The sequence below is a fragment of the Salvelinus fontinalis genome, chromosome 4, assembly GCF_029448725.1.
Source record: "Salvelinus fontinalis isolate EN_2023a chromosome 4, ASM2944872v1, whole genome shotgun sequence".
NCBI lineage: Eukaryota > Metazoa > Chordata > Actinopteri > Salmoniformes > Salmonidae > Salvelinus > Salvelinus fontinalis.
Window position 1 is genome coordinate 83,831,053 of NC_074668.1, and position 144,179 is coordinate 83,975,231.

Consider the following 144,179-nt stretch of genomic DNA (forward strand, 5'->3'; position numbering starts at 1 on the left):
TAAACCGAGTTATATCAGTTTATGTCAGTATATTGCGATTTTCGGATATTTATTTGTGCTGCGTTCTAGTGAGTTGGGCACGTCTGGGCCACATGGCTAATGTTTACTGCTAATTCCAAAGTTGAAGGCGACAATCTACAACCGAGCAACGATTCTTTTGGACAAAGGACAACTTGCCCAAGATTCTGATGGGAGCTCATCAAAAAGTAAGAACTATTTATGATGTTAATTCGTTGTTCTATTGAAAAATGTAAAACTCATATTCCGCCATTAATTTCGGTGCGGTCTCGCTTTAACGCACGCTGTATGTCGTAGTAACGTTAATTTTACAAATCTAACACAGCGGTTGCATTAAGAACTAAGGTATCTTTCATTTGCTGTCCAACCTGCATTTTTTAGTCAAGTTTATGATTAGTTACTGATTAGATTAGGTGCCTCCCCCAAGATTTCTCCCGACATATTGTTGGCAGCTTGGCTACTATTCTCATTGCATAACCACGATTTGTGCCGCTAAATATGCACATTTTCGAACAAACTCTATATGTATTGTGTAATATGATGTTATAGGACTGTCATCTGAAGAAGTTTGAGAAGGTTAGTGAAAAAATTAATATCTTTTGCTGGTTTATTCGTTATCGCTATTGTTGGCTTGAATCAATGCTGTTGTGTGGTTGGCTTTGTAGTAAGCTAATATAATGCTATATTGTGTTTTCGCTGTAAAACACTTAAAAAATCTGAAATATTGGCTGGATTCACAAGATCTTTGTCTTTCATTTGTTGTATGCTGTGTATTTTTCATAAATGTTTTATGATGAGTATTTAGGTAATTCACGTTGGTCTCTGTAGTTATTCTAGTTGCTTTGGTGAGAGTTGTGATGGTGGCTGCAATGGTAAACTATGATTTATACCTGAAATATGCACATTTTTCTAACAAAACATATGCTATACAATAAATATGTTATCAGACTGTCATCTGATGAAGTCGTTTCTTGGTTAGTGACTATTTATATCTTTATTTGGTCGAAATTGTGATAGCTACCTATGCAGGAAAAAAATGGTGGGAAAAAAAAGTTGTGTCTTTTGCTATCGTGGTTACCTAATAGATTTACATATTGTGTCTTCCCTGTAAAACATTTTAAAAATCAGAAATGATGGCTGGATTCTCAAGATGTGTATCGTTCATCTGGTGTCTTGGACTTGTGATTTAATGATATTTAGATGCTAGTATTTACTTGTGACGCTATGCTAGGCTATGCTAGTCAGCTTTTTTACTGATGATGGCTCCCGGATCCGGGATTGTGATGAAGTAGAAGTCTTAACTCTTTTTGAACTGCACTGTTGGTTAAGGGCTTGTAAGTAAGCACTTCACGGTGAGGTTTACACTAGTTGTATTCGGTGCATAAAGTGTCATCTGATTTGATCATCTTGAGAATCCTATAGTCAAGAGGTTTTTAGTTCTGTTGACACAGTGAGAATGGATAACCTGGATTGATCCATACAGTGAACTAAATCCATGGCAGTCAAGCCCTTTACAGTGAGAACATATGATTTACAAGCTTGTACATGATTCAATAATAAACTATATTGCCCTCACTTCCAACCCAGCCACATGGTTCTTGGACATGTTGTCTGAACACAGCCGTGCTTACACAAATATACTGAGCTCATTTGTAAAAGCTGTCTCATTATGAAAACATATGCCTCCCCACACCAGTGTTGGTCATTGAAAGCATAATTGTCCAACACCAACTCTCTCTGGGGCGGGGCTGGTGTTTTCACCTCCCTATAGCTGTGTGTGTGTGTGTGTGTGTGTGTGTGTGTGTGTGTGTGTGTGTGTGTGTGTGTGTGTGTGTGTGTGTGTGTGTGTGTGTGTGTGTGTGTGTGTGTGTGTGTGTGTGTGTGTGTGTGTGTGTGTGTCACAACCATGAGGGAAGCTAGGTCTTTGTTGCTGGGGCCTGAATAGGACGGTGACTGACTGGGTGAGATAAGGCTCTCAACACCACAGTTCATTTGATCTTCCGCCATTTATATTCAGCTGCAGTTTCTCATTTTCACTTTTGGGAAAAGGGGATGAGACGCGCCACTTTCATACGCTGCTCTCCCTCTCTCTGATATTAACCTTGGTGTTAAAAACTGACAGCACTGCAAAAGGGGAGCGAGGGAAGGCCATCACTTTGAATGGAGACATGTAGGCTTGTATAAACTGGGTGGTTCGAGCCCTGAATGCTGATTGGCTGACAGCCATGGTATATCAGACCGTATACCACGGGTATGACAAAACATTTATTTTTACTGCTATAATTAAGTTGGTAACCTGTTATAATAGCAATAAGGCACCTCTGGGGTTTGTGGTATGTGGCCAATATACCACGGCTAAGAGCTGTATACAGGCAGCGCGTTGCGTCTTGCCTAAGAACAGCCCTTCACCATGGTATATTGGCCATATACCACACCCCTCGTGCCTTACTGCTTAAATATAAACTTTTATGTGGCTTCTAATTCAACCTGACAACTTCCGCGCCATCTTTTTTTCAACTGTGGAACTTTATTTAAACCGAGCAGGGGCTTTCCTTTTCTGTGCATGGATGGGCTTCCTGCTAACACTATATTTCAGTTACTTAAACTCAGCTAGGGCTTTCCTTTTACTTGTAATTGAGGGACTGGTAAATGAACCAGCCAACAAGTGCTTAAGAGCTCTCGTGTTGTTAAGAGGAGAGAAAAATGGAGTGGAGTAACTGATGCATGTTCATTTAATGAGACACGTACCTGTGCTTTGGGATGTGGTTGACTCACACCTTTGTATTCACTTTCTGATAGTACTTACCAGCTGAGGGGAAAAAAATGTTGCTTGACTGTTAAGAAGCGCACACTGAGTTCCTCAAAATAGTTACATACAGGATATGTCTTGTACAATATATATAATATTACAATAATATAATATATGCCATGTCTTTATCCAAAGACATGTCTTCATGTCGGACCAGCTCTCTATTCTCAGGAGTTTTCCAGTTCCCATAACAATATCAAGGTCACCTTTCAGATCACACACTAATTTAAATGAGCATTTACCACTACTAGTAAAATAATGTGGCAGTAATCCCTCAGTAACAACAGCATAATCCCTCAGTAACAACAGTATAATCTCTCAGTAACAACAGTATAATCTCTCAGTAACAATAGTATAATCCCTAACTAACAACAGTATAATCCCTCAGTAAGAACAGTATAATCCCTGAGTAACAGTATAATCCCTCATTAACAACAGTATAATCCCTCAGTAACAGTATAATCACTCAGTAACAACAGTAGAATCACTAAGTAACAACAGTAGAATCACTCAGCAACAACAGTATAATCCCTGAGTAACAGTATAACCCCTCAGTAACAACACTATAATCTCTCAGTAACAACAGTATAATCCCTCAGTAAGAACAGTATAATCCCTTAGTAACAACAATATAATTCCTGAGTAACAGTATAATCACTGAGTAACAACAGTATAATCCCTCAGTAACAACAGTATAATCTCTCAGTAAGAACAGTATACTATCTAAGTAACAACAGTATAATCCCTCAGTAACAACAGTATCATCCCTGAGTAACAACAGTATCATCCCTGAGTAACAGTAGACTCACTCAGTAACAACAGTAGAATCCCTCAGTAACAACAGTTTAATCCCTCAGTAACAACAGTATAATCCCTCAGTACTAGTATAATCACTCAGTAACAACAGTAGAATATCTCAGTAACAACAGTATAATCCCTGAGAAACAGTATAATCCCTCAGTAACAACAGTATAAAACCTCAGTAAGAACAGTATAATCCCTCAGGAACAACAGCATAATACCTGAGTAACAATACAATCACTCAGTAATGACAATATAATCCCTCAGTAAGAACAGTATAATCATTCAGTAACAACAGTATAATCCCTCAGTAATAACAGTATAATCCCTCAGTAACAACAGTATAATCCCTCAGTAACAACAGTATAATCACACAGTAACAACAGTAGAATCCCCCAGTAAAAACGATATAAGCACTCAGTAACAACAGTATAATCCCTGAGTTACAACAGTATAATCCCTCAATAACAACAGTCAAATCCTTGAGTAACAGTATAATCACTCAGTAACAACAGTATAATCCCTCAGTAACAACAGCATAATCACTCAGAAACAACAGTAGAATCACTCAGAAACAACAGTAGAATCCCTCAGTAACAACAGTATAATCCCTCAGTAACAACAGTATAATCCCAGAGTAACAACAGTATAATCCCTCAGTAACAACATTATAATCAATTAGTAACAACAGTATAATCCCTCAGTAACAACATTATAATCAATTAGTAACAACAGTATAATCCCGAAGTAACAACAGTATAACCACTCAGTAACAACAGTAGAATCCCTCAGTAACAACAGTAGAATCCCTCAGTAACAACAGTAGAATCCCTCAGTAACAACAGTAGAATCCCTCAGTAACAACAGTAGAATCCCTCAGTAACAACAGTAGAATCCTAGAGTAACAACAGTAGAATCCCTCAGTAACAACAGTAGAATCCCTCAGTAACAACAGTAGAATCCCTCAGTAACAACAGTAGAATCCCTCAGTAACAACAGTAGAATCCTAGAGTAACAACAGTAGAATCCCTCAGTAACAACAGCATAATCACACAGTAACAACAGTATAATCCGCCAGTAAAAACGATATAATCACTCAGTAACAACAGTATAATCCCTGAGTAACAACAGTATAATCCCTCAATAACAACAGTCAAATCCTTGAGTAACAGTATAATCACTCAGTAACAACAGTATAATCCCTCAGTAACAACAGCATAATCACTCAGTAACAACAGTATAATCCCTGAGTTACAACAGTATAATCCATCAATAACAACAGTCAAATCCTTGAGTAACAGTATAATCCCTCAGTAACAACACTATAATCCCTCAGTGAGAACAGTCAAATCCTTGAGTAACAGTATAATCCCTCAGTAACAACAGTATAATCCCTCAGTAACAACAGCATAATCACTTAGAAACAACAGTAGAATCACTCAGAAACAACAGTATAATCCGTCAGTAAAAACAGTATAATCCTAGAGTAACAGCAGTAGAATCCCTCAGTAACCACAGTATAATCCCCCAGTAAGAACAGTATAATCCCTGAGTAACAGTAGAATCACTCAGTAACCACAGTATAATCCCTCAGTAAGAACAGTATAATCCCTGAGCAACAGTAGAATCACTCAGTAACAACAGTATAATCCCTCAGTAACAACAGTATAATCCCTCAGTGAGAACAGTATAATCCCTCAGTAACAACAGTATAATCCCTCAGTGAGAACAATATAATCACTCAGTAACAACAGTATAATCCCTAAATGACAACAGTATAATCCCTCATTAACAACAGTATAATCCCTCATTAACAACAGTATATTCACTCAGTAAGAACAGTATAATCACTCAGTAGTAACAGTATAATCCCTGAGTAATAACAGTATAATCGCTCAGTAACAACAGTATAATGCCTCAGTAACAACAGTATAATCACTTAGTAACGACAGTATAATCTCTTCTTGGTGATGTCATTTGGAAACACAATGTCAATTTCAAAACCAACGGCATAAAGAAATAACCAACATGGGTACAAAACCCGACGCGCACCAGTAAACATGTGCACAAGCATTTACAACAAACAATTCCACACAAAGACATGGGGGGAACAGAGGGTTAAAAACACAACACTTAATGAGGGAAATGAGAACCAGGTGTGTAGGAAAACAAGACAAGACAAATGGAAAATGAAAAGTGGATCGACAATGGCTAGAAGACCGGTGACGGCGACCGCCGCGCGAACAAGGAGAGGAACCGACTTCAGTGGAAGTCGTGACAGCCAGAGACAATTACTCGATGCCGACATCTTTCTAGATAATTTACACGCAGAAGCTATGTTGCGCTTGCTTGGTGACTGTTTCATCCTGACATCGTTGATGCCGACATACAGTAGATAACAATATCCCTATACTCTCTATGCTCACCAGTTTAAGCCTTAGCCAGCACTCTCTTCAGATTAGCCTTTACGTCGGTAGACCTGCCCTCTGGTAAACAGTGTATGATCGCTAGATTATTATTTTTAACTCTAATATTGTGGGTAATGGATTCGCCAATGACTAGGGTTTTCAATTTGTCAGAGCTAATGGTGGGAGGCTTCAGAGGCTCAGACCCCGTAACGGGTGGATGAGGGACCTGAGAAGGCTCGGCCTCTGACTCGTTGGTTATTGGGGAGAACCGTTTGGAAGTTTCTGTCCAACAGCATTTCTTTCCAGAAGGCTGCGAGGACTGTGCAGTAGGATTTATACTACTATCTGTACTTACTTTTGGCACAGACGCTGTTTCATCCTTTCCTACACTTAAATTGCCCTTGCCTAATGATTGCATCTGAAGCTGTGCTTGCAACAAGGCTATCCCCAACATAAGGCAACAGTTCTCCTGTATATTAAGAGTACAGCGACTGCAATTAGATGGCATAGTGTTAATGTTACTACTTAGCTTCTTCGGCTGGTGGACGTCTGCAGAACCATGTCCAGATAAAGCGTCCGGGGAGAAAAAGTCGAACGAGGAAAAAACTAAGACGTTGGTAAATGTATTAAATTTGGATTTTGATTAAACGGTTATTAAATGTAAAAAACAAAAGGTTTAGCAGGTAGCCAAGTAGCAACAAGCAGCACGGAGACAATCAAAAACTCAAACATTATGTCACGGCTGTCTTCGTCCTCCTCATCTGACGAGGAGAAGTGAGGAGGATCGGAGGACCAATTCGCAGCGTGGTAAGTGTTCGTCATTTTAATGGAAAAACTAAACACTACAAAATAACAAAGTGACAAGCGTGAAGCTAATGAACAATCGTGCTGACACAAACACTACACATAGACAACCCACAACCCACAATGACAAAACAGGCTACCTAAATATGGTTCCCAATCAGAGACAACGACTAACACCTGCCTCTGATTGAGAACCATATCAGGCCAAACACAGAAACAGACAAACTAGACATACAACATAGAATGCCCACTCAGATCACACCCTGACCAAACAAAACATAGAAACATACAAAGCAAACTATGGTCAGGGCGTGACACATTAAGTATTAGTGACGAGCAGTTACCTAAATGACAATGATTTGTCCCAAATACAATGCTTTTAGTTTTTAAAATATTTAGTACTAACTTATTCCTTGCCACCCCTTCTGAAACTAACTGCAGCTCTTTGTTAAGTGTTGCAGTAATTTCAGTCGCTGTAATAGCTGACGTGTATAGTGTTGAGTCATCCGCATACATAGACACACTGGCTTTACTCAAAGCTATTAGGTTGTTACTTAAGTTATTTGGCCACTTTAGTTGTGATACAAACCTGATCAAAACATATAGGCCTATCTATGGGCTAGGATACATGAGGTGACTATGATTTGAAAAAGTTACACAAAAAAAAGGCATGGCTGTTTCTTGCCTTAAGCTGAGCATCATTCACAAGTGGTAATATATAATTCACAAGTGATAGCCTAATATTGTCACCCATCACACTATTCTTGATTTAATATTGTCTGTACATATACTAAATAATATAAGTGTGAAATTTGCTTTGATTTAGGATGGAGCATTATAATGCACCTGTCTCGATGTCATCTATGCACTTAAATAGCGAATGGAAGATGCTTTTCCAGCGGTTAATTTTCATGCCAGCCAGGTAGGCTATAGTCCTGTTGTAAAGAGAAGCAATGTGCTTATTAATATGAGGAAAGTTGAGAAATATATATAGTAGGCCTCAGCTGCTTCAGAGCTTGGAGAAGCCTAATTACCATGACTAAACGGTCATGTGGAATTCTACTGCCTTAAGAAGGTCACGGTAACAGTCCTACTCGTGACCACCGGTGTGGCGGTAATACGGTCACGGTAACAGTCCTACTCGTGACCACCGGTGTGGCGGTAATACGGTCACGGTAACAGTCCTACTCGTGACCACCGGTGTGGCGGTAATACGGTTACGGTAACAGCCCTACTCGTGACCACCGGTGTGGCGGTAATACGGTTACGGTAACAGCCCTACTCGTGACCACCGGTGTGGAGGTAATACGGTTACGGTAACAGCCCTACTCGTGACCACCGGTGTGGAGGTAATACGGTCACGGTAACAGTCCTACTCGTGACCACCGGTGTGGCGGTAATACGGTCACGGTAACAGTCCTACTCGTGACCACCGGTGTGGCGGTAATACGGTCACGGTAACAGTCCTACTCGTGACCACCGGTGTGGCGGTAATACGGTCACGGTAACAGCCCTACTCGTGACCACCGGTGTGGAGGTAATACGGTCACGGTAACAGCCCTACTCGTGACCACCGGTGTGGCGGTAATACGGTCACGGTAACAGCCCTACTCGTGACCACCGGTGTGGCGGTAATACGGTCACGGTAACAGTCCTACTCGTGACCACCGGTGTGGCGGTAATACGGTCACGGTAACAGCCCTACTCGTGACCACCGGTGTGGCGGTAACAGCCCTAGCCATAGCTAGGCGTTCTGCCAGTCACATTCTGTTGAAGGTCCCCAAAGCACAGACATCCCTGTGTCCCTCCTCTTTTCAGTTCGCTGCAGCTAGTGGAAAGGGCTGCAACAAACACACAAACTGGACAGTTTTATCTCAATCTCTTCATTCAAAGACTCAATCATGGACACTCTTACTGACAGTTGTGGCTGCTTTGCATGATGTATTGTTGTCTCTAACTTCTTGCCCTTTGTGCAGTTGTCTGTGCCCAATAATGTTTGTACCATGTTATGTGCTGCTACCATTTTGTTGTCAAGTTATGTTGCTACCATGATGTGTTGTTGCCTTGCTATGTTGTTGTCTTAGGTCTCAATTTATGTAGTGTTGTCTCTCTTGTCGTGATGTGTGTTTTGTCCTATATTTATATATTGTATTTTATTTTTAATCCCAGCCCCCGTCCCCGCAGGAGGCCTTTTGCCTTTTGGTAGGCTGTCATTGTAAATAACAATTTGTTCTTTAACTGACTCGCCTAGTTAAATAAAAAAATAGCCATTGACAAAAAATGCCTCATAAAACTGACCTTATCACTCCATAAATCCGCAGTTTCACAGTTATCTCCTACAAGCCCTCTCTGACATTCCTTAAATGCAGTCAGATTCAGATTGTGCCTGCCCCCTAAGCAAGCAACTCATGGCTTTCCAGCAAGCACTCCAGTTTGCCTTGACACCAGAGGGTCTTCCTTCCCGTTAGCACCCAAACACACTAACACAGCACCCAGGGGGAGATATAGCGCTAGGAGAGACAAAGTTCAGCTCAGCCCAGCTTGGCTTTCAACACGCTGGGGCTGACAGCTGATTGATTCCAGTTTTGCCGTGTTTTCACTGCTGCAACCCTCTGTTGTCTTTCATTTTATCTAGCCTCCGACGGTCATAAAAGATTCATGCGCAGTGCTTACAGTGTTTGTTAATGTACTTTAGGCAGAGCATTGCAGGGACAGAGAACAACGGTGTGGAGGCTTTCTAAATATTTACAATGCCTCCCTTGTTCCCCTCAGATAGACCTGTTTACCAGGACAGCCCTTATAAACACTGTTGTGGAGACAAGATGGCAGCCAGGTGAGACAACTACAAGTAATAAAGAGGGAGGATGCTAAACCAGGGAGAAATATATGCAGTGGTGGGAAAAGTACCCAAATGGCATACTGTAGTAAGAGTAAAGATACCTTAATAGAAAATGACTCAAGTAAAAGTAAAAGTCCCCCAGTAAAATAGTACTTGAGGTAAAGTCTACAAGTATTTGGTTTTAACCCTCCTGTTGTGTTGGTTTCCTGTTAATTCATTCTGTGATCTCGGTCCAAAATGACCGCCCCATTATAGCTGATTATAAATCCATAATAATACATATATTATCACTTAATGTTGTGTTAGATCTTTTTATCAACTTAAGTTCTTGTGAACATTACAAGTTTTGTACTTCTATTTGCTATTTATGGCCTGTAGGCCTCATTGACCTGAGCTCATACAACTGGGTTTTGAGTAAAAAAAAGCATAATGTATGGATTATTTTGACTATAACAAATACTCAGAATAAACATATTGTGCTATTTATCACAGACTACTTTGTGTCAAAGTTTAACAAGGACTCCCTCCCCCTCACTAGTGTCATGATCAAAGATATGATCAAGAGCCTCACATACAGCATATCGTTTGGCCATTGTGCTGCCACAGAATGAATTGTGAGCAAGGCCTCAAAAAAGCTTTTACATACCAGATCTGCGAGAAAAGGTCTATATATTATTGAAACAATGTTGCGATTGTTTGTGAGAATGCCAACAGGTGTGGTTCCGGTCGGGGAAAGATTCTATTGAGGAAAGATTCCCGTGGGGGTTGCTATGGAAGCCAAGAAGGGGAGTGAGGTGTGTGTGTGTGTGTGTGTGTGTGTGCTCAAACACACATGCCTGTGAGGATCTGGGAGAGTAAGTGTGTACATCTGATGAATGGGCCTGTTCCTGAACTCAATTTTATACACTAATTGTAGTCTCACCAATTCATTTCTAATGACCAGTCATTTTTGACCGGGAACACCACAGGTGTACAAAAGTTAAATAAAACACCCAAAATGTTATGAAAACCATCAAAATGTGTCATGATCGTGTGGAGGATTGACGGACCAAAACGCAGCATTTGGAAAATAAGCCATCTCTTTTATTTTAGAAGAAGGCAAAACGAAACAAAAACACTTACGAACTAACCAAAACAATAAACGACCGTGAAGCTAATAAACGTAGTGCACATACAGGCTACAAACGTATAACATAGACAATTACCCACATCGACCGAAAGCCTATGGCTACCCTAAATATGGCTCCCAATCAGAGACAACAGAAATCAGCTGTCTCTAATTGGGAACTCATTCAGGCAACCATAGACTCTCCTAGACAACTACACCAACATAGACACAGTTAGACACATACACTCAACACAAACCCATACACTACACCCAACACCCCCTTTACCATATAACCACCCAAAACCGATAAAACACAAACATTCCCCATGTCACACCCTGACCTAACTAAAATAATAAAGAGAACAAAGAATACTAAGGCCAGGGCGTGACATAACCCCCCCCCCCCCTTAAGGTGCGAACTCCGGGCGCACCAGCACACAGTCTTGGGGAGGGTCTGGGTGGGCTTCCTTCCACGGTGGCGGCTCCAGCACTGGTTGTGGTCCCCACCCCACCACAGTCACTAACCGCCTCCTTAGCTTCCTCCAAATGACCCCCCTCCACATTAACCCCACTGCATTAAGGGGCAGTTCCGGACTAAGGGGCAGCTCCGGACTAAGGGGCGGCTCCGGACTAAGGGGCGGCTCCGGACTAAGGGGCGGCTCCGGACTAAGGGGCAGCTCCGGACTAAGGGGCAGCACCAGGATAAGGGGCAGCACCAGGATAAGGGGCAGCTCCGGACTGAGGGACTGCAGCTCCGGACTGAGGGACTGCAGCTCCGGACTGAGGGACGGCAGCTCCGGACTGAGGGACGGCAGCTCCGGACTGAGGGACGGCCCATGGCTGGCTGACGGATCTGGCTGCTCATGGCTGGCTGACGGATCTGGCTGCTCATGGCTGGCTGACGGATCTGGATGCTCATGGCTGGCTGACGGATCTGGCTGCTCATGGCTGGCTGACGGATCTGGCTGCTCATGGCTGGCTGACGGATCTGGCTGCTCATGGCTGGCTGACGGATCTGGCAGATCCTGTCTGGTTGGCGGCTCTGGCAGATCCTGTCTGGTTGGCGGCTCTGGCAGATCCTGTCTGGTTGGCGGCTCTGGCAGATCCTGTCTGGTTGGCGGCTCTGGCAGATCCTGTCTGGTTGGCGGCTCTGGCAGATCCTGTCTGACGAATGGCTCTAGCGGCTCCTGACTGACGAATGGCTCTGACGGCTCGGGACAGACGGGCGGCTCTAATGGCTCTGGACAGACGGATGGCTCAGACGGCACTGGGCAGACGGATGGCTCAGGTGGCGCTGGGGAGACGGATGGCTCAGACGGCGCTGGGGAGACGAATGGCTCAGACGGCGCTGGGGAGACGGATGGCTCAGACGGCGCTGGGGAGACGGATGGCTCTGGCCGGATGAGGCGCACTGTAGGCCTGGTGCGTGGTGCCGGAACTGGAGGCACCGGGCTAAAGGCACGCACTTTCAGGCTAGTGCGGGGAGAAGGAACAGGGCATACTGGACCCTGGGTACGCACATTAGGCCTAGTGCGTGGGGCCGGAACTGGTGGTACCGGACTGGGGACACGCATCTCAGGGCTAGTGCGGGGAGCAGCAACAGGACGCACAGGACTCTGGGGACACACAGGAGGCTTGGTGCGTGGTTTAGGCACTGGTGGTAAAGGGCTGGAGACACGCACCATAGGGCTAGTGCGTGGAGGAGGCACTGGTTGTACTGGGCTGGGGACTGTCACAGGAGAGTTAGTACGTGGGGCTAATATAGGAGGTGCAGGACTAGGGAGGCGTACAGGAGGCCTGGTTCGTGGAACTGTCATTCCCAGACGGTTAGCACGCACATCAGGACGAGCATGGAGAGCTGACTCAGGTAACCTCACATCCCGCACACGCTCTGTCGGGTGGATCTTGTGCCTCACGCACCAACACAGCAGCTCCCTCATTTCACTCTCTTCCAACCTCCCCAATAAATCCTTAACAGTCTCTGTATCATTCCCATTGCTCACCTCCAATATCAGCCCGACTGGCTCAGGTTCCCTCTTAGAGTCCTCACGGGTAGCACGGGAAGTTGACGCAGATCTCCCATCTGGACTCGCCACACTCCCCATGAGCCCCTCCCCAAGAAATTTTTGGGTATTACTCACGGGTCTCCAGCCTTGCTTCCGTGCTGCCTCCTCATATCGCCTCCTCTCGGCTTTCGCTGCCTCCAGCTCTTCACGAGGGAGGCGATATTCTCCCGGTTGAGCCCAAGGTCCCTTACCATCCAGTATCTCCTCCCATGTCCAAGAATCCTGTGTAGGTGGGTCCTGTTGCCGCTTTACATGCCGCTTGGTCCTGTATTGGTGGGTAATTCTGTCACGATCGTGTGGAGGATTGACGGACCAAAACGCAGCATTTGGAAAATAAGCCATCTCTTTTATTTTAGAAGAAGGCAAAACGAAACAAAAACACTTACGAACTAACCAAAACAATAAACGACCGTGAAGCTAATAAACGTAGTGCACATACAGGCTACAAACGTATAACATAGACAATTACCCACATCGACCGAAAGCCTATGGCTACCCTAAATATGGCTCCCAAGCAGAGACAACAGAAATCAGCTGTCTCTAATTGGGAACCCATTCAGGCAACCATAGACTCTCCTAGACAACTACACCAACATAGACACAGCTAGACACATACACTCAACACAAACCTATACACTACACCCAACACCCCCTTTACCATATAACCACCCAAAACCGATAAAACACAAACATTCCCCATGTCACACCCTGAAAAATGTAATGAGTACTTTTGGGTAAAAGTAGATGTTGTCAAAAATATAAATAGTAAAGTACAGATACCCCAAAAAACTACTTAAATAGTACTTTAAAGTATTTTTACTTAAGTACTTTACACTACTGAATATATGGGTGAATACGTGGGCTACACCTGACTAAGTGAGGGTGTTTGGTATCGCTGAATTCATACAAAAAAGTCAGTTAACTGTTCTCTTGACTCAGAGCAACATAACCTTATTTGTTTCCCAAATGGTGGGCTCCCGGGTGGCGCAGCGGTCTAAGGCACTTCTGGAGGCGTCACTACAGACACCCTGGTTTGAATCCAAGCTGTATCACAACCGGCCGTGATTGGGAGTCCCATAGGGCGGCTCACAAATGGTCCAGCATTTGGCCGGTGTAGGCCGTCATTGTAAATAAGAATTTGTCCTTAACTGACTTGCCTAGTTAAATAAAGGTTAAATTTAAAAAAATGACTGGTGTTGCAGTGGGTCGTGGCTTAAGCCAGTATTGTAGCAAATTCAGTGGGAAGACTTTTTCATTATTCTGATCACCTAGGGCCTAGTCCTCCTACTCATCTCAGTTTCTTCATTTCAGAATTGCTGGAGCAGCGCTTTGTGAGATCTGAACTAAGACCCTTCTTTATGGGACACAATCTCATCCCTAATCCACAGCATCAACCTGACACTCAAAAAGTCTGTGCCTGGGTCTCCTGCTTCTGTTCTGTCCTGTACCAGCTCAGTCCCTGTTGGGCTGTTATGGAGTTGAAGTGAGTGGGTGTTTACAATCAGTTCACATCCACTGCATGTTAAACCAGAGAGCTGCCTGCTACACTAGCGTACTCCATTAGTCTCTCCGGGTGACGCCTCTGAGATCCAGGCGTCAGAGGCGGCAGCATCAGGGGGATTGGCTCTGCAGCCTCACATAGCTCCTCAAAAGCCGTCTGTCCTCCTCCTACTCCTCAGATCAGTCATCCTTTACCCTGCTGGGCCCACCCGCCTAACCCGCCCAGCCTGCCTGCCAGCGGTGGGAGGGTTGGGTCTCTGAGGACCACTGGTGTGTCTGCCTGAGGCTGTCTCCCTGATTCATGTTAATGCAGATAATAAAAATAATAAAAAGAAGTGTTCTTCTATCACATCTACCATGCTAATGCTGCTGTTTGTCTCCTCCGAGGCAGGTGGTAACCAGGGTGATGAAGTTAGTTTCCTCCGAGGCAGGCGGTAACCGGGGTGATGAAGTTAGTTTCCTCCGAGGCAGGCGGTAACCGGGGTGATGAAGTTAGTTTCCTCCGAGGCAGGCGGTAACCAGGGTGATGAAGTTAGTTTCCTCCGAGGCAGGCGGTAACCGGGGTGATGAAGTTAGTTTCCTCCGAGGCAGGCGGTAACCGGGGTGATGAAGTTAGTTTCCTCCGAGGCAGGCGGTAACCAGGGTGATGAAGTTAGTTTCCTCCGAGGCAGGCGGTAACCCGGGTGATGAAGTTAGTTTCCTCCGAGGCAGGCGGTAACCGGGGTGATGAAGTGGAAGGTGTGTCAAAGAGGATTATCACTGCTTGTGTACAGATGAGAGAGTTATCCATACTGTATGATCCAGTGGAGGCTGCTGAGGGGAGGACGGCTCATAATATGGACTCATGCAATGGATTCAATGGAATTGCATCAAACACATCAAAGACGGGGTTTCCATGTGTTTGATACCATTCCATTGACTCCATTCCAGCCATTAATATGTGTCGTCCTCCCCTCAGCAGCCTCCACTGGTGTGATCTCACTACTGACGTTCACAGTTCCCAGTAGCTATGCAGACAGGCAGCGGGAGGAGAATTAAAGAATTTAAATAAAACATGGCCTCCAGATAGAAGAAGCTTTTCTGTCAGCTGACAATGAAAATATGAAATTCCCCTCACGTCTTTCAGATGAGTCCATCTGTGTCTCAGTGCTTCAAGCCTCAAACACAATCCATTCTTCAGCCCATTTTGTTGAATTACAGCAACATGAGTTTTAAAATAGATTCCGAGCCCAGTAGGGAATTAGCCTGGAGGACCATAAAATAGCTCTCTGATGAATTAGATCTATCTTCTATGGCAACGTTCCAAGTATTGTCGCCAAGATTCCTAACTGCACGTGAACTCAGAAACATCACGAAAGAAAAATAATAGCATGGTAAGCTTTTCAAAGACTATTGAATACTACTTAAAAATGTAACTGTATTTTTTAAATAATTAATTCTATAATTTATTTTTTTAAAGGCTTGGTTAGTACTACTGTTAACTGAATCAACCTTACTCCACTGTGATATACAGTGCATTCGGAAAGTATTCAGACCACTTCACTTTTTCCACATTTTGTTACGTTACAACCTTATTCTAAAATGTATTAAATAAAAAAAATCCTCATCTTCACACAATACCCCATAAAGACAAAGCAAAAAGTTGCAAATTAATTTTTAGAAATTAAACAGGAATAGCTTATTTACATAAGTATTCAGACCCTTTGCTATGAGACTCGAAATTTAGCTCAGATGCATCTTGTTTCCATTGATCATCCTTGAGATGTTTCTACAACTTGATTAGAGTCCATCTGTGGTAAATTCAATTTATTGGACATGATTTGGAAAGACACACACAGGTGTATATAAGGTCCCACAGTTGACAGTGCATGTCAAAACAAAAACCAAAGCCATGATGTCGAAGGAATTGACCATAGAACTCTGAGACAGGATTGTGTCGAGGAACAGATCTGGGGAAGGGTACCAAAAAATGTCTGCAGCATTGAAGGTCCCAAGAACACAGTTGGCTCCATCATTCATAAAATGGAAGAAATTTGTAACAACCAAGACTCTTCCTAGAGTTGGGCGCCCGACCAAAATGAGCAATCGGGGAGAAGGGGCTTGGTCAGGGAGGTGACCGAGAAGTCTTACATTTTTATTTTATTTAACTAGGCAAGTCAGTTAAGAACAAATTCTTATTTACAATGACAGCCTACCCCCAGGGTCTGGAGTGACGCCTCTAGCACTGCAATGCAGTGCCTTAGATTGCTGCGCCACTCGGGAGGCCTTGATGGTCACTCTGACAGACCTCCAGAATTCCTCTGTGAAGATGGGAGAACCTTCCAGTAGGACAACCATCTCTGCAGCACTCCACCAATCAGGCCTTTATGGTAGAGTGGCCAGGCGGAAGCCACTCCTCAGTAAAAGGCACATGACAGCCCGCTTGGAGTTAGCCAAAAAGCACTTAAAGGTGGTGGCAGCATCATGCTGTGGGGATGTTTTTCAGCGGCAGGGACTGGGAGAATAGTCAGGATTGAGGGAAGGACGAACGGAGCAAAGTACAAAGAGATCCTTGATGAAAACCTGCTCCAGAACGCTCAGGACCTCAGACTGGGGGTGAAGGTTCACCTTCCAAAAGGACAACGACCCTAAGCACACAGCCAAGACAACGCAGGAGTGGCTTTGGGACAAGTCTCTAAATGTTCTTGAGTGGCCCAGCCAGAGCCTGGACTTGCACCCAATCTAACATCTGGAGACCTGAAAATAGCTGTGCAGCGATGCACCCCATCCAACCTGACAGAGCTTGAGAGGAGAAGCTCCCCCAATACAGATGTGCCAAGCTTGTAGCATCATACCCAAGAAGACTCGAGGCTCTAATCACTGCCAAAGGTGCTTCAACAAAGTGCTAAGTAAAGGGTCTGAATACTTATGTAAATGTCATGTTTCAGATTTTTTTTCAAAAATTTGCAAAAAAGTCTTTCAACCAGTTTTTGGTTTGTCATTATGGGGTGTTGTGTGTAGATTGATGAGGGGAGAAAAGGATTTTATCAATTTTAGAATAAGGCTGTGACGTAACAAAATGTGGGAAACAGTGAAGCTGTCTTAATACTTTTCCGAATGCACTTTACATTACACCAACACAGATTGAGTGTGGAACGTCGTTTTTTTTAAAAGTGTGGGGTAATTAATTCATGAATTATAAAGAGAAAGTTATTGTGGTTTGGCAAAGTTCGACTCCTTTTAATAGAGGATAATTGAAATTATGCAAATTAAGTCTGGCAGTGAAAATATAACACAGGGAGAAGCCATGCAAATCAGGAAAGCCCCTTTAATACCAGATAATTTTAATGGCGTTACACCCGTGGCCCTCATTCCTATCAGCATATCGATTAAAATATTAAAGGGAAGGTTTGGGGAAATGGTCACACCAAAAGTGGTGAGAAGAACAGGCCTCTTTCTTTCATGAAGTTGACGATTTGATGCTTCCACGGCTGCAACTTCCGAGGACTCCCCCCCCCTCCACCTCGTGAATCAGGCTGCTTATAAAAGGTATACAACTTCCGAGGACTCCCCCCCCTCCACCTCGTGAATCAGGCTGCTTATAAAAGTGAATCATGCCATGGTGATTGTGCAGAGTAGTGCAGCTACTGTGGGGCTGAGACAGAGCCAAGGTATACAACTTCCGAGGACTCCCCCCCCTCCACCTCGTGAATCAGGCTGCTTATAAAAGTGAATCGTGCCATGGTGATTGTGCAGAGTAGTACAGCTACTGTGGGGCTGAGACAGAGCCAAGGTATACAACTGAAAGAGAACGTGTGCAAATGTTCCATAAGTCATATTTGTATTGGGTATCATTTGACACCCCCATTATGCATCGATAAGTACACATTCAACAATGGAATAGTATCCAAGACTTTAACAGCCGTTAGAGAAAGGGCCTATCATTCTCCACATTATAACTGTAGGATATTCACCCTGTCTTTTGATTCCTTGTGATGATGGTGGACCGAGCCTGGTCCCAGATCTATTTGTGCTGTCCTGTCAACTGCTATGGTCATTATCATGCCATGCCAAACACGTGAAACGACCATAGGAGTTGGCTATACCTAACAAACAGACCTGGGACCAGGCTAGATAGTGGCTGCTTGCTGCAGGGATTTGTTACCGGCCCTGTGCAGATGTCGGTTGTGACTACGCCACTCAACCCTATGGTTAACATGAAGACGGTCCACTTAGTGATCGAAACTACTGCAGATCGGTGAGCAGTAAATATGTAATTATTTATTCCTCCTCCGCTCTAACACAATATGATTAGCTACAGGGCAGGGTGTGTGTGTGTTTGGCAGACAGCTGAACTTGATATAGAGGATCACAGGAAGGTTAATGGATGTTCAACATTAGTCCCAGGGAGTTGGTCCCCTGTTCTGGCTGGAGCTCAGTGTGGATAGGTTGAACCCTTGATGGGCGGGTCTGTGCAGTCATTTGCACAGGGGTGAAGGGATGCTGAGGGCCACATGGTTGGGGATTATCTTGAACAGTGGGAATCACATCATGGGCTGGTTTCCTGGACACAGACTCATCTCAGTCCTAGACTAGAAGGCATGTTCAATGGAGATTCTCCATTTAAAGTGCTTCTTAGTCCAAGACTATGCTTAACCTGCTTCTGGAATTATTTTAAAGAAGAATCAGCTTTGGGGATTCAAAATCCTAAAACAGCTATGTATAACGTAAACAGTTCTTCACCAAAAGCCAGTACTTATATGAGAGTAGGTCAAAAAACATCTTAACCATGAGAAGCCCTTCAATATAAATAGCACAACTAATGTTCCAACAATCCTACTCTGTATTCAGGAGACTGGATGTCAGGGAAGGGTGAGGGAGACAAAAAAGCACAGCTTGACAGAGAGAGCAAGAGTGAGACAGAGAGAGCGACACAGAGCGAAGACAGGGTGAGACAGTGAGAGAGAGACAGGGTACACCCTGATCTGTTTCACCTGTATGTGTGCTTATCTCCACCCCCTCCAGGTGTCACCCATCTTCCCCATTATCCCCAGTGTATTTATACCTGTGTTCTCTGTCTGTCGCCAGTTTGTTTTGTTTCGTCAAGCCTACCAGTGGTTTTTCCGTGTGTCTGTCTTGCACTAGTTCCTGTTTTCCAGCTTTCCCTGGTTTTTGACCATCCTGCCTGCCGTTCTGTACCTTTCGGACTCTGTTCTGGATTACTGACCTCTGCCTGCCCTTGACCTGTCGTTTGCCTGCCCCCGTTTTTTGGAATAAACTTTTATTTCTTTGAAACTGTCTGCATCTGGGTTTTCTCCTGAGCTGTGACAGGGAGATGTATAAACTTAAACAAAGAGAACTGAACAACATTCACTGGGGTAGTGGGTTTATAACCATTGTATTATAAGATGTACATTTCCTTTCACTAGAGTCTTGTGTGCAAGTTTGTCGTGTGACTGTTAAATGGGCTCTTTAGTATGCATGTCAAATGGAATTAGTGTGCATTTCTCATCCCTGTCCTCCATGGGTGTTGCATTACAAGGCACTGTCCTCAAAACTGCCAGAATCAATTAATATGAATAATGAATGTAGAGCAACTTGAGTTACCCTGTGATCCGTAGAATCTTCTCCTGGCTCCTACCATTGTTCTCAGATATGCACATCACTTGAATTTAGCAGAAGAGGATCCTCAGCTAATTATTTAGCAAAATAGGGGTCAGACGATTTGTTGTCCTGGTAGGACATTCAAATAGTTCAAATATAGGCTACCATACATGTGGTGGACGGAGAGAATTTTCTCCTCCACTTATAAGAGAACTTTACTGGTCCATTTTGCAACAGAAATGTCTATTGTATATCCCATTCTCCCAGGTGGACGTACACATACAGTACTGTATATACACATAGAGAAGTAGGGGTCAGAACCAGGGACAGACTGGACCAGTTTTGGGGTTAAAGGGCACAATGGCGGTAGTTAGCTCATGGGATTTTGAAGGACCCTCCAGATTCCCCCATCAGCTTGGGGATTCAAACCGGCAACCTCTGATTATCTTTGTGCCATTTAGTCAAACTCTGGAGCCCACGTTGGTATGAGGACCAGTCCACTGATACTCCATCAAGATGACCCCCCCTCCCCACTCTGGTCCCCACGTTGGTATGAGGACCAGTCCACTGATACTCCATCAAGATGACCCCCCCCTCCCCACTCTGGTCCCCGTGTTGGTATGAGGAACAGTCCACTGATACTCCATCAAGATGACCCCCCCTCCCCACTCTGGTCCCCACGTTGGTATGAGGACCAGTCCATTGATACTCCATCAAGATGACCCCCCCTCCCCACTCTGGTCCCCATGTCGGTATAAGGAACAGTCCACTGATACTCCATCAAGATTACCCCCCCCCCCCCCCCCCCCCCCACTCTGGTCCCCACGTTGGTATGAGGACCAGTCCACTGATACTCCATCAAGATTACCCCCCCCTCTGGTCCCCACGTTGGTATGAGAAACAGTCCACTGATGCTTTAGGTTATAACCATCAAAATATACAAGGAAGTGACATCTAGTGTTATGCCTCAAAATTATCAAGCAACTTTATCTACTGACATAGAACGTAATGTTTACATGTATAGAATTTATCATATTACAATATGTAATTTACTTGGACATTTCTAAATGTACTGAATAATAATTTGCAGAACACTTCACTTTCACTGGTTACCAACATTACATGTTTGATAGTAGACTATACATAGTGTGTGACTTTTCTGTTTCCGTTAGTCAGCACCTCAAAAACTTTTGGGGTATGTGTCCATCATAATCTTGTTTCCTCATCAACACCCCCCTCTTCTGGTCAAATGATTTTACTACAACATTATACTTTGTCAGGTCTCCATATGTTCAGAACTATTCTCAACCCTAAGGTTCCATCTAGTGGATAGAAATACTACCTACATATGGTCTAGTGCAGTGGTCCTCAACCAAGGCTACTAGGACCCCTGGGGGTACCTGGTCTATCCACAGGGGGTACTTGAGAAGACTCATGAGACCATAGGCTTACTAGTAAAATGCACATGAAAGGGTACTTCAGGGGTACTCCCGGCAGAGCAGAATTCAGTTGGTGGTACAGTACAAATGTCAGGAACCACTGGTCTAGTGCATAAAAAAGGACAACATACTTTCAAAGTGAAAGATAGTTTATTTTTTAAACCTTATGTATGAAATGTCTCTGATTTCTGGATTTCAATTTTTCCGCTTTACATTTAAAGTATTTTTTAAGCCAGCAGGTCAACTTCAAAACCTTAGGGTAGAGAATAATTCTGAACATATTGAGGCCTGACAAAGTATACTGTTGTAGTAAAATAATTTTACCAGAAGAGGGGCTCCCGAGTGGCGCAGCAGTCTAAGGCACTGCATCTCAGTGCTAGAGGCGTCACTACAGACCCTGCTTCGATTCCAGGCTGTATCACAACCGGCTGTGGTTGGAAGTCCCATAGGGCAGCCCACAATTGGCCCAGCACCGTCTGGGTTTGGCCGGGGTAGGCTGTCATTGTAAATAAGAATTTGTTCTTAAATTACTTGCCTGGTTAAATAAAGACAAATAATTGCTATGTCACCCCCAACAATTTAAAGTTGTGCTCTTGCAGCCATACTGGGCTGGCACATTTCCTTCTGGTGTTTCCAGCTCTTATTTAAGAAATCTCATACCCTGCTGATCTATAATAATTACATAATGCTGCCTGTCTGCCACATACTTAGAAATAAAGTAGGCAAGGCACTGTATCCACCACTAGATGGCAATGGTGTAGAGCTGTGCAGCTGTGACTGAACAGCCTAAATGAACTCAACAAAATGTGAATACATGAGCTTGATAGGCTTATTGAAGAAAAATGTATCTAGTCAAGCTAGTTGCAACATGACAACTAGGCCTATGTAATCCCAAGCTCTTAGTATGGGCCTATAGGCTACAAAACTGTCTTTGTGTAGGTCCTGAATCAACTTTAATCAAAACGACCACATCCCACTCAGTTATATTACCTGCTAGGTAGGAGGAAGGACTGCAATGTATCTGGGCCTTTGGAATGTAAACATTACATTTGTGAAGTGGCATCTTTCATTCATACACACGTACTACTCGTAAATGTTCATTTGTTAACTCTAGGCCACCATTCAACCTGTATTCATATTGTGCCAGGGGGCTACTCCTGTAACGTTGTTTCAGGTCAAACCAAAATAAAGATAACATACAGGCTACATTATGTATGACTGTGAATGTACTTTACATTTCCTCCAATTGTTGTATACCTGTGTAGTAACAAGGTAATTCTTACAAAGTAGCCTACTGGAGTTATACTATTAAGTAATAGAAGCCTAGAATGTTTGGCTACAGCTTAGCCTTAGCTACATACGTGTTAGCTATATTAAGCAACATATTCCTCTTGTGTAACCAAAGCCGGCCACTCCTCTTCATAGGCAAGTAGGCTTTTTTTTGTAATGCATTTACAAAAGTAGGCTACGATGAAATGGCATGATAATAATAAGTTGCTACAAGTATACACATCATCAGAGCAACCTGACCTGATAGAGTTACCTGATGTTGCTATTTTCCTACAAACTAGCCTGCCTATCCCCTTTGTCTCAAGCGGAAATGTTTGAGTTTGAGCTCGATTCGGAGCAAGGGAGGGAGAGATGGTTGCGGGAAAGGTCGAGCGACGTGGAAAACAGCTCTGCGCACAAGAAACACGCAGTATGCAGTTCTCTTCTCACATTCAAGGCAGAACAAGGGCATATAGTCAGAGGGACACACCCAGCGGAAATATGGTGCTGGCAAATGCGACAAACAGCAATACCCAAAAATGGTTCCAAATGATCCTGCAGGCACGGTGCGGAAACTGGCCAGGAAAGTGGAAGAAGACTGTCGAGAACGAAATTACCTGAAATGTACATGACATGAGCGACAGATTCTCATGAAATGTGTTCTCTCAAGCCAGCAAAGTCGGTGCATTTGAGAAAAACAATTAGTAGCGCGCAAAGCTTTACGTTTTCCATGCTTTTTAAAGCAATGTCGGAGCGCCATACAGAACTGACCTCAATGATAGGTAATGTTAATGATTTTTGTTCGTTTTAATCATCAATAAATTACATTTCACTGTATTGCATTTTGCTGGCAAGATGGCGCCGGCGTAGACAAGTCAGGTGACCTTGTTTTTCTCCATCACCAATGCATGATTGTTGGTTCATAAGGGATGCGGAAGTCAATGTAGCCTATTGTAGCCTACCTACACAATTGCAGTAGCTGGTTGGGATATGTGGTGAGACCATTGTCTCAATCGTGCACATGTAATGGCGGCAATGGGGGTCTCTGATGCGACCACTTTTTAAATGTGTGAGTGGTTTCGGTGTGTCAATAAATCTTGGTGGCAACAATTCTGCATTCCACACATTCTTGGATATATAAAAAAAAGGAGTTTGGCTAGGCATAAACCACTATGGCTTACATGTCACCAGATGTTGCCGCAGTTGCATGCTGCTCGTTCTTCATTAGCCTGTGTAGGGAAACCGCACTTTGAGTTTTCCATGGGTGTAGTGCATAAATGCGTACTTAAATAATTATGAGGCCCAATGCCAAAATGATGTCTGGCAGCAGACTCGCCGACACTCACAATGATAAAATGAGGAAGATGTCAAAAACGTCGATTGAAAGGTTTTAAGCACCGCACCTGTGTGCGTAATTAGCCCATCATTGAAGGTGTCCATAACCTACTTCAAAATTAAGGAAACATTTTGACAATAATATCTAAATTAATTGCTAAGGAGAATCCTCACTGTAAAGCCAATTTTCATTATTTAGTTGTGAGCTAAGTAAATCCTGATAGACAGAGTTCCATGTTGATGTGTATATACTTTGGATGTCAACTTAAATACTGAACATACAACCAAACATGGTGTAGAAAACCCCACCCAATCTTATAATCGCCTTTTATTGGTGGGTGATCTTTTGTAAATCCTGTCCCCCTTTTTGTTGGCGATTGTAATTGGTCAATGGTGACGACAATCCCAACTCACATTCCCGCCTACCGAGGAGATCAAGTTTGAATGAACAACAGCAGTCTGTTCAAGGAGTAGTAGTTGCAATTTCAGTAAAAAATACTTTTACTTCTGTATACTTGGTTTATAAAATCGGTGGACTAGTTTTCTCAAGATGGATATGAAGAAAAGAATTCATCTAGAATTGCGGAATCGCACGCCATCTGATGTAAGCTAACGTTGAGATCGTATTGTTTGCAATTGTTTTAATGATAGTGTGATATGCAAAGGGTTACAAAGTTTTTTTTCGCGAGTTAGCAATGTTGCCATCACGGGAGCAGTTTGTTACATTGTTGCTGATATTTATCACCGTAATTGCCGCTCTAGACTTCGTAGCCAACTTAAAACGATTAGAAGGAAGCATGTCTGAAAGTGCAGTTGGTGAGAATGCACCAATACACCTCATTTTCATATCTGTATTTTTAAAAGGCAAGCGTGAGCCATATTGCCTAATGGTAACTTTGTAGTCCTGAACGCGCCCTTTCCTTCCCATCAACAAGGCGCATTCATAGCCTCTCTTCAGCTAATTCATTGTCAGTTCTCATACATTTTAAACGTTACTATTTTAGCGCATGCATAAGCTACAAAATGTCCTTGATTTTTGTACCCTGGCGATTGCTCGCTCACAACTTATTACGCAGCACAGGCAATACCTATTGGAAATGGTTTGGTAACCGATCAATGGTCTGTGTACGGATTGTTTATCCAAAGATAGGCTAATTCCTAGACTGTCAAATAGACGTGTGTATCGTTCGTTGGGTAGGCTATATTTACCGTGCGTGGTAGGCCAGGCCTACTTTTTGTATTTGTTATAATAGCCTAGGTATTAGTAACATTAAGTGCATAGCCTACACAACTAATTTAAAACCGCAATGAAAAGGTTTTGTCCGTCCTAGGATTTTAGTGCAGGTTATCACGTGTCAAGAAACATCTCGGCTCATTCTAAACAATGTGCACATTCAGAGAATATCATGGATTGACAGACTACTGCCGAATAAGAATCAAAAAAGCATGTTAATGTTTTACATTATGGCTCGTTTGGTTGCATAGGCTATACGTATGCTTGGATTCCCTCTTGAAAAACGATGAGTTTGATCCTGGTTTCAGTATCAAACAATAGAGAATAATTTTCTGTCAAGCTAAGCACATAAAAACCGACAGGCAATTTCGGGCTGCGGTGCTCCAGTTTCAAGATCTAGGACAAGCCGCCATTTTACCGAGAAACAAAGGCAACGGTTTCTATCGAAGATACCGTGTACATTGCTGTGCGTTCATTTAACACGAACGATAACAACTTTTTCCTGCATACCTTTAAACATATTGCAGTAGGCTACAATCCAAATCGTCAACTCTTTATGAGTAAACCATAATGTAACGATTGGTTTTCTTGCGCCCGCTGCCAACCCAGCCAACTTCTAATCGGCAGCCCCTCCTACTCGCTTGATGACCCATTGCACGACTCGTAGCAGGTTGTTTTCGCTTTTAGAGCAATGAAAATCGACAAATACACCCACACGTCGATCATAGTGCGTGGTTTGCCCCTTATTTAGTCGAATTTGTTACGTGCGTAATACGTGCATAATTTTCGGGTTTGGCTCTCACCAGCAGCACAGATGGTCTAATCCAGGGTATAATATAATGGTGTCCACTCAGCATAATGTTCATTTCAACCGTGAACAGAAGTTGTTTTCATGCCTAATTGTAATATACCAGAGGTGTCTGTGTTTTGCCTATGAGCTGGTTGGGTTAATTTGTGGGACTACGACAATGGAATACAAGCAGCAGCACCAATTTTAAAATATTAATATTGATCATTGTCCTCTTAGGACACTAATGAGAATCCGGGTGAGTCCTGTGCAAAACATTAGTCTGCATTGTGTGAATTGCAGAGGAGGATACAAGCTATTATCTAAGCTACTATCATATTTATCAGATATGTCTAATGTGAGTTCAATCTAAATGTGTATGTACTACATGTACATTCCTGTGACAAATCACCTCCATGTATTTACAAAACAGTGATCCGTGGAACAACAAGTTACCTGAAACTACCACCCAGATTCTGACTAATATGTTTCATAAATGATCAATTCATTAAAGCCCAAGCAACACACCATCTGTTATGTGACACTTTCTGCACCAGACCGGTGTCAGAGGAGGCTGGTGGGAGGAGCTATAGCAGGACCGGCTCATTGGAATGGAATAAATGGAACAGAGTCAAACATGTGGATTCCATGTGTTTGATAGCGTTCTGGCCATTCCAATGAGCCCGTCCTCCTATTGCTCCTCCCACCAGCCTCCTCTGGTGTCAGATATGCACTTCATGCAGACTCCATTGCTTTGGGACTGTCCTCAAATGGACTGACAGGCATACTGTAGTTAGAGATTTGGAGTAAAGAATCACTTTACGTTTCCTATTCCTCTTGTTTTCCAGGTGAAAGAACTGGTGCTTGATAATTGCCGCTCAAACGAAGGCAAAATTGAGGGCCTCACAGATGAATTTGAAGAGTTGGAATTTCTAAGCACAATCAACGTTGGGCTGACGTCGGTCTCCAACTTGCCGAAGCTGAACAAGCTGAAAAAAGTTATTTTTTTATTTTTTTAAAGTATTATTGTTGCCATGCTATTACCACTTTGTGCAGTTTGGTGAACATGTGTTTTATGGATGTGCTGTTATGATTACTCTGCTCATACAGTTGTTGCATTATTTTCTCCTCAGCTTGAACTCAGTGACAACAGGATCTCAGGTGGGCTGGAAGTACTGGCGGAGAAATGCCCAAACCTCACACACCTAAACCTCAGTGGCAACAAAATTAAAGACCTCAGCACGATAGAACCTCTGGTATGCAGCGGGTGTCATGACAACATAGTAGCTCTGTGTCTATATACACTATACTGAACTCTTGTCTCAAGGTGCTATTGGGTCTGAAAGGGAACCCTAAATGGACATGACATTGTCCAGAAAATACCTCATTCATCAAATGTACCTCCATAACTTATGTAAAGCTTATGTAAAGCTTTGAGGTAAACAATTCGCAACTAAACCCCCATAGTGTATTTTTTTATCTAGTTGGAGTAGTCAGTATTAAAGAAAACAAACAAAGCCTAAATATTCATATTTCATCAGCAAGACTTCTCTTCTTTCACAGAAAAAATTAGAGACCCTCAAAAGCTTAGACTTGTTCAACTGTGAGGTGACCAACCTCAACGACTACAGAGACAATGTGTTCAAGCTCCTCCCCCAGTTGACGTACCTTGACGGCTATGACAAAGACGACAAGGAGGCGCCAGATTCGGACGCAGAGGCCTATGTGGAGGGACTGGATGATGATGATGACAGTGATGGTACGATTTAAGACAGATCCATACTATTTAAAATGTTGGTAAATAATATTCTGATTGGGCTGTGATTTGAAAAATGGATATGCACCCATAGAGCTCTGACATGATCTCTGTGTTTTTCTAATGGTAACTATGTTCATGATGATGTTCAATGTTTCCTTTTGTAACAACGGTATTCTACCAAGTGGCTGCAGTGAATGAATTGCATTATAACTATTGTAACTTTGTAGTGGCCCTTATGCATTTTTTGATCACCTTAATAGGCTAATTCTATTTTCAACTGCAGAGGTAGACGAGGAGGAGGAGGAGGATGAGGATGAAGACGCCCCACCAAGAAAAGAGGATGATGACGATGAGGAAGAAGAGGAAGAGGAGGACCTAAGTGGAGAGGTGAGACTTTGAGGATGGGGCTGCAATGATACTTTTATCTTGATCGACGCCTGCATGATAAGTTCAATGATACTTTTATCTTGATCGACGCCTGCAAGATAAGTTCAATGATTTACAATAAAAATACATGAAAAAAGGGCCACACAAAATGATCTTATACCTACCTTAAAGTGATGCAGACTGGGCTGATGTTTTCTAAACCAGCAAATACCTGGTCCCCCCCCCCCCCCGACGGTGCATCTCAACCACTGCACTGTGACATCATTATTTGAATATGACCCAGGGCACATGACAAGGGAGATTTTGATCTGCATTTGTCTCCTCTTAGGAGGAAGAGGAGGAGTTGGACGGCAAGGAGAGTGATGAGGACAATGAAGGTGAGTGTGGTGGAATCTCACTGCTGTCACCAAATGCGCATGGTCACAATACCGTGTGTAGCTTTAATGTTGGGACTGATTTTTAAAATAACACGTCTACTTAAACCATACTGAATGCTTTCCTGTTGAACGTGACCATTGCCTTTTGTTTTCCTAGAAGAGGAGCGAGGTCTGAAGAGGAAAAGGGATCTAGACGAGGAAGCAGAGGAGGAGGAAGACGACTGACGATGTGCTCACCACCAAGCTATGTTCTGATCAGACTGTTTTAACCTTGTATTCCCTGTCCCCTCCCACCCCTCTGTATTTGTCCGTTGTCATATATCGCAGTAGGCATGGGTAGTGTCATGGGCCAGCTGGGTAAAGGGTTGGTGTAAGGAAACAAGTTTGATTATTTTTTTCTTATATATTTTGTTGTACTTTTTGATTCCTTGTATTCTACTCATATCTGTCCCCTGCAAACCACTGGAAGGGCAGAAGAGAACATTTCGTAAAAGTCCAATATTATTAGCTCTAACCTTTGTAAAGGTTTTGTCTTCTCAGTGATATTGATACCTTCTGTGTAAACAGATTTCTGATGATGATTTATGTATTTAAAGAGACAAACTACCAAAAAACCTTTTTAGAAATGCATGTCTGAAATAGATTTTAAAGTCGACTACTGGATTTCAAGTATGACAGTTTCCTATACCCTTTTCTTATTCAGTGTCTTTTTCTTTTCAGTGTACATTAAGTGTTTTGTGGTGTCATCCGTATATCATTATATGTGCTGTTTTCATTATGGAAAGGGTGTTTAAACATTCTTGGAGTGGCCTGTATACAGGCCGTCTTTTAAACACAGTAAAGAATGTCTGCCCTTGTCAGAATGTTTCTCCTTGACCCCTAGCTTTGATAGTTCGGAAATTACGTGTTATTTGTAAATACTGACCAAATCTATTTTCTTTCTATTACTCTTTGATAATGGCAGACATTTACACTTAATTAATTGTAACGATGAACTGTAGTAAGATATTGAGTATCTGTGCAGCCGTACCTAAAGTAGACTAATTGAATCTGGTACACGATTTCCATTTTCACCAAATTATATTCACAGAAATACTCACTGAATCCAAATTTGTTATTGCTGTCCAACTCTTCAAATCCATATTCGTTCCCCACCTATATAATACACCGCTGGGCAATGTGCAAAGAAAACACCTTTTGCATTTTCTTTTCTTAAACCATAGGGCAGTTCATGGTCAGATAGGCCTACCTCAGTCATGTTCCCCTTACATGTTCAACCCACTGTCATCAAAGCTAATACCTTACCATGAGACAAACTTTTGATTTTCTCCCTTTCACTTCAATAAATATTTTTTTTTTTATACAAGTTGTGGTTTGTGATCTTTTTGAATTGCTTACATCGTCATCTAATGGTTGACAGCATTTTTGAAAATCCCAGATGTTTGTGCTACGTTGTACCTGCTTCCTAATGTACTGTAGCCTACTACTGACATCATGTGGAGAGCCCAGGTAGTTCATGCTAAAAGGGAATGATCTGGTTTATCCACTCATTGTATTAACTTGACAGATTGATATTAGTTGTTGGGACTTGTAGATCAATGAGGTGAAACAGGATGTATTATAGGCTAACTGACACAGTACAATGTTCTGTCTTTCTGAGAGAATTGTCATTCTGCACAGTTTCATCAGCACATAGTACAATTAGGCATTTAGATGGTTGTCGACCAGTATTTACTACACCTATAGGCCATCATCATCATCTCCACCAAATGGTTAGTTATTCTCCCATTCAAACAATACTGCAGTGCTTTTCACTCACCTTGCATACTGCTGCGTCTTCACAGTGAAACACACTGTGAATCCCCTCCTTTAGGCCACTTGAGACCTCTGTCATTCTCTACGGGCTGACCTGACCTTATCCACCATGTTCACCTTCACTGTTGCCAGACTAGATGCACACAGGGCGCTGTGCCTATAGTCCGGTGCTAGCCACCCACACCTGTAAGAGCTTAAGGCAAATTCTCCAATGTCCATATGGCACGACAATGAATGCCAGAGGAGTTGGCTAAAGCAAAATGTAACACCTGGCAACCACGCTACTGTACCTACATTTGTTTGCTAGGTGTCTTCATTGGATAAGGACACACTATTGCAGTATAACATTTGAGGGGGGGTCTTTACAAGGTATATGTTAGGGGTAAAGATGTAAATAATTACCTTGTGTAAGTAATATTGTTGTTTCATTCATTTAGTCAGTCAACCCCTGCAGAGTATGTTACCGATTATGACAATATTATGACAATGGTACAAATAATGATTAATCTGTAGAGGTATAGTATAGGTAACCTGATCTGCAGGAAGTATCAGAGTCTTAACTTGAGTGGAATGGATCATGTGGAATACCTCAGATTAACAATGGGGGTAACTTTCTTAAATAGAATATTCATAACTGAAAGGTATAAAGACAAATATTGTATTAATATTTCAGTTTGATGTACTGTTACGTACATAACCTAATTTCATGTTGACTAATATTCCAATTGACCAGATTTGAGTATTGTGTCGATTCAATCTAGAAAATACAGGATCTGTTTGAGTATACTTACAAATTGCCACCATTTGGGTGAAAACATAATTCAATCACAAGTGTGTCAGCCATCATTTTCATGACCACGATTTCTCCTAAAGACATGAGATGAATGTTTCTGCATAAAGAGTTAGCTAAAAACATCAAATATAACAAATAAATAGTAACAATAATACATTTTCCAACAAAACTTCTCCTAAAGATAATGACTGAGGCGACAGACAAACTGCCCATTAGGACTACATTTGGGTTGCTGTATGCCAGTCTGAGCCAGAGCTGCAGCTTTTTACAGACAACACATTCTTAGGAGAGATGAAGAAAAAAAACTGTCTTGAAATACACCTCATTCATGTCCCTGTAAAACTCATCATCCTCATTCATGTCCCTGTAAAACTCATCTTCATTCATGTCCCTGTAAAACTCATCATCCACAGTAGTTGGAACTAGTAGAAGACTCTTCCATTGGGAGGTTGAGATGTTGCAGCTTTGCTGTGAGTTGGTTTGCAGTGGATAGGCCATGGGGGAGGATTGGGGTAGAAGGGGGGAGTCAATCTCTTTCCCCAGAGTAGTCTCTGGTGATGGCAGGGTGGAGGTTGGAGGATTTGGGGGTGGCATTTCTGGGTGATGACAAAGGCTTTGCCACGTGGACTCAGAGGGGCATGACATGGCAGGTGGGGTGTGAGGACCCCGGGGATACACTGATGGTGCTCTGCAGTAGGGGGGAGGGGTGTATTGCGACTGATGATGTAATAACTAATCATAATGAAACCAAACCGGATATCAGGATACATCAATCTTATAACAAAAATCTTATAACAATAAATTACATTACCAGTTGGTTATTATGTTATCAATTGAGGGATTTAACAGTGATGTCAATATGATTACATTATCGATAACAAAAATTGTTACACAACCGTTATAATCAGTCTTTACATTATCCGGTGGCTATTACATTATCAATTGCAACAGGAAGTACAAATGATACACAATGAAAGGGAGGGAGGACGCTGGACGTGGCATGGTGGTGATGGTGGTGCCATAAGCTAGAGGTCAGAGGTCAGACATTGTTTCCAACGGGGCTGACGTTCCTCAGGTTGTTGAGTTCCAGCTCCAGCTGGCGTATTTTAACGTCCTTGGTGTTCAGCTCCTCCTTCAGCTTTCTCAGCTCCTCCTGCTGCCTGAAGAACATCCTCAGTAGCTACAGAACAGAACAGAGGGATCAGGGTCACATAGCAACCTGAAGAACATCCCCAGGAACTACAGAATAGAACAGAGGGATCAGGGTCACATAGCGTCCTGAAGAACATCCCCAGGAACTACAGAATAGAGGGATCAGGGTCACATAGCAACCTGAAGAACATCCCCAGGAACTACAGAATAGAGGGATCAGGGTCACATAGCAACCTGAAGAACATCCCCAGGAACTACAGAATAGAGGGATCAGGGTCACATAGCAACCGGAAGAACATCCCCAGGAACTACAGAATAGAGGGATCAGGGTCACATAGCAACCGGAAGAACATCCCCAGGAACTACAGAATAGAGTGGAACAGGTCCACAAAGATAACAGGCTATAGACCATAGTTTGTAATTGTGCTCAGGAAGTTATTTGAGCATTTGCACCCCATTCCAAGTAGTGTTTAATACACTCAGTCACCAACCTTCTTCCTTCTCTCCCTTTTCTTTTCATTTATCCATTCACCCACCCACACCTCCATCCACAGTTATCTGATGAACACACCTCGTTCTCTGTCCTGGGTGGCACGTTTTCCAGCAGGTCAATGCCGTTGACCACCACACCTTTCTTTTCCTTCACCGGTGCCTTGAACACCAGCTGGTTGGGCTTCTGGTAACCCTTCTTTAGGGACATTAACACTGGGTCTACACACACACACACACACACACACACACACACACACACACACACACACACACACACACACACACACACACACACACACACACACACACACACACACACACACACACACACACACACACACACACACGAACTTCATGAAAAGTGCTATGTACACTACACACACACTATATATTGATGTAAACATTTCCTCTCCCACTACTAGGACTATATCATAAGGTGTACTGAACATTCAAACTAAAGACACATGCACGGTACCTCGGTTGATACCACTCAACCAGTCATTGGCTGAGAGGGCAGGCTCGGTCCCTGCCGTCATCGGATAGATGTCCTCCTGGTACGTCTCTGACTGCAACACCAGGAGAGACAGACTGAGAGCATGTTCCAATACTTTAAGATCTCTGTTTCTTCCCAAGGGTGCACATGTTTGTTCCGACCCTGCACTGATTCAACATTCAATCGGATTCAACTGCCCTGGATTAGATGAATGAGGTGTGTTAGTGCAGGGCTGTAACAAATATGTGCACACACCCTAAGGTCTTTCCGGGAATGGATTGAGAAACACTGCTATATGAAGTGAGAGGGAGGAGGGCATCCCCACTGACACTGACCCTCCTTGGTACTATCATGGAGATTGGCTCGATCAGCCCCTTCAGCGTCACCAGCTTGTAGAACCGAAACACCTCGCAGGCCGTGACGTCCAGCCCATGCTTAGGCATCACACCTGAGGAGGGAATGGAGGTACCTTAGACATCACCATAGTCCTGCTACTGTATAACATTACCTTAGTGATGTTACTGTATAACATTACCTTAGATATCACCATAGTCCTGCTACTGTATAACATTACCTTAGTGATGTTACTGTATAACATTACCTTAGATATCACCATAGTCCTGCTACTGTATAACATTACCTTAGTGATGTTACTGTATAACATTACCTTAGATATCACCATAGTCCTGCTACTGTATAACATTACCTTAGTGATGTTACTGTATAACATTACCTTAGATATCACCATAGTCCTGCTACTGTATAACATTAAATTAGACATCACCATAGTGATGTTACTGTATAACATTACCTTAGTGATGTTACTGTATAACATTACCTTAGACATCACTATAGTGATGTTACTGTATAACATTACCTTAGACATCGCCATAGTGATGTTACTGTATAACATTACCTTAGACATCACCATAGTCCTGCTACTGTATAACATTACCTTAGACATCACCATAGTGATGTTACTGTATAACACTACCTTAGACATCACCATCGTCCTGCTACTGTATAACATTACCTTAGACATCACCATAGTTATGTTACTGTATAACATTACCTTAGACATCACCATAGTGATGTTACTGTATAACATTACCTTAGACATCACCATAGTGATGTTACTGTATAACATTACCTTAGACATCACCATAATCCTGCTACTGTATAACATTACCTTAGACATCACCATAGTGATGCTACTGTATAACATTACCTTAGACATCACCATAGTGATGTTACTGTATAACATTACCTTAGACATCACCATAGTGATGTTACTGTATAACATTACCTTAGACATCACCATAGTGATGTTACTGTATAACATTACCTTAGACATCACCATAGTGATGTTACTGTATAACATTACCTTAGACATCTCCATCGTCCTGCTACTGTATAACATTACCTTAGACATCACCATAGTCCTGCTACTGTATAACATTACCTTAGACATCACCATAGTGATGTTACTGTATAACATTACCTTAGACATCACCATAGTTATGCTACTGTATAACATTACCTTAGACATCACCATAGTGATGTTACTGTATAACATTACCTTAGACATCACCATAGTGATGTTACTGTATAACATTACCTTAGACATCACCATAGTCCTGCTACTGTATAACATTACCTTAGACATCACCATAGTGATGTTACTGTATAACATTACCTTAGACATCACCATAGTCCTGCTACTGTATAACATTACCTTAGACATCACCATAGTGATGTTACTGTATAACATTACCTTAGACATCACCATAGTGATGTTACTGTATAACATTACCTTAGACATCACCATAGTGATGTTACTGTATAACATTACCTTAGACATCACCATAGTGATGTTACTGTATAACATTACCTTAGACATCACCATAGTGATGTTACTGTATAACATTACCTTAGACATCACCATAGTGATGTTACTGCATAACATTACCTTAGACATCACAATTGTCCTGCTACTGTATAACATTACCTTAGACATTACCATAGTGATGTTACTGTATAACATTACCTTAGACATCGCCATAGTCCTGCTACTGTATAACATTACCTTAGATATCACCATAGTTATGTTACTGTATAACATGACTTTTTAAAATCATTGATGACATTTCCATAGATTTTTCAAACATTATTTTTCACTCAGAAAAAGAGCAACAACATCACTGAATGAAAGCTAAGATGTGGCTGAGCAAACAAACCCAAACCCGTTTGGATCTCTGTCTGTAAGGGTCGGCCCCCGGTGAGTCTGTCACTTACCAAGACCTTTCTGTGGGGCAGGGGAGCGGAACTCCATGAGATACTGCAGGTAGGGCTTCTCTGTGGTGATCTCATAGTAACGGATGTTGCCATCGCCCTGGGAATGGAATGGATGTATTTGTTTGCTATCTGACCCAGATGTCTTCCAATACATTTACATATATGTTTTACCTTCACTGTTACTGACAGGGGTTGTTGGTGAAACAGAAAGGGAATACCATCATTGAATCAGGGAATGTAAAATACTATTTAAGAATCTTTTTGGTTAACGAGTTAACGTTTTGGATACACTATGGTCTCACATCTACCTAAACCAATCAAATGACGTCTCACATCTACCTAAACCAATCAAATGACTAATTTCTCTTTAAAAAAAGATCCACTACATGAGTCCACACTGATTTTCACACTGAACATTGTGTTGTGTAAGGGGTAGTGCTCACCTTTCCTGCCAGGTACAGCATGTGTGTGTCTGCATCATAGAAAGGAAACAGCAGCCCTGAGAGACCGTCTATCTCCTCTTCTACCATGGGCATAGACAGGTCCTCCTGTGGGACAAAACACACACACACACACACACACACACACACACACACACACACACACACACACACACACACACACACACACACACACACACACACACACACACACACACACACACACACACACACACACACACACGGATCAGACATTGTTCCTGAACACACACACGCTTGAGGACACACAATCCTTAATTGAGGATATACACACAAGTGCAGTTGCACACATACACACACACACACGCACGCATGTACGCACACACACACACACACACACACACACACACACACACACACACACACACACACACACACACACACACACGCACACACGCACACACACACACACACACACATGGACACATACAGCCCCACATCCCAGCAGGGGTCCCCGGCTGCCTCACCTGATCCCACAGTGCAATCTGTCTGGTGTTCCACCGGGACACACCTGTCGTCAGCAGCCTCTTCATGTTGCCTAGAAACACCACTCTGTTCACCCTGTGGTTCTTACAGCTGGCGTGCTGGTGGGGAACAATCACACAGAGACTCTACTGTAATGGGACATTATATTCACTCTAAATGTGGGGAACAATCACACAGAGACTCTACTGTAATGGGGCATTATATTCACTCTAAATATGGGGAACAATCACACAGATACTCTACTGTAATGGGGCATTATATTCACTCTAAATGTGGGGAACAAACACACAGAGACTCTACTGTAATTGGACATTATATTCACTCTAAATGTGGGGAACAAACACACAGAGACTCTACTGTAATGGGGCATTATACTCACTCTAAATGTGGGGAACAATCACACAGAGACTCTACTGTAATTGGACATTATATTCACTCTAAATGTGGGGAACAAACACACAGAGACTCTACTGTAATGGGGCATTATATTCACTCTAAATGTGGGGAACAATCACACAGATACTCTACTGTAATGGGGCATTATATTCACTCTAAATGTGGGGAACAATCACACAGATACTCTACTGTAATTGGACATTATATTCACTCTAAACGTGGGGAACAAACACACAGAGACTCTACTGTAATGGGGCATTATATTCACTCTAAACGTGGGGAACAAACACACAGAGACTCTACTGTAATGGGGTATTATATTCACTCTAAATGTGGGGAACAAACACACAGAGACTCTACTGTAATGGGATATTATATTCACACTAAATGTGGGGAACAAACACACAGATACTCTACCTCAATGGGGCATTATATTCACTTTTTTATATGTACTCTGTGAGGGAGGTAAATAGTGAAACCTTGTCTCTGTGAAGGAGGTAAATAGTGAAACCTTGTCTCTGTGAAGGAGGCAAATAGTGAAACCTTGTCTCTGCGAAGGAGGTAAATAGTGAAACCTTGTCTCTGTGAAGGAGGCAAATAGTGAAACCTTGTCTCTGTGAGGGAGGCAAATAGTGAAACCTTGTCTCTGTGAAGGAGGTAAATAGTGAAACCTTGTCTCTGTGGAGGCAAATAGTGAAACCTTGTCTCTGTGAAGGAGATAAATAGTGAAACCTTGTCTCTGTGAAGGAGGCAAATAGTAAAACCTTGTCTCTGTGAAGGAGGCAAATAGTGAAACCTTGTCTCTGTGAAGGAGGCAAATAGTGAAACTTTCTCTGTAAAGGAAGTAAATAGGGAAACCTTGTCTCTGTGAAGGAGGTAAATAGTGAAACCTTGTCTCTGTGAAGGAGGTAAATAGTGAAACCTTGTCTCTGTGAAGGAGGCAAATAGTGAAAAATTCTCTGCTTGCTGTAAGACTGACCTGTAAGACTCTCCCGGAGCGCGGCTCGATGACACGCAGCTTCCTGTCTTTACAGCTGGTCGCCAGCAGGCTGCCGTCTGTGTTGAAGGACATACACACGATGACGTCAGAGTGACAGTCGATCATCTTCACCGGCTCACCTATCTCCAGGTTCCAGATCAGGATCTGGATGGGACAGACAGGGAATCATATCAACTGTCAGTTCTGATCTTATCTTAGATCATATCTGATCTTTGAAGAAAAGGGAGTGAAATGGGGAAAGACTACCCCTGAACTCCAATAAAAACACATTTTATTTTAGTTTGTACTATTACAATTAGTTTTGTTATGTTGTGCTATGATGTGCACTAATGAATATGACCCTGTTGTGTATACCTTACATTCGTAGCCAGTGATCTGTGATGATACCTTATAGTCATAGCCAGTGATCTGTGGTGATACCTTACAGTCGTAGCCAGTGATCTGTGATGATACCTTACAGTCGTAGCCAGTGATCTGTGGTGATACCTTATAGTCATAGCTAGTGATCTGTGGTGATACCTTACAGTCATAGCCAGTGATCTGTGGTGATACCTTACAGTCATAGCCAGTGATCTGTGATGATACCTTATAGTCATAGCCAGTGATCTGTGATGATACCTTACAGTCGTAGCCAGTGATCTGTGATGATACCTTACAGTCGTAGCCAGTGATCTGTGATGATACCTTACAGTCATAGCCAGTGATCTGTGATGATACCTTATAGTCGTAGCCAGTGATCTGTGATGATACCTTATAGTCGTAGCCAGTGATCTGTGATGATACCTTATAGTCATAGCCAGTGATCTGTGGTGATACCTTATAGTCATAGCCAGTGATCTGTGATGATACCTTATAGTCATAGCCAGTGATCTGTGATGATACCTTATAGTCATAGCCAGTGATCTGTGATGATACCTTATAGTCATAGCTAGTGATCTGTGATGATACCTTATAGTCATAGCCAGTGATCTGTGATGATACCTTATAGTCGTAGCCAGTGATCTGTGATGATACCTTATAGTCATAGCCAGTGATCTGTGATGATACCTTATAGTCATAGCCAGCACTGAAGAGGATTCCACTGCTGGTGGGGTGCCACTCGATGAGGCCCACACGCCTGCTGTGTCCATACAGCTCCATCATGGCCTCTGTCATATTCCGCCTCAGCCCTCCCTCTGGGATCTCCCATACTCGTACCTGGCACACACACACACACACACACACACACACACACACACACACACACACACACACACACACACACACACACACACACACACACACACACACACACACACACACACACACACACACACACACACACACACGAACACACACAAACACAATTAGCATATATCTAATCTTTAGTAAATAAATTCACAAAATTCATTTGAATTACTGTTTCATTCTTTGTTAGAGTACCTTTGGTACTTCAATGTCAACCTAACGTTTAGACCTTTGATACTTTAGCCAGTCATATACTCGTCTCTCCAATGTAATCATGATCCTATTTGTGATCAGATTGACAGTTTTTATGTGTGTATTGAAGATGTCAGCATAGCGAGCTGCTGTATACTTGATGGAAAATAGACCATATAATCTGTGATGGAGCTCTGTGAGGGAACTCTGTGACGGGGCTCTGTGAGGGAGCTCTGTTAAGTAGCTCTGTGATGGAGCTCTGTGAGGGAGCTCTGTTAAGTAGCTCTGTGATGTAGCTCTGTGAGGGAGCTCTGTGAGGGAGCTCAGTGATGGAGCTCGGTGAGGGAGTTCTGTGAGGGAGCTCTGTGAGGGAGCTCTGTGAGGGAGCTCTGTGAGGGAGCTCAGTAATGGAGCTCAGTAATGGAGCTCTGTGTTGTACTGAGGAGATTATCCTATAATAGGTGAAAGTTCTACGGGACGCAGAACTAACATACAGTTGAAGTCGGGAGTTTACATACACTTAGGTTGGAGCCATTAAAACTAGTTTTTCAACCACTCCACATATTTCTTGTTAATAAACTATAGTTTTGGCAAATCGGTTAGGACATCTACTTTGTGCATGAAACAAGTCATTTTCCAATAATTGTTTATAGACAGATTATTTCACTTATAATTCACTGTATCACAATTCAAGTGGTTCAGAAGTTTACATACACTAAGTTGACTGTGCCTTTAAACAGCTTGAAAATTCCAGAAAATTATGTCATGGCTTTAGAAGCTTCTGATAGGCTAATTGACCTCATTTGAGTCAATTGGAGGTGTACCTGTGGATGTATTTCAAGGCCCACCTTCAAACTCAGTGCCTCTTTGCTTGACATCATGGGAAAATCAAAAGAAATCAGCCAAGACTTCAGAAAAAAAATTGTAGACCTCCACAAGTCTGGTTCATCCTTGGGAGCAATTTCCAAACGCCTGAAGGTACCATGTTCATCTGTACAAACAATAGTACGTAAGTATAAACACCATGGGACCACGCAGCTGTCATACCACTCAAGAAGGAGACACATTCTGTCTCCAGGAGATGAACATACTTTGCTGCAAAAAGTGCAAATTAATCCCAGAATAACAGCAAAGGACCTTGTGAAGAGGCTGGAGGAAACAGGTACAAAAGTATCTATTTCCACAGTAAAATGAGTCCTATATCGACATAACCTGAAAGGCCGCTCAGCAAGGAAGAAGCCACTGCTCCGAAACGGCCATAAAAAAGCTAGACTACAGTTTGCAACTGCACATGGGGACAAAGATCGTACTTTTTGGAGAAATGTCTTCTGGTCTGATGAAACAAAAATAGAACTGTTTGGCCATAATGACCATCGTTATGTTTGGAGGAAAAAGGGGGAGGCTTGCAAGTCAAAGAACACCATCCCAACCGTGAAGCACGGGGGTGGCAGCATCATGTTGTGGGAGTGCTTTGCTGCAGGAGGGACTGGTGCACTTCACAAAATAGATGGCATCATGAGGGAGAAAAATAATGTGGATATATTGAAGCAACATCTCAAGACATCAGTCAGGAAGTTAAAGCTTTGTCACAAATGGGTCTTCCAAATGGACAATGGCCCCAAGCATACTAACAAAGTTGTGGCAAAATGGCTTCAGGACAACAAAGTCAAGGTACTGGAGTGTCCATCACAAAGCCCTGATCTCAATCCCATAGAAAATTTGTGGGCAGAACTGAAAAAGCGTGTGAGAGCAAGGAGGCCTACAAATCTGACTCAGTTACACCAGCTCTGTCAGGAGGAATGGGCCAAAATTCACCCAACTTATTGTGGAAGCTTGTGGAAGCCTACCCAAAACGTTTGACCCAAGTTAAACAACTTAAAGGCAGTGCTACCAAATACTGAGTGTATGTAAACTTCTGACCCACTGGGAATGTGATGAAAGAAATAAAAGCTGAAATAAATCATTCTCTCTACTATTATTCTGACATTTCACATTCTTAAAATAAAGTGGTGATCCTAACTGACCTCAGAATTTTTACTAGGATTAAATGTCAGGAATTGTGAAAAACAGAGTGTAAATGTATTTGGCTAAGGTGTATGATAACTTCCAACTTCAACTGTAGCTGCACAGTCAATGAGTCAGCAGAAACAGCAGTTTACTGTGTGTGTATGTGTGCACTTACAGAGGAATCTTCAGAGCAGGAAGCTATGATGTTTTCAAAGAAGGGATTCCATTTGATGTCCAGGACATTACCTTGGTGGCCACACACTTTGGGGTGTTGGGGGTCGATGCGGCCGGCCTGAAACAGAAGAACAAACATACTGATCATATATTGAGGAAAGAACAGATGGCCCTCTATCACCATTATTGATATGTACATGATTATGTATTTTCCAAATGATGACATCACACATATAGGCCATATGTCAAGGTAAATATTTGTTTACCTTTATTTAACTAGGCAAGTCAGTTAAGAACAAATCCTTATTTATAATGACAGCCTACCCTGGCCAAACCAAGATGACACTGGGCCAATTGTGCACCACCCTATGTGACTCCCAATCACAGCCAGTTGTGATACAGCCTGGAATTGAACCAGGGTCTGTAGTGACACCTCTTGCAATGAGATGCAGTGCCTTAGACCGCTGCGCCACTCGGGAGCTCTCAGAGGGAAACATTGAGTAACACTAGCCATTTAACACTAGCCATCTAGCCAGTTAACACAACCCTACATATGTCAAGGTCAGAGAACACCACTGAGTAACACTAGCCATGTAAACAGTTAATACAACCCTACACATGTCAAGGTCAGAGGACACCACTGAGTAACACTAGCCATGTAAACAGTTAATACAACCCTACATATGTCAAGGTTAGAGAACACCACTGAGTAACACTAGTCATGTAAACAGTTAATACAACCCTACATATGTCAAGGTTAGAGAACACCACGAGTAACACTAGCCATGTAAACAGTTAACACAACCCTACATATGTCAAGGTCAGAGGACACCACTGAGTAACACTAGCCATGTAAACAGTTAATACAACCCTACATATGTCAAGGTTAGAGAACACCACTGAGTAACACTAGCCATGTAAACAGTTAATACAACCCTACATATGTCAAGGTCAGAGAACACCACTGAGTAACACTAGCCATTTAAACAGTTCACACAACCCTACATATGTCAAGGTCAGAGAACACCACTGAGTAACACTAGCCATTTAAACAGTTAATACAACCCTACATATGTCAAGGTCAGAGAACACCACTGAGTAACACTAGCCATGTAAACAGTTCACACAACCCTACATATGTCAAGGTCAGAGAACACCACTGAGTAACACTAGCCATGTAAACAGTTAATACAACCCTACATATGTCAAGGTCAGAGAACACCACTGAGTAACACTAGTCATGTAAACAGTTAACACAACCCTACATATGTCAAGGTCAGAGGACACCACTGAGTAACACTAGCCATGTAAACAGTTAATACAACCCTACATATGTCAAGGTCAGAGGACACCACTGAGTAACACTAGCCATTTAAACAGTTAATACAACCCTACATATGTCAAGGTCAGAGAACACCACTGAGTAACACTAGCCATGTAAACAGTTCACACAACCCTACATATGTCAAGGTCAGAGAACACCACTGAGTAACACTAGCCATGTAAACAGTTAATACAACCCTACATATGTCAAGGTCAGAGAACACCACTGAGTAACACTAGTCATGTAAACAGTTAACACAACCCTACATATGTCAAGGTCAGAGGACACCACTGAGTAACACTAGCCATGTAAACAGTTAATACAACCCTACATATGTCAAGGTCAGAGGACACCACTGAGTAACACTAGCCATGTAAACAGTTAACACAACCCTACATATGTCAAGGTCAGAGAACACCACTGAGTAACACTAGCCATGTAAACAGTTACTACAACCCTACATATGTCAAGGTCAGAGGACACCACTGAGTAACACTAGCCATGTAAACAGTTAACACAACCCTACAAAATTGATTGGATAATTTGATGACCCCGGTCAAATAACGTCTCTTTAAAACGTTCACCCTTACAGAGAAATGTTGACTTTGTGTAACTGAACCCTTGGGGTGCTAATAAAACACGATGAAAGTGTACTGACACTGTAACAATGTTATCCCTGCTGATCCATCAATTACCAAACAAACTCAACACTTGGCTGTTAAAGTCCACACTCAACAAAAACACAATGCAGCAGAGAAATACACATTGAAGAAATAACATAATTTCCTTTGTTTAAGAACCAGGGACAACCAAAGGATTTGTTATTGCAATGTGCCTCTATGGCCACAGTGAGGCGCTGGATTAGCAGACTTGGATGGATCATGGCTGAGACCTCTCAATGTTGGCCATGATGCCATGAATGTTTGATGTCAGTTCAATCCACTGACCTCCTTCTTATTTCCTCAGAGACATATGGCTGAAAGCTTTGTGCGTGCATGCGTGCGTGCGTGCGTGCGTGCGTGTGTGCGTGCGTGCGTGCGTACATGCATTTTTATATTTATATATACAGTGCATTCGAAAAGTATTCAGACCACTTGACTTTTTACATATTTTCTTACATTACTGCCTTATTCTAAAATTGATTAAATTAGTATTTTCCCTCATCAATCTACACACAATAACCCATAATGACATAGCAAAAACTGTTTTTTAGACATTTTTGCAAATGTATTAAAAATAAAAATCTCTAATATCACATTTACATAAGTATTCAGACCCTTTACATAGTACTTTGTTGAAGCACCTTTGGCAGTGATTACAGCTTTGAGTCTTCTTGGGTATGATGCTACAAGCTTGGCACACCTGTATTTGGGGAGTTTCTAGCCATTCTTCTCTGCAAATCCTCTCAAGCTCTTGTCAGGTTGGATGGGGAGCGTCGCTGCACAGCTATTTTCAGGTCTCTCCAGAGATGTTCGATCGGGTTCAAGTCCAGGCTCTGGCTGGGCCAATCAAGGACATTCAGAGCCTTGTCTCGAAGCCACTCCTGTGTTGTCTTGGCTGTGTGCTTAGGGTTGTTGTCCTGTTGGAAGGTGAACCTTCACCACAGTCTGAGGTCCTGAGCGCTTTGGAGCAAGTTTTCATCAAGGATCTCTCTGTACGTTGCTCCGTTCATCTTTCCCTCAATGCCGACTAGTCTCCCAGTCCCTGCCACCGAAAAACATCCCCAGAGTATGATGCTGCCACCCCCACGCTTCACCGTAGGGATGGTGCCAGGTTTCCTCCAGACATGATGCTGCCACCCCCATGCTTCACCGTAGGGATAGTGCCAGGTTTCCTCGAGACGTGACACTTGGCATTCAGGTCAAAGTGTTCAATCTTGGTTTTAGCAGACCAGAAAATCTTGTTTCTCATGGTCTGAGAGCCTTTTGGCAAACTCCAAGCGGGCTGTTATGTGCCTTTTACTGAGGAGTAGCTTCCGTCTGGCCACTCTACTATAAAAGCCTGATCGCTGCCAAAGGTGCTTCAACAAAGTACTGAATAAAGGGTCTGAATACTTAAGTAAATGTTATATTTGAGTTTTTTATTGGTAATACATTTGCAAACATTTTTAAAAAGCAGTCTTTTCTTCATCATTATGGGGCAAGTGTGTGTAGATTGATAAGTTATTTTTGTATTTTTTTAATCCATTTTAAAATAAGGCTGTAACGTAACAAAATGTGGAAAAAGTGAATGGGTCTGAATTCTTTCAGAATGCCTTGTATATACTGTGTGTGTGTGTGTGTGTGTGTGTGTGTGTGTGTGTGTGTGTGTGTGTGTGTGTGTGTGTGTGTGTGTGTGTGTGTGTGTGTGTGTGTGTGTGTGTGTGTGTGTGTGTGTGTGTGTGTGTGTGTGTGTGCGTGTGTGTGACAAACCAAGGGCAGCCAGCATTCATAACTTGGAGTATCCTTTTCATGTCAGAACAGATTTACAGCTAAAGTCCCTACCCAGGTTTTTCAGAAAAAGAGTCCAATCTCGACAGCTTCCCACAGTAAAACTTTACCAACTATTCTAAATTAGTGTGTCATTTTCTAATGTAGACTTTCTTCCAGAGATTTCTTCTATAAACTAAACTCATCATCTCCTGTATGATTTCCCATAGGTCCTCAATACTCAACAGACATGACAGATGTCACAGTTTTAATCAGAAATACTCATTCCTCATTAGCTGAGGGAAAGTGGGGAACACATCTGATAAAATATTAAAACAAAGCTTGATATCATCTTTAGAAGCATATTGGGCCTCCGTGTAAGTCTTACAGGATTATGCCATTATTAAATCGGTTATGGAATTCGAAGTCTTTGAATATTAATACATAGAGGACAAAGGGAGGGCATCAGGCAGAAGCCAGGGTGAATCTGGATCACAATTCTGAGATGGTGTGAATGAGACCTTGGGTTGAACCAGGCCCTCTGGGCATTCAGTACACTGGTTGGCTCCCTTTAAGGGTTAAAGACGTGTTCTATGTTGGTGCTTTGTATTCTGGATGGTTTTGAAGTGTTCTATGTTGGTGCTTTGTATTCTGGAAGGTTGTGAAGTGTTCTATGTTGGTGCTTTGTATTCTGGATGGTTTTGAAGTGTTCTATGTTGGTGCTTTGTATTCTGGAAGGTTGTGAAGTGTTCTATGTTGGTGCTTTGTATTCTGGAAGGTTGTGAAGTGTTCTATGTTGGTGCTTTGTATTCTGGATGGTTTTGAAGTGTTCTATGTTGGTGCTTTGTATTCTGGAAGGTTTTCTGGAAGACATCCAATCACAGACATTCTCATGATGTCATCTGGCAACAGCCACACGACACATTATCACCAGAGACTCTCTAACACAGGGCTGCCCTAACACAGGGCTGTTATACCCTGCTGTGTTCACCAGAGACTCTCTAACACAGGGCTGTTATACCCTGCTGTGTTCACCAGAGACTCTCTAACACAGGGCTGGAGTACCCTGCTGCGTTCACACTTAGACACACAGCAGCTCTACACACTGATAGGGAAACAAATGCACGCACACACACACACACACACACTGATTGGTGAGAAACACAAACACACCATTACTTGATAGGTACATTCTCTTTATACATGTTTACATCATGTATGTAGGACCAATGCCTCAGATTCACCTGAAGGTTACATCATATCTGTAGGTTTAATACCTCAGATTCACCTGAAGGTTACATCATATCTGTAGGTTTAATATCTCAGATTCACCTGAAGGTTACATCATATCTGTAGGACCAATACCTCAGATTCACCTGAAGGTTACATCATATCTGTAGGTTTAATATCTCAGATTCACCTGAAGGTTACATAATATCTGTAGGTTTAATATCTCAGTTTCACCTGAAGGTTACATCATATCTGTAGGTTTAATATCTCAGTTTCAACTGAAGGTTACATAATACCTGTAGGTTTAATATCTGTTTCACCTGAAGGTTACATCATATCTGTAGGTTTAATATCTCAGTTTCACCTGAAGGTTACATAATATCTGTAGGTTTAATATCTCAGTTTCACCTGAAGGTTACATCATATCTGTAGGTTTAATATCTCAGTTTCAACTGAAGGTTACATAATACCTGTAGGTTTAATATCTCAGTTTCACCTGAAGGTTACATCATATCTGTAGGATTAATATCTCAGATTCACCTGAAGGGTACATAATATCTGTAGGTTTAATATCTCAGTTTCACCTGAAGGTTACATAATACCTGTAGGTTTAATATCTCAGTTTCACCTGAAGGTTACATCATATCTGTAGGTTTAATATCTCAGATTCACCTGAAGATTACATAAAAGTTGACAACTCAACCAAATGTAAATCAAAAGTAGACGTTGAAATGACATCTGTGCTCAGTGGGATATCTCTCTCCACAACGACTGCGTCTACCCAGCATGGCAGTGGGGGTGGATTTTCCGATGGTTAAACTGTGACTGGTGACATCATTTTGCATACCATACTTCTTCTACTCATGTTTTTTCCCTTCTTCACTGTACGAGAGTCATAGCCTCTGTATGCTATTTCCATTCCACCACTCCAGCCCTACTGTCATATAATGTATAGTATTTCATAGAACAAGGCATAGTTCAGGTGATGCACACAATATTGTTCCTGTGTGTCTGTGTGTAATGCTGTGAACATATTCATGGACTCAAAATCAACACCAGATTTGTAAGCCAATGAATAATTGGCACCAAATGTTATTACAACCATAACACTGAATTGTCAGACAGGTGTTGTGGAGGGATTGTGTATCAGACAGGTGTTGTGGAGGGATTGCGTATCAACAGGTGTTGTGGAGGGATTGTGTATCAACAGGTGTTGTGGAGGGATTGTGTATCAGACAGGTGTTGTGGAGGGATTGTGTATCAACAGGTGTTGTGGAGGGATTGTGTATCAGACAAGTGTTGTGGAGGGATTGTGTATCAACAGGTGTTGTGGAGGGATTGTGTATCAACAGGTGTTGTGGAGGGATTGTGTATCAGACAGGTGTTGTGGAGGGATTGTGTATCAACAGGTGTTGTGGAGGGATTGTGTATCAAACAGGTGTTGTGGAGGGATTGTGTATCAAACAGGTGTTGTGGAGGGATTGTGTATCAACAGGTGTTGTGGAGGCATTGTGTATCAACAGGTGTTGTGGAGGGATTGTGTATCAGACAGGTGTTGTGGAGGGATTGTGTATCAACAGGTGTTGTGGAGGGATTGTGTATCAACAGGTGTTGTGGAGAGATTGTGTATCAGACAGGTGTTGTGGAGGGATTGTGTATCAAACAGGTGTTGTGGAGGGATTGTGTATCAAACAGGTGTTGAGGAGGGATTGTGTATCAACAGGTGTTGTGTATCAACAGGTGTTGTGGAGGGATTGTGTATCAACAGGTGTTGTGGAGGGATTGTGTATCAAACAGGTGTTGTGGAGGGATTGTGTATCAACAGGTGTTGTGGAGGGATTGTGTATCAACAGGTGTTGTGGAGGGATTGTGTATCAACAGGTGGGTGTTAAGTTTTTCTTCATAGTCAGCTTAACCGTTAGATGACATTACCCTCATCAATAACCAGAATGAATGTTGACTGAATTATTTGTTTTCTGCTTGTTTATTTTCTTAATTTATTTTATTTCACCTTTATTTAACCAGGTAGGCAAGTTGAGAACAAGTTCCCATTTACAATTGCGACCTGGCCTAGATAAAGCAAAGCAGTTCGACACATACAACAACACAGAGTTACACATGGAGTAAAACAAACATACAGTCAATTATACAGTAGAAAAATAAGTCTATATACAATGTGAGCAAATGAGGTGAGATAAGGGAGGTAAAGGCTGTCTGTTCCGACAGAAGAAGACTATTTTAACTCTACATTTCTTAACTAACTCATCAACATGCTTCTTTGAAAAGATATAGTTGCTTTTTGTAAATTCAGATAGCCAGATATTTATAAGCGTGGACACGATCAATGAGGGCACCGTCCAAAGTAGGTATGCATTACTCATCAGATACATTTTTACATGATTTGGATAATAACATATACTTGGTTTTACCTGCATTAAGTAACCATTTCAGTTCAACAAAATCTTTCTGCAGGGCAATAAAGACAGATTAAATCTCTGATAGAGTCTGGTCAGCTGTGGGGGTAATAGCATGTGCAGCAGTGTGATGTTGTTCCCCTAGATTATGCACCAAGTTGCACACAAGGACCAATTCAAATAGGCCAGGTCAAGAGGGGATGTTAATAATTTGATAATATAAATAATAATTCAGTGTATTTGTTAATTTAATTGCAGCTGCATAGCTAATGTTTTTCTTTGGTGTACAAACACTTGTTCATATCAATATTGTACATACATGTGATTGTAAAAGTTTTGTATATTTTGGTTTGGCCCATCGCGGGTTATCTGTATTTCCGTACCCCCTTATTGTTCTCTTTTGCCTGACCTTTGGCTAGCAAGGTATGTTGTCCTTGGCTCCACTATTGTTCAATATAAAACCGTCATAATGTTACACAATGTACTGTTATGTTACCATAAGTTTGTTACAATATGGATAATATAAAGATTTATGTTAACAAGTTTCACAAAGCTCGCTCACTAGGGCATCTATTGTAACTTGTGAGTACTTGCGACAGTGTTTGAGTGAGTGTCCATGTGCTCGCGCAGGTGCCTGAGAGCTAGGACTGCGCCAAGGGTAACATAATGTGTGTTGTCTCTTCGTGTGCAGGTATGTCTTTTATTTTGTCAGAAATATGTTCTGTATCATTTTACTTGTATTGTATTGTATGGTGTGCTGTTGTGCATTGAATGTGTGCACGCAGCACATGTTATTTCCTTTTGACGCTCTCTTTTGCCTGACCTTCGGCTAGCGAGGGCAAATAAAAATAATTCAACTAGCAGACCTTCAGTTGTGGCAGCGTCCTAATTAAAAGTACACAACGCAGAATGAACCACGCTACACATGCACCAAGGTGTCATCTGCATACAAGTGACATGTTTTCATCTTCTCCAGATAAACCAATATTGTTCATGTAAATAATGAAAAGAACAGGACCGAGAATCAACCCCTGTGGGACTCTATGTTAAATCCAGAAAACCTGATTTAACACCATCAGTAAACACACACTGTATTCTGTCCTTTAACATGGTTTCAAACCAGCCTGGTCATGATCAATTGATGAAAAAGCCTTTGAATAAGTAATGCGCAATCCACAGTGTTGAAGGCTTTAGACAGGTCAATAAAAAGGTCTGCACAATGTGTTTTCTCATCCAAACAATTAAAGACATCATTTAAAACCAAAGAAGTAGCAGAGATGGTGCTAGGACCTGATCTGGAACCTGACTGGTGTACATTTAGAATACATTTCATAGTTATAAAATATCTAAATTTAGTATTTACCAAGGATTCTAGAATCTTTGCTAGGCAATAGAGTTTGTAAATGCGGCTATAACTATTTAGGTCATACGGGTCAACACTTTTGTGAAGGGGGAGTATATGAGCCTTCCAGACCCTGTGGATGGTACTAGAAATAAATGTAGGGTTAAAAATATGTGTTGAAGATTCTGAAATCAGATGAGCAGAAAGCTGCTTTGAGGAGGGCTGCATAAGTAGCCCAAGTAGCATGGGAAAGTAGCCCAAGTAGCATGGGAAAGTAGCCCAAGCCTTACACCGAAACACATGAGTCAATTATGAGGCAATCGAATGAGCTCAGCCAGATGAATTACAACACAGTAAGCTGAATGACTCTGGATACCCATGACAAAAGACCCATTGATGCCTGATCCAAGTGAAAGCTGTAGAATGCTTTGGGACCATGTCAGGGACAGAGTGGGGCATTCTAGGTAGTGTAGTATAACTTGGCATGAGGTGGCAAGAGAGGGACCATGGCAATAAAGAATGGAAGATCTTGGAGGAGAGAGGTATGGTTCACAGCTTGTTCCCTCAAAGACCATCGTTCATGGAAGTGCCAAGACAACTAACGGCAATGAGAAATCCCTCATAACTGCCAATATGGTATTAATACTGTATATCTGCAACATTTTAATTGAGTGGCTTTCATATTTCATCATATTTCATTTAGTGAAAATGCAGAAACTGATGTATTTATGCCTTCTTCGCTCCTATTCAATAAATAGCTGTAAAATACTAGAGCAGAAAATTCCCCACAGTGGTTTTCCATTATAGTGTGTGTCCCACCCTTTTCATTCCTATAACTGCTTTTCCTAATTAGAATATTGGTTTCGCAGAGATGTATTTTTACACCCTGCACCAGCTGCAGATCTCCTTCTTGTACCCTGGATTGGACTCTATTCCACTCCTTCAAGTGAAACATCAATGGGGGAAATGTAAAATGTAACTGCTTTAGTTGATTGGAGCAAAGTGCCAAACCAAAGCTGGGCTTTAAGTCACTCATGGAACATATACTGTAAGTCACTCATGGAAAATATACTGTAAGTCACTCATAGAACATATACTGTATGTTCACAGAACGTTAGATAACAGCATCTTGCTGAATGACCATATCAAGGCCTGAACTCAGATGTGCACTGTCCTCTGGTAACAGTCTGATTTGGCCTGCCCTCTGGTAACAGTTTGATTTGACCTGCCCTCTGGTAACAGTTTGATTTGGCCTGTCCTCTGGTAACAGTTTGATTTGGCCTGTCCTCTGGTAACAGTCTGATTTGGTCTGCCCTCTGGTAACAGTTTGATTTGGCCTGCCCTCTGGTAACAGTTTGATTTGGCCTGCCCTCTGGTAACAGTTTGATTTGACCTGCCCTCTGGTAACAGTTTGATTTGACCTGTCCTCTGGTAACAGTTTGATTTGACCTGCCCTCTGGTAACAGTTTCATTTGGCCTGTCCTCTGGTATCAGTTTGATTTGGCCTGCCCTCTGGTAACAGTTTGATTTGGCCTGCCCTCTGGTAACAGTTTGATTTGACCTGCCCTCTGGTAACAGTTTGATTTGGCCTGTCCTCTGGTAACAGTTTGATTTGGCCTGCCCTCTGGTAACAGTTTGATTTGGCCTGTCCTCTGGTAACAGTTTGATTTGGCCTGCCCTCTGGTAACAGTTTGATTTGGCCTGCCCTCTGGTAACAGTTTGATTTGGCCTGTCCTCTGGTAACAGTTTGATTTGGCCTGCCCTCTGGTAACAGTTTGATTTGGCCTGCCCTCTGGTAACAGTTTGATTTGGCCTGTCCTCTGGTAACAGTTTGATTTGGCCTGTCCTCTGGTAACAGTCTGATTTGGCCTGTCCTCTGGTAACAGTTTCATTTGACCTGCCCTCTGGTAACAGTTTGATTTGGCCTGCCCTCTGGTAACAGTTTGATTTGACCTGCCCTCTGGTAACAGTTTGATTTGGCCTGTCCTCTGGTAACAGTTTGATTTGGCCTGCCCTCTGGTAACAGTTTGATTTGGCCTGTCCTCTGGTAACAGTTTGATTTGGCCTGCCCTCTGGTAACAGTTTGATTTGGCCTGCCCTCTGGTAACAGTTTGATTTGGCCTGCCCTCTGGTAACAGTTTGATTTGGCCTGCCCTCTGGTAACAGTCTGATTTGGCCTGTCCTCTGGTAACAGTTTGATTTGGCCTGCCCTCTGGTAACAGTTTGATTTGGCCTGTCCTCTGGTAACAGTTTGATTTGACCTGTCCTCTGGTAACAGTCTGATTTGGCCTGCCCTCTGGTAACAGTTTGATTTGGCCTGCCCTCTGGTAACAGTTTGATTTGGCCTGCCCTCTGGTAACAGTTTGATTTGGCCTGTCCTCTGGTAACAGTTTGATTTGGCCTGTCCTCTGGTAACAGTCTGATTTGGCCTGCCCTCTGGTAACAGTTTGATTTGGCCTGTCCTCTGGTAACAGTTTGATTTGGCCTGCCCTCTGGTAACAGTTTGATTTGGCCTGCCCTCTGGTATCAGTTTGATTTGGCCTGTCCTCTGGTAACAGTTTGATTTGGCCTGCCCTCTGGTAACAGTTTGATTTGGCCTGTCCTCTGGTAACAGTTTGATTTGGCCTGTCCTCTGGTAACAGTTTGATTTGGCCTGTCCTCTGGTAACAGTTTGATTTGGTCTGTCCTCTGGTAACAGTTTGATTTGGCCTGTCCTCTGGTAACAGTTTGATTTGGCCTGCCCTCTGGTAACAGTCTGATTTGGCCTGCCCTCTGGATAAAAGGCTTTGCGGCCAGAAACAGTGGAAGTATCAAGGCAAAGTGTGTCTTGAGGAGACAGGACTCAGTAAATAGTAGTTGGTCTTTTATATCCCAGGGTGCAGATGGGTTTCATACTAAACAATGAGTGACATCATCTGTATACCCTGACAACAATTGATGCTGCTCTAGAAAACGTATTTGTCCAATTTGATCAATAAGATTGGCGTTGATGAGTGATTTGAGATTTAGAGCCATTAGGGCTAATAACACTGTTGATTAGTCTCAAAGAGAGGGTGTGATTGAGACCCAACATCTACTTAAACCATGAGGCCAGAGAAGTGTGGAGTATATATTGGCACGGGTGTTGTTAGGCCCGAGATGAAGTCGAGGGCCGGCAAACCGTGTCAATATATCCTCCAAACTCCTGCTTCAAGGGCATTATCACATTTATACAACGGGTTACCAACATATTCAAATAATGATTGACATATTTTCATCAAAATATATTTTTTTATTAATTTATTCATACTATTTCATCCTTCCACGAGATATAGCGCCAACACAAATCTACCCAAACCGGCTGGTCTTTCGTTCTATCGGTTCGGTTGCCAGACCCAGTAGTTCAGTCTTTTTGTTCTAAATATATGGATGCGACCCAGTTGTTTGTTCTAAATGTTCTGTTGCCATGATAGCTGGCAACGTTCTTATCCCTTGCTTGCTAGCTAGCCAACTTTGGCTAACACAGTCACATCAAACAGTGTAGCCAGAATAACAACAAAGTAGCTGCATTTGCATTTGTTTAAGCTGTTTTCTCGTGATTGATTTTGGGATACATCCATAACAATGAGCTAATGATGTGAGATTTCGCCTGCCATAGAACATTTACTCTCTTGCCAGGGCAGTTCACAATCACTTCAAACTGAAGCTGGATTTACAGAAAACTAGCTGCATTTTGTGTTTTTCTATTGACATTTGTTTGTATATATCCCTAAAAATTGGGCTGATTCATGATTTTGACTGGCTGAGGAAAGCTGCCAGCTTGTCTGTCTCGTCCCGACTCCTGACACGTTCAGTACCATGGACAGCTGGAGATCAAATTTATATATTGAAACAATGTTGCAAATGTTGGAGAGACAGACAGCAAGGTTAGTACAGATCTCTGCTGTTGAAAACCAAATGCTAGTCAAAGAAATGGGAAATAACGTCTAGATGCTTTTTATAGTGGAGATCAAGTTTATAACTTCCCTGCCTGGGCTGATGAGACATACTGGTGTGCAAAAGAGCAAAACAAGTCAATAAAAACAATATGGGGATGAGGTAGTTAGTTGGGTGGGCCATTTACAGATGGGCTGCAGCGATCGGTAAGCTGCTCTGACAGCTGATGCTTAAAGTTAGTGAGGGAGATATAAGTCTCCAACTTCAGCGATTTTTGCAATTCGTTCCAGTCATTGGCAGCAGAGAACTGGAAGGAAAGGCGGCCAAAGAGGTGTTGGCTTTGGTGATGACCAGTGAGATATACCTGCTGGAGCGCATGCTACGGGTGGGTGTTGTTATAGTGACCAGTGAGCTGAGATAAGGTGGAGCTTTACCTAGCATAGACTTATAGATGACCTGGAGCCAGTGGGACTGGCGTCGAATATGTAGCGAGGGCCAGCCAACGAGAGCATAAAGGTCACAGTGGTGGGTGGTATATGGGGCTTTGGTGACAAAACGGATGGCACTGTGATAGACTGCATGCAGTTTGCTGAGTAGAGTGTAGGAGGCTATTTTGTAAATGACATCGCCGAAGTCGAGGATCGGTTGGATAGTTAGTTTTACTAGGGTATGTTTGGCAGCATGAGTGAAGGATGCTTTGTTGCGAAATAGGAAGCCGATTCTATATTTAATTTTGGATTGGAGATGCTTAATATATACAATCACACAACACAGTATTACCATAACTCCACGTTAAACCTAAAGGTGAGTGTTTAAAGCTCTCCAGAAAAGGTTTGCTTTGTAGAACAGTAAAACATAAATATCATATGTCATCCAGATGTATTTCCAGTAATCATTGGAATCATTCATGAAAACCAGACTCTTCTTCAGGTAAAATCAACATTTTCCCACCACAGTCCATACTTTTAAGGTCTTCGAAAGCTACACATTTTCCATTACAACAATGTCCTTCAGGATATTTAAGTGCAACTCTTGCGTACCATTGTTAGCTACATTGTTGGATTTGGTATCTGGTTGAGGAGTATGGGGTTGGCACGGGTCTTTACAGGGTAAGGGTTGGCACTGGTTGTTACAGGGTTATATTAGGAGTCAATCACACCGCACCACATGTGTGGTGATCGTTATTATGTAAAATGGGTGCTACACATTGGTGGTGGAAGGTGGTGAAACAATGTCATGTGCTTTGACTTTGAGAAAAGGACAACCTAAAGTGCAAAAATGCAAATCATTCTCAGAGTAGATGTTTCAGAGAGATATGCAGCCCAGAGAACGTAATGCCTCACTGTTGGCCTGCTGCCATGGTTACCTGGGAGACAGGGATGACGATAAAGGACCCTCCACCGGCACTCTCCGTGACGATGGCCAGGAACTTGGCATTGACGGCACAGAAGTGGTTGTCATGGACGTTCTTGGTGATGGGAATGCCGTCAAAGCAGTGCTCCCGGTTGGCCACTTTGCCGTAGACGTTTCGAAACTTGGAGCTTCGGTATGTCGGACGCCATGACATCTGATGGAGAAGAAATAGAGAGATATTAAGGAGGGAGGTTCAGAAAGGAGTTTCTGCAATACCAGCACTGGGCTGTATTGAAGGCACCAGTTAGTTCAATCAATCAATTTTATTTTATATAGCCCTTCGTACATCAGATAATATCTCGAAGTGCTGTACAGAAACCCAGCCTAAAACCCCAAACAGCTAGAATGCAGGTGTAGAAGCACGGTGGCTAGGAAAAACTCCCTAGAAAGGCCAAAACCTAGGAAGAAACCTAGAGAGGAACCAGGCTATGAGGGGTGGCCAGTCCTCTTCTGGCTGAGTTAGTTGCTGTTTTATCATGTTCAATGTGCTGACATGGTGGTTTTCTGGTTACCGTATATGCTGGTCAATGTGAGCAGAAGGTCAGCTGTTTAGTTGACAGGTTAGTGGCCATTCATGGTTAATAGCTTAGATCAACCGGCTGGTTGAACATAATTTGATTATTTTAGATTTAGGGAAAAAACACAAAATGATCAAATCCACATTAGAGTATTAAAAGAAAACGCCACCAAAAAACTATATTTTGGGATTTTGGTCCGTTGTTGAAATAGTCCCAACATGTTTTGATTGTCAGCAATCAACTTTCAAAATATTGAAATGATCTCTGTGTGATGCATTTTGTATCATATGACGCAAAACGCATCATCATATGGTGATGATTTCTGTATTTTGAAAGTTATATATCTTGAAAAATTGATTGCTGACAAGCAAAACATTTTGGGACTATGTCAACAATGGACTAATGAAACAAATACCAAAATATCGTTTTTGGGTGGAGTTCTCCTTTAACTTTGAGATTGCTGTTCTAAAATCCCTAGAGAAACCCCCGTTAGTAAAGATAGTAAAGAGGAGTGTTGCTTTCTTCAAAAACCCTTCTGTCCGCCCCTATAGTTCAGAGGAATTTTGTCAGTACTGTCATGACAATTCAAATCCCATGTTAGTCAGAGCGTGAAATGTTTTCAGTGTGGCAAACGTTCAATGCCACAAGAAAATATTTCACATAAAATAGCGAGTAAGTAAATAATGGTAGAGAAGAGCAGTCCCTCACAAGTGATTTGAGTCTGAAATCATCAACTACTAACAAGGAGGCGGCTCCATGAAATGATTCCTCTCTGACACATATGTCCTGGGCTTGGACCCATGAAATCTTACAAAACAGTTAGCCAGCCACTTCACTTCACAGCGAGGGGAAGTGGTTGACTCCATCATAAAAACACTCAAACCACTACTTTTGTTTGTCGTTACCCACAAGCATGTACTGCCCGAATTCCTGCCTTGCAGCGTGAGATACATCTATCTTCTGGGTCACACTAGACCTGATCACAGGTGTAGAGCTGGATGGCCCTTAGACACTGATCCAAGGCCAGTTTTGAGGTTTGTCCCACTAACGATTGATGATACATCAGGGAGGGTGAATAGATCCTAGGTGTGGTAAAGGGGAACTTCTGCTTGCAGACAGCAGCAGGTAGCCTAGTGGTTAGAGCGTTGGGCCAGTAACTGAAAGATTGCTGGATCGAATCCCGGAGCTGACAAGATAAAAAATATGTTGTTCTGCCCCTGAACAAGGCAGTTAACCCACTGGTAGGATGTCATTGTAAATAACAATTTGTTCTTAACTGACTTGCTTGGTTAAGTACATACATAAAAAAACAGACAGGAAGTCCTTCTGGGAAGGAGATTTACGACACTGTCAGATCAGTGACAAGATGACATCACCACAGCCACAATTCAGCATTGTTCTGGGTTGGGAACAGTGCTGTGTGCAAATAGAGATGTCCCTGTTGCCATGCTGCCGTGGTCTCTTCCTGTCCTACAGACTGCAGTCTACATCTGGTCTTCAGCCGGTGGAGACCAATCGGTGCACACAATCCAGTTAGCACAGGCAGGCCAGTATTCACTCCCACCAACAGGCAGACCAGTAATCACTCCCACCCACAGGCAGAACAGTAATCACTCCCACCCATCCCACCCACAGGCAGACCAGTAATCACTCTCACCCAGCCCACCCACAGGCAGACCAGTAATCACTCCCACCCATCCCACCCACAGGCAGACCAGTAATCACTCTCACCCAGCCCACCCACAGGCAGACCAGTAATCACTCTCACCCACAGGCAGACCAGTAATCACTCTCACCCAGCCCACCCACAGGCAGACCAGTAATCACTCTCACCCACAGGCAGACCAGTAATCACTCCCACCCATCCCACCCAGAGGCAGACCAGTAATCACTCTCACCCACAGGCAGACCAGTAATCACTCCCACCCACAGGCAGACAAGTAATCACTCCCACCCACAGGCAGACCAGTAATCACTCCCACCCACAGGCAGACCAGTAATCACTCCCACCCACAGGCAGACCAGTAATCACTCCCACCCACAGGCAGACCAGTAATCACTCCCACCCACAGGCAGACCAGTAATCACTCCCACCCACAGGCAGACCAGTAATCACTCCCACCCACAGGCAGACCAGTAATCACTCCCACCCACAGGCAGATCAGTATTCACTCCCACCCACAGGCAGACCAGTAATCACTCCCACCCACAGGCAGACCAGTATTCACTCCCACCCACAGGCAGACCAGTAATCATTCTCACCCACAGGCAGACCAGTAATCATTCTCACCCATCCCACCCACAGGCAGACCAGTAATCACCCACCCACCCACCCACCCACAGGCAGACCAGTAATCACTCTCACCCATCCCACCCACGGGCAGACCAGTAATCACTCTCACCCATCCCACCCACGGGCAGACCAGTAATCACTCTCACCCACCCACCCACCCACAGGCAGACCAGTAATCACTCTCACCCATCCCACCCACGGGCAGAGCAGTAATCACTCTCACCCATCCCACCCACAGGCAGAGCAGTAATCACTCTCACCCATCCCACCCACGGGCAGACCAGTAATCACTCTCACCCAGCCACCCACAGGCAGACCGGTAATCATTCTCACCCATCCCACCCACAGGCAGACCAGTAATCACTCTCACCCATCCCACCCACAGGCAGACCAGTAATCACTCTCACCCATCCCACCCACAGGCAGACCAGTAATCACTCTCACCCATCCCACCCACAGGCAGAGCAGTAATCACTCTCACCCATCCCACCCACAGGCAGACCAGTAATCACTCTCACCCATCCCACCCACAGGCAGACCAGTAATCATTCTCACCCATCCCACCCACAGGCAGACCAGTAATCACTCTCACCCATCCCACCCACAGGCAGACCAGTAATCATTCTCACCCATCCCACCCACAGGCAGACCAGTAATCACTCTCACCCATCCCACTCACGGGCAGACCAGTAATCACTCTCACCCACCCACCCACAGGCAGACCAGTAATCATTCTCACCCATCCCACCACAGGCAGACCAGTAATCACTCTCACCCATCCCACCCACGGGCAGACCAGTAATCACTCTCACCCACGGGCAGGCCAGTAATCACTTTGTCGTGGAGGTGAAGGAGTGTGGCGCTGCATTGATATAGCTGGAGCTCGACATGTCCACAGACAGCTGCTGTCACAGCACTTTTTGTACTCTCGAGATTCTCACCTCTGAGTGCTGTGGGAGTAGTCCGGTACTCATTCCACTCACTGCACATCTCAATTCCTTTCCTTCCTTGTTACCCCCCCTCCTTCCTCTCAAAAAGCAGAGTTAAAGAAGCTACTCCCTAGAATGACTCTGAGCATAATGCTTGGCTTGTTAAAGTATTAATGTGAAACAGCAGAACAGCAGGAAGAGGCCTCAGGGCAGCAGAGTAAGAGCACTGGCATTGAGTTCTCACCACAAGGACACTCATTCATTTGTCACCAGTGGATGGCACGCGGGACTGCGTATGTTGCTCTCTGTCTCTCACTGACAGCGCAGTGAGACTAAAGCATGGTGTCTCTCAGCTCAAGTCATGGCAGTGCGTCCCCGTGCTAGCCATAGTCTACACCTAACTCCTCACCATCTGACTGTATATGTGATCCATCCATCTCATAACCCCAGGAGATGGTTATGACAGCCTTGAAAGGACAGGAAATACCCCCCAACTCACTTACACACACACACACACACACACACACACACACACACACACACACACACACACACACACACACACACACACACACACACACACACACACACACACACACACACACACACACACACACACACACACACACACACACACACACACACACACACTCACACTCACACTCACACACACACACACACACAGAGCCATCCATAGTATATCTGAGTTACTCTCCAAAGACAGTCCTCTCAGTGAAAACAATATCTTACCTTAGTGCTGAGTAGAGTAGTGACACTAAAGCCCGATCTGTCAGGCGCTCTCAAATTACACTCCCCCCCCTTTCCTCCCTTTTATAGACCAGCTGCAGTCTGCCAGTTTCTCCTAGCTTCTCGACGATACATCCAGTCAACCGGCCTACTATGCTCCGCTCACTCTCATCTGTTTCTCTCCTCCCCTCTTCTTACCCCGTCTCTCCTCTTTCTCCCTTCAAGTCCTCTCCTCCTCCTATGAGCTACCCCTCCCTCTCTCCTGCTCCCTCTCAGCCCCAGACCAGACAGCTGCATGCAGCCCTGGAGCAGCAGTTAATGCTCACTCTATCCCTCTCACTGCTCTGTACTCCTCTAGATGTGGGCTGCACCACTCACTCTCGCTTTCACTCTCTCTCTCTATTCTCTTGCTCTCTCTCTCTCCCTCCCTCTCTATATACATCCATCTATCTCTCTCTCTCACAGTGTCTCACTGTGCCAGCCCTATCACTAGCAGGAACTGTAGATAGCTTTTGATAACTATTGAAAGACGTTCTTGGTATTGGATACTTCATACTCTCTTACTGGCAAATAGAGAGGTCTACGACTATACAGAGTATAAATGTTTCCCTACTCATGTTTCCTTACTCATGTTTCCCTATGCACGTTTCCCTACGCATGTTTCCTTATGCATGTTTCCCTATGCATGTTTCCCTATGCACATTTCCCTTTGCATGTTTCCCTACGCATGTTTCCCTATGCATGCTTCCCTATGCATGTTTCCCTATGCATGCTTCCCTACGCATGTTTCCCTATGCATGCTTCCCTATGCATGTTTCCCTTTGCATGTTTCTTTATGCATGTTTCTTTATGCATGTTTTTCTGCCTTTGTTTCCTGGCTTTCTTCTCGAAGTTGAATTGTATATATTTTGGGGGTCATGTTAGCAGTTAGCAGTACCAAGGTAAATAAAAACATTTTTTCTCAGTTCCACGCTATGAGCAGTTACTGCCGTTTTGTTTGTTAGGGCAGCGTAGTGCTATTGGACAATGGGGTCAGGAAAGGTGAGGGGTTTTTGTTTGTTAGGGCAGCGTAGTGCTATTGGACAATGGGGTCAGGAAAGGTGAGGGGGGCTATTTCTGCTGTGAAAAGTGAGCAAACTTTTCCGTGCTAAGCTGTTTGGGTGTCATAATCGTAATCCAGTAGTAATACAATCAATATTTTATGTGAAACATCTGTGATAAGTACTGTCGTTCCAAACATTTTAACCATAGCGGCTTTCACAAAAGCCCATGTTTTCCTTCCAGGAGATTGCTCTGATTGGGATTTAGTTAAACTAGTCAGGAGGTAAGTTTGGGTCAGTACGCAGTAAAAGGTCATTGCTGGGCAGAGAGAGAGAGCGAGAGAGCGTGAGAGAGAGAAAGAGAGAGTGAGATAGAGAGTATGTATAGTGTGTTTTTGTTGCATTTTTGTGTCTTTTCTCTTCTGCCCTAACGCCTGAGCGGAGCTCAAAGACAGCTTGGACCCAGCAGCCCCTGCTCTCCCACCCCCCGCCTCCTTGGAATCATAAGACCCTCCTGGCTGTTACCCAGAACCCCCTGTGGCTCCATCCCTCTCTCTGCCCCTCCCCTCAATCCCTTCCTCCCCCTTTCTTCTCCTCCCTCCTTCTTCATCCCTGCTCTCCTCACAGGCCTTACAAGCCTCTTTCCCATACTGAAGGTCCCCCATTTGATAATGTGCATTCTTCCCAGTCTGACATCAAATCAAATTCTATTGGTCACACACATATTTAGCAGATGTTATTGGTCAACAAAGTACTGTAATAAAGAATGCCTAGTCGTTAAATACAACAGATTACTGTAATAAAGAGTATCTAGTGATTATATACAACAGATTACTCTAATACAGAGTACCTAGTCATTTAATACAACAGAGTACTGTAATAAAGAGTACCTAGTCATTAAATACAACAGATTACTGTAATATAGAGTACCTAGTCATTAAATATAATGTAGTACTGTAATACAGAGTACCTAGTGATTAAATACAACAGATCACTGTAATAAAGAGTACCTAGTCATTAAATACAACATATTACTGTAATATAGAGTACCTAGTCATTAAATATAACGTAGTACTGTAATACAGAGTACCTAGTGATTAAATACAACAGATCACTGTAGTAAAGAGTACCAAGTCATTAAATACAACAGATTACTCTAATACAGAGTACCTAGTGATTAAATACAACAGATTACTCTAATACAGAGTACCTAGTGATTAAATACAACAGATTACTGTAATACAGCGTACCTAGTGATTAAATACAACAGATTACTGTAATACAGAGTACCTAGTGATTAAATACAACAGATCCAAATGGAGATTTCGATTATATCTCTGACAAGATGGGTGACTTATCTTTCCACTAGCATGCCTGTGTGATTTTGTCGCTATTCCTCAACTGGGTGCAATGTACTCTGAACTCTGGACAACATAAAAAATATTGTGTGTAGTATCCATGTACAATACAATCAATGCTTGTGGTTGATTTAATTTATGAATACTATATTCTCTCAAGACCATTTTGTGGACGTGACACCTGGCCTCTCAGGACCATTTTGTGGACGTGACACCTGACCTCTCAGGACCATTTTGTGGACGTGACACCTGGCCTCTCAGGACCATTTTGTGGACGTGACACCTGTCCTCTCAGGACCATTTTGTGGACGTGACACCTGGCCTCCCAGGACCATTTTGTGGACGTGACACCTGGCCTCTCAGGACCATTTTGTGGACGTGACACCTGGCCTCTTAGGACCATTTTGTGGACGTGACACCTGGCCTCTCAGGACCATTTTGTGGACGTGACACCTGGCCTCTCAGGACCATTTTGTGGACGTGACACCTGGCCTCTCAGGACCATTTTGTGGACGTGACACCTGTCCTCTCAGGACCATTTTGTGGACGTGACACCTGTCCTCTCAGGACCATTTTGTGGACGTGACACCTGTCCTCTCAGGACCATTTTGTGGACGTGACACCTGGCCTCTTAGGACCATTAAGTGGACGTGACACCTGGCCTCTCGGGACCATTTTGTGGGCGTGACACCTGGTCTCTCAGGACCATTTTGTGGACGTGACACCTGGCCTCAGGACCATTTTGTGGACGTGACACCTGGCCTCAGGACCATTTTGTGGACGTGACACCTGGCCTCAGGACCATTTTGTGGACGTGACACCTGGCCTCTCAGGACCATTTTGTGGACGTGACAGCTGGCCTCTCAGGACCATTTTGGGGATCTTGATCTGTTTGAGAGGAGGTGTGCGTAGGGGAGCGACTTTCACCATAGCTACAGGTCATGATGCTGGGGAAGGCGTAGGGCTCACACCGTCTGCAACCTTACACTGTCTGGTATTTCAATGTGTGATTCCTCTGTGCTTTTATGGGCAGGTAGTGTAGAGACACCTCACTTCTCTCCCTGGGTCTGTAGGGAAGATGTGTATTGGAAGACCTCCAGTATAGGATTCCCACAGGTTCACAGTAGGTGTTTGTCTTGGCTTTGTTCTTTTGTGTTTATGTGTTTGTGTGTTTTGGGGGGGGGGGGGGGGGTTTGGGGGGGCTCCAGAGAGCACTCTGTGTTTCTTGAGTTTTTGCCTGCAGTCACTGTTTCTCTTTTACTGTAGTCTCTGTTCCTTCCTGAAAAACCTCAAGGCTATCAGAATCCTATTGGTCCTGAATCATCCCAGTAAAACCACAAGACTATCAGAATCCTATTGGTCCTGAATCATCCCAGTAAAACCACAAGACTATCAGAATCCTATTGGTCCTGAATCATCCCAGTAAAACCTCAAGACTATCAGAATCCTATTGGTCCTGAATCATCCCAGTAAAACCACAAGACTATCAGAATCCTATTGGTCCTGAATCATCCCAGTAAAACCACAAGACTATCAGAATCCTATTGGTCCTGAATCATCCCAGTAAAACCACAAGACTATCAGAATCCTATTGGTCCTGAATCATCCCAGTAAAACCACAAGACTATCACAATCCTATTGGTCCTGAATCATCCCAGTAAAACCACAAGAATATCAGAATCCTATTGGTCCTGAATCATCCCAGTAAAACCACAAGACTATAAGAATCCTATTGGTCCTGAATCATCCCAGTAAAACCACAAGACTATCAGAATCCTATTGGTCCTGAATCATCCCAGTAAAACCTCAAGACTATCAGAATCCTATTGGTCCTGAATCATCCCAGTAAAACCTCAAGACTATCAGAATCCTATTGGTCCTGAATCATCCCAGTAAAACCTCAAGGCTATCAGAATCCTATTGGTCCTGAATCATCCCAGTAAAAACCACAAGACTATCAGAATCCTATTGGTCCTGAATCATCCCAGTAAAACCACAAGACTATCAGAATCCTATTGGTCCTGAATCATCCCAGTAAAACCACAAGACTATCAGAATCCTATTGGTCCTGAATCATCCCAGTAAAACCTCAAGACTATCAGAATCCTATTGGTCCTGAATCATCCCAGTAAAACCACAAGACTATCAGAATCCTATTGGTCCTGAATCATCCCAGTAAAACCTCAAGAATATCAGAATCCTATTGGTCCTGAATCATCCCAGTAAAACCACAAGACTATCAGAATCCTATTGGTCCTGAATCATCCCAGTAAAACCACAAGACTATCAGAATCCTATTGGTCCTGAATCATCCCAGTAAAACCTCAAGACTATCAGAATCCTATTGGTCCTGAATCATCCCAGTAAAACCTCAAGACTATCAGAATCCTATTGGTCCTGAATCATCCCAGTAAAACCACAAGACTATCAGAATCCTATTGGTCCTGAATCATCCCAGTAAAACCACAAGACTATCAGAATCCTATTGGTCCTGAATCATCCCAGTAAAACCTCAAGACTATCAGAATCCTATTGGTCCTGAATCATCCTAGTAAAACCACAAGACTATCAGAATCCTATTGGTCCTGAATCATCCCAGTAAAACCTCAAGACTATCAGAATCCTATTGGTCCTGAATCATCCCAGTAGAACCACAAGACTATCAGAATCCTATTGGTCCTGAATCATCCCAGTAAAACCACAAGACTATCAGAATCCTATTGGTCCTGAATCATCCCAGTAAAACCTCAAGACTATCAGAATCCTATTGGTCCTGAATCATCCCAGTAAAACCTCAAGACTATCAGAATCCTATTGGTCCTGAATCATCACAGTAAAACCTCAAGACTATCACAATCCTATTGTTCCTGAATCATCCCAGTAAAACCTCAAGACTATCAGAATCCTATTGGTCCTGAATCATCCCAGTAAAACCACAAGACTATCGGAATCCTATTGGTCCTGAATCATCCCAGTAAAACCACAAGACTATCAGAATCCTATTGGACCTGAATCATCCCAGTAAAACCACAAGACTATCACAATCCTATTGGTCCTGAATCATCCCAGTAAAACCTCAAGACTATCACAATCCTATTGTTCCTGAATCATCCCAGTAAAACCACAAGACTATCACAATCCTATTGGTCCTGAATCATCCCAGTAAAACCTCAAGACTATCACAATCCTATTGTTCCTAAATCATCCCAGTAAAACCTCAAGACTATCAGAATCCTATTGGTCCTGAATCATCCCAGTAAAACCTCAAGACTATCACAATCCTATTGTTCCTGAATCATCCCAGTAAAACCTCAAGACTATCAGAATCCTATTGGTCTTGAATCATCCCAGTAAAACCACAAGACTATCAGAATCCTATTGGTCCTGAATCATCCCAGTAAAACCACAAGACTATCAGAATCCTATTGGTCCTGAATCATCCCAGTAAAACCACAAGACTATCACAATCCTATTGGTCCTGAATCATCCCAGTAAAACCTCAAGACTATCACAATCCTATTGGTCCTGAATCATCCCAGTAAAACCACAAGACTATCACAATCCTATTGGTCCTGAATCATCCCAGTAAAACCTCAAGACTATCACAATCCTATTGGTCCTGAATCATCCCAGTAAAACCTCAAGACTATCAGAATCCTATTGTTCCTGAATCATCCCAGTATTACTCCAATGGCTGATAGTTTCCTGCTCTGACATCCTGTCATGCGCGAAGGAAGTACATTTCTCCATGTAATTCCAATCCAATATTACTCAGCTGCAGTCAATGGGATATTGGCAGCTCTACTCGCCAGGTCCAAAGACTGTATGACAGTTTCCAGAGGCTGCCGCTTCACAATTCATCGGGAAAATTGCCACAATTCAACTGAATGGCTAAGGATATGCTGATCAATCCTCTCTATGCTGTTGCCAAAAGAGGAAGTGGGTCTGTCGGAAACCAACGAGCTGAGCGTAAAAGAGAGAAAGAGATCCCCCCAGGGCTGCTGTCAATCTCTTCACCCTGCCCGTGGAGCCGTCTTTATGAAGCTCGCTAAGGGCTATTAGCTATTCCTCCCTTCCCCGGGCCACATGGGTGTTTAGTCAGTTCCGATGACATTCCCTCCTCGTCACATGGACTAAATATCACAGAACAGTGACATCCCCGCTGGTTCTTTTGGCTGCCACCTCAGTCAGTGACTACATAGGGCTTTTCACAGGAACTACAGATGCAGGATCATACTTTGAGCCAGTTTGCTGCAGCAGGAAAATAATCCTGCAGCAACAAGAAATGTGAATTATGATGTGGATTATAATTAATGGACATTTTTGTAGGGGTTGATACATTTTTCAAAGTGAAAATTACAAACTTCAGAAGCCTTTTTTAAACCTAAAAAACACTACACGTTTTATATTCCCTGCACCGCAGGAAAGTTCTCTTGCGACAGGGTGATCAAATTAAGATTGTACATCTGTAGTATCTGCTATGAATACTGTAAATGGTGACATTCTTTGATATGGTGAGCATGACAGAGCATGACAAGGCCACAATGGGTTTATGTAAAGGCCATTTGAGCCAACGCTGACGGTAGGGCTTTGTCGTGAGGTCCATGGACTTATTCTACTTAGTATGCATACTCTGTTCATATTCATCTTAGGCTGGGTCAGGGAAATACACGTGTGTCCACGCCTGCGTGCGTGTTTATCCACAGATAGATTCTAATCAAACTCTTTGAAACACATTCATCTATCCCAAAATCCAATCACTTAATAGCATTAGCTGTTATGACCAATGATGAAATTGCCATATCAATCCCCATGACATTGTCAAGAAGCCCTCTGAACATAGTGCTACCTAGACCCATACACATGAAATATACCCCAACTGTCCTGCATATCTCCATATGACTGCTATCTTTATATAGTCACCCCACACTTGAGTATGTTATAGTTGACCCTGGGCCTAGGGGTAGACAGGACAGGAGCCAGGTCTGTAGTGTGTTATAGTTGACCCTGGGCCTGGGGGTAGACAGGACAGGAGCCAGGTCTGTAGTGTGTTATAGTTGACCCTGGGCCTGGGGGTAGACAGGACAGGAGCCAGGTCTGTAGTGTGTTATAGTTGACCCTGGGCCTGGGGGTAGACAGGACAGGAGCCAGGTCTGTAGTGTGTTATAGTTGACCCTGGGCCTGGGGGTAGACAGGACAGGAGCCAGGTCTGTAGTGTGTTATAGTTGACCCTGGGCCTGGGGGTAGACAGGACAGGAGCCAGGTCTGTAGTGTGTTATAGTTGACCCTGGGCCTGGGGGTAGACAGGACAGGAGCCAGGTCTGTAGTGTGTTATAGTTGACCCTGGGCCTGGGGGTAGACAGGACAGGAGCCAGGTCTGTAGTGTGTTATAGTTGACCCTGGGCCTGGGGGTAGACAGGACAGGAGCCAGGTCTGTAGTGTGTTATAGTTGACCCTGGGCCTGGGGGTAGACAGGACAGGAGCCAGGTCTGTAGTGTGTTATAGTTGACCCTGGGCCTGGGGGTAGACAGGACAGGAGCCAGGTCTGTAGTGTGTTATAGTTGACCCTGGGCCTGGGGGTAGACAGGACAGGAGCCAGGTCTGTAGTGTGTTATAGTTGACCCTGGGCCTGGGGGTAGACAGGACAGGAGCCAGGTCTGTAGTGTGTTATAGTTGACCCTGGGCCTGGGGGTAGACAGGACATGAGCCAGGTCTGTAGTGTGTTATAGTTGACCCTGGGCCTGGGGGTAGACAGGACAGGAGCCAGGTCTGTAGTGTGTTATAGTTGACCCTGGGCCTGGGGGTAGACAGGACAGGAGCCAGGTCTGTGAATGTTTCTGCAGCCATGTGCTGTAACTGTATGTTGTGAAGACAGAGCCACTCCTGCTGTTATGTGATGTGGCAGGCAGGAAGTGACTCAGCAATAATGGCAGCAGATGGAGCTGCTCTGGCTAATGCTAATGGCTGCTCTCAACAGGAGAGGAGAGGAAAGCCCCCACCTCCTCCACAGCCTCCCAGAAACGGGTGTTAATGGAGATCAAAGTACCCACAGCCACATGTACAGGGCACAGGAAGGAGCCACGGAGACCCCCGATTGCACTTAACAGTGCAGTTGTGCAGTGAGGAGTGGGCTGAACAGGCATCCACTACCCACTGCCTCCAGGGACAGTCCTGGCTGGTTATCCTACAAACAGTCGTGGCTGGTTATCCTACAAACAGTCGTGGCTGGTTATCCTACAAACAGTCGTGGCTGGTTATCCTACAAACAGTCCTGGCTGGTTATCCTACAAACAGTCCTGGCTGGTTATCCTACAAACAGTCCTGGCTGGTTATCCTGCAAACAGTCCTGGCTGGTTATCCTACAAATGCATCATACATCATACCTTTGGGGAATGTTCATTTAATATATAGGTGTGTTTATTTCATGTCATAGTATAGCTGTGTAGTGCCAGTGCTATGCTAAGCAAGACAGAAATGTACACACACACACACACACACACACACACACACACACACACACACACACACACACACACACACACACACACACACACACACACACACACACACACACACACACACACACACACACACACACACACACACACACACCACAGGAGGAGTGGTCTCAATTAATAATGATCTTTGTGCATGTCTCTCTCCCAGAGGATTTCCAGCCTCCTGCTTTTTGGAGCATACAGAGATTAGCTGGCTGTGAGGGGGAGAGAGAGAGGGAATGAGAGTGAGAGAGAGAGAGAGAGAGAGAGAGAGAGAGAGAGAGAGAGAGAGAGAGAGAGAGAGAGAGAGAGAGAGAGAGAGAGAGAGAGAGAGAGAGAGAGAGGATAAAGTCAGAGTGGCTCAGACAAATAACAGTTCTCCTCTCTGACCACTGACAGAGTGACTCCGACACAGAACAGTTCTCTTCTCTGACCACTGACAGAGTGACTCAGACACAGAACAGTTCTCTTCTCTGACCACTGACAGAGTGACTCAGACACAGAACAGTTCTCTTCTCTGACCACTGACAGAGTGACTCAGACACAGAACAGTTCTCCTCTCTGACCACTGATAGAGTGACTCAGACACAGAACAGTTCTCTTCTCTGACCACTGACAGAGTGACTCAGACACAGAACAGTTCTCTTCTCTGACCACTGACAGAGTGACTCAGACACAGAACAGTTCTCTTCTCTGACCACTGACAGAGTGACTCAGACACAGAACAGTTCTCCTCTCTGACCACTGACAGAGTGACTCAGACACAGAACAGTTCTCCTCTCTGACCACTGACAGAGTGACTCAGACACACAACAGTTCTCCTCTCTGACCACTGACAGAGTGACTCAGACACAGAACAGTTCTCTTCTCTGACCACTGACAGAGTGACTCAGACACAGAACAGTTCTCTTCTCTGACCACTGACAGAGTGACTCAGACACAGAACAGTTCTCCACAGGCTTCAGCAGAGAGAGAACATAATCAATGCCCTCCGACTAACCACCAGCCTGTTGTCCAGGAGACAGACTCCTTTTACCCAGATACACAGTCTTTAGACCCAGATTACCTCTCAACTGGCTGTCAGCTCTGGATCAGTCTAACCACCCTACTCCCCACTATCATAAAGGTACAATCTCAACTCCACTACCAGCAGGGATGTCAATGAAAAACAAGCAGAATTCACTATACTTGCAGTATTGTGTTGGATGAACTATGTGGTAGACAGGGTATTGCTGTTTGATGTCCGCAGCTCGGAATGTAGTTTATTCACAGACTCCTCTGTGTGAATAGTACACTTTGTCTCACAAAGCGTCAAAGTGAACACAAGAGAAAAGATTAGAGTACAGAGTCTTCATTAGAGTGGAACTGTGTGTGAACCGGTGAAGGACAGAGCTATCTTCAGGGTATAGTTTTCACTCCCATCCCCATCCCCCCACTCACACATAACCCCCACACCCCCTCCACACACACAGCCCCCACACCCTCTCCACACCCCCAACCCCCACACCCCCCTCCACACACACAACCCCCCCACACACACAACCCCTACACCTCCCTCCACACACACCTCCCCCCACCATATCGCCCCCTCCAATACACACAACCCCTACACCTCCCTCCACACACACCTCCCCCCACCATATCGCCCCCTCCAATACACACAACCCCCACACCCCCCTCCACACACACCTCCCCCCACCATATCGCCCCCTCCAATACACACAACCCCTACACCTCCCTCCACACACACCTCCCCCCACCATATCGCCCCCTCCAATACACACAACCCCCACACCCCCCACCCCACACACAACCCCCCCACACACACAACCCCTACACCTCCCTCCACACACACCTCCCCCCACCATATCGCCCCCTCCAATACACACAACCCCCACACCCCCCACCCCACACACAACCCCCCCACACACACAACCCCTACACCTCCCTCCACACACACCTCCCCCCACCATATTGCCCCCTCCAATGCACGCAAACACACTGATGTGTACTAGCGTCCTCTTCCTCCCTGCCTTGCCCTGACCACTTTAGTGTCCTTGTTTATTCAGATTGACAGAGATGTGACCCGGGGGAGCTGTTTGTCTTTGTGTGGCTCTTCTCCTCTCCTCCCTGGTTGGCCAGGGTCATTCGTGTGCTCAGGGTAATGAGCATAGAGAGTTCAACAGATGGAAGGATAGAAGGATGGATTAAAGGTAGGGAGGCTCTTAGAGGATGGACAGAGCAGGTGTGGAGAGGAGGCATGGATGGATTTATTAATGGGATATTGTAATTGTATTGAGTAATTGTTTTTGAAAACAAATCTATAACAATTGCACAAGTAAAGAAAAGTGTGTTTATACTTTATTAAAACATATGGGTTTCAGTGACCCATCCCAATAGATTGTTTGTGGTTGTTTTTCATACTTATAGTTGATGAGTTTAGGTGGGTTAACACTAGACATAACCTAGTGCCAACTATACCGCAGTGCCACACCACCAGGTCCAACCATGGAGAATCTGGTGTGAAATGAAAACCTTCTGGGCAGCCGTCAAATTGAGAAAGCCCTGTTGGTGGCACAGTGCCCAAGACGCAAATAGAGGAAGCAGCTTTTTCATCAGCTATAATATCTTGACATCCATCATTGCTATTCGAGTACCGGGACAGCTGTTAAGTACCATGAGCTATAACATCAACAAAGATCCTGGATCCTAGATCATGGATCAACCTTGACATGAGACACATATGTTCTTCAAATTGGTACATGGGTGTCTGCCACCACAGGGGTGGTATTCCCATATCACAATCACCTATTTTAGTGAAGCCAGCTGTCACAACTATAATGGACACGCACAACATTGACTAAGACTAATATTGATGATTCATACTGATGTGACGTACACCATCTTTCTCTTCTCCATTTCTCCCCTCCTTCTCTTTCACCCCATTAGCCTTCAGCGAGTCACAGCACCTTTTTTCTAACGTTGTGGTGCCGTGGTGCCGTGTGGCTCAGTTGGTAGAGCATGGCGCTTGCAACGCCAGGGTTGTGGGTTCGATTCCCACGGGGGACCAGTACAAAAAAAGTATGAATGTATGTACTTGTAAGTCGCTCTGGATAAGAGCGTCTGCTAAATGACTTAAATGTAAATGTAAATGTTATCTAAAGCTCCTCAGCAGGCTAATTCACATCCACATCTCTAACAGAGCCTTTCCACAAGCCTGGAAAAATAAGGGGCCATTTCCAAACGGGACGAGACAATCTGCTTTGAAGTGCAGTGTAGTGGGACTTTATGCCAGGCATTCCTGCCTGTCTGTGTCAACGGACAGCCTGAGGCTGACTCTACATGCTGGAGTGGATTGGTAGAGGAGGAGGAGGAAGGGGGAGTAGGGGGAGTAGGGGGAAGAGGAGTGGAGGAAGAGGGGTGGAGGAAGAGGAAGAGGGGTGGAGTAGGAGGAAGAGCAGTGGAGTAGGGAGGAAGGGAGGAAGGGTGAAGGGGGTCCAGACGTGGACAGACTCTAGCCCAGCTTCAGACCATCTGCCTGGGCACAGCCGCCAATAACCACACCCTACCGTACCCTCACACCCTTACCCATGGCTTCCAGGGTTTGTCCTGAAAAAACAACTCTAGCTAGTCCATCTACCGTGCTGTTTGGTCTTGGAACAGAGAGGGGGAGAGAAAGAGGGAGAGACAATTTAATTACATTGAACAAAAATATAAACGCAACATGTAATGTGTTGGTCCCATGTTTCATGAGCTGAAACAAAAGAACCCAGGAATGTATATACCATATATATATACCATTCTAAACTCTCTATAACCAATCCTGTTACTATACCATTCTAAACTCTCTATAACCAATCCTATTACTATACCATTCTAAACTCTCTATAACCAATCCTGTTACTATACCATTCTAAACTCTCTATAACCAATCCTATTACTATACCATTCTAAACTCTCTATAACCAATCCTGTTACTATACCATTCTAAACTCTCTATAACCAATCCTATTACTATACCATTCTAAACTCTCTATAACCAATCCTGTTACTATACCATTCTAAACTCTCTATAACCAATCCTGTTACTATACCATTCTAAGTTCTCTATAGCCAGTCCTGTTACTATACCATTCTAAACTCTCTATAATCAATCCTGTTACTATACCATTCTAAACTCTCTATAACCAATCCTGCTACTATACCATTCTAAACTCTCTATAACCAATCCTGTTAGTATACCATTCTAAGTTCTCTATAACCAGTCGTTTTACTATACCATTCTAAACTCTCTATAACCAATCCTGTTACTATACCATTCTAAACTCTCTATAACCAATCCTGTTACTATACCATTCTAAACTCTCTATAACCAATCCTGTTACTATACCATTCTAAACTCTCTATAACCAATCCTGCTACTATACCATTCATCATCCACACACACTATTCTCCAGTATGGAACAGAGGCAGTGCATCAACCATAGCCTCCAACAACAGGTCAGAACCAATCAGAGTTGATGAAAACAGCAGGCTTCAGTGTGGCCAGCTACTTCCTATAACGTAGTTACCCGGAGCATTGATGTGGTTTCTGTCCTTCCACAGTGACATCACATACGTCACTGTCATATTAGGTTGCAGTGTCTGTGTTCTGTCATCCTTTTAGGCCCACTCCTTACGTACCCAAAGTCCTGCTTCTGTCTGGAGGAGGAGAACTACAGACACAACCACCATGGAGACCCATTCTGACAACGCAAAAACGCTGGCGTTACCGTATTGCACTGAAAAGTGCAGTAGCATTCATCTGAATACCTGGTCATACTATTTCAACAACAGCGCCTTCAAAATGTCCTCCAAGGTGACTCACTCCATTTTGTCTCGAGCAGACAGCTATGATCTCATACTTATTGTCAATCCTGCCCAACAACAAGGGTCTGGGTGCGCTCAAGTGTTTTACGAGAGCCTGAATGTACAGTCAATAAAGCCAAATAGAAGCTGACAAGCTGTGAAAAGGGAAACAGATTGTGGAAATTCTACCACCTTTCGGCTCAACAGCTACCGACTGGTAGGTGGAGAATCTCTTGTCTGTTAACAGCACATGCAGGGAGCCTTTGATCCCCAGACGGAACTGTTTATTCCATGAAAGTGGATGGAGGAGAAGCAGAGAGACTTCATGGGTTTTTCTACTAAGGTAAGCATGTTCCACTACCACCACTAAAACACTAATGGCCCAAGGTTGTTTCCATATGCTGGAGAGACGTGGAGGAGAAATGGAGCTGGGTTTAAGTCATATGTGTAGTCAGCCAGTGTCTGGGTTAAATCCGTGGCTGCCCGGTCAGCAGAAAGCTGTTTTATGGAGGGACATTGCTTTTTCCCCTCCATTTCACAACAGAGTCAGGGAAGAGACAGCAACATCTGCCGTTGCTTCCATGTGTGTCTGTTATGGTTCATTTCAAACTATTCCCACAGGGAGGTGAAGGTTATTGCACTGTGAATTTGACCTATTTTAAATGGCCCCAGTCAATGAGATGAGCTTACCTCAAGGGAAAACAAACCACATGGCTAATATGCTAATACTATCTCTTTGTTTCTTCATATTAACGATCGTCTTGTTGATTGTAATTTCCTCCACGTTAAATGTCACATTTTAACATGGAGGAAAGGGACATATGAATGCATCACTTTAACTTTTAGCGCCAAATGCTAACTCTGTCTCGACTCACATGTGTGGCGGTGCTAGCCTGCTACATGTAATTGTCTGTCTGGTGTGGGTCGTTCATGCATGTTCCCAGTCAGTTGCATTGATCGCCTCATTGACGACCTGTCAATTCTACTTGTGCAGTGTGTGTCCTAGTTTCGCTGCCAGTCATGCAGCACAGTCCTCTTTTGAGTACTCTCCAGGGGGAGAAATGTGTAATCTTGGCACTGATTCCTTGAATAGGGATTCTTACACAACTCCACTGGCAGCTGGCCCGCTCTGCCTCTGCTACTCTGTAAGCCTAGCCCAGCTTAGTCAAGCTGCATTACCTCATTGGTCCGTTTGTTAACGTGTCTCATTGAAGAACAGAGTTTAGGTTATACAGTAACTATTTACAGGTCAAGGATACAGCAACTGCAGAGTAATGGGGATATACAGAAATGAAGAGACAGAAATGTCTGCATGCTGGCATTTCTGCCAATACACCTCAACGTCTGTTCCTATGAGCAGAATATCTATTTGAAATGCTAATAGAAGCTAATGCAGACATGCTGAGTGTTTTACAAGGGTGAACTTGGGTGAACTTCTCCAGCTCTTCTACAGGAGGGCTACCGTTGAAGCTGCAGATGCTACGCTGAGCACTCCCCTGCTACCCTCAGCACTCCCCTGCTTCCCTCAACACTCCCCTGCTACCCTCAGCACTCCCCTGCTTCCCTCAGCACTCCCCTGCTACCCTCAGCACTCCCCTGCTTCCCTCAGCACTCCCCTGCTTCCCTCAGCACTCCCCTGCTTCCCTCAGCACTCCCCTGCTTCCCTCAGCCCTCCCCTGCTACCCTCAGCACTCCCCTGCTACCCTCAGCACTCCCCTGCTACCCTCAGCACTCCCCTGCTACCCTCAGCACTCCCCTGCTACCCTCAGCACCCCCCTGCTACCATCAGCACTCCCCTGCTTCCCTCAGCCCTCCCCTGCTACCCTCAGCACTCCCCTGCTACCCTCAGCACTCCCCTGCTTCCCTCAGCACTCCCCTGCTTCCCTCAGCACTCCCCTGCTTCCCTCAGCACTCCCCTGCTTCCCTCAGCACTCCCCTGCTTCCCTCAGCACTCCCCTGCTACCCTCAGCACCCCCCTGCTACCCTCAGCACTCCCCTGCTACCCTCAACACTCCCCTGCTGCCCTCAGCACTCCCCTGCTACCCTCAGCACTCCCCTGCTTCCCTCATCACGCCCCTGCTTCCCTCAGCACTCCCCTGCTACCCTCAACACTCCCCTGCTGCCCTCAGCACGCCCCTGCTACCCTCAGCACTCCCCTGCTACCCTCAGCACTCCCCTGCTTCCCTCAGCACTCCCCTGCTTCCCTCAGCCCTCCCCTGCTACCCTCAGCCCTCCCCTGCTACCCTCAGCACTCCCCTGCTACCCTCAGCACTCCCCTGCTACCGTCAGCACTCCCCTGCTACCCTCAGCACTCCCCTGCTACCCTCAGCACTCCCCTGCTTCCCTCAGCACGCCCCTGCTTCCCTCAGCACTCCCCTGCTGCCCTCAACACTCCCCTGCTGCCCTCAACACGCCCCTGCTACCCTCAGCACTCCCCTGCTACCCTCAGCACTCCCCTGCTTCCCTCAGCACTCCCCTGCTTCCCTCAGCCCTCCCCTGCTACCCTCAGCCCTCCCCTGCTACCCTCAGCACTCCCCTGCTACCGTCAGCACTCCCCTGCTACCCTCAGCACTCCCCTGCTACCCTCAGCACTCCCCTGCTACCCTCAGCACTCCCCTGCTTCCCTCAGCACGCCCCTGCTTCCCTCAGCACTCCCCTGCTGCCCTCAACACTCCCCTGCTGCCCTCAACACGCCCCTGCTACCCTCAGCACTCCCCTGCTACCCTCAGCACTCCCCTGCTTCCCTCAGCCCTCCCCTGCTACCCTCAGCCCTCCCCTGCTACCCTCAGCACTCCCCTGCTACCGTCAGCACTCCCCTGCTACCCTCAGCACTCCCCTGCTACCCTCAGCACTCCCCTGCTACCCTCAGCACTCCCCTGCTTCCCTCAGCACTCCCCTGCTTCCCTCAGCCCTCCCCTGCTACCCTCAGCACTCCCCTGCTACACTCAGCACTCCCCTGCTTTCCTCAGCACTCCCCTGCTACCCTCAGCACTCCCCTGCTTCCCTCAGCCCTCCCCTGCTACCCTCAGCACTCCCCTGCTTCCCTCAGCACTCCCCTGCTTTCCTCAGCACTCCCCTGCTACCCTCAGCACTCCCCTGCTTCCCTCAGCACTCCCCTGCTTCCCTCAGCATTCCCCTGCTTCCCTCAGCACTCCCCTGCTACCCTCAGCACCCCCCTGCTACCCTCAGCACCCCCCTGCTACCCTCAGCACTCCCCTGCTACCCTCAACACTCCCCTGCTGCCCTCAGCACTCCCCTGCTACCCTCAGCACTCCCCTGCTTCCCTCAGCACGCCCCTGCTTCCCTCAGCACTCCCCTGCTACCCTCAACACTCCCCTGCTGCCCTCAGCACGCCCCTGCTACCCTCAGCACTCCCCTGCTGCCCTCAGCACTCCCCCCACCTTAATGCTACCCTCAGCATTCCCCCATCTTTAAAACTCCTTGTCCCCCTGACAATGTAGAATTGGCCCTTATTTGCCGAGCTCAGGGTTTGAAAATAAATCAAATCAGGTTTGAAGCTATTTCCTGTTGTCAGGAGGATTACCAATATATTACACAATGGATTCTAGTTCCATGATATTAGCCAATAGATTCTATTTCTATGGTATTACACTATGGTATTACCCTTACCTCGCTCAACATGGGGGTTGGAGGATACAGACACACGGAGAGAGATACAATCTGTGTCAGCGTAGTAGCACCTGGCTAGCAGTCTGGTCAGACCTCAGGGCTTGCTTATGTAGGTCTGGCATGCAGACAAACCAATCATCTGTGAATTTATCAAAGTGGTAAAACAACATGGGGTGAGAGAGACAGAGCAAGACAGAAGGAGACAGAGAGAGACAGAGCGAGACAGAGCAAGACAGAGAGAGACAGAGAGAGACAGAGCAAGACAGAGCGAGACAGAGCGAGACAGAGCAAGACAGAGCAAGACAGATCGAGAGAGAGCGAGACAGATCGAGAGAGAGCAAGACAGATCGAGAGAGAGCAAGACAGATCGAGACAGAGCAAGACAGAGCGAGACGGATTGAGAGAGAGCGAGACAGAGCGAGACAGATCGAGACAGAGCGAGTCAGAGCGAGACAGATTGAGAGAGAGCGAGACAGAGCGAGACAGAGAAAGACAGAGGGAGACAGAGCGAGACAGAGCGAGACAGATTGAGAGATGGTGAGACAGAGCGAGAGAGAGCAAGACAGAGCAAGACAGATCGAGAGAGAGCGAGACAGATCAAGAGAGAGCAAGACAGAGCGAGACAGAGCGAGAGAGAGCGAGAGAGAGCGAGACAGAGCGAGACAGAGCGAGACAGAGCGAGACAGATTGAGAGAGAGCGAGACAGAGCGAGACAGAGAAAGACAGAGCGAGACAGAGCGAGACAGATTAAGAGAGAGCAAGACAGAGCGATACAGATCGAGACAGAGCGAGAAAGAGCGCGACAGAGAAAGACAGAGCGAGACAGAGCGAGACAGAGCGAGACAGAGCGAGACAGAGCGAGACAGATTGAGAGAGAGCGAGACAGAGCGAGACAGATCGAGACAGAGCGAGACAGATTGAGAGAGAGCGAGACAGAGCGAGACAGATCGAGACAGATCGAGACAGATCGAGACAGATTGAGAAAGAGCGAGAGAGAGCGAGACAGAGCGAGACAGATTGAGAGAGAGCGAGACAGAGCGATACAGAGCGAGACAGATTGAGACAGAGCGAGACAGATCGAGACAGATCGAGACAGATCGAGACAGATTGAGAAAGAGCGAGAGAGAGCGAGACAGAGCGAGACAGAGCAAGACAGATCGAGACAGAGCGAGACAGATTGAGAGAGAGCGAGACAGAGCGAGACAGATCGAGACAGATCGAGACAGATCGAGACAGATCGAGAAAGAGCGAGAGAGAGCGAGACAGAGCGAGACAGATTGAGAGAGAGCGAGACAGAGCGATACAGAGCGAGACAGATTGAGAGAGAGCGAGACAGAGCGAGACAGAGCGAGACAGATTGAGAGAGAGCGAGACAGAGCGAGACAGAGCGAGACAGATCGAGACAGAGCGAGACAGAGCGAGACAGATCGAGACAGAGCGAGACAGATCGAGACAGAGCGAGACAGATTGAGAGAGAGCGAGACAGAGCGAGACAGATCGAGACAGAGCGAGACAGATTGAGAGAGAGCGAGACAGAGCGAGACAGATCGAGACAGAGCGAGACAGATCGAGACAGATCGAGACAGATTGAGAGAGAGCGAGAGAGAGCGAGACAGAGCGAGACAGATTGAGAGAGAGCGAGACAGAGCGATACAGAGCGAGACAGAGCGAGACAGATTGAGAGAGAGCAAGACAGAGCAAGACAGATTGAGAGAGAGCGAGACAGAGCGAGAGAGAGCGAGACAGATCGAGACAGAGCGAGACAGATTGAGAGAGAGCGAGACAGAGCGAGACAGATCGAGACAGAGCGAGACAGAGCGAGACAGATCGAGACAGAGCGAGACAGAGCGAGACAGATCGAGACAAAGCGAGACAGATCGAGACAGAGCGAGACAGATTGAGAGAGAGCGAGACAGAGCGAGACAGATCGAGACAGAGCGAGACAGATCGAGACAGATTGAGACAGAGCGAGACAGCGCGAGACAGAGCGAGACAGAGCGAAACAGATTGAGACAGAGCGAGACAGATTGAGACAGAGCGAGAAAGAGCGAGACAGATTGAGACAGAGCGAGACAGATTGAGACAGAGCGAGACAGAGCGAGACAGATTGAGACAGAGCGAGACAGAGCGAGACAGATCGAGACAGATCGAGAGAGAGCGAGACAGAGCGAGACAGATTGAGACAGAGCGAGACAGAGCGAGACAGAGCGAGAGAGAGCGAGACAGAGCGAAAGAAAGAAGGGGGTTGTGAAGGCTGAAGGTCCTGGTTCTGTCATGTCAACATGGATGGATCAGGTATCACGTTCTCTTAAGAGTCTATTCACTGTCCACCGGTCATAAACTGGTTGAATCAACGCTGTTTCCATGTTTCAACAAAAACTTTGAACTTGATGATGTTGAATCAACCTGTAAACTGATTGGATTAGCAAAAAGTCATCAACGTAAGGGAATTTCATATTTTTTTACCTAAATCCAATGACTTGGTCACATGTTTTGTTTATTTCACGTTTAATTCACAGTCGACAAGTCAATGAAATGTAAATCTAAACTAGACGTTGAAATGACGTCTGTGCCCAGTGAGGGATGTTGTAACTTCCTCTTCTTCCTGCCACCATCTCCTGTTCTGACGAGAAGGGAGGCTGAGGGCTTGATGCTCTTGAAATCCGTATCAACCCCCCCACTACCTCCAACCTCTGTCAGTCCTCTCTGACCTCAAACAACTTTCTTCCTTCTGGGGAACAGAACATTACAAATGTAAAGTGACACTTATTGTCACGACTTCAACCGAGGCAGGCTCTCCTTCCCGTTCGGGTGGCGCTCGGCGGTCGTCGTCACCGGCCTACTAGCTGCTACTGACTCTTTTTCCACCCCCTCCGTATGTGTTTATGGTTATCACCTGGTTTGAGGGAATTGGCAATCAGGGTGGCTTTATTAGTCAGCCAGCCTGTCTGCTTCTTTGTGCGGGATTGTTCGTCTGTTTCTTTGGATTTCGGGAGTGGTTCGTGTGTGTGTACTGGTTTTGTCTTCATGTTTGAATACAGGTGTTTATTTGACACCCAGTAGTACGGTTTGGACATTGTTTGTTTACGAGTTGGGAATTAAACTCAATCTATTGAAGCTCTGCTGTTCCTGCGTCTGATTCCACAAACACCCCGACACCTAGAGCGTTACACTTATGGTGCAGCCACTGTCGCAAGACTAGACCTTCAACCTGTGCTATGCCCCCAAAATCATCAACTCAAATACAATAATAATATTGCAATGCCTCCTAGCGTGACTGTCTGAGCACGATGTATACCCCAGTGATCGCATGGTTTCATAAATTGTGAATGCTCTCTCTCTCCCTTTCAATCTCTCCTCTTTCCTGCAGTCGCAGTTGTTCTAATACAGTCCACTCACTTACTCTCTCATACAGTACACAGCTTAGCATTGTTAGAACTGTACATTGCCTATTGTCCCTTCATCTATCTGTCTATCTGACATTTATTTTATTTCCCTTTCTCTAATGCCTCTCTCTCTCTGAACATTCCCTCTCCTTCTCTGTCTCCTTTTCTCCCTCCTTCTCTCTCCTCTTCTCTCGCCTTCTCTTTCCTCTTCTCCCTCCTTCTCTCTACTCTTCTCTCTCCTTCTCTCTCCTCTCTCCTCGTCTCCCTCCTTCTCTCTCCTCTTCTCCCTCCCTCCTTCCTTCTCCTTCTCTCTCTCCTCGTCTCCCTCCTCGTCTCCCTCCTCCTCCCTCCTTTTCTCTCCTCTTCTCCCTCCTTCTCTCTCCTCTTCTCCCTCCTCTCTCCTCTCTCCTCTTCTCCCTTCTCTATTCTCTTCTCCCTCCTTCTCTAAGCCGCGATCCTCTAAGTAAATGAGGGACCTGGCACAGCTATCACCTCATGTGAACCCTCTCCCTCGCTGGACCCGGGGCCAAGAAGCACTGGGCTGGAATGTGAGCCTCAGCTGCCTCTCAGCTGGCTCATCCCTGGTCGCCTCGGCACTGATGTTGTCTCTATTTCGCCTTGGATAAACAATAACACGGAGGGAAACCGCTCAGGTCCTTTTGCAATCGAGGGGTGTCCGAAGTGTTTGCCCGAGCGGCAGGGATTGTTTTTCCCCATGTGAAGTGTCTGAGTCTACATATCAAACTGTTGGTGGGATTAGAAGAGGGCCAGAGTTGTTTTCAACACTATTTTGGATCCTTTTGCGAATAAGAAAAAGGGTCGGAAATGTGTATCTCGTAAAAGTCCAGGAAGGAATGTGTCAGTTACGACACAAACTGGCCCTGGTCACATGGAAAAGAGGACAAAACAGAGCTCTCTTTTCAGTTGAGACATTCTGGGAATGTGTGGAGAGGACGTTGATTCCTCGTAACGCTTCAGTCGGAGGGAAGAAATAGAGAAACTAAAAACATTCAATAAAAATAACGTTCAATAGCGTCAGTCTCAGCAATATTAGTGGACGTATTAATGCTTTTGAAAACTGTAGTGGCATGCATTTTAATGTCCGATAATCTCAAAATATATTTTGCAGGATTCTAATGTCTCTGTGCTGCTGGCTTGGTGACAGTCGGACATCACTTCTGTGACATCATAGGGACGTTGATTGGAATCAAGATAACTGCAATCAGTGGCAAGTACTCAGCTCCCGTTTGAACAGTCACAGCAAGGAAAGTTGTCTCAACCATGTCTGCAAGTCTCAGACAATCCTGCCCAATAAAAACTCTCTCCAGTTTGTTGACATACGGTAATCATTTCATAATAATACAATCTACTGCTGTGTCGTCGATCAACATGAAGTATCATGAGACTGGACCATTCTGTGTTGATCTGAGAGAGGTGTCAAAGGGGACACGTGGCTTGAACATCTAACTTGTTGTTTACAGTGCATTGTTTTGCTGGCCTTGCAAGTCGACAGCCCAAGAACGATTCACAAGTCTTGATGGCTATTTATATAAATCAGTCTATTAACGAAGCTTACTGACGATGTAGAAAACAATTCACTTTGTTGTTCTTCCTGTGCTGTATGTTGGCTACTGTTCACTGCAAGTGCTTAACTGCTCCCACTTTTACAGTCTGATGAAAACCAGTGGGCTGTTTGGCGTCCTATCACTGTCCCACACCCAGTGAATATTCTTTCTTGGGAATTACAATTCTCTAGAGCTGGCACTTTCACAATGTATGACTTACTATAAGAGGCTTATGTGTTTATGTCCAACAGAGTAGGCTATGAATTGAGTCAGGCAATGTCTGGGCTACCCTGACTGAATCTCCCTGACTGACTCTCCCTGACTAACTCTCCCTGACTGACTCTCCCTGACTGACTCTCCCTGGCTGACTCTCCCTGACTGACTCTCCCTGACTGACTCACCCTGACTGACTCTCCCTGACTGACTCTCCCTGACTGACTCTCCCTGACTGACTCTCCCTGGCTGACTCTCCCTGACTGACTCTCCCTGGCTGACTCTCCCTGACTGACTCTCCCTGGCTGACTCGCCCTGACTGACTCTCCCTGACTGACTCTCCCTGACTGACTCTCCCTGACTGACTCTCCCTGGCTGACTCTCCCTGACTGACTCTCCCTGGCTGACTCTCCCTGGCTGACTCTCCCTGACTGACTCTCCCTGACTGACTCACCCTGACTGACTCTCCCTGGCTGGCTCTCCCTGGCTGACTCTCCATGGCTGACTCTCCCTGACTGACTCTCCCTGACTGACTCTCCCTGGCTGACTCGCCCTGACTGACTCTCCCTAGCTGACTCTCCCTGACTGACTCTCCCTGACTGACTCTCCCTGACTGACTCTCCCTGACTGACTCTCCCTGTCTGACTCTCCCTGACTGACTCTCCCTGTCTGACTCTCCCTGTCTGACTCTCCCTGTCTGAATCTCCCTGACTGACTCTCCCTGACTGATTCTCCCTGACTGGCGAGAGAGAGAGAGAGAGAGAGAGAGAGAGAGAGAGAGAGAGAGAGAGAGAGAGAGAGAGAGACAGAGAGAGAGACAGAGAGAGAGACAGAGAGAGAGAGAGAGAGAGAGAGAGAGAGAGAGAGAGAGAGAGAGAGAGAGAGAGAGAGAGAGAGAGAGAGAGAGAGAGAGAGAGAGAGAGAGAGAGAGAGAGAGAGAGAGACAGAGACAGAGACAGAGACAGAGACAGAGACAGAGACAGAGACAGAGACAGAGACAGAGACAGAGACAGAGAATGAGACAGAGACAGAGACAGAGACAGAGACAGAGAAAGAGAGAGAGAGAGAGAGAGAGAGAGAGAGAGAGAGAGAGATCTTCCTACAGACAGCAGACCAAGACAACCTCTATGGTGTGGACACACTGAGATCAATGTTTCATACAGACAGCAGACCAAGACAACCTCTATGATGTAGACACACTGAGGTCACTGTTTCATACAGACAGCAGACCAGGACAACCTCTATGGTGTAGACACACTGAGATCACTGTTTCATACAGACAGCAGACCAAGACAACCTCTATGGTGTAGACACACTGAGGTCACTGTTTCATACAGACAGCAGACCAAGACAACCTCTATGGTGTAGACACACTGAGATCCCTGTTTCATACAGACAGCAGACCAAGACAACCTCTATGGTGTAGACACACTGAGATCACTGTTTCATACAGACAGCAGACCAAGACAACCTCTATGGTGTAGACACACTGAGGTCACTGTTTCATACAGACAGCAGACCAAGACAACCTCTATGGTGTAGACACACTGAGATCCCTGTTTCATACAGACAGCAGACCAAGACAACCTCTATGATGTAGACACACTGAGATCAATGTTTCATACAGACAGCAGACCAAGACAACCTCTATGGTGTAGACACACTGAGATCACTGTTTCATACAGACAGCAGACCAAGACAACCTCTATGATGTAGACACACTGAGATCCCTGTTTCATACAGACAGCAGACCAAGACAACCTCTATGATGTAGACACACTGAGATCCCTGTTTCATACAGACAGCAGACCAAGACAACCTCTATGATGTAGACACACTGAGATCCCTGTTTCATACAGACAGCAGACCAAGACAACCTCTATGATGTAGACACACTGAGATCCCTGTTTCATACAGACAGCAGACCAAGACAACCTCTATGATGTAGACACACTGAGGTCACTGTTTCATACAGACAGCAGACCAGGACAACCTCTATGGTGTAGACACACTGAGATCACTGTTTCATACAGACAGCAGACCAAGACAACCTCTATGATGTAGACACACTGAGGTCACTGTTTCATACAGACAGCAGACCAGGACAACCTCTATGGTGTAGACACACTGAGATCACTGTTTCATACAGACAGCAGACCAAGACAACCTCTATGGTGTAGACACACTGAGGTCACTGTTTCATACAGACAGCAGACCAAGACAACCTCTATGGTGTAGACACACTGAGATCCCTGTTTCATACAGACAGCAGACCAAGACAACCTCTATGGTGTAGACACACTGAGGTCACTGTTTCATACAGACAGCAGACCAAGACAACCTCTATGGTGTAGACACACTGAGGTCACTGTTTCATACAGACAGCAGACCAAGACAACCTCTATGGTGTAGACACACTGAGATCCCTGTTTCATACAGACAGCAGACCAAGACAACCTCTATGATGTAGACACACTGAGATCAATGTTTCATACAGACAGCAGACCAAGACAACCTCTATGGTGTAGACACACTGAGATCCCTGTTTCATACAGACAGCAGACCAAGACAACCTCTATGATGTAGACACACTGAGATCAATGTTTCATACAGACAGCAGACCAAGACAACCTCTATGGTGTAGACACACTGAGATCCCTGTTTCATACAGACAGCAGACCAAGACAACCTCTGTGATGTAGACACACTGAGATCACTGTTTCATACAGACAGCAGACCAGGACAACCTCTATGGTGTGGACACACTGAGATCACTGTTTCATACAGACAGCAGACCAAGACAACCTCTATGGTGTGGACACACTGAGATCACTGTTTCATACAGACAGCAGACCAAGACAACCTCTATGGTGTGGACACACTGAGATCACTGTTTCATACAGACAGCAGACCAGGACAACCTCTATGATGTAGACACACTGAGATCACTGTTTCATACAGACAGCAGACCAGGACAACCTCTATGGTGTGGACACACTGAGATCACTGTTTCATACAGACAGCAGACCAAGACAACCTCTATGGTGTAGACACACTGAGATCACTGTTTCATACAGACAGCAGACCAAGACAACCTCTATGGTGTAGACACACTGAGATCACTGTTTCATACAGACAGCAGACCAAGACAACCTCTATGGTGTAGACACACTGAGATCACTGTTTCATACAGACAGCAGACCAAGGCAACCTCTATGGTGTAGACACACTGAGATCACTGTTTCATACAGACAGCAGACCAAGGCAACCTCTATGGTGTGGACACACTGAGATCACTGTTTCATACAGACAGCAGACCAAGACAACCTCTATGGTGTAGACACACTGAGATCACTGTTTCATACAGACAGCAGACCAAGACAACCTCTATGGTGTGGACACACTGAGATCACTGTTTCATACAGACAGCAGACCAAGACAACCTCTATGGTGTAGACACACTGAGATCACTGTTTCAAACAGACAGCAGACCAAGACAACCTCTATGGTGTGGACACACTGAGATCACTGTTTCATACAGACAGCAGACCAAGACAACCTCTTTGGTGTAGACACACTGAGATCACTGTTTCATACAGACAGCAGACCAAGACAACCTCTATGGTGTGGACACACTGAGATCACTGTTTCATACAGACAGCAGACCAAGACAACCTCTATGGTGTAGACACACTGAGATCACTGTTTCATACAGACAGCAGACCAAGACAACCTCTATGGTGTAGACACACTGAGATCACTGTTTCATACAGACAGCAGACCAAGACAACCTCTATGGTGTGGACACACTGAGATCACTGTTTCATACAGACAGCAGACCAAGACAACCTCTATGGTGTAGACACACTGAGATCACTGTTTCATACAGACAGCAGACCAAGACAACCTCTATGGTGTAGACACACTGAGATCACTGTTTCATACAGACAGCAGACCAAGACAACCTCTATGGTGTGGACACACTGAGATCACTGTTTCATACAGACAGCAGACCAAGACAACCTCTATGGTGTAGACACACTGAGATCACTGTTTCATACAGACAGCAGACCAAGACAACCTCTATGGTGTAGACACACTGAGATCACTGTTTCATACAGACAGCAGACCAAGACAACCTCTTTGGTGTAGACACACTGAGATCACTGTTTCATACAGACAGCAGACCAAGACAACCTCTATGGTGTGGACACACTGAGATCACTGTTTCATACAGACAGCAGACCAAGACAACCTCTATGGTGTAGACACACTGAGATCACTGTTTCATACAGACAGCAGACCAAGACAACCTCTATGGTGTAGACACACTGAGATCACTGTTTCATACAGACAGCAGACCAAGACAACCTCTATGGTGTGGACACACTGAGATCACTGTTTCATACAGACAGCAGACCAAGACAACCTCTATGGTGTAGACACACTGAGATCACTGTTTCATACAGACAGCAGACCAAGACAACCTCTATGGTGTAGACACACTGAGATCACTGTTTCATACAGACAGCAGACCAAGACAACCTCTATGGTGTGGACACACTGAGATCACTGTTTCATACAGACAGCAGACCAAGACAACCTCTATGGTGTAGACACACTGAGATCACTGTTTCATACAGACAGCAGACCAAGACAACCTCTATGGTGTAGACACACTGAGATCACTGTTTCATACAGACAGCAGACCAAGACAACCTCTATGGTGTAGACACACTGAGATCACTGTTTCATACAGACAGCAGACCAAGACAACCTCTATGGTGTGGACACACTGAGATCACTGTTTCATACAGACAGCAGACCAAGACAACCTCTATGGTGTAGACACACTGAGATCACTGTTTCATACAGACAGCAGACCAAGACAACCTCTATGATGTAGACACACTGAGATCACTGTTTCATACAGACAGCAGACCAAGACAACCTCTATGGCGTAGACACACTGAGATCACTGTTTCATACAGACAGCAGACCAAGACAACCTCTATGGTGTAGACACACTGAGATCCCTGTTTCATACAGACAGCAGACCAAGACAACCTCTATGGTGTAGACACACTGAGATCACTGTTTCATACAGACAGCAGACCAAGACAACCTCTATGGTGTGGACACACTGAGATCACTGTTTCATACAGACAGCAGACCAAGACAACCTCTATGGTGTAGACACACTGAGATCACTGTTTCATACAGACAGCAGACCAAGACAACCTCTATGGTGTAGACACACTGAGATCACTGTTTCATACAGACAGCAGACCAAGACAACCTCTATGGTGTGGACACACTGAGATCACTGTTTCATACAGACAGCAGACCAAGACAACCTCTATGGTGTAGACACACTGAGATCACTGTTTCATACAGACAGCAGACCAAGACAACCTCTATGGTGTAGACACACTGAGATCACTGTTTCATACAGACAGCAGACCAAGACAACCTCTATGGTGTGGACACACTGAGATCACTGTTTCATACAGACAGCAGACCAAGACAACCTCTATGGTGTAGACACACTGAGATCACTGTTTCATACAGACAGCAGACCAAGACAACCTCTATGGTGTAGACACACTGAGATCACTGTTTCATACAGACAGCAGACCAAGACAACCTCTATGGTGTAGACACACTGAGATCACTGTTTCATACAGACAGCAGACCAAGACAACCTCTATGGTGTGGACACACTGAGATCACTGTTTCATACAGACAGCAGACCAAGACAACCTCTATGGTGTAGACACACTGAGATCACTGTTTCATACAGACAGCAGACCAAGACAACCTCTATGATGTAGACACACTGAGATCACTGTTTCATACAGACAGCAGACCAAGACAACCTCTATGGCGTAGACACACTGAGATCACTGTTTCATACAGACAGCAGACCAAGACAACCTCTATGGTGTAGACACACTGAGATCCCTGTTTCATACAGACAGCAGACCAAGACAACCTCTATGGTGTAGACACACTGAGATCACTGTTTCATACAGACAGCAGACCAAGACAACCTCTATGGTGTGGACACACTGAGATCACTGTTTCATACAGACAGCAGACCAAGACAACCTCTATGGTGTAGACACACTGAGATCACTGTTTCATACAGACAGCAGACCAAGACAACCTCTATGGTGTAGACACACTGAGATCACTGTTTCATACAGACAGCAGACCAAGACAACCTCTATGGTGTAGACACACTGAGATCACTGTTTCATACAGACAGCAGACCAAGGCAACCTCTATGGTGTGGACACACTGAGATCACTGTTTCATACAGACAGCAGACCAAGACAACCTCTATGGTGTAGACACACTGAGATCACTGTTTCATACAGACAGCAGACCAAGACAGAGATGTTAATATATGCAACATGATAGAATAGATTAAAGTGAGATAAAGGTTCAATCAAATGAATAAAGATGTGATGTATGGAAACAAAACGTCTACAAAGTAAAAATGTTCCTATTGAGGTTTTCTATTAAGATTCATCTCAAGTGAATCTACAATATGTACCTACATTGGTTTTAAAAGCCCAGTATGTTCACTCTACCACAGAACATAGCAAACAGACTGTTGAACAAAGTGCTATTGATATTGTGTAGCAGCAGAGACAGTCTACTGCTATATTTACTCTGTAGTGAAGAAGAATCCCGAGCTGAGGCAGACCCCTAGTGCTCCTCTGGATGGCTGGGAGGTGTGGGCGGTAGCATTGCCCTTCCTGGCTGTGCTCGGTGAGGTAGACCCCTAGTGCTCCTCTGGAAGGCTGGGAGGTGTGGGCGGTAGCATTGCCCTTCCTGGCTGTGCTGGGTGAGGTAGACCCCTAGTGCTCCTCTGGATGGCTGGGAGGTGTGGGCGGTAGCATTGCCCTTCCTGGCTGTGCTCGGTGAGGTAGACCCCTAGTGCTCCTCTGGATGGCTGGGAGGTGTGGGCGGTAGCATTGCCCTTCCTGACTGTGCTCGGTGAGGTAGACCCCTAGTGCTCCTCTGGATGGCTGGGAGGTGTGGGCGGTAGCATTGCCCTTCCTGGCTGTGCTCGGTGAGGTAGACCCCTAGTGCTCCTCTGGATGGCTGGGAGGTGTGGGCGGTAGCATTGCCCTTCCTGACTGTGCTCGGTGAGGTAGACCCCTAGTGCTCTTCTGGAAGGCTGGGAGGTGTGGGCGGTAGCATTGCCCTTCCTGACTGTGCTCGGTGCAGTCCACCCACTCCCCACACAGGGATCTGAAGCACACACTCATCTCCATCCCATTCACTGAGGACTCTCTTACTCTAGACGCCCTCCAGTTACACAATGCAACGTGATACTACACAACACTATTATACACACAGCCAGACATTTTATAGGCTGTATCTTCAAAACTGTAAATAATATGTAACACAATCTAAAACCAGCAAACCTCAGAGTACAACACAACCCTACAATTAACCCAACAACCTGGCATAACACTATTCAATTCCCAGCTCCACCCAACACAACCCCAGGACAGCACAGCCCTGTCAGCCCCGCTGCATCACAACACGGCGAGGCATAACACTGCTTAACTCAATTCCATGTTGCTTAGCACCAGCTGCTGTTCCAGTGAGAAACCCGCCCACTCCAATGCACGCTGCCCGGCGTGGTTCTCATGTAGGACACACGGCTGTATGAGGCAACTATGACTCTGAACTGGTTACAAGGCTACATTATGACTTACAAACAGATTACTAACGGTTAACTCATTACTCAATGAGGGGATTGAGTATTTTATTAGCTGTCATTGAAATGAAGTGTTATTAAATTCATGGCACTTTTGGTATTGTCCGCATGTAGCTCGTTTTTGGTCACAGGTCCAGGAATGGTTGAAGAATTGCAACATTTGCGTAGAACTAACGCTACAGATAGCAATACTGGGGGATTTGAAAAGCCATAGTCAATCAATCAATAATAAAATAATTATTTTAGCAAAAATGTTTATGTTTAATTTACAATCCGTGGAAGCTATGAGAATAGGAAGATTCAAATCTTTTGTGAAGCATCACAGCACAGTTGAAAAATATATGGCAAATAAAAATCCGAAATGGATGATGTTGGAAGATAGATGGGAAAGGTTGAGTGGAGCTGAAGAGTGGGACTAATAACAAGATAAACAATGTAGGGCATACGGGATCTGTGAAATGTGTATAGGTGCAGAGCTATTGTGAAATAGCACAGTTACAAGTGGAAATCAAACTGGATGGACAACAGAAATAGAGGAAGGACTAAGAACAAACAAGAGAGAACTATTATAAAGTAGACTGTGTCTGTAAAATGTGTATAAGATGTATAAATTGAAGGTAAAAACAGAAATGTTTATCAGTTTACTCCAATTGGGGGATCGGTGGTAGGGTTTGCGGGGAATAATAATAAAGGTATACTCTTTAAAAAAGTATGTATGTCTATGTAGGTATGTGTATGTATATATGTGTATATGTATGCATACGTGAATGGATATATATATTTACCCCAAAAAATATGGGGGATTGGAAATGATGCAGACAATTACATTGGAAGCAACATTCTTTCCGCAATATTAAGCTGATCCACCCCCCCCCCCCCCCCCAAAAAGAAAAAAATTCATGGCACTTACTCAACCCTAAACCCCTCCCTCCTCACACACACACACACACACTCACACACACACACACACACACACACACACACACACACACACACACACACACACACACACACACACACACACACACACACACACACACACACACACACACACACACACACACACACACACACACACACACACACACACACACACACACACACACACTATATGAGACACCAATGATTTCAACAGGTCAGGATAATGTAAGGCCCAGATCCGTCTTCCTCCATCATCTCTCTGTGTTTCATCCTCAACAACTGTTTCTAATGACATTGTGTTTAAAGCCCCCAGGTGACTAAGCCTTGCTTCCTCTCTATAGGACCACGGGTCTGTCTTCCTACTCTGTCAGTAATAGATGACTGTCTTCCTACTCTGTCAGTAATACATGACTGTCTTCCTACTCTGTCAGTAATACATGACTGTCTTCCTACTCTGTCAGTAATACATGACTGTCTATATACTCTGTCAGTAAAATATGACTGTCTTCCTACTCTGTTAGTAATATATGACTGTCTTCCTACTCTGTCAGTAATACATGACTGTCTTCCTACTCTGTCAGTAATATATGACTGTCTTCCTACTCTGTCAGTAATACATGACTGTCTTCCTACGCTGTCAGTAATACATGACTGTCTATATACTCTGTCAGTAAAATATGACTGTCTTCCTACTCTGTTAGTAATATATGACTGTCTTCCTACTCTGTCAGTAATACATGACTGTCTTCCTACTCTGTCAGTAATACATGTCTGTCTTTATTCTTCTGCTGTGACCCAAGGAACTTTTCAGATGCATTGCTCATCAAATATATCTCGGACTGGGAATAATTGGGAATAGCGTTTTCCCAGCAGATTCCGATCAGGTGGAAACAGATGACATATGCTTCCTGGTCTACCTCTATGATCTGCGCCCGTAAAGAAAGCCGGATCAATCATGGGAGATGTGTTTAACAGAACTGGTCCTCTCTGGTGGTGACACATTCCCATTGATGCCTCAAAACCAATGCTATTGTTAAATACTCTACATGTCTTACACACTGTAACTCTGAGTCAGTCATAAGGCTCTGCTAATCTTTACCTCACAGTCAGGAGTCAGATACAGCTCATGTTCCCCAGGTGGCTTAAATGCAGTTTTTGTTGTAATATGTCATGATATTTTGACCATTGAAGTATTACATTCTAATTCACCAAATATATTGGAAAAAGTAAATATAATGTTTGATTAATTTAGCATAAAGCACACAAACATGTTTGGCCCCAAAACCAACCCCCTAATTATGTCCCAATGCAATGACATGATTATGATCAATAGGTCTATGTGGGTAATAGTATGATATTATGCAATCACAATAAAGCCCAGCCTGTTCCATTGTGGCAGGAGCTTCTCACACAAAGTTATAGATTACTGCCCCAGTCATGATGACCATTATAGCTTTAAGGCTCCCCTGGGGACAGGGTCAAAGAGAGGGATCAAGAAGAAGAAGTGTGTGTGTCGGTGTGTGTGTGTGTGTGTGTGTGAGTGGGTGTGTGGAACAGTAAATTAAGTAACACATGGGAGGGGTGAGAGAGAAAAGGAAAACACAAGAGAACAGTGATAGAGACAGAGAGAGAGAGAGACAAAGTGAAAAGTGAGAGAGAGAGACAGAGAGAGACATACAGAGACAGAGACAGAGAGAGACAGACAGAGACAGACAGAGACAGACAGAGACAGAGAAAGACAGAGAAGGACAGAGAGAGCCAGAGAGAGACAGACAGAGACAGACAGAGACAGACAGATACAGACAGAGAGAGCCAGAGAGAGAGACAGAGAGAGACAGAGACAAAGAGAGACACAGAGAGAGAGAGAGGCAGATGCAGAGACAGATAGGGGGTCTTTGGAGATAGAGTGTAGGAAAGAGTCCCCCCAGCTGCTGTTCATCCCCCTTGTCTCAATGCTCTCATCCACCAGTGTCCTACTGATACAAACAGGAAGTACATCCTGTGACCTGATAGCTGGAAGACACAGGAACACACACGCACACATGAACAGATGGACACACGCACACACGGACGGACACAGGGACAGACCGACACACGCACACATGGACAGACATACGGACAGACATATGGACAGAGTGACAGACAGAGACACACCTCACCACAGGAACACGGAGTCTGGAATCTCAGCTGGAGGGGAAATGGCACAATCATAAAACGGCCACTTTCTCCTTCGTCCCTTTTTCCACATGAGGGTATTTATAAATGACATGGTCCCCGGATCTTTCTTCCTGTAGGGTCCCCATGGGCACTCCGAAAAGGACTACGGTCTTTAGAATAGGGAGTGGAATGGTTCCCATTGTGTTACCAGAATGTACTTTTGTCCATCCTTCTGTAGAAGTCATATTTTAGGACAATGAATTATATGTAAACAAAGTTCTTAGAGGAATGGAGAATCACACACTCACACAAACACTTTCCCTGACTTTTCACACAGGCACAATACTGTATCTCTGTCTTCCTCTGTCTCACACACATAAACACACACACTCACGCACATACACACAGAGAGTGCTGTGAGGCAACGCTCAGACAGGCAATGAGCTCATCAGATCTGAACGTCTTCTCAGAATTAATGCACTTCTCGTGACCTCCTCTCTATTCCTCTCTCTCTTTATCCATCCTCCCCCGTCTCTCTCTTTCTCTCTCTCTCTCTCTGTCTCTCTGTCTCTCTGTCTCTCTCTCTCTCAATTTCAATTCAATTCAATTCAAGGGGCTTTATTGGCATGGGAAACATGTGTTAACATTGCCAAAGCAAGTGAGGTAGACAACATACAAAAGTCAAATAAACAATAAAAATGAACAGCAAACATTACACACACAGAAGTTCCAAAACAATAAAGACACTACAAATGTCACACTATATATATGCAGTGTTGCAACAACGTACAAATGGCCAAAGCACACAAGTTAAAATAAACAAACATAGATATGGGCTGTATTTACAATGGTGTTTGTTCTTCACTGGTTGCCCTTTTCTGGTGGCAACAGGTCACAAATCTTGCTGCTGTGATGGCACACTGTGGAATTTCACCCAGTAGATATGGGAGTTTATCAAAATTGGATCTGTCTCTCTCTCTCTCTGTCTCTCTCTCTATATATATATCTCTCTCAAGTTAAATTACTTACATTGTCAAAGTATACATACTTGGTGGGACCAACAGCAATAACAATAGTAATAGTGGAAATGTGATTACCATTAACAGCAACTACAACAACAATATTAATGAGAATAATAATACATTAAAACAACAGTAGTAGACCAGTCTCAACATGACCGAGAAGCCACATGACATGGTATGAAAGCCAAAACAAAACTAAATGGGGAATATTATTGACATTACATTGCACTTTTCACTGGCTGTCCCTCAGGTTGTGGCAGGAGGACACATATGTTGCTGCCAAAACTGCACATTTTGGCTTTTCACTCAATAAATATTAGATTTTAGATTAATCTTTTATAGTTTAGAATTCTTAGTATTGAATTATAATTTTGTGAAATAAATATTCTCAAGACGTGCTGCACTGTTCTGAGCCAATTGCAATTTTCCTAAGTCCTTTTTTGAGGCACCTGACCACACGACTGAACAGTAGTCAAGATGCAACAAACCTAGAGCCTGTAGGACCTGCCTTGTTGATAGTGTTGTTAAGAAGGCAGAGCATCGCTATATTATAGACAGACTTCTCCCCATCTTAGCTACTACTGCATCAATATGTTTTGACCATGACAGTTTACAATCCAGTGTTACTCCAAGCAGTTTAGTCATCTCAACTTGCTCAATTTCCACATTATTTATTACAAGACTTAGTTGAGGTTTAGGGTTTAGTGAGTGTTTTGTTCCAAATACAATGCTTTTAGTTTTAGAAATATTTAGGGCTAACTTATTCTTTGCCACCCGCTCTGAAACTAACTGCAGCTCTTTGTTGACTGTTGCTGTCATTTCAGTCGCTGTAGTAGCTGACGTGTATAGTGTTGAGTCGTCCGCATACATAGAAACTCTGGCTTTACTCAAAGTTAGTGGCATGTCGTTAGTAAAAATTGAAAGAAGCAAGGGGCCTAAACAGCTACCCTGGGGAATTCCTGATTCTAACTGGATTATATTTGATAGGCTTCCATTAAAGAACACCCTCTGTGTTCTGTTAGACAAGTAACTCTTTATCCACATTAAAGCAGGGAATGTAAAGCCATAACACATACATTTTTCCTGCAGCAGACTATGATCAATAATGTCAAAAGCTGCACTGAAGTCTAACAAGACAGCCTCCACAATCATTTTATCATCAATTTCTCTCAGCCAATCATCAGTAATTTGTGTAAGTGCTGTGCTTGTTGACTGTCCTTCCCTATAAGCGTGCTGAAGTTATGTTGTCAATTTGTTTACTGTAAAATAGCATTGTATCTGGTCAAACACAATTTTTTCCAGAAGTGATTGGTCGGCTATTTGAGGCAATAAAGGGGGCTTTACTATTCTTGGGTAGAGGAATGACTTTAGCTTCCCTCCAGGCCTGAGGGCACATGCTCTCTAGTAGGCTTAAATTTAAGATATGGCAAATAGGAGTGGCAACATCATCTGCGATTATCCCCAGTAATTTTCCATCTAGATTGTCAGACCCTGGTGGCTTGTCATTGTTGATAGACAACAATAATTGTTTATAGCCAGACTGTGCTCACTGAGTCTGTACCTAGTCAGTGGTTTGCTCAGTTCTCTATCAGTCACAGTGGTCAGATAGTCTGTCACCATGTACTGTCTGTTTAGAGCCAAATAGCATTGAAGTAAACTTTGATTTTTAGTGGTTTCTTTCCAATAGGTGATATATTTTACTTTTTGCTTTGTGATGATTTGGTTGGGCCAGATTTTCTGAGTGCTGTCCTGAGGCTCTATGGGGTTGGTTTAGGTTAGTGAACTGATCCTCAGAACCAGTTGGCTGAGGGGCACTTCTCTTGTTTCATCTCTTGACATTGTAGAGCTGTGTGATGGAAGGTTTTGGGGTCAGTTGTTTTTAGATGGTTGTAACATTTGATGGCTCTTTTTTCTATTTGAATGTGGTGGGGGTATTGGCCCAATTCTGCTCTACATGTGTTATTTGGAGTTTTTCCTTGCACCTTGCAATAATGTCTTGCAAAACTCTGCATGCAGTATTTCGACTGGATGTTTGTCCCATTTGATGAGTTCATTATTAGAGAGTGGACCCCATACTTCGCTGCCATATAGAGCAACTGGTTCTATAACTGATTGGACATTTTTGAGCCAGATTCTAATTGGAATTTCAATCTTAATGTTCCTTTCAATGGCATAGAATGCTCTCCTTGCTTTGTCTCTCAGCTCATTCACAGCCCTGTGAAAGCTACCTGTGTTGCTGATATTTAGTCCCAGATACAGTACATGCCATATTGAATTAAATGCTTTCTTGAAATCTACAAAACACGAGTATATTGTGCCCTTGTTTTGGTTTACTTGTTTGTCAATTAGAGTGTGGAGGGTGTAAATGTGGTCTGTTGTTCAAAAAAAAGAAAGTGAAATCCAATCTGGCTTCTGCGTTGTGTTCATCAAGGAAATGATGTAGTCTGCTATTTATGATACGGCAGAGAATTTTCCCCAAGTTGCTGTTAACAAAAATTCCTCTGTATTTATTTGGGTCAAATTTGTCTCCATTTTTATAGATTGGTGTGATCAATCCTTGGTTCCAAATATCAGGGAAAATACCTGCAGTGAGGATAATGTTGAAGAGTTTGAGTATAGCCAATTTGAATTTGTGGTGTGTATATTTGATCATTTCATTTAAAATACCATCAGCACCACAGGCCTTTTTGGGATGGAGTCGGCATAGTTTTTCCAATAATTCTTCTTCTGTATTTGGGGTAGCCACAGGATTCTGATAGTCTTTGACTGCTGATTCAAGGATTTGTAATTTTTCTTGTATATCTTCTTGTTCTGGGTTTTTTGTTATATTGCTGTAGAGGTTTGAAAAGGGATTTCTCCACATATCCCCTTTTTGGATACCCTCTCTCTCTCTCTCTCTCTCTCTCTCTCTCTCTCTCTCTCTCTCTCTCTCTCTCTCTCTCTCTCTCTCTCTCTCTCTATCATTGTCTTGGCTCTACCATTGTCTTGGCTCTACCATCGTCTTGGCTCTACCATCGTCTTGGCTCTACCATCGTCTTGGCTCTATCATCGTCTTGGCTCTATCATTGTCTTGGCTCTATCATCGTCTTGGCTCTACCATTGTCTTGGCTCTATCATTGTCTTGGCTCTATCATTGTCTTGGCTCTACCATTGTCTTGGCTCTACCATTGTCTTGGATCTATCATTGTCTTGGCTCTATCATTGTCTTGGCTCTACCATTGTCTTGGCTCTATCATTGTCTTGGCTCTATCATCGTCTTGGCTCTACCATTGTCTTGGCTCTATCATCGTCTTGGCTCTATCATCGGCTTGGCTCTATCATTGTCTTGGCTCTGTCATTATCTTGGCTCTATCATCGTCTTGGCTCTATCATCGTCTTGGCTCTATCATTATCTTGGCTCTATCATCGTCTTGGCTCTATCATTGTCTTGGCTCTATCATCGGCTTGGCTCTATCATTGTCTTGGCTCTATCATTGTCTTGGCTCTGTCATTATCTTGGCTCTATCATCGTCTTGGCTCTATCATCGTCTTGGCTCTATCATCGTCTTGGCTCTATCATCGTCTTGGCTCTACCATCGTCTTGGCTCTACCATCGTCTTGGCTCTACCACTCAGCAGGTTATCAGAGAACGGTGGCCTACAGTTGCTTGGCTGGCCCATTTGAAGCTCCAGTATAGTGTGTCTGCCTTGCCACCAGTGGGTGTATCACACATTAAACTTGACTATTAGCCCAAAGCATGAATCATACTCAATTAAGATTTATTATGTGGCTGACGAGGCCTTAGCAAGGGTGGGAATATATTCTGCTTCATTTATTTGGACAAATTTGCCCAGTAAATCCTGCTACTGGTATGAAAATATATCATTCTGTCAGAGTATTGGGATGTCCAGATGAGCACATATTTGATTATGCCATAAGATTCCATTGGAGAGACAAAACACAACTTCCAGTTGAAGCTATGTCATAAACAGCCTGCAGCTGTCAGACTCTATGTCAGGTGTGCTCCCTCTCTGACCTCTAGGTCACCAGGCTGCTCGTTATGGCGCACACCTGTGACCATCGTTACGTGCAACAGCGCATTATGACACTCACCTGGACTCCTTCACCTCCTTGACTACCTGCCCTATATATGTCACTTATACATGTCACTCCCTTTGGTTCCTTCCCCAGTCGTCATTGTTTCTGTTTCTGTTTCTTGTCTGAGCGTTGTTTGTGTTTCTTGTTATGTTTCGTTTATTCATGAAATGTATTCACTCCCTGAACTTGCTTCCCGACTCTCAGCGTTACACACGTTACACTCTAACCACATGGGTGCTTTAGACCAGAGTATCATGTGACAATCCCATAATTGGGATGCTTGCAGAAGCTGAATTGTAAACACAAGCTACGTAAACATGAGAATTGAACGCCACTCAGGGTTAAAGGCTGACTGTAACGGCTGTTTTCTTCATTAGAAAAGGCACAAGTATGTGTGTGAATGTTCCCTGAATCATTTCTGTATTTCTGTATTTCTGTATGTGTATGTGTGTGTGTGTGTGTGTGTGTGTGTGTGTGTGTGTGTGTGTGTGTGTGTGTGTGTGTGTGTGTGTGTGTGTGTGTGTGTGTGTGTGTGTCCAGAAGTCATTAGGGACACAGAGAATCAGTGATCACTACGCTGACTCCCTTGAGTGTTGGTTCGGTGGGTTGTATAGATGTCTAACTGAACAATAGAGCTCTCCAAATCTGGGACTGACCCCCCAGCTAGCTTTCCCTCCCTCCCTCCCTCCCTCCCTCCCTCCCTCCCTCCCTCCAAATCCTGGCACACAGCTGTGTCTGTGGTATCCAACCAAAAACAAGTATAGCGTTTTAGCTTTCTCTGAGAATCCCAGCAGTTGGAGGAACAGGGTATTCAACATCAACACACAAGAGGTCTGTATCACTTCTAGCGCTTGCCTTTCGGGTTGCCTAGTGTGCCACTGCACATTTCAACACTTTGTTTATTTGAATACATCTCTCCAGCTTGGATTCTGCTTTGAATTTCAAACGGCACTCAAGCCCCCCAAGCCACAGTCTCCACAAGTTGGCAGTGGGACTGAATGACCTCAACCTTCTGGAAGGGTCAGTTTCCTGCGCTGAGCGGTCCCATGGCGGCCATTACGTGTGTTCCCCAGAGCCCTCAGAGATTCCAAGCCAAGCAGGAACTCACGCAGGGTAACTCTGGGCAACGATTGATGGAGAAGCTAGCATCTATCCCCGTGGTTGGAGGGCATCTCAGTGGGTGATTGAGAAGCAGAACACTACAGATACTGTAGAGTTGATTCTTCTTTCAACTTTCAACTGTGAGACGGGAGCAGCTGCCAGCTGCAGGGTTTTCCTTGAGAACTAACATCAAGTTGAATGTGCTCATTAGTGAAAATGTTGAGGATTCACTCACACAGACATGAACACACAGACATGAACACACAGACATGAACACACAGACATGAACACACAGACATGAACACACAGGCATGAACACACAGACATGAACACACAGACATGAACACACAGACATGAACACACAGACATGAACATACAGACATGAAAACACAGATATGAACACATGGCAAGTAGCCTAGTAGTTAGAGTGTTGGACTAGTAACCAAAAGGTTGCAAGATCGAATCCCTGAGCTGACCAGGTAAAAATCTGTCATTCTGCCCCTGAACAAGGCAGTTAACCCACTGTTCTGAGGCTGTCATTGAAAATAAGAATTTGTTCTTAACTGACTTGCCTAGTTAAATAAAGGTAAAAAAACAGACATGAACATACAATGTTTGCACAGATGAACAAACATACACACAGACACGTTTGCTTACGTTCAAAGGCCATCCGCTACACACACCTGTACCTACATACATTTACTCTTTCATCCTTCACTTTGCTACCGATCCCACCCACCCACCCACCCACCCACCCACACACACACACACACACACACACACACACACACACACACACACACACACACACACACACACACACACACACACAGAGAGAGAGAGCAGGTTAGAACTCAGTCCCCCACCATTAAAGTTGATATCACCCTAAGTCTTTGGTGGCAAATGTTTTACGGAACCAAAAAATAATACATTAAATTATTTTTTAAATGTTTAAGGATTTTTCTTTATGCCATTTCTCGAAAAATATACACTGATACTGTTAAGTACACCAGAATATGTTAGAGGCTTATTTCAACGTTACACATTGCCTGTGTAATGCCCCAACATCTGTAACCAGTGTGGCTGTTTAACCATGTTCTTCGTGCCAGTGTGTCTATCTAGACTGTCCCCAGGTGTGACTGTTTGTAACTCCACATGTAGAGGAGGGTTTGGCTCATTGTTTGTAACTTCAGTGTCGTCCGGGTTTGGCTGGGGGAGGCCGGGGGAGGTCAGGGGAGGCCGGGGGAGGCTGGGGGAGGTCGGGGGAGGTCAGGGGAGGTCAGGGGAGGCCGGGGGAGGTCGGGGGAGGTCGGGGGAGGCCGTCATTGTTCTTAACTGACTTGTCTAGTTAAATAAAGGTTAAATAAATAAAGTGATGACTGTCTCTGTCAAAGCAATGCAACAGGATATCCTGTCCTCTCTATCCTGAGTGGCCACCTGACACAACAACTCTATGGGATGTCTATGGTAAGACTTGAATGTCTGCTTATAAATTCTGTGTAGACATGATCACATAGTTCGTTAAAGAGAACTACATACATGTAGTGGACCTGATGGTCTGATTGATGAACTGTATTACAGGTCTAGATGATAAACTGTATTACAGGTCTAGATGATAAACTGTATTACAGGTCTGATTGATAAACTGTATTACAGGTCTAGATGATAAACTGTATTACAGGTCTGATTGATAAACTGTATTACAGGTCTAGATGATAAACTGTATTACAGGTCTGATTGATAAACTGTATTACAGGTCTAGATGATAAACTGTATTACAGGTCTGATTGATAAACTGTATTACAGGTCTGATTGATAAACTGTATTACAGGTCTAGATGATAAACTGTATTACAGGTCTAGATTGATAAACTGTATTACAGGTCTGGTTGATAAACTGTATTACAGGTCTGATTGATAAACTGTATTACAGGTCTGATTGATAAACTGTATTACAGGTCTGATTGATAAACTGTATTACAGGACTGATTGATAAACTGTATTACAGGTCTGGTTGATAAACTGTATTACAGGTCTGATTGATAAACTGTATTACAGGTCTGATTGATAAACTGTATTACAGGTCTGATTGATAAACTGTATTACAGGTCTAGATGATAAACTGTATTACAGGTCTGATTGATAAACTGTATTACAGGTCTAGATGATAAACTGTATTACAGGTCTGATTGATAAACTGTATTACAGGTCTAGATTGATAAACTGTATTACAGGTCTAGATTGATAAACTGTATTACAGGTCTGGTTGATAAACTGTATTACAGGTCTGATTGATAAACTGTATTACAGGTCTGATTGATAAACTGTATTACAGGTCTGATTGATAAACTGTATTACAGGTCTAGATGATAAACTGTATTACAGGTCTGATTGATAAACTGTATTACAGGTCTGATTGATAAACTGTATTACAGGTCTGATTGATAAACTGTATTACAGGTCTGATTGATAAACTGTATTACAGGTCTGATTGATAAACTGTATTACAGGTCTGATTGATAAACTGTATTACAGGTCTGATTGATAAACTGTATTACAGGTCTGATTGATAAACTGTATTACAAGTCTGATTGATAAACTGTATTACAGGTCTGATTGATAAACTGTATTACAGGTCTGATTGATAAACTGTATTACAGGACTGATTGATAAACTGTATTACAGGTCTGGGATGATAAACTGTATTACAGGTCTGATTGATAAACTGTATTACAGGTCTGGTTGATAAACTGTATTACAGGTCTGATTGATAAACTGTATTACAGGTCTAGATGATAAACTGTATTACAGGTCTAGATTGATAAACTGTATTACAGGTCTGATTGATAAACTGTATTACAGGTCTAGATGATAAACTGTATTACAGGTCTAGATTGATAAACTGTATTACAGGACTGATTGATAAACTGTATTACAGGTCTAGATGATAAACTGTATTACAGGTCTGATTGATAAACTGTATTACAGGTCTGGTTGATAAACTGTATTACAGGTCTAGATTGATAAACTGTATTACAAGTCTGATTGATAAACTGTATTACAGGTCTAGATGATAAACTGTATTACAGGTCTGATTCATAAACTGTATTATAGGTCTGATTGATAAACTGTATTACAGGTCTGATTGATAAACTGTATTACAGGTCTAGATTGATAAACTGTATTACAGGTCTGATTGATAAACTGTATTACAAGTCTGATTGATAAACTGTATTACAGGTCTGATTGATAAACTGTATTACAAGTCTGATTGATAAACTGTATTACAGGTCTAGATGATAAACTGTATTACAGGTCTGATTCATAAACTGTATTATAGGTCTGATTGATAAACTGTATTACAGGTCTGATTGATAAACTGTATTACAGGTCTGATTGATAAACTGTATTACAGGTCTGGTTGATAAACTGTATTACAGGTCTGATTGATAAACTGTATTACAGGTCTGATTGATAAACTGTATTACAGGTCTGATTGATAAACTGTATTACAGGTCTAGATGATAAACTGTATTACAGGTCTGATTGATAAACTGTATTACAGGTCTGATTGATAAACTGTATTACAGGTCTAGATGATAAACTGTATTACAAGTCTGATTGATAAACTGTATTACAGGTCTAGATTGATAAACTGTATTACAGGTCTAGATGATAAACTGTATTACAAGTCTGATTGATAAACTGTATTACAGGTCTGATTGATAAACTGTATTACAGGTCTGATTGATAAACTGTATTACAGGTCTGATTGATAAACTGTATTATAGGTCTGATTGATAAACTGTATTACAGGTCTGGTTGATAAACTGTATTACAGGTCTGATTGATAAACTGTATTATAGGTCTGATTGATAAACTGTATTACAGGTCTGGTTGATAAACTGTATTACAGGTCTGATTGACTGTATTACAGGTCTGATTGATAAACTGTATTACAGGTCTGATTGATAAACTGTATTACAGGTCTGATTGATAAACTGTATTACAGGTCTGATTGATAAACTGTATTACAGGTCTCGATTGATAAACTGTAATACAGGTCTGATTGATAAACTGTATTACAAGTCTAGATTGATAAACTGTATTACAGGTCTGATTGATAAACTGTATTACAGGTCTAGATGATAAACTGTATTACAAGTCTGATTGATAAACTGTATTACAGGTCTAGATTGATAAACTGTATTACAGGTCTAGATGATAAACTGTATTACAAGTCTGATTGATAAACTGTATTACAGGTATGATTGATAAACTGTATTACAGGTCTGATTGATAAACTGTATTACAGGTCTGATTGATAAACTGTATTATAGGTCTGATTGATAAACTGTATTATAGGTCTGATTGATAAACTGTATTACAGGTCTGGTTGATAAACTGTATTACAGGTCTGATTGATAAACTGTATTATAGGTCTGATTGATAAACTGTATTACAGGTCTGGTTGATAAACTGTATTACAGGTCTGATTGACTGTATTACAGGTCTGATTGATAAACTGTATTACAGGTCTGATTGATAAACTGTATTACAGGTCTGATTGATAAACTGTATTACAGGTCTGATTGATAAACTGTATTACAGGTCTAGATTGATAAACTGTAATACAGGTCTGATTGATAAACTGTATTACAGGTCAAGATTGATAAACTGTATTACAGGTCTGATTGATAAACTGTATTACAGGTCTAGATGATAAACTGTATTACAGGTCTAGATGATAAACTGTATTACAGGTCTGATTGATAAACTGTATTACAGGTCTGATTGATAAACTGTATTAAAGGTCTGGATGATAAACTGTATTACAGGTCTGTGTGTGTGTGTGTGTGTGTGTGTGTGTGTGTGTGTGTGTGTGTGTGTGTGTGTGTGTGTGTGTGTGTGTGTGTGTGTGTGTGTGTGTGTGTGTGTGTGTTTGTGTGTGTGTGTGTGTGTGTGTAGGACTAGCAAGACTTCATGGCTACCGCTACCCTTCACACCCTCACTCTGCCTGATGTGCACTTATCACTGTCCCTGGGCACCCAGGCTGTTTAGCCCAGTCAGGAGATAACACTCCCCTGGATCCCCAAGGTCACACACACACACACACACCCCTCCACAATGTGACTGTCACTGGGCAGAACCACAGAGACACACCCCATCCTCCCCATTCCTCCCCTCAGACTTCCTCCCTCCCTCCCTCCTTTCTCCACTGTCTTCCTCTCCTCAGACTTCCTTCCTCCCTCTTTTCTCCACTGTCTTCCTCCCCTCAGACTTCCTCCCTCCCTCCCTCCTTTCTCCACTGTCTTCCTCCCCTCAGACTTCCTCCCTCCCTCCCTCCTTTCTCCACTGTCTTCCTCTCCTCAGACTTCCTTCCTCCCTCCTTTCTCCACTGTCTTCTTCCCCTCACACTTCCTCCCTCCCTCGCTCCTTTCTCCACTGTCTTCCACCTACTCTCCCTTTCTTCATCTCCCTCCTCCTCTCATTCTCTGACAGGGACTACCCACAATCCCTCCTGTAAGTGTGTGACTCTCACCAGAACCCCTTCTCAGACTCTAGGCTACACAAATGACTTTTCACATTTCACTGTGAACAACCACCCACACTGAATAAATTCACTGGAATATGGCATCATTATCTGGGTCTAGGGATGATGCTAGTGCTTCTCTACAATGGAATCCTGACACAAAACCTTCAAGTGGTGTGTATGTGTTGTCCAGAGTCTAGGTGATCTATTTTGGCCCAGGTTTTAATTCCCTGCATGGGAGTTGGCCTGCTAATTTTACTGTAACGTCTCCCTCTCCCTCTCCCTCTCCCTCTCCCTCTCCCTCTCCCTCTCCCTCTCTCTCTCTCTCTCTCTCTCTCTCTCTCTCTCTCTCTCTCTCTCTCTCTCTCTCTCTCTCTCTCTCTCTCTCTCTCTCTCTCTCTCTCTCTCTCTCTCTCTCTCTCTCTCTCTCTGTCTGCTCCTTAATTGATTAAGATGCTCAAACCTGCTGATGACTCTAAGCTTTACTCTCAGCCACCGACCAGCAACACACATCCAACAAACAACTTGACTGACTGTCAAACAAACACTCACCCACCCAGACACTCCCGCATATGGATACACACACACACACACACACACACACACACACACACACACACACACACACACACACACACACACACACACACACACACACACACACACACACACACACACACTGATGTTTACACTTAGAGAAACACACTGATGTTTACACTTAGAGAAACACACTGATGTTTACACTTAGAGAAACACACTGATGTTTACACTTAGGGAAATACACTGATGTTTCCACATAGGGAAATACACTGATGTTTACACTTAGGGAAATACACTGATGTTTACACTTAGAGAAACACACTGATGTTTACACTTAGAGAAACACACTGATGTTTACACTTAGAGAAACACACTGATGTTTACACTTAGAGAAACACACTGATGTTTACACTTAGAGAAACACACTGATGTTTACACTTAGGGAAATACACTGATGTTTCCACATAGGGAAATACACTGATGTTTACACTTAGAGAAACACACTGATGTTTACACTTAGAGAAACACACTGATGTTTACACTTAGAGAAACACACTGATGTTTACACTTAGGGAAATACACTGATGTTTCCACATAGGGAAATACACTGACGTTTACACTTAGAGAAACACACTGATGTCTACACACAGGGAAATACATTGATGTTTCCACATAGGGAAATACACTGATGTTTACACTGATGTTTACACTTAGAGAAACACACTGATGTTTCCACTTAGAGAAACACACTGATGTTTACACACAGGGAAACACACTGACATTTACACATGATGACAGTGTGTGCTTTCTACAGCCACATGCATGTGGGAGACAGACTGAGTGTATCTCTGTCCCAAACCCTGAGAGACTGGCAAGTCCCTGAAAGTTCACTCAGTTCACCTTTTGACACGTGATAATATTTCCTACCGAGTGACCATTTGACTGGCAGATAAAAAGCCCAACCTCAGCACCAGCCTGGACAGTCCTTGATTAAGGCTTCCAATCACATGGTTGAACCTCTCTGATTCAGAGGTGTTGGGTTAAATGCAGAAGACACATTCAAGCTGAATGCATCCAGCTGTACCACTGACTAGCTATCCCCCTTTCCCTTTCCCATTCTTTCAAGTTTCACACACAGAATCCTCCAGGCTCTGACCTACCTGGCAACTACCAGAGTTTCAGCATCCAGTACAAACACAGCCTCCAACAGGTCCTCTAACTTTTCTTCTTTCTACAATACTGAACACTAACTGGATCTACAATACTGAACCTCACAGAACTCTAACTAGATCTACAATACTGAACCTCACAGAACTCTAACTAGATCTACAATACTGAACCTCACAGAACTCTAACTAGATCTACAATACTGAACCTCACAGAACTCTAACTAGATCTACAATACTGAACCTCACAGAACTCTAACTAGATCTACAATACTGAACCTCACAGAACTCTAACTAGATCTACAATACTGAACCTCACAGAACTCTAACTAGATCTACAATACTGAACCTCACAGAACTCTAACTAGATCTACAATACTGAACCTCACAGAACACTAACTAGATCTACAATACTGAACCTCACAGAACACTAACTAGATCTACAATACTGAACCTCACAGAACACTAACTAGATCTACAATACTGAACCTCACAGAACACTAACTAGATCTACAATACTGAACCTCACAGAACACTAACTAGATCTACAATACTGAACCTCAGAGAACACTAACTAGATCTACAATACTGAACCTCACAGAACACTAACTAGATCTACAATACTGAACCTCACAGAACTCTAACTAGATCTACAATACTGAACCTCACAGAACACTAACTAGATCTACATTACTGAACCTCACAGAACTCTAACTGGATCTAGAACCACCAGCTAAATTCAAACCCTGCTGTATCTTGCTACAGCCCAAGTTTCAACCGCCTAGTCAACTCACACCAGATCCCCATCCTCTCATGAGTGTGTAGTACAATACTGTATGATATAAACTGTCAGCTAAAGTCAAAGCTGTGTCTCCCTGTTCTGACCTGCAACTGTGGTACTGACTTTCACCCCCAGTAGACACACGCAAGCTCTTCCACCTGCTCCTCTAGCTGTACAGCAGGGCTGATGTCCGTAGTACAATACTACACCATGAGAAGCTATCCCAGGTAGAGCTAAACTGAAACCCTCTGCCCCAGTCCTGCCTGGTAACAGGACTGCTAGTGTGAAATACATGTACGGTACAAGACAACAAAAACTATTGCAACCCAAGTAGTGCTGAGCCCCAAACCAGCAGTGTCCTGTCTCGATCCCCCCCACATTTCTCCTCCTTCAAGGGTTTGTCCTCTTACCTTTGTGACAGTCATGCAGAGGCAGTGGGCGAGGAGCGGGCCGGTGTCCACTTAAACCAAAGCTGTAATACGCCGCAGGAGTGAGAGAGAGGAGATCTCTGCTGAGCACGCACACAGAGAGAGAGAGAGAGAGAGAGAGAGGAGAGCTCTGCTGAGCACGCACAGAGAGAGAGAGAGCTCTGCTGAGCACGCACAGAGAGAGAGAGAGAGAGAGAGAGAGAGAGAGAGAGAGAGAGAGAGAGAGAGAGAGAGAGAGAGAGAGAGAGAGAGAGAGAGAGAGAGAGAGAGAGAGAGAGAGAGAGAGAGAGAGGAGGGGGAAAAGCTGGGTTACTGTGTGTCTCCCGCTAAGTGGTGGTCCTGCTGTTGCCACTGCTGCTGTTGCCCAGTGCTGCTGTTGCCGAGTGCTGCAGTGAAGTAACAGGAGGGAGGCAGCGTTTGGTTACTACATCAGGAAAACGCTCTGCTCTGCTCCGTTCAGTTCCCCTCCCTCTCCCCCTCCTGTCCCTCCTCGCAGCCCTCCTACACACCCACACTGGCTGCACTCCCCTCTCTCTCTCCCTCATCCTGTTCTTTTTCTGCCAATCTGATTACAGACTAGCTAATGAAGCTTATTGATGTGCAGAGGGATGGAGGGATTGGTGTTGCCTGGGACAGGAGAAGGCTGCAGTGGAAGAGAGAGAGAGGGAGGCAGAGCCCAAAGAGCTGTGTGCTGTGTCGCAGTCTACTGCCCGGGCTGTGAGTGCCAAAAGGCTGCACGTCAGCTAGTGCGTGTGTGGGGAAGAGAGTGTGAGATAGGGAGTGATGGAAAGAGAGATGGAGGGAGTGATGGAGAGAGAGGAGAGACGAGTGATGGATATAAAAGAGAGAGGGAGTGATGGAGAGAAGAGAGAGAGGGAGTGATGGAGAGAGAGATGGAGGGAGTGATGGAGAGAGAGAAGAGAGAGGGAGTGATGGAGAGAGAGAAGAGAGAGGGAGTGATGGAGAGAGAGAAGAGAGAGGGAGTGATGGAGAGAGAGTAGAGAGAGGGCGTGATGGAGAAAGAGGAGAGAGAGGGAGTGATGGAGAGAGGAGTGATGGAGAGAGAAGAGAGAGGGAGTGATGGAGAGAGGAGAGAGAGGGAGAAATGGAGAGAGAGGAGAGAGGAGTGATGGAGAGAGAGGAGAGAGGTAGTGATGGAGAGAAAGATGGAGGGCAGGATTCAGTTCACTTTAAACCTTGTTCTGGAAATGTATAGTGGGTAAGAAATATTTAGATAGAATGATTAAATGGCACAACACACACACACACACACATGTACTCAGACACGGTACTGAACTTCTTAATCCGAAATGCTGACATTATTGAGAGCCAGCACCATACATGTCACTTCACTTAACTTCACTACCCATAGTTGAGAAAGGAAAGTGTGTTTTACCATTTATTAGAACATATTAAAATGCATTGTGTTGGAGTTAGGACTCTGCTCCTTCAGGGCAGCTCACTGCCAGAGCCAAGAGTTAGGACTCTGCTCCTTCAGGGCAGCTCACTGCCAGAGCCAAGAGTTAGGACTCTGCTCCTTCAGGACAGCTCACTGCCAGAGCCAAGAGTTAGGACTCTGCTCCTTCAGGACAGCTCACTGCCAGAGCCAAGAGTTAGGACTCTGCTCCTTCAGGACAGCTCACTGCCAGAACCAAGAGTTAGGACTCTGCTCCTTCAGGACAGCTCACTGCCAGAGCCAAGAGTTAGGACTCTGCTCCTTCAGGGCAGCTCACTGCCAGAGCCAAGAGTTAGGACTCTGCTCCTTCAGGGCAGCTCACTGCCAGAGCCAAGAGTTAGGACTCTGCTCCTTCAGGGCAGCTCACTGCCAGAGCCAAGAGTTAGGACTCTGCTCCTTCAGGGTAGCTCACTACCAGAACCAAGAGTTAGGACTCTGCTCCTTCATAGCAGCTCACTGCCAGAGCCAAGAGTTAGGACTCTGCTCCTTCAGGGCAGCTCACTGCCAGAGCCAAGAGTTAGGACTCTGCTCCTTCAGGACAGCTCACTGCCAGAGCCAAGAGTTAGGACTCTGCTCCTTCAGGGCAGCTCACTGCCAGAGCCAAGAGTTAGGACTCTGCTCCTTCAGGGCAGCTCACTGCCAGAGCCAAGAGTTAGGACTCTGCTCCTTCAGGACAGCTCACTGCCAGAGCCAAGAGTTAGGATTCTGCTCCTTCAGGACAGCTCACTGCCAGAGCCAAGAGTTAGGACTCTGCTCCTTCAGGGCAGCTCACTGCCAGAGCCAAGAGTTAGGACTCTGCTCCTTCAGGGCAGCTCACTGCCAGAGCCAAGAGTTAGGACTCTGCTCCTTCAGGGCAGCTCACTGCCAGAGCCAAGAGTTAGGACTCTGCTCCTTCAGGACAGCTCACTGCCAGAGCCAAGAGTTAGGACTCTGCTCCTTCAGGACAGCTCACTGCCAGAGCCAAGAGTTAGGACTCTGCTCCTTCAGGACAGCTCACTGCCAGAACCAAGAGTTAGGACTCTGCTCCTTCAGGACAGCTCACTGCCAGAGCCAAGAGTTAGGACTCTGCTCCTTCAGGGCAGCTCACTGCCAGAGCCAAGAGTTAGGACTCTGCTCCTTCAGGGCAGCTCACTGCCAGAGCCAAGAGTTAGGACTCTGCTCCTTCAGGGCAGCTCACTGCCAGAGCCAAGAGTTAGGACTCTGCTCCTTCAGGGTAGCTCACTACCAGAACCAAGAGTTAGGACTCTGCTCCTTCATAGCAGCTCACTGCCAGAGCCAAGAGTTAGGACTCTGCTCCTTCAGGGCAGCTCACTGCCAGAGCCAAGAGTTAGGACTCTGCTCCTTCAGGACAGCTCACTGCCAGAGCCAAGAGTTAGGACTCTGCTCCTTCAGGGCAGCTCACTGCCAGAGCCAAGAGTTAGGACTCTGCTCCTTCAGGGCAGCTCACTGCCAGAGCCAAGAGTTAGGACTCTGCTCCTTCAGGGCAGCTCACTGCCAGAGCCAAGAGTTAGGACTCTGCTCCTTCATAGCAGCTCACTGCCAGAGCCAAGAGTTAGGACTCTGCTCCTTCAGGGCAGCTCACTGCCAGAGCCAAGCGTTAGGACTCTGCTCCTTCAGGGTAGCTCACTGCCAGAGCCAAGAGTTAGGACTCTGCTCCTTCAGGACAGCTCACTGCCAGAGCCAAGAGTTAGGACTCTGCTCCTTCAGGACAGCTCACTGCCAGAGCCAAGAGTTAGCACTCTGCTCCTTCAGGACAGCTCACTGCCAGAGCCAAGAGTTAGGACTCTGCTCCTTCAGGGCAGCTCACTGCCAGAGCCAAGAGTTAGGACTCTGCTCCTTCAGGGCAGCTCACTGCCAGAGCCAAGCGTTAGGACTCTGCTCCTTCAGGGCAGCTCACTGCCAGAGCCAAGAGTTAGGACTCTGCTCCTTCAGGGCAGCTCACTGCCAGAGCCAAGAGTTAGGACTCTGCTCCTTCAGGGCAGCTCACTGCCAGAGCCAAGCGTTAGGACTCTGCTCCTTCAGGGCAGCTCACTGCCAGAGCCAAGAGTTAGGACTCTGCTCCTTCAGGGCAGCTCACTGCCAGAGCCAAGAGTTAGGACTCTGCTCCTTCAGGACAGCTCACTGCCAGAGCCAAGAGTTAGGACTCTGCTCCTTCAGGGCAGCTCACTGCCAGAGCCAAGAGTTAGGACTCTGCTCCTTCAGGACAGCTCACTGCCAGAGCCAAGAGTTAGGATTCTGCTCCTTCAGGACAGCTCACTGCCAGAGCCAAGAGTTAGGACTCTGCTCCTTCAGGACAGCTCACTGCCAGAGCCAAGAGTTAGGACTCTGCTCCTTCAGGACAGCTCACTGCCAGAGCCAAGCGTTAGGACTCTGCTCCTTCAGGGCAGCTCACTGCCAGAGCCAAGAGTTAGGACTCTGCTCCTTCAGGACAGCTCACTGCCAGAGCCAAGAGTTAGGACTCTGCTCCTTCAGGGCAGCTCACTGCCAGAGCCAAGAGTTAGGTCTCTGCTCCTTCAGGACAGCTCACTGCCAGAGCCAAGAGTTAGGATTCTGCTCCTTCAGGACAGCTCACTGCCAGAGCCAAGAGTTAGGACTCTGCTCCTTCAGGACAGCTCACTGCCAGAGCCAAGAGTTAGGACTCTGCTCCTTCAGGACAGCTCACTGCCAGAGCCAAGCGTTAGGACTCTGCTCCTTCATAGCAGCTCACTGCCAGAGCCAAGCATCGTATGATGATAATAGAACTACAGACAGTCGGTATGATATGCTACATCAGATCCCCTGAAGGATGAAACCCAGAACCCAGACAGGTGGAGGCTGGGCTGGGATATCAGAAAACAACAAGCATAGTGAGTAACAGCTAGTTACAGCAGCAACGGCAGCAAGAGACACCAGCGAGTGAGTGAACGTAACATTCTGCATTGAGGAACCATGTGTAGAACTGGTCAACTTAAATAGACTGCATGTAAGTAGAGTGTGAATCCAATTGGTGCGATATCTGCTGATGAGATCAGCTGACGCCCTACACTGGGGTTCCCCTTCTGAACTGGCTCATCTTCATTCCCCTGAGACTTTGTTGAATGTGTGTGTGTGTGTGTGTGTGTGTGTGTGTGTGTGTGTGTGTGTGTGCGTGCGTGCGTGCGTGCGTGCGTGCGTGCGTGCGTGCGTGCGTGCGTGCGGGGGGGGGGGTACCAGTCTACGTCCATTCGTACAGGAAGTCTTACTTGAGGATGGGTGTCAAATCAATGGATACACTAGGACTACTTCCTGTTAAGAACAATGATCTTTCCTCAAACCACTGTAAGACACTTCACAGTCGCTTTTATTCAGATAAGGGGAAACATACGTGTAAAACTCACTGGACATTAAGAACCCCAACATTCAACTTCATATGTGAATCAATGCTGTAGCCTCAGATGTTGGCAGAGGAACTATTCACGTTGGAATAAGGATGTTGTGCAGAATGCTACAGTTTCAAGGACATCTACGAAACACCTAAAAGAACGGCTTGCAGAATACCACTGGTGTTAAGTATGTATTCTTAACCATTTCATTCCCCTCTGCAATATCTCAAAACAAAACATAAATACACTGCCTGGACTGTCTGACCTCTGTATGATCACACTGTACTGCCTGGACTGTCTGACCTCTATATGATCACACTGTACTGCCTGGACTGTCTGACCTCTATATGATCACACTGCACTGCCTGGACTGTCTGACCTCTATATGATCACACTGTACTGCCTGGACTGTCTGCCCTCTATATGATCACACTGTACTGCCTGGACTGTCTGACCTCTATATGATCACACTGTACTGCCTGGACTGTCTGACCTCTATATGATCACACTGTACTGCCTGGACTGTCTGACCTCTATATGATCACACTGTACTGCCTGGACTCTCTGACCTCTATATGATCACACTGTACTGCCTGGACTCTCTGACCTCTATATGATCACACTGTACTGCCTGGACGGTCTGCCCTCTATATGATCACACTGTACTGCCTGGACTCTCTGACCTCTATATGATCACACTGTACTGCCTGGACTGTCTGACCTCTATATGATCACACTGTACTGCCTGGACTGTCTGACCTCTATATGATCACACTGTACTGCCTGGACTCTCTGACCTCTATATGAATAACACTGTACTGCCTGGACGGTCTGCCCTCTATATGATCACACTGTACTGCCTGGACTGTCTGACCTCTATATGATCACACTGTACTGCCTGTACTGTCTGACCTCTATATGAGCACACTGTACTGCCTGGACAGTCTGACCTCTATATGATCACACTGTACTGCCTGGACTGTCTGACCTCTATATGATCACACTGTACTGCCTGGACTGTCTGACCTCTGTATGATCACACTGTACTGCCTGGACTGTCTGACCTCTATATGATCACACTGTACTGCCTGGACTGTCTGACCTCTATATGATCACACTGTACTGCCTGGACTGTCTGACCTCTATATGATCACACTGTACTACCTGGACTGTCTGACCTCTATATGAGCACACTGTACTGCCTGGACTGTCTGACCTCTATATGATCACACTGTACTGCCTGGACGGTCTGCCCTCTATATGATCACACTGTACTGCCTGGACGGTCTGCTCTCTATATGATCACACTGTACTGCCTGGACTGTCTGCCCTCTATATGATCACACTGTACTGCCTGGACTGTCTGACCTCTATATGATCACACTGTACTGCCTGGACTGTCTGACCTCTATATGATCACACTGTACTGCCTGGACTGTCTGCCCTCTATATGATCACACTGTACTGCCTGGACTGTCTGCCCTCTATATGATCACACTGTACTGCCTGGACTGTCTGACCTCTATATGATCACAAACATACTCATATGTGATTGGTATTGGAGTCAATGCATTTTCACATAGCTGTATCAAAGTCCTCTATTCTATGTAATGGGGTCAGGCCGATCTAGGTTGAGCTAATTAATAGATATCATTTCATTAAGACAGTTCAACTGGGGAATAAAAAAAACGTTTCCCTGTGTATTAATGTTATCTTTGTTCAGAAATCATCTGCGTATATTCATCCACATCTGGGGTACGACTAACTGCACCAACAAACTACAACGTAGTTTCAATATGGGTGACATCGGTCAGAGAGGAAATGAACTTTACATTTTAGAATACATGGCACAGTGTTGTAAAATGACTTTGATTCTTTATTAAGATTCTGTACACTTTTAGAAAAAAAGGGTTCCAAACGGGTTCTTTGACTGTTCCCATAGAAGAACCCTTTTTGGTTCCAGGTAGAACCCTTTTGAGTTCCATGCAGAACCCTCTGTGGAACCAACCCCCTTCGTGGAACCAAAAAGTGTTCTTCAAAGGGTACTCCTACGGGGACAGGCGAAGAACCCTTTCAGGTTCTGGATAGCACATTTTTTCTCTAAGAGTGTAGATGTGAAATAAATAAAATCTGGAAAAGTCTGAAAGCAGAACAGCTTATTTTTCACCCACCATTTTTCCAAGCACCAAAGAATCGCAGCATATTTGTTTTTGTCACTAGTGACTTTGGTTTGTAACACTGATGTATCTGATTCTCTGACAGGATTATTCATCCTGTATGTTGGAAGCATTCTCACATTCCATTCCACACTGTTAAAAGGCAGAGGCGGACTGGGAGGACACAAGGGGGGTGGAGGGCAGAGTGGAATAGGATCAGGAATAGGAGCTGGGGGCTTGTGTGACTGGGCTGAGGACTGGAGAGGAGAGGAGCAACTCAGGCCCAGAGGTTACAGAGCTCTGGGTCTGGCCGTTTCCAAGCTCATCTGTCCAAAGTAAAGAAACAGAATTCTTCCGCTGATCGTGTTCCTCAACCCTGGATTTTATTATGTGTGGTGAGACATTTCTTAAAGTGAGTGTACATGCCCAGACTTTGACAACCTTGGTTGTGTATAGTGGTATCTAATTGAAATGTTATATTTTTCTATGGGGAATGTCCACTTTTCATTAACAGTCATGGAACCAAATGAGTGGGTGTATTGTTTGTTTTTCAGATTGCTGGGTTTCCTGCTTTAACTCAGACTAAATAAAACATTCAAAATCCTCTATTTATTTTCCTTTTAGCTAGAATCCTTAGTTGATACATTACATTTTGGGCTAATAAATTAATCATATATACTCATAGATTTTTTAAGAATATTTCTTATTTATGAGCTTAGTTCAACTCCCGTAACCCATCAGAACCCCAAATATAAGCTTGTTTTACTCCAATGTTTATAAACAATGTACATGCAACCAAAAGCTTTATAGCATCAAAATATTGTCTAAAACTATATTTTGATATCATGGATGGCCAGTCCTTGCATTCATACCTCTGTATGTGAATTTGAGAGTGGTTACATTTCTCCAACCCCATCCTTCAGCTTTCTATCAAAACATAGGTGTGGTGATTGCTTTGTTATTGTTTCGTTTAAGGATTCTACCTTTAAAGACCATTCAACACCACATCATTTCTTTGGTTTTTAGAACTACAAAACAACAACAAATATTGTTTGTCTTAAATCTCTTTTGAATTTGCAGCATTTCCTATGCTGCATGCAAGTCCCAGATAACTGTTATGAGCAGTCCTCCCCTTAGCAGCCTCCTGTGATGGAAGCCAGTCTTCCTGCAAAATTGAGACGTCACAGAAAGGCCAAAGCTACACTATCACAAATATATCCGTTATGGGAGACCACCCTCTGGTGGCTGTAAGTAGAACTGCGGCAAAAAGTATTTTAAGTTTTTCACTGTTGTATTGCAACAATATTCCATACGTTCGTCTATCAGATGGTTGCAGTGTGTGTCTGGGTTAATAATGTGGTTTAAATGCTTCTCTGTCTCAACTGGCCCTCAATGTCAAGTCTACCGTCATAGTAGGCCCGCCTAGACTAGGCCTACAATAGACTCTTGCACTACAATATATCTCAAATCCAATAACTACCTTTAATATTCCACCATTCTATCAAGTGCACAGAGTTTGTAGCTGGCCTTATGCTATGAAATCAGCCCCAGACTCTCTAAGTGAAGGTAAGTCACTGGGTGGAACAGGCTGTTAATACTGCTGATAACAAGCCCTTTGAAGTTCACAGGGGCCCTATTATCAACTATTTCCCATATCAACAAAGTAGTCTGGAATTTTCCGCATATTTTTCAGTGATAAATTCGGTACATTGTGTTTGGCTTGCTGGTCTGTGATTTCAAGCGTGACATGGCATGAGTGTATAAGGAGAACTCTATGCCCAATCCAAGGTACGCTGCTCAGTTGTATGCATAATGGAAACTCTCACAGTTGTAATGTGTATCTACATCAGAAGTACACTGCAGCTGTTTATGTAAATACATGGTTTTAGTGACACGTAATGGTTTAACAATAAAAAACATGTTTCAACATCGATTTTGCAAATCCATTTCCCCTGACACCACTTCTCTATCACCAGGAGGCAGTGTCCCCCTCTGTCCCGTCTGGCTTTGCCAGCGCATCAACACAGGCACATGTCTCTCTCCCGGTAGAGTCCCCTCCATTCCTAACACCGGCCCACCGCAAAATCCTTCCATGCAGAAACTGTTACTCCAGTGGAACTTTTAATGCGCTAGGCTCGAGTTACAGCTTCCCATGCACACTGCATGGTCTTCCAGTCAGCCACAGTCTGCACACAAACCACTTCCTCTAAGGGGAAGAGAGAGTCAGGGGACAAGGAGAGGACTGTGGAGAGAGAGAGAGAGGACTATGAGAGGACTGTGGAGAGAGAGAGAGAGAGAGAGAGAGAGAGAGAGAGAGAGAGAGAGAGAGAGAGAGAGAGAGAGAGAGAGAACTATGAGAGGAATATGAGAGGACTTTGGAGAGAGAGAGAGAGAGAGAGAGAGAGAAAGGACTATCAGAGGACAGTGGAAAGAGAGAGAGAGAGAGAGAGAGAGAGAGAGAGAGAGGACTATGAGAGAACTGTGTAGAGAGAGAGAGGGAGAGAGAGGACTATGAGAGAACTGTGGAGAGAGAGAGAGAGAGAGAGAGAGAACGGTGGAAAGGACTGTGGAGACAGAGGGGACTAAGAGAGGACTGTGGAGAGAGAGGGGACTAAGAGAGGACTGTGGAGAGAGAGCGCAAGAGAGAGAGAGAGAGAGAGAGAGAGAGAGAGAGAGAGAGAGAGAGAGAGAGAGAGAGAGAGAGAGAGAGAGGACTATGAGAGAACTGTGGAGAGAGAGAGAGAGAGAGAGGAGAGAGAGAGAGAGAGAGAGAGAGAGAGAGAGAGGAGAGAGAGAGAGAGAGAGAGAGAGAGGAGAGGAGAAGAGAGAGAGAGAGAGAGAGAGAGAGAGAGAGAGGAGGGCGGTGGAAAGGACTATGGAGACAGAGGGGACTAAGAGAGGACTGTGGAGAGAGAGGGGACTAAGAGAGGACTGTGGAGAGAGAGCGCAAGAGAGAGAGAGAGAGAGGACTATGAGAGAACTGCGTAGAGAGAGAGAGGGAGAGAGAGGACTATGAGAGAACTGTGGAGAGAGAGAGAGAGAGAGAGAGAGAGAGAGAGAGAGAGAGAGAGAGAGAGAGAGCGGTGGAAAGGACTGTGGAGACAGAGGGGACTAAGAGAGGACTGTGGAGAGAGAGGGGACTAAGAGAGGACTGTGGAGAGAGAGCGCAAGAGAGAGAGAGAGAGAGAGAGAGAGGACTATGAGAGAACTGTGGAGAGAGAGAGAGAGAGAGAGCGAGAGAGCGAGAGAGCGAGAGAGCGAGAGAGCGAGAGAGCGAGAGAGCGAGAGAGCGAGAGAGCGAGAGAGAGAGAGAGAGAGAGAGAGAGAGAGAGAGAGAGAGAGAACTGTGGAGGGGACTGTGGAGAGAGAGGGAACTAAGAGAGGACTGCAGAGAGAGAGGGAACTAAGAGAGGACTGCAGAGAGAGAGGGAACTAAGAGAGGACTGCAGAGAGAGAGGGAACTAAGAGAGGACTGCAGAGAGAGGGGGAACTAAGAGAGGTCTGCAGAGAGAGAGGGAACTAAGAGAGGACTGTGGAGAGGACTGCAGAGAGAGAGGGAACTAAGAGAGGACTGCAGAGAGAGAGGGAACTAAGAGAGGACTGCAGAGAGAGGGGGAACTAAGAGAGGACTGTGGAGAGAGATGAAACTAAGAGAGGACTGTGGAGAGAGATGGAACTAAGAGAGGACTGCAGAGAAAGGGGGAACTAAGAGAGGACTGCAGAGAGAGAGGGAACTAAGAGAGGTCTGCAGAGAGAGAGGGAACTAAGAGAGGACTGTGGAGAGGACTGCAGAGAGAGAGGGAACTAAGAGAGGACTGTGGAGAGAGATGGAACTAAGAGAGGACTGTGGAGAGGACTGCAGAGAGAGAGGGAACTAAGAGAGGACTGCAGAGAGAGAGAGGGAACTAAGAGAGGACTGCAGAGAGAGAGGGAACTAAGAGAGGACTGCAGAGAGAGATGAAACTAAGAGAGGACTGCAGAGAGAGAGGGAACTAAGAGAGGACTGTGGAGAGAGATGAAACTAAGAGAGGACTGTGGAGAGGACTGCAGAGAGAGAGGGAACTAAGAGAGGACTGCAGAGAGAGAGGGAACTAAGAGAGGACTGCAGAGAGAGAGGGAACTAAGAGAGGACTGCAGAGAGAGATGGAACTAAGAGAGGACTGCAGAGAGAGGGAACTAAGAGAGGTCTGCAGAGAGAGAGGGAACTAAGAGAGGACTGTGGAGAGATGGATGGAGGGTTAAACGGGGGATGAGGGGGAAAGAGTATAGAAGGAGGAAATAAGAGAGAGATTGGAGGATGAACATATACTGACTTGTATTGTGAAGTACGATACGTGTGTTTGCCATTTGTTTGGCTTCCTTGTGGTCTAACAACTCGTTGTGGTGTTGTTTGATGCCGTCAGTGTGTGTGTGTGTGTGTGTGAGTCAGACAGAATGTCAGCTGAGAATTCAACATTTGTTCTCATCACACAGGCATCGTTCCAGTCTAGCCTATCCTAGTCTAGTCGGATATTTTCCACTGGTTTCTCAGCCACTAGTGTCTATTCCAGTCCCCCCTGCCTTCCCTCCATCACCTGGAAGAACCCCAACCTCTCATTTGCAGGTTTTATTAGTTAACCTGCCGGTCATATAGAAGCTGTTTTATGCTGTCTTTCATAGAACAAAGCCCAGTGTGACTTCTCCGTGACACAGTCAGAAAGATGGGCGTCAGTATGAAACATTTACAGAAGCATTTCCCTTCTTAAAGTCATGACTTCCGTGACCTTGTCACAGTTACTCAAGTATGACAAAGCCTTTAGTGAGTTATTCAAGCTCTATTAGCTGATGCTATTAGTGGCTAGATGAGGTAAGGCCAGGTGAGGAGATTTATGTTGAGCTCTGACCAACGACAGTTCTTCTGGAAACCCACATATTCTGAGTTGGACAAAAAACAATAATGTGACCCACACTGAGTCTGGCAAACAACACGCTCATATTCAGTAGACAGCAGACCACTAACGTGACCCACACTGAGTCTGGCAAGCAACACGCTCACATTCAGTAGACAGCAGTACAAAGGCCCACTAACGTGACCCACACTGAGTCTGGCAAACAACACTCACATTCAGTAGACAGCAGCCCACTAACGTGACCCACACTGAGTCTGGCATACAACACGCTCACATTCAGTAGACAGCAGTACAAAGGCCCACTAACGTGACCCACACTGAGTCTGGCAAACAACACTCACATTCAGTAGACAGCAGTACAAAGGCCCACTAACGTGACCCACACTGAGTCTGGCAAACAACACTCACATTCAGTAGACAGCAGCCCACTAACGTGACCCACACTGAGTCTGGCAAACAACACTCACATTCAGTAGACAGCAGTACAAAGGCCCACTAACGTGACCCACACTGAGTCTGGCAAACAACACTCACATTCAGTAGACAGCAGTACAAAGACCCACTAACGTGACCCACACTGAGTCTGGCAAACAACACGCTCCCATTCAGTAGACAGCAGTACAAAGGCCCACTAACGTGACCCACACTGAGTCTGGTAAACAACACGCTCACATTCAGTAGACAGCAGTACAAAGGCCCACTAACGTGACCCACACTGAGTCTGGCAAACAACACTCACATTCAGTAGACCACAGTACAAAGGCCCACTAACGTGACCCACACTGAGTCTGGCATACAACACGCTCACATTCAGTAGACCGCAGTACAAAGGCCCACTAACGTGACCCACACTGAGTCTGGCATACAACACGCTCACATTCAGTAGACAGCAGTACAAAGGCCCACTAACGTGACCCACACTGAGTCTGGTAAACAACACTCACATTCAGTAGACAGCAGTACAAAGGCCCACTAACGTGACCCACACTGAGTCTGGTAAACAACACTCACATTCAGTAGACAGCAGTACAAAGGCCCACTAACGTGACCCACACTGAGTCTGGCATACAACACACTCACATTCAGTAGACAGCAGTACAAAGGCCCACTAGCGTGACCCACACTGAGTCTGGCAAACAACACGCTCCCATTCAGTAGACAGCAGTACAAAGGCCCACTAACGTGACCCACACTGAGTCTGGCAAACAACACGCTCCCATTCAGTAGACCGCAGTACAAAGGCCCACTAACGTGACCCACACTGAGTCTGGTAAACAACACTCACATTCAGTAGACAGCAGTACAAAGGCCCACTAACGTGACCCACACTGAGTCTGGTAAACAACACTCACATTCAGTAGACAGCAGTACAAAGGCCCACTAACGTGACCCACACTGAGTCTGGCATACAACACACTCACATTCAGTAGACAGCAGTACAAAGGCCCACTAGCGTGACCCACACTGAGTCTGGCAAACAACACGCTCCCATTCAGTAGACAGCAGTACAAAGGCCCACTAACGTGACCCACACTGAGTCTGGCAAACAACACGCTCCCATTCAGTAGACCGCAGTACAAAGGCCCACTAACGTGACCCACACTGAGTCTGGCATACAACACGCTCCCATTCAGTAGACAGCAGTACAAAGGCCCACTAACGTGACCCACACTGAGTCTGGCAAACAACACGCTCCCATTCAGTAGACCGCAGTACAAAGGCCCACTAACGTGACCCACACTGAGTCTGGTAAACAACACTCACATTCAGTAGACAGCAGTACAAAGGCCCACTAACGTGACCCACACTGAGTCTGGTAAACAACACTCACATTCAGTAGACAGCAGTACAAAGGCCCACTAACGTGACCCACACTGAGTCTGGCATACAACACACTCACATTCAGTAGACAGCAGTACAAAGGCCCACTAGCGTGACCCACACTGAGTCTGGCAAACAACACGCTCCCATTCAGTAGACAGCAGTACAAAGGCCCACTAACGTGACCCACACTGAGTCTGGCAAACAACACGCTCCCATTCAGTAGACCGCAGTACAAAGGCCCACTAACGTGACCCACACTGAGTCTGGCATACAACACGCTCCCATTCAGTAGACCGCAGTACAAAGGCCCACTAACGTGACCCACACTGAGTCTGGCATACAACACGCTCCCATTCAGTAGACCGCAGTACAAAGGCACACGTGGAAGCAGTTTTGAAGTTTAGAACCCCTTTTTAATGCAGCAGACACTAACTAAAGAGAAACACTGATTTATAGATTGTGCTATAGCTTTCAGTTCATTCAGGATATTAACAAAAGAATACTAGATAAGGTTCCTCCTTAATCTTACGTGCCTCATTAAGTTAATGTAATGTTATTTCTTAAGAGTTTACCCAGAGAGAGCAGGCTGCAAATAGACGACGTCCCCTGAAACTTAAAACCTTTCTAAGCTTGTATAAACAAATAGACAGAGCTAACATAAAGTCCCATTTGCTTATCTTCACAGTTCACTAGTCTACGCTGCTGAGACTAGCAAGGGTCAGCTGTATTGGTGGCCGAAGTCTCCATCTGACTCAATGGCATTCTGGTGCTTTTATAGCAAACCCAAGCCTGTTAAAGCTAAGCCCCGGAGTGAGACCCTCAGGCAGACCAGTGAGCTTTGTAAACAGAGGCAGACCCAGACCTATTTGAAGAAAGAGCGCCGGACTGAGCACAAGGCCTTGTTCTCCCTTTGAGGTCAATAGATAGACAGGCCACACAGACACAAATAGAGTAGTTCTAAGGTAGATGCTAACTGGGATCCTTGGGACCACCCAACCCTAAACCCTAACTCCTACCCTAACCCTAAACTTAACCATAACCCTTTAACTCACATTAACCCTTACCTATTCTACTGAGCCATTTATTTTATGTTCGTATTTTTATATTTTATTGTTGTTGCATTGTCGAGAAGGAACCTGCAAGTAACCATTTCATTGGACGGTGTATACCATGTGTATGCTATACATACAACTAATACAATATTAAACCTTAACCGTTTTACATTTCAACTTCAACGGGGTGACGTGAGGGTTGGGAATCCCAAGGATCCCCCTTAGCATGTAGCTAGTTCTAACTATTTCTCTCCTTTCATAGAGTTCCATCTATTTATAGTGCATGTGCAGGGATAATGGCAAACCTGAGAGAGGCAAGACTACACCGGTATCGTTGATTACTCGCTCAGTTGGAAAGCCACTCAGAAGTCGATAGCCACTTAGAAGCTTGACAAATAATTATGCCATTAACAATGTACATAAATAGAATGCATACTTTACCCCCAAAACATTTGTATTCGATTTTTCCACTTATCTGAGGTGTTGGTTAAAACAGTTACTTCAGATGTTACCAACATATCCAGTTAATTATCTAGCTAGCTAGTTAGCTGTTATGATGGATAAACTCCTAGTAGATAGATAGATAGATAGATAGAATGCCTAGTAGGTAACAGTAGCTAGCCTGACTTACCTTTCAGGGTATATGAAACAAGGTATTTTGAACTATGGTTACGGGTATAAAACAAGGGATTATGGACTATGGTTACGGGTATAAAACAAGGGATTATGGACTATGGTTACGGGTATAAAACAAGGGATTATGGACTATGGTTACGGGTATAAAACAAGGGATTATGGACTATGGTTACGGGTATGAAACAAGGGATTATGGACTATGGTTACGGGTATGAAACAAGCGATTATGGACTATGGTTACGGGTATAAAACAAGGGATTATGGACTATGGTTACGGGTATGAAACAAGGGATTATGGACTATGGTTACGGGTATGAAACAAGCGATTATGGACTATGGTTACAGGTATAAAACAAGGGATTATGAACTATGGTTACGGTTATGAAACAAGGGATTATGGACTATGGTTACGGGTATAAAACAAGGGATTATGGACTATGGTTACGGGTATGAAACAAGGGATTATGGACTATGGTTACAGGTATAAAACAAGGGATTATGGACTATGGTTAAAAGTATGAAACATGGGATTATGGACTATGGTTACAGGTATAAAACAAGGGATTATGGACTATGGTTACGGGTATGAAACAAGGGATTATGAACTATGGTTACGGGTATGAAACAAGGGATTATGGACTGTGGTTACAGGTATAAAACAAGGGATTATGGACTATGGTTACAGGTATAAAACAAGGGATTATGGACTATGGTTACAGGTATAAAACAAGGGATTATGGACTATGGTTACAGGTATAAAACAAGGGATTATGAACTATGGTTACGGGTATGAAACAAGGGATTATGGACTATGGTTACGGGTACGAAACAAGGGATTATGGACTATGGTTACAGGTATAAAACAAGGGATTATGGACTATGGTTACAGGTATAAAACAAGGGATTATGGACTGTGGTAAGGGTATGAAACAAGGGATTATGGACTATGGTTACGGTTATGAAACAAGGGATTATGGACTGTGGTAAGGGTATGAAACAAGGGATTATGGACTATGGTTAAGTGTATATATGAAACAAGTGTGAAATGGTCTTATTCACAACAATGAGGGCAACTGGATGAAACCAACCACCTGGGTGAGTGACAATGCCCAGGTGTAGAACCTGAAAGCTTTATGTGGAGATGTAGAGTGTTGATGGACACACTGGAACAAAATAGATTTTGTCAATGTAATGCCTTTACTAGTCCGTCTTTACACTTACCAGGCATTGAACCGTCATGTTGGCCATTGATTATCAGACGGTCAGGACAAAATCAAATCAGTGAAACAGTGACATTGGGTAGCAGAGTTTTTCACTACGTTCTGGACTTGAATTCAGAAGAAGTGGTTAGCAAGACAGAGACATCTGTAATTGAATCGTCGCAGTACAGAAGCAGTGTACCAGCCTAGCTCTGGATGTGGCTCTGTGAAATGTATACACTATGGTTTGGACTTTGGAGTCTTTCACAGTGGCATAAAAGCTAGATCTCCGTCTTTGGGTGTCTCTGATCCAAAACAGCCAGACAGCAGCAGGGTTGAGGGATGGCAACTCAAGCCTTCCCATGTTTAAACTTGTGTGCTGAGTTCATGATGGCTTACATACACAGTCAGCATTCATTTTTTGTCACACCAGAATATCTCTGTGCTACACATGAAATATTCAATGTCTAGTCTGATACATCCATGAGGAGGGTATCAGGACATTAGAAAGCATTATGTTCTGAGGAATGAGTGTTTTATACTGAGGTATATCAGTGTGCAATGAGTGTTTTATACTGAGGTATATCAGTGAGGAATGAGTGTTTTATACTGAGGTATATCAGTGAGGAATGAGTGTTTTATACTGAGGTATGTCGTGTCTTTCGCATCATTAAACTGAAGATTAGTCTTTATCAAAGATTCTCTGTAATTGGTATTACGTGATTAAACTAATTAATCATGTAACTGTAATTAACTAGGAGGTCGGGGCACCAAGGAAAATATTCAGATTACAAAGTTATAATTTTCCTAATATAACTTTCAGATATTTTAATATCTGTTCACTTAGTCTTCTGATTAATGAATTATTGATGAATCTGCACGAACCCAGTCTTCACTATGAGTCATCCATATATCAATTGTCTTAAATCATTTATTTACTAACTAAGTAATTAATCACAGAAATGCACACACAAACAAACAAAGTACATATGGTTACAAGGAAATGATAGGGGAATGTGCCCTAGTGGGCTAAACCGGCATGGCGGCTTGGTGGACAAATGACTGAGGGCCGCGAAAGATAAAAGACACTTGTCACAGCTGTCGTCCTCCTCATATGAAGAGGAGAAGTTTGCAGGATCGGAAGACCAATGCGCAGCGTGGTACGTATCCATATTTATTTGAATACTTTTCAAGTATGAACAAAAACAATAAACTGAGGAAAACCAACGAAGCTACAGTCCCGAACTAGAGAACACAGAAAACCAGGAACACACAAACAGGAACAATCACCCACAAAACACACTACAAAACAGGCTACCTAAATATGGTTCCCAATCAGAGACAATGACTAACACCTGCCTCTGATTGAGAACCATATCAGGCCAAACAAGAAACCCCACATAGAAACAGACTGCCAACCCAACTCACACCCTGACCATACAAAACAAAAGACAAAACAAAGGAACTAAGGTCAGAACGTGACTGTAACCCCCCCCCCCCCCCCCCCCCCCCCCCCCCCCACCAAGGTGCGGACTCCGGCCGCAAAACCTGAACATTTAGGGGAGGGTCTGGGTGAGCATCTGTCCGCGGTGGCGGCTCTGGCACTGGACGTGGACCCCACTCCACCATTGTCATTACCCGCTTCCGTGGCTCCTAGGAACGGCGACCCTCGCCGCCGACCTAGGATTGGCAACCCTACTAAATAGCCCCACTGGGCTGAGGGGAGCCTCTGGACTGAGGGGCAGCTCCAGACTAAGGGGCAGCTCAGGACTGAGGGGTAGCTCCGGACTGAGGGGTAGCTCCGGACTGAGGGGTAGCTCCTGACTGAAAGGCAGCTCCGGACTGAAGGGTAGCTCAAGACTGAAAGGCAGCTCCGGACTGAAAGGCAGCTCCTGACTGGCGCTGGACAGACGGCGCTGGACAGACGGGCAGCTCAGACGACGCTGGACAGACGGGCAGCTCAGACGACGCTGGGAACACGCACCACTGGGCGAGTGCGGGGAGCAGGAACAGGGCGTACAGGGCTCTGGAGACGCACAGGAGGCACAGGAGGCTTGGTGCATGGTGCCGAAACTGGTGGTACCGGACTGGGGACACGTACCACTGGGCGAGTGCGGGGAACAGGAACAGGGCGTACTGGACTCTGGAGACGCAGAGGAAGCCTGGTGCGTGGTGTTGGCACTGGTGGTACTGGGCTGGTGCGAGGAGGTGGCACCGGATAGACCGGACCGTGAAGGCGCACTGGAGCTCTTGAGCACCGAGCCTGCCCAACCTTACCTGTTTGAATGCTCCCCGTAGCCAGGCCAGTGCGGCGAGGTGGAATAGCCCCTACTGGGCTGTGCTGGCGAACCGGGGACACCATGCGTAAGGCTGGCGCCATGTACGCCGGCCCGAGGAGACGCACTGGAGACCAGATGCGTTGAACCGGCTTCATGGCACCTGGCTCGATGCCCACTCTAGCCCGGCCGATACGAGGAGCTGGGATGTATCGCACCGGGCTAAGCATGCGTACTGGGGACACCGTGCGCTCCACCGCATAACACGGTGCCTGACCAGTACGACGCCCTCTCTCTCCACGGTAAGCACGGGGAGAAGCCTCTCGGGCTTCCAGCCGCTCTGCTGTGCTAGCTCCTCATAATGCCGCCTCTCTGCTTTTGCTGCCTCCAGCTCTGCTTTGGGGCAGCGATATTCCCCTGGCTCTGCCCAGGGTCCTTTGCCATCCAACTCGTCCTCCCATGTCCATTCCTCCTTCTTGCGCTGCTCCTGCTGCGTGTTACCACGCTGCTTGGTCCTTTTTTGGTGGGTGTTTCTGTAACGATCGTCTATGGTGGTAGAAGGATCGGACCAAAGCGCAGCGTAGTAAGTGTTCATGTCTTTTTAATAAACAACACAGAACACTGGAACAAAACAATAAACGAAGTGAACGAACGAAACAGTACCATGTGGCGAACAAACACTGACACGGAAACAAACACCCACAAACCAAAAGTGAAACCCAGGCTACCTAAGTATGATTGTCAATCAGGGACAACAATTGACAGCTGCCTCTGATTGAGAATCATACCAGGCCGAACACAAGATACCCCACATAGAAACAGAAAACATAGACTGCCCACCCCAACTCACGCCCTGACCATACAAAACAAAAGACAAAACAAAGGAACTAAGGTCAGAACGTGACAACACTACAAAGTTGATAATTCTAACAATTGAAATGCTAATCCTTTGCACCTGAACGCTCACTCATTCGGGAATAATTGCAATCAATATATATATTTACGCTCAGTGTGTCGTCGTGATCTCTGTTGGAATCGTCCTTCTTTCTGTTGGAAGTTCATCCGCCCGTCTTTCGTGGTTAGAATGTATACTTCAGAGTCCCATTCTGAAATATTGTATTAGAATATATGTTTCGGCGGTTGTCGGGCTTCGCGTTCAATGATACCGAATTCCTAGCTGCAGACTAGTAATTAATATCAAAGACTTGTTCTTATTGTGTCGGTATCGATAGTCTAAGAGTTTAACCATGTGGGATGGTTAAAAGATCCAGCAATCTACTTAAACCTTATTTCCCTCTGTGATAGAGGTACTGGTCTGGTCTCAAACCTTGGCCCTCTCGTTATCGAGGTAAGCTGGTCTGGTGATAGAAAACCCGGGTGGGGTTTTATTCGGAAGAGCAGAAAGGGCCTGTCCCAGGACGCCAGAACATAACTGTGCTCATGGGCGGTCCTCTGATTTAGTTAACCTTTTCTCAATAGGGGGTGCTGTTTGCACTTTGTAAAAATTTCGTTCCCAAATTAAACTGCCTCGTACTCAATTCTTGCTCGTACAATATGCATATTATTATTACTATTGGATAGAAAACGCTCTCTAGTTTCTAAAACCGTTTGAATTATATCTGTGAGTAAAACAGAACTCGAGTTGGAGCAATCTTCCTGTCAGCAAGTGAGAAATCTGAAATCAGCCAGGCTGTTCTGAGGTCAGTTTATTAATTTGCATGTCTTCTATTGGTTGAGATGCACTGCATACGCCTTCCCCTGGATGTCAGCAAATAGTGAGAATTGGAATGGAGTTGCTAGGCAGATCTGAGGCCATATAAATGGACTGGGAACGTGGGGTCCGGTCTTTCCTTCATTCGCCATGACGCAAGACAGACCTCAGGATGGCGTTCTAGAAAGCTTCCGTTATAGCCCTTAGATATATCCGGCTCTGATTTTATTCGATATAGGTGTTAAAGACATCATAATGTTGTTATTTTAAACCGAGTTATATCAGTTTATATCAGTATTTTGCGATTTTCGGATATTTATTTGTGCTGCGTTCTAGTGAGTTGGGAACGCCTGGGCCACATGGCTAATGTTTACTGCTAATTCCAAAGTTGAAGGCGACAGTCTACAACCGAGCAACGATTCTTTTGGACAAAGGACAACTTGCCCAAGATTCTGATGGGAGCTCATCAAAAAGTAAGAACTATTTATGATGTTAATTCGTTGTTCTGTTGAAAAATGTAAAACTCATATTCCGCCATTAATTTCGGTGCGGTCTCGCTTTAACGCACGCTGTATGTCGAAGTAACGTTAATTTTAAAAATCTAACACAGCGGTTGCATTAAGAACTAATGTATCTTTCATTTGCTGTCCAACCTGTATTTTATAGTCAAGTTTATGATTGTAACAGTAGTCCTCCTCCTCTTCAACCGAAAAGGAGGAGTAGTGATTCGACCAAGGCGCAGCGGGTTGTGAATACATAATTTTAATTAACAAGACGGAAAAAACACGAAACAAAGTACACTTGAATGATTAACAAAATAACAAAACGGAATAGACAGACCTGGACATGGAACTTACATAAAACACGAAGAACGCACAAACAGGGAAAATAGACTACACAAAATGACGATGTACAAAAACAAACCGAACAGTCCCGTATGGTGCGACAAACACTGACACAGGAGACAACGAACACAGTGAAACAACCTACCTAAATATGACTCTCAATTAGAGGAACGCCAAACACCTGCCTCTAATTAAGAGCCATACCAGGCAACCCTTAAACCAACATAGAAACAGAAAACATATAATGCCCACCCAAACTCACGTCCTGACCAACTAACACATACAACAAACTAACAGAAATAGGTCAGGAACGTGACATAACCCCCCCCATAAGGTGCGAACTCCGGGCGCACCAGCACAAAGTCTAGGGGAGGGTCTGGGTGGGCATCTGACCACGGTGGTGGCTCAGGCTCAGGGCGAGGTCCCCACCCCACCATAGTCAATCCCAGCTTACATCTCCCCCTACAAATGACCACCCTCATATTACACCCACTAAAACTTTTGGGTAACATCGACACAAGGGGCAGCACCGGGATAGAGGGATAGCTCAAGACAGAGGGATAGCTCAGGACAGAGGGATATCTCAGGATAGAGAGGTAGCTCAGGATAGAGGGGCAACTCCGGACTGAAAGGCAGCTCCGGACAGAGAGACAACTCTGGACTGAGAGGCAGTTCTGGATAAATAGCCGCTCTGGGCTGAGGGACAGCTCATGACCGGCTGACGACTCTGGACGCTCATGGCCGGCTGACGGCTCTGGACGCTCATGGCTGGCTGACGGCTCTGGACGCTCATGGTTGGCTGACGGCTCTGAACGCTCATGGCTGGCTGACGGCTCTGGACGCTCATGGCTGGCTGACGGCTCTGGACGCTCATGGCTGGCTGACGGCTCTGGACGCTCATGGCTGGCTGACGGCTCTGGACGCTCATGGCTGGCTGACGGCTGGACGCTCATGGCTCACTGACGGCTCTGGACGCTCATGGCTGGCTGACGGCTCTGGACGCTCATGGCTCACTGACGGCTCTGGCAGATCCTGTCTGGTTGGCGGCTCTGGCAGATCCTGTCTGGTTGCGGGCTCTGGCAGATCCTGTCTGGTTGGCGGCCCTGGCAGATCCTGTCTGGTTGGCGGCTCTGGCAGATCCTGTCTGGTTGGCGGCTCTGGCAGATCCTGACTGACGAATGGCTCTAGCGGCTCCTGACTGACTAATGGCTCTGACGGCTCGGGACAGACGGGCGGCTCTAATGGCTCGGGACAGACGGATGGCTCAGACGGCGCTGGGGAGACGGATGGCTCAGATGGTGCTGGGGAGACGGATGGCTCAGATGGCGCTGCGGAGACGGATGGCTCAGATGGCGCTGCGGAGACGGATGGCTCAGATGGCGCTGCGGAGACGGATGGCTCAGATGGCGCTGCGGAGACGGATGGCTCAGATGGCGCTGCGGAGACGGATGGCTCAGATGGCGCTGCGGAGACGGATGGCTCAGATGGCGCTGCGGAGGCGGATGGCTCAGACTGATCCTGTCTGGCGGAAGGCTTTGGCTGCTCCTGTCTGGCGGAAGGCTCTAGCGGCTCCTGTCTGGCGGAAGGCTCTAGCGGCTCCTGTCTGGCGGAAGGCTCTGTAGGCTCATGGCAGACGGGCAGCTTTGCAGGCTCATGGCAGACGGGCAGCTTTGCAGGCTCATGGCAGACGGGCAGTTCATGCGGCTCTTGTCAGACGGACAGTTCAGGCGCCGTTGGGCAGACGGCAGACTCTGGCCGGCTGAGACGCACTGTAGGCCTGGTGCGTGGTGCCGGAACTGGAGGCACCGGACTGGAGACACGCACTTCAAGCCTAGTGCGGGGAGCAGGGACAAGGCACACTGACTTCTCAAAGAGCACTATAGGCCTAGTGCGTGGTACCGGCACTGGTGGTACCAGGCTAAGGGCACGCACCTCAGGACGAGTACGGGGAGAAGGAACAGTGTGTACAGGGCTCTGGAGACGCACAGGTGGCTTAGTGCGTAGTGCCGGAACGGGAGGCACTGGGCTGGAGACACGCACCATAGGGAGAGTGCGTGGAGGAGGAACAGGGCTCTGAAAACGCACTGGAAGCCTGGTGCGTGGTGTAGGCACTGGTGGTACTGGGCTGGGGCGGGGAGGTAGCGCCGGAAATACCGGACCGTGCAGGCGTATTGGCTCCCTTGAACACTGAGCCTGCCCAACCTTACCTGGCTGAATGCTTCCCGTCGCTCGACCAGTGCGGGGAGGTGGAATAACCCGCACCGGGCTATGTAGGCGAACCGGGGACACCATGCGTAAGGCTGGTGCCATGTAAGCCGGCCCAAGGAGATGTACTGGTGGCCAGATATGTAGAGCCGGCTTCATGGCACTTGGCTCAATGCTCAATCTAGCCCTACCAGTGCGGGGAGGTGGAATAACCCGCACTGGGCTATGCACACGTACAGGAGACATCATGCGCTCTACTGCGTAACACAGCGTCTGCCCGTACAACCGCTCTCCACGGTTAGCCTGGGAAGTGGGCGCAGGTCTCCTACCTGCCCTTGGCCCACTACCTCTCAGCCCCCCCCCAAGAAATTTTTGAGCAGTACTCACGGGCTTTTCGGGCTTCCGTGCTAGACGCGTCCCCTCATAACGCCGGTTCCTCTCTCCGGTTTCCTCCGCTCTCCGAGCTGCCTCCAGCTGTTCCCATGGGCGGTGATTTACTCCAACTTTAGCCCATGGTCCCTTTCCTTCTATGATTTCCTCCCAAGACCAGAAATCCTGTTTCGTGCGCTGTCCGTTTACCCGCTGCTTGATCCGGGTTTGGTGGGTGGTTCTGTAACGGTAGTCCTCCTCCTCTTCAACCGAAAAGGAGGAGTAGTGATTCGACCAAGGCGCAGCGGGTTGTGAATACATAATTTTAATTAACAAGACGGAAAAAACACGAAACAAAGTACACTTGAATGATTAACAAAATAACAAAACGGAATAGACAGACCTGGACATGGAACTTACATAAAACACGAAGAACGCACGAACAGGGAAAATAGACTACACAAAAATGACGATGTACAAAAACAAACCGAACAGTCCCGTATGGTGCGACAAACACTGACACAGGAGACAACCACCCACAACGAACACAGTGAAACAACCTACCTAAATATGACTCTCAATTAGAGGAACGCCAAACACCTGCCTCTAATTAAGAGCCATACCAGGCAACCCTTAAACCAACATAGAAACAGAAAACATATAATGCCCACCCAAACTCACGTCCTGACCAACTAACACATACAACAAACTAACAGAAATAGGTCAGGAACGTGACAATGATTAGTTACTGATTAGATTAGGTGCCTCTCCCAAGATTTCTCCCGACATATTGTTGGCAGCTTGGCTACTATTCTCATTGTATAACCACGATTTGTGCCGCTAAATATGCACATTTTCGAACAAACTCTATATGTATTGTGTAATATGATGTTATATGACTGTCATCTAAAGAAGTTTGAGAAGGTTAGTGAAGAATTTAATATCTTTTGCTGGTTTATTCGTTATCGCTATTGTCGGCTTGAATCAATGCTGTTGTGTGGTTGGCTATTGTAGTAAGCGAATATAATGCTATATTGTGTTTTCGCTGTAAAACACTTAAAAAATCTGAAATATTGGCTGGATTCACAAGATCTTTGTCTTTCATTTGCTGTACGCTGTGTATTTTTCATAAATGTTTCATGATGAGTATTTAGGTAATTCACGTTGGTCTCTGTAGTTAGTCTAGTTGCTTTGGTGAGAGGTGGCTGCAATGGTAAACTATGATTTATACCTGAATTATGCACATTTTTCTAACAAAACATATGCTATACAATAAATATGTTATCAGACTGTCATCTGATGAAGTTGTTTCTTGGTTAGTGACTATTTATATCTTTATTTGGTCGAAATTGTGATAGCTACCTATGCAGGAAAACAATGGTAGAAAAAAAAGTTGTGTCTTTTGCTATCGTGGTTAGCTAATAGAAAGACATATTGTGTCTTCCCTGTAAAACATTTTAAAAATCAGAAATGATGGCTGGATTCACAAGATGTGTATCTTTCATCTGGTGTCTTGGACTTGTGATTTAATGGTATTTAGATGCTAGTATTTACTTGTGACGCTATGCTAGGCTATGCTAGTCAGCGTTTTTACTGATGGGGGTGCTCCCGGATCCGGGATTGTGTGCAAGTAGAAGTTAAACTCCAAAGGGAATTGGAGTTTCATTCATTAAACAGTCTGAAATCACATTACATAATTTCACAAATAGTTTAATCTTTACTCATTCATTTTATACAACCATTAGATGTAAGCCTCATAACGGAGACTCTTGTATAAACATGGTTATGGTAATGTGGCTGTATTGTCTCTCATGAGTTTCACAAAATTGTACCAAACGGACCAGTTAGTAGCTGGATTCTTCCCGCTCAGCCCAGTCAAAACTGTTCGCTGCTCTGGCACCCCAATGGTGGAACAAACTCCCTCACGACGCCAGGACAGCGGAGTCAATCACCACCTTCCGGAGACACCTGAAACCCCACCTCTTCAAGGAATACCTAGGATAGGATAAAGCAATCCTTCTGCCCCCCCCCCCCCCCCCCCCCTAAAAGATTTAGATGCACTATTGTAAAGTGGCTGTTCCACTGGATGTCATAAGGTGAATGCACCAATTTGTAAGTCGCTCTGGATAAGAGCGTCTGCTAAATGACTTAAATGTAAATGTAAATGTAATTCTTCACCGATCTTTTATACCTTCTCCAGAACATGAATATTGTTTGGTTGTCAAGTTCTGTGATGTGGAAGAAATTCCTTTGTTCTCTCTATGAAAACTCAGTCTCTCGCAATACTGTCTGGCCATTTAGGAAGATTCTCCCCTAGGAATTTACGACCTCTTTGACCACAGCAGCCTGGGTGTAGGAGACAGAGAGAGGGGGATGGTGCTCGCTGTGTCCAAAGAGGGCAACGTCATGACAGGAATCAGTGAGGAATTAGGGTTTTATACTGAGGTATATCAGTGAGGAATAAGTGTTTTATACTGAGGAATATCAGTGAGGAATTAGTGTTTTATACTGAGGTATATCAGTGAGGAATAAGTGTTTTATACTGAGGTATATCAGTGTAGCAAGTTGTCTTCAGGAACAGTGTCATAATTATTTATTTGTTCTCATTTTAATCTGAATGGTCTGGGCCTCAAGACAGTGTAGGTATGGTGCAAGTCTTGTAGGGATGGTGACTGACTGCATTCTCAGCAAAGTGCTAAATCTAGCTTTTGTGACGATGCACTGCTGTTGTCAACCTTGGTTACGCTTTGAATTTGGGAATGTACGTAACTGTACTGTTTTTATTTGCTAATGTAAGAATTGCACGAAGTCGGAATTATCCGGTGAAATCCATGACAGATCTCTTTTGTCAACGGTTGTCTATTATTTTATTTTAGTGACTGAATGCTTTATGGTTGAGTTCTTCTTAGTGTCTACACAGGTGTTCAATATTAGCATCCGTCTCCTGCTGATCGTCAATCCATACTATATTTTCAGTAAGTCAGCAATCCCCTTAGACTGAGAATGACTCTCAGTGCTCATAAAGAGCGAACTAGTACGAAGCTATGGCTGTCAGCATCAGTGGGGGGGAGGGGGGGGGGGGGGCGTATTTACTTGGTTGTGACAGAGGAAAGACACTAGGCGTGCAGGGAGCCCATTACTTCCCAACTCGACTACAGGAATGGCGCCTAAATCCTAAATCACAAGCGGTAGGAGCCGTTGGAAATGTATAAAGACAGAGTTGGTATTTCCAGCTAAACAATCTCATTCCTGGACACCAGCTGTTTGGCAGAGTGACAGTGGGAAGCCAGCCAGTAATGCTTCAGGCCATTTTGTAAAGGTGCCTGGGAATTCTTTTCCTAGTCCTCTTTTTTGGGATTCAGGAAACAAGTCATTGGTCTTTTTTCGGCATCTGTGACGTTCATTATGTGTTTATTTTTACTGTGTCTGGCATACTGGCCATGGTTGTGGTGTCTGTGATCGGAGTCCAGGAAACTGATACAGTCGAGGTCTAACTCCGTGCTATCGTCTCTGATCTGCACCACTGAGAGATATTATTCCGAACAATTCTTCCTCCAGATTTCGTCATTGTTTGAGAATGAGAAAGTCAATGTGTGAGAGAGGAAAAGTTACCTTTGCCTGTAAAGAATCTAGCTGAAAGACAGAAAATGAGGTAGGCCTCATCACTCTCAGAGAGCCATTGTGGATCAATACTCAAAAGGTATTTTTCTCTTTTCATACAGCAGGAAGCAGTTGATATGTATCTGTGGATTTCTTTAGAGCAATGATGTTCCATCCTGGTTCTGTAGACGTACAGGGTGTGTAAGGTTTAATTTTTGTTCATCACCAACACACCTGATTAGACTAACCAATGTATCTTCATGCCCCTGATAAATGGAATCAGGTGAGTTAACTGGTCTGGAACAAAAGCTTGCACAGTTTGTTGTTCTCCAGGACCAGGATGGAAGAATACTGTTTTATGGTGTTTCTGCCATGTAGTTCACACCTATCCTGTCATTTGTAATCTTAAAGGGCAAGACTTGGGCTTGTTTGAAATCTATATATATACGTTTTTTATTTAACCTTTATTTAACAAGGCAAGTCAGTTAATGTCACGCCCTTAGAGAGCCTATTAATGTCTCTATTTGGTTTGGTCAGGGTGTGATTTGGGGTGGGCATTCTATGTTTTGTTTTTCTATGATTTTGTATTTCTATGTTTTGGCCAGGTATGGTTCTCAATCAGGGACAGTTGTCTATCGTTGTCTCTGATTGGGAAACATACTTAGGTAGCCCTTTTCCCTCCTTTCTTTGTGGGAAGTTAACTTTGTTTGTTGGCACTATTGCCTTAAGGTTCACGGATGTTTTTGTATTGTTTATTGTTTTAGTCGGCGTCATCCTAAATAAAGAGGGAATGTGTACGCTCACCAAGCTGCACCTTGGTCCAGTTCTTTCAACAGCCGTGACAGAACCTCCCACCACCAAAGGACCAAGCAGCGTGGTAAAGAGTACTCCTGGACATGGGAGGAGATTCTGGATGGTAAGGGACCCTGGAGGCAGGCTGGGGAGTATCACCGTCCAAGGGAGGAACTGGAGGCAGCTAAGGCAAAGCGGCAGCGTTATGAGGGAACACGGCTAGCAAGGAAGCCCGAGAGGCAGCCCCCCTCAAAAAAATTGGGGGGCACACGGGGAGTGTGGCAGAGTCAGGATTCAGACCTGAGCCAACTCCCCGTGCTTATCTTGGCGAGCATTTGACTGGTCAGGCCCCGTGCTATGGGGTGATGCGCACTGTGTCTCGGTTGAGCATTCACAGGCCGGTGTGCTCTGTGCCAGCGTCCCGCATTTGCCGGGTGGAAGTGGGCATCCAGCCAGAACGGGTGGTGCCAGCTCTGCGCTCGAGACCCCCAGTGCGCCTCCACGGCCCAGTGTATCCGGTGCCTTGGCCAAGGAAGAAGCCTCCTGTATGTCTCCCCAGCCTGGTGAGTCCTGTGCCTGCTCCCAGAGCCAGGCTTCCTGTGTGTTTCTCCACTCTAGAGAAGGCCTCCTGCCCGGAGCCTCCAGAGACGGCCTCAGCCCGGAGCCCGCAGCGAGGGCGCCCAGCCCGGGGGCGGCGGCGAGGTTCCCCACACCAGAGGCATCACCAAAGTGGGGTGAGCCAGAGGTGGAGCGGGGTCTGCGTCCCGCACCTGAGCCACCACCGCGGATAGATGCCCACCCAGACTCTCCCCTATAGGTTCAGGTTTTGCGGCCAGAGTTCGCACCTTTGGGGGGGGGGGGGGGTACTGTCACACCCTGACCTTAGAGAGCCTTTTAATGCCTCTATTTGGTTTGGTCAGGGTGTGATTTGGGGTGGGCATTCTATGTTTTGTTTTTCTATGATTTTTGTATTTCTATGTTTTGGCTGGGCATGGTTCTCAATCAGGGACAGCTGTCTATCGTTGTCTCTGATTGGGAACCATACTTAGGTAGCCCTTTTCCCTCCTTTCTTTGTGGGAAGTTAACTTTGTTTGTTGGCAGTATTGCCTTAAGCTTCACGGTTGTTTTTGTATTGTTTATTGTTTTTGTCGGCATCATCCTAAATAAAGAGGGAATGTGTACGCTCACCAAGCTGCACCTTGGTCCAGTTCTTTCAACAGCCGTGACAGTTAAGAACAAATTCTTATTTACAATGACAGCCTACACTGGCCAAACACGGATGACGCTGAGCCAATTGTGCGCCGCCCTATGGGACTCCCAATCACAGCCGGTTGTGATACAGCCTGGATAGAACAGAGTTCATGTAGACTAGGACATTCATTTTGAAGTATTAAGATGCAACAACGTATTGTACAACATGCTAACAATGTCTTTTAAATGAGGTCCTAGCTAAAATAGTCTATCTTTATGTCGTAGCTTAGAACAAGAGCATTTTGTATGCCTTGTTAGATTAAATCGTCTCGAACCATCAAAAGCATTGTGAGGGAATTGTATTGATCACTGGCTTTAAAGTAAACAAACATTATAGTCAGTTCACTTGGCATGATATAAATCATAATGAAAGTCAACAAGTGGTTCTGCTTACCTTCCTTCTTTTATACACGTCTTATCCTTAAGTTATGCCTGTTATTTCTATTACTGTAAATACACATGCTCGTTCAAGCCCCAGTGCTTCCCTTACCCTTCTTTAACAATGACACCTTAGTTATTGTTCCGCCACACATACAGCTGTAGGATCTTAATTTGAACCAGTTTGCTACAGCAGGAAAATAATGATACAGGAAATGTGAATTATTATGTGGATTATAATTAGTGGACATTTCTGTAGGGGTTTGATAAATGTTTTGTGAGGGAAAATGAAGTCTGAATTTTCATAGTGGAAATTTCAAACTTCAGAAGCCTCAAATACACTACAAGTTTTAAAAGTACTGCAACAGGGTCATCAAATTAAGATCCTTGTACCATTTGGAGCAATGCAGTAATATGAAAGGGCAAAATGTATTCTTTGTCATTATATGTAGTGTGCCTAATATGCTTCATAGCATGAACATATCTGGCTGATTCCCTGCAGTGGCTAGTGACTTGCTGGAACACAGTCTGTCAGTCAACAAATGAGAAGCTACTTAATACGCAGGCACCTTTTTCTTGTCAATAAATGTATTTAAAAAGACCATACCAAACAGACAGAATATAACCAACTTCCCCAGAGCCAACTGCCAAGTCCGATAGAAGAAATACATAAGAAGTCAAACCCCAGCTCAAACAGTAGCTGCCACAGACTAGAGCAACGCCAGAACACAGGCAGCACAGACCTTTCTGGAGAAAAGACTTCACCACAAGATGTTACATTATCTGCTGATATGCCATCATACGGAGTGGATTTAGAAACACTGTGAGAGGGACTTAGCTTGGTGTTTCAGCGGTCAACCCACGATAGATGATTACCTAGAAGCCTTTGGAAACCTAATAATTACATGCAGAAAATATCAGAGCCCTAAGTTTTCCATGGAGATCCAGGGAAAGAAAACCCCCAAAAAATAATTATCCCTCAAACATTTTTTTCCATCTGTCTCCGAATGAACGTAAATGCAGCTCAATGAAACAGGAGTATGTGTTCCGCCATGACAAAGACATGTTGGAGGCAAAAGTTTACTTCAGACCGCAGGACTCCATGACCTAATGAGACAATACAGTTGAAGTCAGAAGTTTACATACACTTAGGTTGGAGTCATTAAAACTTGTTTTTTAACCACTCCACAAATTTCTTGTTAACAAACTATAGTTTAGGCAAGTCGGTTAGGACATCTACTTTGTGCGTGACAAGTCATTTTTCCAAAAATTGTTTACAGACAGATTATTTCACTTACAATTTGACTATCACAATTCCAGTGGGTCAGAAGTTTACATACACTAAGATGACTGTGCCTTTAAACAGCTTGGAAAATGATGTCATGGCATTGAGTCAATTGGAGGTAGACCTGTGGATGTACTTCAAGGCCGACCTTCAAACTCAGTGCCTCTTTGCTTGACATCATGGGAAAATCAAAAGAAATCAGCCAAGACCTCCACAAGTCTGGTTTATCCTTGGGAGCAATTTCCAAATGCCTGAAGGTACCATGTTCATCTGTACAAACAATAGTACGGATGTATAAACACCATGGGACCACGCAGCCGTCATGCCGATCAGGTTGGAGACGCATTCTGTCTCCCAGAGATGAACGTACTTTGGTGTGAAAAGTGCAAATCAATTCCAGAACAACAGCAAAGGACCTTGTGAAGATGTTGGAGGAAACAGGTACAAAAATATCTATATCCACAGTAAAACGAGTCCTATATCGACATATCTGGAAAGGCCGCTCAGCAAGGAAGAAGCCACTGCTCCAAAACCGCCATAAAAAAACCAGTCTACGGATTGCAACTGCACATGGGGACAAAGATCATACTTTTTGGAGAAATATCCTCTGGTCTGATGAAACAAAAATAGAACTGTTTGGCCATAATGACCATTGTTATGTTAGGAGGGAAAAGGGGGGAGGCTTGCAAGCCAAAGAACACCATCCCAACTGTGAAACACAGGGATGGCAGCATCATGTTGTGGGGGTGTTTTGCTGCAGGAGGGACTGGCGCACTTCACAAAATAGATGGCATCATGAAGGAGGAAAATTATGTGGATATATTGAAGCAACATCTCAAGACATCCGTCAGGAAGTTAAAGCTTGGTCGCAAATAGATCTTCCAAATGGACAATGACCCCAAGCAGACTTCCAAAGTTGGGGCAAAATGGCTAAAGGACAACAAAGTCAAGGTATTTGAGTGGCCATCACAAAGCCCTGTCCTCAATCCTATAGAACATTTGTGGGCAGAACTGAAAAAGCGTGTGCGAGCAAGGAGGCCTATAAACCTGACTCAGTTACACCAGCTCTGTCAGGACCAATGGGCCAAAATTCACCCAACTTATTGTGGGAAGCTTGTGGAAGGCTACCCAAAACGTTTTACCCAAGTTAAACAATTTAAAGGCAATGCTACCATATACTAATTGAGTGTATTGTTAACTTCTGACCCACTGGGAATGTGATGAAAGACAAAAAAGCTGAAATAAATAATTTTCTCTACTATTATTCTGACATTTCACATTCTTAAAATTAAGTGGTGATCCTAACTGAACTCAGACAGGGAATTTTTACTAGGATTAAATGTCAGGAATTGTGAAAAACTGAGTTTAAATGTATTTGGCTAAGGTGTTTGTGAACTTCTGACTTTAACTGTATATAGGAACTGCTGCATGTGCCCTCATGAACTATGAATCAGATGGCTGGAGCGAGCAATGTGACAAGTGTAGCTCAATTCTGATTGATTGATGTGGCTTCTGGAAAGGAAGACAGCTTTCCAACAAAGGATGCACTTAATGTTTTCGTTCACAGTCGGGGGGCGTTTGTATCTGCTGTTATTTCTCCCACACTTCGCATTGTGTGATGATACTGAACGTAGACATACTGTACAGTTTATGTGTGAAATCTGTGGAAGTCATTCAATCTGGGTGTCGAGAGAGCAATTGTACTGTTGTGAATCCGCATGCGTGAGCTGTGTGGTGTGAATTGGGTTCCGTCGTCCATCTTGTGGTGTGTGGCTTCAGTTTCCACATTAGTTCATCTACCAGTACTGCTACTGGCGCTCTGCGCCTGCAAGATCTACTGCCAGATATCTGGAAAAGTTCGAATGACTCACTGGCTGAGACTGGACCATTTCTTCCCTTCTCTTTCTGATATTTCTATTTGCCCCTTTCATTTACATTTTTCACTGTGTAGTGAGGTTTTCCACTGGCATTGAACCACTAACATAACTGTATCAATTAGCCTTGCCGTTTCCCTTTATTTCTGTTTAGAATGTTTTTAGGGACCATATTAAACATACACACAAACGAAACAGAGCTGAACAGTGAGTTAGCGAGAGGAAGTAACTTGGCAACGCGTTCTTGCTGTGAAGTCCTTCCACCAAAACATTGCCGTTGATATCCACTGCGCTCCCTGTTTTTATGGCACCTCTGACCACTTTCCTGGTCCTCTACTACATTGGACCTCCATGGAGGATCCAGGAGAGAATTGTTAGCAAATCTGTGTTTTACGACATGCCAAGTCTCCGAAACGCTGAGGAAGGTCCATAGAGGCTGATGAATTTCTATCCTCTGTCAAACTTTTCAGTAGCTCACATATGAGCAGGAACAGGGAGATGTGGAAGAAAGCTTTATTAATGACATAGAAATATGGAAGACATATATACTTTACATTTTTAATGAACTATATAGTTAGGGAAAAAATGATTAATGACTCCCTGATTTACCAGTGTTTGGGTCTGTAAATCTACTCATACAGCGCCCTCCTCAGCCTGGAGGACTAACTCACATCAACATTGCTAAGTGTAGCAGATACTGACTACTTTAGTCATGTGACATTTTTTATACATTTAAATGAAAGTTATATTGTTAAAATTAACCTTTGAACCGTATGATTGGACCAGAGGCCTCTTAACCCCAAACTAATGCCAAGAAATACTCTCAACACAGAAATATGCATTTTCTTATTCGAGAGCATGCAAATAGTTCACACTGTATTTCCATTGCAACTTCTAGGCCATGGTGCTTTAATCTAGTTTACAACCAGTATGGGCTGTTGATTCCAAAATGTCATCTTTGGGAAACGCTGGTCAGAGTGGTTACATTTGTTTATACACACACTGTCAGCATAAGCTTCACCATATTGAGTCACATGGTTTGTCCTCAAGAGGCCTCAACAACTTAGAGAGAGCTAGAAGATAAAGATTGTAGACAGAGAAAGAGAGAGAGAGAGCTAGAAGATAAAGATTGTAGACAGAGAAAGAGAGAGAGAGAGAGAGAGCTAGAAGAGGGAGATTGTAGAGAGATAGAGAGAGATAGCGAGATGAAGCTACATTAATGTATATCTGATAACAGCACAGAAAAAGTAAGGTGAGAGCGAGAACATTGTAGCTGTTAGTTTACTACTCTCAGTCTAACAATATCTAATGCAAACATAGTTGGACAACATTTAGACAACCACTTTTGACTCTCCTCAAAGTGTGAAAGCGGTGATTCAAGCCCAGAGAGCAACTGCACATGTGAGACTATGATCTCCATTCATTTAACACCATGAAGCTAAAGTTGTAAAGTGATAAATCCTCTACAGGATCGGTGTTCCTAAACCGGGACAGTTGTTGCTCAATAGGCGATAATGTGACTAGAATGACGGTGAATACAACAGCCAACTTTCCGGGACATAGACATGTCTTATATGGGCAGAAAGGTTACATTCTTGGTAGTCTAACTACAATGTCCAATTTACAGTAGCTATTACAGCAAAACAAGACCATGCTATTGTTTGAGGATAGTGCACAACAACAAAACACTTTTATCACGGCAACTGGTTTGATACATTCACCTCTGAAGGAAGATAATGTACTTACATTCAGTAATCTTGCTCTGATAAGCTCTGATTTGTCATCCTGAAGGTCCCAGAGATAAAATGTAGCATGGTTTTGTTTGATAAAATCAATTTTATATTAAAATGTGGGAACTGGGTTCTACAGTTTGACCCCACTGCTGTATCTGTCTCCACACCTACCCCGCCCGGCCATCTAGATGTGTGAAGGTCAGTGTTTTTTCGGTAGGGAAGCTAATGATCCATCATGTATGACATTCCTGGGAGTGTGTAAACGTACATTTTTTATTACCAAACTTCTGAAGCCTTTTAAAACCAAAAATACACAAAGAGTTATCCTGCAACAAGGTGATAAAATGAATATCCGACATTTGTAGATATTTGGCTTACAATGGGCTCTGAAATTAACTTGGTGTTTAGGCAGTTAGACTTTTTCAAACACTGAAATGAAAGAATGAGACAGGTGAGAGGGATGTACAGAACTGAAATGTTACACTCTGAGATTGAACCCTGGCCTCCCATAGGAGAATGCATAGTTCAGAGTTGGCTGTGTTACCGCTAGACCAAACTCCAGCACACCTAACACCTCTTAAAACTCAACCAGAAATACCCAAGGATGGAGATATCGTTGGGAGACAGACCTTGTTGAAATTGATACATACATATCCGTTCTTTGACAGGAGGTGATATGTGAATGTTGGAACGGTCAATCATGTGTGTCAGTGTCATGGGGAGCTCTGCACGGACTTAGGCTACTAAAATCTGAAATCCTATACACTTTCCAGGTTAATGGTAAATACAGCCTGTTAAGTGGTTGTGTGCTGAGACTTCTCCTTGACAGACTTTAAAACTACTGATTCCGGTCCAACATTAGCCGCTTGGAAAAAAGGCGTCTTGTTTCTAGGTCCTTTAGTGACTTTTTTTGTATGTACTGTATTGCATTCTACCCTATCTTAGTCTTGGCAGTTATCTATGGAAAATAAACATCCCAACATGCGACGGGACTCAAAACGTACAGTTGAGATGTTTCAGGGATCACTTCCAAGATATTGTCCTTCAGTTGCTGTGTAGAGAGAACTCTGGATGAGGAACTTACCGAGCTTAATGCATTTTGAAGTGGGTTTGGCAACATTTGTTTTCTATCAGATTCTGCGAGACCCCTACTTATGGCTTCCAGTATATATGGCTGGTTGAGGCTTCACACACGACTCAGGGGTTTTAAATCCAGTTTCTGCTCTGTGGTGATTCCAACTACATCA

The 144,179-nt window shown here is 44.6% G+C and overlaps 2 protein-coding genes across 4 annotated transcripts; one reads left to right on the top strand and one right to left on the bottom strand.

The window, feature by feature from the left end:
- Positions 1–23,457: 23,457 nt before the first annotated feature.
- anp32a (acidic (leucine-rich) nuclear phosphoprotein 32 family, member A) lies at positions 23,458–29,883 on the top strand. Of its 2 annotated transcripts, none has more exons than XM_055921710.1 (7): positions 23,458–24,583; positions 26,849–26,998; positions 27,134–27,256; positions 27,564–27,759; positions 28,043–28,146; positions 28,475–28,523; positions 28,684–29,883. In XM_055921710.1, the coding sequence occupies exons 1-7, from the start codon at positions 24,530–24,532 to the stop codon at positions 28,746–28,748; spliced, it is 741 nt and encodes a 246-aa protein (XP_055777685.1). In that variant the 5' UTR covers positions 23,458–24,529; the 3' UTR covers positions 28,749–29,883. The 2 variants fall into 2 exon arrangements, with proteins under 2 accessions (XP_055777685.1, XP_055777684.1); XM_055921709.1 differs by having other exon boundaries at positions 23,460–24,583; positions 28,681–29,883.
- Positions 29,884–30,237: 354 nt separating this feature from the next.
- coro2ba (coronin, actin binding protein, 2Ba) lies at positions 30,238–108,199 on the bottom strand. Of its 2 annotated transcripts, none has more exons than XM_055921707.1 (12): positions 108,043–108,199; positions 55,524–55,724; positions 41,526–41,642; positions 38,972–39,121; positions 37,904–38,068; positions 36,510–36,626; positions 36,007–36,111; positions 35,564–35,660; positions 33,604–33,716; positions 33,251–33,341; positions 32,855–32,994; positions 30,238–32,311 (listed from the first exon to the last, which is right to left on the bottom strand). In XM_055921707.1, exons 1-12 carry the CDS (start codon positions 108,055–108,057, stop codon positions 32,171–32,173), a joined length of 1,452 nt encoding a protein of 483 aa, XP_055777682.1. In that variant the 5' UTR covers positions 108,058–108,199; the 3' UTR covers positions 30,238–32,170. The 2 variants fall into 2 exon arrangements, with proteins under 2 accessions (XP_055777682.1, XP_055777683.1); XM_055921708.1 differs by lacking the exon at positions 108,043–108,199 and adding an exon at positions 60,061–60,416.
- Between the last annotated feature and the right edge of the window lie 35,980 nt (positions 108,200–144,179).

What these genes read in the sequence shown, in the direction of transcription:
- anp32a (XM_055921709.1), top strand. Translation starts at nt 24,530, where the DNA reads ATGGATATGAAGAAAAGAATTCATCTAGAATTGCGGAATCGCACGCCA. An exon ending in GGAATCGCACGCCATCTGAT is followed by an intron (nt 24,584 to 26,848) that starts GTAAGCTAACGT and finishes CTTGTTTTCCAG; the next exon opens with GTGAAAGAACTGGTGCTTGA. An exon ending in AGGAGGACCTAAGTGGAGAG is followed by an intron (nt 28,147 to 28,474) that starts GTGAGACTTTGA and finishes GTCTCCTCTTAG; the next exon opens with GAGGAAGAGGAGGAGTTGGA.
- coro2ba (XM_055921707.1), bottom strand. An exon ending in AGATTGCACTGTGGGATCAG is followed by an intron (nt 36,112 to 36,509) that starts GTGAGGCAGCCG and finishes TTTGTCCCACAG; the next exon opens with GAGGACCTGTCTATGCCCAT. An exon ending in TGCCCCACAGAAAGGTCTTG is followed by an intron (nt 33,717 to 35,563) that starts GTAAGTGACAGA and finishes TTCCCTCCTCAG; the next exon opens with GTGTGATGCCTAAGCATGGG.